We start from the raw sequence: 144,179 nt of genomic DNA on the forward strand, positions 1-144,179 counted from the left end.
AAATAAGTGATTTCTGCAGGTGTATAAGTAATAAATATATAAAAGATGAGTCCAGTTATTTCTTCTTGCCAAAACTCTTTTATATGTGCACTAAAGTAATCTGAATGTTCAGCCAAGATGAAGCAACTCTGACACATGGTCTGTGTAATTCAAGTCAGTAAGTCTTGAAGGTCGGCCTTCAAGGATCGAATCCTTGCGTCGATGATTCGGTAGCGACGTCTACGGACGGGATCTCTCTGCTGTCCTTGGATCTGCTGAATTTTTACTTCAGTAGATGAATGTTCTTTTTGTAACATTCGCACAACCTTAAATACATTCGGGTGTGTCTTCATGGCATACTTGTTGATTTTGTTGTGCCAACCTTCCAAATTATTGTTAGTTCTGTGTCCATCATTTTCAAAATGATTCCAAGTTGGTAATGGTAATCCTTCCACTCGCATAACGTAAAATAACAGTCTGTTTTTGCAACCTTAATTCTCTTGCAAATTGTTAAAAAGACATTCTCTTTAATCAACTTAATTCATTTACTCATGATACGAGCATAGCTGTAGCCACCATAGCCACTTGCAAACCACTAAGCAAACATTCTCTTTCATTAATTAACACCGTCACGGTATGTTGACCACGCGATGTCGACACTCCGGGTTTTTTTTTTCGACGGTTAGGGACATCCTATTTTTCATTTGTCGACAGATCGGGCTGACACCGTTTTATGCTTACACCCTGACTGAAGGTAATTGTGTAATAATGCACTTATTCAGATCCGAACAAATCCTGGTTATATATAGTGGGGCAGGCGATTTACAACTGGTAGGTTTCACGTTTTCTGACTGCTGTAACTGTGACTGAATGTGAACACAGTTTGGTAGAGAGAAGTTCTGTAGACTTCACCTGCAGGGGTGGAGGTAACGTGTAATAACTCTTCGGTATGTGCATATTGTAGCATTTCTCAAATAGTGATCGCGATTGGCCTGTTGAATCGCTATGACGTGTTGAAAACAGAACGATATGATCTCACTCATTTCAGCACAGCTCGTCATAAACTGATCGAGCGTTTGACTTGTGTCCCGGTTCATTTTCTTTCTTCTGAAAAACAAAATAGATCTATTCGTTTTAGTGTTGGTCATATTTTCTATACTAAACAATTTCCCTTTATGCATTGTCACTCAAAACTGTGTTTGAAGTGTACGTACTTACATTTTCAAATGTGGGGGTAGGCCTACGCCATATATATGGCATTATTTCCAAACGAGGCTAGTTTTTGTTTTCATACATAGGGTTAACAAAGAAGAGTAGACCCGTGTAGACTTAAGGTAAGGATATAGGTCCCCAGCAGTCTGTGCCTGTTCAAAGAGGCGACTAAAAGGATCAGGTGCAGGTGACTTGGTAGATTGTGTGTTAGCGTTGCTGAATTAGTGGATAGATTCTCACGAGGTCCACAGATTTGATTATTTTAACAGACCGCTGATATATCGCTGGAATATGGCGGAGTACTTCCTTACACACAAGCGAACAATACTATATGTGACGTATTGTTTAAAAGCTAAAATAAATGTATACTGATACATTTGTATTTCCACCTAAATTTAGAAATATGGTTATATCATCATGAATATTAGAAATAGTTAAATAAGACCTTCGTCATTTTGAGTTTCTCTTTCGTGGTCCTTAAAAAGGTGAGATTATTTAGGCCCCAGTCCTCTGTTCTCTATGAAAGCCTGCTGGGGTGTCAATTGAAAGACCAGTGTCAACCGCTGATCAAAGTACACTTTAATTACAACGTATCACCAACAACTGTAACTGGCTCTAATGGTACGTGAGCTCCCTTCGGTGGGACTATAGTATCGTTATTATTTGTGCAGATGGGAAAATCTTGCTTCGTATTTCACAAAATTACCTGGGGATTCTGTGTAAAGATTACTGCAGTCTATTATGTTTATCTTATGAGCCGGCTAAGTTGGTCGGGTGCACGCGTCATCAGGCTCGTGAGTCGGGGAAAAATGGCGGGTATGTTTGGAAATGGCTACCAATATAATATTTAGCCAGACAGGTGTTATGTCCATCACATGATTCCATGTAAAATGGACATCAGGCTATGTGAGAATCAACGGGACAGTTGTTAATCCGTCCCAAATACTTCAACTCTGGGATAAGGCTTATAGTGACTTGGTTGAGACGCAAAGCGGCCTACCTTGATGTCTGCTTCAGTACCCGGTCGGCCTAAATCCAGACACGCCTATTCACTATACGTAACCAGCTAACGTACAGATCATAATTTATGGCTGGGGGTGGGGGCTGATGATGATTAATATGGAGAAGCATGTACAATGTGAATGACACCATCATCCCTAAAATTAATATACAGAGTAAACCCTCACCCCCACCCCACCCGACCCCCGTTTAAAAAATCATTATGACGCCCCTAGCCATAAATTAAGAACGGTCCCTGAGTGTTAAAAACAACATTCATCCACCCTACCCCATTCTTATTCTCTCGCACTCTCTTTCTCCGCCTTATCCAAGTCGAATTACTCAACCACAAAACACTTGCCTAAGAAAAATCTCGGCAATTATGAATTCCAAATTTATTTTCATCAACAGTAATATTCAAACTGCCATGAAACTCTTCTATGGTCGCAGTTACCGTCAGACGTAACAGTGGTTATTCACTCTGTGTAAATGTCAGCATGGTTTCTCGCAGCCCGGGAGCATACTTTACTCTTTTCATGTCAATGTATTGCTGGTGATTTTAAGCCACGTGTTTCGATACTTGGAACAGATGACTGCCTGGTTGGTTTCTTTGGTGACCTGAAACAGCAGCATGTCGAAATATTTGCAACTAATTTTGTTTTGTTTTGTCAGTAAATAGAACCCATATAAAGAAATTACACAATATATTAGTATAAATTCAAACACACGTCTTGTCCACTCGTACCACGTTACACGACCACTAAAAGGGATTATATAGACTAACATCAAGTCTCGGAAATGAACGTGTTTTACAGCAAAAAAAACAGTTCGAAAATTAAAATCATAAAATATAATAGAAAAGGAATCCAGAGAAAAGGAATCCAGAGATTTTCTTCTTCACGAAACTGTGGTAATTTAGACTTGTCACACATTCTATACTTGCATGGGCCGTATTGGGTATATTTGGTTTAGGGTCTGTATGACAGACTAGGGACTACATGGCGTGAGATCATTTACCTTCTTGCTAACCCCAACGCTTTATTTAACACCTTGATCCGCCGTTGGTTCAGTAATGAAGGTGGAGTCGATTTCTGAAACACAATGTGAGTTACGCTAAACAAGCGACTGCAGGTGACCGCACGTAACCTCGGTACTGGCCCCAAGTTTAGCTCTAAGTCAATGCCTTCACGGCGTGTGGTTATGCTGAGCGAGTAAATGTCAACAATAAACCATATATCACCCTGAATACAGTCTCACCAGTGATATTAATGTTACGCCCGTGACGAAATTGTTCTTTTCTATGAGCTGTAGTATGACAATGGGGACACGATAACTTTGATACCTGTGTGACTTTCATCTTCTTACTGCAAATGACCTCCCGCACCACCTCACCGCCACGCTTACCCACGCTGGGGACATCGCCTGGGTCTGAGCTACATCCGCCGTCACGGTGAGGTCGAGTTCCTGTAGGTTACAAAACAGATAAGTCTGACATTTAATCCCAAAAATAAAGTTATCTTATTTAAAAATGTATATACATGTACCCACAGAAACTAAATGTGATCCAACAGGAGCTCAGAACATGTCTTAATTCCAGCCTCGGGGTGAGGCAATCTAGACTTGCCCTATCACTTTACTCAGGGATAATCTACGTCTTCTATTCTCCCTGCTTTACTGGAGCTCAACTTTCTATACGTGCTGTCTGAGATTAGTTACTTAGAGACATACGATTAGTCTGTCTCACCATCATTGAAATATATTATTTTCACTTCAGCGCACCCTTTTCTGCAACGCTAAAGCCCTTAATGAAGCAAGTTTAAGATTCCCCCAGGTTCAGGTACATATATCTCACTGGGGCACCTGTGCAGTTTAAATGGAATTATTTGTTTCCATCAAAAAACATATATATTCAGAGTCTTAGAGTTGGTCTAACATGCCATTAGATACGTGCGGCTGGCTATCCACGCAGGAGTTGAAATCGACTTAACGCATGCAGTAGACACCAGTCAAGTTTTCCTTTGCTACGGTTCAGCGGTATTTGATCTGATCATGTCAGTACCGAAAATGATATACATAAAACATCTTTAGTGGTTCAGTGTTTTGTGGTGTTTCGGATATATACGAACTGATAAGGGAAATGCGGCGTTAATTGACTGCCACTGAGTATGTAAATACACTAGGTTGTGTGAACCGTTGCCCTGTATTATACGTACGTTTCCTCGAACCGAGAGTGAACCAAGTGAGTGAGTGAGTTGAGTTTTACGCCGCACTCAGCAATATTCCAGCTATATGGCGTCAGTCTGTAAATAATCGAGTCTGGACCAGACAATCTAGTGATCGACAGCATGGGCATCGATCTGCGCAATTGGGAACCGATGACATGTGTCAACCAAGTCAGCGAGCCTGACCACCCGATCCTGTTAGTCGCCTCTTACGACAAGCATTGGTTACTGAATATCAATATTCCAACCCGGACCTTCACGGGTAAGTGAACCAAGTAATACCTGTATCTGGAACTGTGTTGGTGTGACCACGGTGTCTTCTGTCAGCAGGAGACTGCCGTGACGTCGGGGCAGCTTGCTCCTCCCACCACAGCGAGTTGGGGGTGTAGCTCGGCAGGTCGGGCACGGGGCAATAGTCCAGGTAGCCATAGTGGTTAGTGAAGCAGCGCTTGGGGCATGGAGCCAACACACACTGGGGAGCAATGGAGCCCGGGGGGAGCTCGGGACGTAATGGTCGTCCATTTAGTGGAGGAAGACTATTGCTTGACGGTGACGTCCTTGAGAACAGTGGCAACCCTGACTGAAGGGACGGTACCTCCGTGTACGTAGGGAGACTTGTGGGTCGGGAGGGTAGCGTATGAGGGTGTTGTTTGAGGTTGGGTCGGGTCGATAGACCATCCGGGAATGGTTCGAAACTGTACTGGGAAGTTGCCGCTTTCAGGTGCGATGGAAACCGATGGTCGGGAGGCAACATATTTTGTTGAAGAGGGAGCTCGAACCGTGTATAAGGACACTGGGGTGCCCATGGTGAGTTCCACTGAATATGGGAATATTGGGGATGTGGGGGTCTATAAGGTATAACATAGCTTAAGTGAAGGTTGGTTCTTTCATATTGCGATGGAGGGCCTTGGTTGTTAAAACGTATGTTTGAAACAGGTGACATGTCAGAGTTTTCATAAGTCGCGGCGGGTGAAAGATAGCTCGCTGTCAGATCATGCTTAACAGGGGATACAAATGGACAACGTGCTGGTTGAGGTGATGATTCGGGGTAGCTGGACTTTGACAGTGGCGACTGGCTGCTGGAACAGTTGGTCAACGAGTAACTTCCATTATGTCGTGATGGTCTGCAACCGTACATAGAGTATGCCACATGAGGTTCTCCTGGTTGTCCTCTCATTAAAGGGGACTGGTGGCACAATTCAACTGTGTTATTTGGTACAGTTGGGCATTGTTTTACATGACTTGACGTGTACAGTTGAGAGCCACAGCCGAGTTGATTGATGTGTGCATGACCTGGGCTAGGCACTGGGTGTCGCGGATCTGCGACAGGTCCACACCCAAATGTTGCTTCTCTTAGGGGAAACTTGGCAGGTTGATTGCCGTGACATCGTCGAGGCATGGGTTGCTGTGCACGATACCAGTTTGGTTGATGGATAGCGTGTTTTCTACTATCTGGAGATCCTTGGTCGTATCTGCCCCTATCTGAGTGGGATACAGACCCTTGCTTGTATCTGCCCAAATCGGAGTGAGCTGCAGATCCTTGGTTGTATCTGCCCGTAACGGGTTGAGATGCAGATCCTTGGTTGTATCTGTCTGTAACGGGGTCAGATGCAGATCCTTGGTTGTATCTGTGCGTAACGGGGTGAGATGCAGATCCTTGGTTGTGTCTGTCCGTAACGGGGTGAGATGCAGATCCTTGGTTGTATCTGTCCCTATCGGGGTGAGATGCAGATCCTTGGTTGTATCTGTCCGTAATGGGGTGAGATGCAGGTCCTGGGTTGTATTTGCCCGTAACCGGATGAGATGCAGATCCTTGGTTGTATCTGCCCGTATCGGACTGGGATTCAGATCCTTGGTTATACAGGTCCCTAGGAGTTTGGGGTAAATATCCTGGGTGGAACAGGACCCTATCGGGGTAAGATGCAGGTCGTGGATTGTATCGGTCATTATCAATTCGAGGCGCATATCCTGACTGCCGTGGCAAGTCTCTGCACTGGCGCAGCTCAGCTTGTTGGTGGCCAGTGATTTCATTGGACTGAGGAGGTCTGGTGCTCAGAGCTAGAAACGACACAACTGATAAATTAGCATCACAATTAGGCAGTCATCTTGTCATTGATATGAACATATATCTTTCAACGAAAAGCGGTTCATAACTTATCTAAAAAGTATATTAAAGACGAGTGCACAGATTTTCTTCATTCCCTGAAACGGCAGTAATCTAGACATGGAAATATTGCAGACTTGCACAGGCTGTACTATTCAGAATACAAAATATTGAGAAGAGGGACCGAGGTCCATACATCGGACATCTAACTACACCCATTGACGCCTGACGCCAGTAACAAATCTCTCATAATACAGAAATATTGTAAGCGATATGAATTAAACGTTTTCTTGAAGTGGATCTTCTCGGTTCTTTTAGATAATGTGATGGACATTACACGTATAGTACAATTGGTACTTTCCCCTCAGAATTGAAGATAAAACCAAAGTATCGAATCGGTTTACAACTGCAGGCTATGATTATACGTCATACGTACCTGTATGCATTCTTGTAAAACCTTCAACTAAACTGATGCATACTAAGATCCACTGGATGATTACTTTGTAACCATAGACACTACAACGTCATTGTAGTATGACGTCATGGGGCCATTGTGTACAATCGATGTTCTGTGACGTCAAATCTTACGCTCGAGTAACTGCATGTATGTGGCTTTCTCTTTACGTTGTTTGCTTTTCGTGGTTTGGCTGGGCACATTTTGAACTACCTAAACGTGTAGATTTCCACGCTTGTGTCGCAAATCAAAAGTGGAACTAGTCCAGATGTTAGTTCTCTATCAAGTTTTGGTATTTTCGTCCGACATATCAAACAAGGTTATGCAAGTTATTTTCGTTCTTTCCCTGTTACATGAAAGTTTTAGTTGCCCCAAAAGTACCTTTTTCAGTACTATATTTTCCCGCTATACTATAATCGCAGGAATGGTTTCTGTCTTCTAAATTCAAAATCGAATTACTATTTCGTACTTTTGAACTATAAAACGTATGAAATTATTTTTTTAGAAAACAACAAATGTGCTATTTATTGTTTTAAAAACTGAGCAATGAATAAACAATTTAAAAGTTTTAACTATGTGATAATGAAAAAAACAATACCAACATTTTAAAAACAGTACTGGTATAGAAATAATATGTTACGAATGCGTATCATGGTGATCTAAGTACGATGATGATTTGGAGATTTTACGGGCGCTTCTCTGACTTGATGCTTGTGGTCGAAAGAGGGGTGAATATATGTTACAGGGAATGTGTGAAACCAGGGATTTCACGTAATCCCTGAAAGAGTCAGTGATTTCATGAAATCCCTGTGACCCCCAGGGATTTCATGTATTCCCTAAAATTTCCAGGGATTTCATGCAATTACGGAAATATTAGCTCAGGGATGTCATGAAATCCCTGTAAGCCTTTATTGAAAGAGAGAACACCACATTTATAATGCGAGTACAGAGTATATCCTGGTAAAATTCATTTGTTGGGAGAAGATAGACTGTTATAATACAAGCTATTACACTTCAGTATCACTTTAAAACATTTACAACGTATCGATTTACATTGGTTAGGACCACAGTTACATTTCTGGAAACCCTGACCACCACAATTCCACACAGCTGTGAGGAGAAACAGTTCTTTGTCCATTGTCACCTCATTCGTAGAAAGAAGACGCTGAGGACAAACATGAAATATGTGCTTTGAAAAATACCTTTTTCTTCCCAAACCCATATCCCAAAGCGGGATGGTGTATATTCAAAGTTATTTCTATGAATGGCCTAGTCTGTTTAACTTAAACGTCTATATTCAATAAAGAAAACAAACTGTTTGAAAAACCTCGCTAAATGTTTTAATGCTATACCCCAGTAAAATGTTGAGCCATTCCATACGGAATTATGAGAGACACTTGTGCCACAATATACAGAGTATAATATATGAATATTAAAAATGCAATAATAAGGTTACAAGTTACATTAAGAAGATATACAAATTTGCAGTACGCTTTTTCAGAATATTAAGGCAGGTTTTGGCAGATAAAAACGATACACCTGGACGAGCTTGAAAACAACTAACCTTTTCAACATACCCAGATTTTTTTAAAAACCATCTAAAAAGACTTGTACATTTAGATAAATGTTGCAATCGCTCATCAGCATACTAAGGACAATGTAATGAAACATGACACTCATCTTCAATAAAATCTTTACAGTTTCGATTCTAAGCGGCGCTACCACACATCTAAACACAGCTAGTGCTTTTCTCATAGAGCGAGACATTACAATTAACATAAAAATCACTGCCAAAATCCAACTTTAAAGTACAGTACGTGTGTAACTTATCACCTCCCCTACCAGTTAAACAAACTTGTAAAAGGTTCTGTTTCCATTTATAAAGGAAATCGCTAAAAACAACCTCTGTCACTTTTGAAACTACAACAGGAATATTGATACACAACATTGATATCGTTTTATCATCCAAAACTGTGTTCCACAGGAGATATCGCTTGTGTGAGATCAAACAATATCTCCTAGGAGATATCGTTTTGACAGTAGATTTTGTACAATGCCCTGACAATGCTATGACGTCATGTACTTGATGACGTCACAATGCTATGACATCGCTACACTGCAAGTCTAATGGCAGTAAAAAGTTCAGAGATGTACATTTTTCATTGTAAATTAATGAAGAGTGATTTTGGATGATAAATAGAATCTCACCCTCGTGTCTTCTGATATCAAATATATCAACACTCGTTGATAAAGTAAAAATGTCCTCGGCAAGCCTCGGATATTTGTAACTTTATCAACTCGTGATGATATAATTGATATCAGAAGACACTTGGGTGAGATTCTCTATATATCAACACCCAAAGCCAAATTATTAATCATAAGAATAAATAGAGAATCTCACCCGAGTGTCTTTTGATATCAAATATATCACCACGAGTTGAAAAGTAACAAATATCCGAGGCTTGCCGAGGATATTTATACCTTTTATCAACGAGTGTTGATATATTTGATATCAGAAGACACGAGGGTGATATTCTATTTATCATAAAAAATCACTCTTCATTAGTTTTCAATGAAAAATGTACATCTCTGAACACAGTACTGCAATTAGATTTGCAGTGCAGCGATGTCATAACATTGTGACGTCAACAAGTTCATGACGTCATAGCATTGTCAGGCCATTGTACAAAATCTACTGTCAAAACGATATCTCCCAGGAGATATCGTCTGATCTCACACAAGCGATATCTACTGTGGAACACAGTTTTGGATGATAAGATGCACTAGTGTGATGCCGCGATAAGACTTTGGGTCTCTCGGGTTGTCCGCTCCAGACTTAGGGGTAGGGGTAATGATCCCCTGGGCCGAGTTGGAGGGTACATGACCAGTCTCATAACATGTAGAAAACAGTTTATGAAGAGAATCTATACAGATGTCATTTGTTAAAACATCAACTGGAATATTATCGGTGATTTCCCTCTCTTAGCTTGACTTAGTGTCATCAGTAAATAGTCAAAGTGTTTAACTCCTACGACCTAAGGGGTGAAATGAGACCAAACAGTAAAGCCGTAAGAAAATTAACTTGGTACCCCGACTCAAGGAAGTAATTAGCCCAAAGTGTCATCGGTAAATTGTCAAAGTTTTCAACTCCTAAGAACCAAGGGATGAAATGAGACTCAACAGTAAAGTTTTAAGCTACAAACATGAATTTCACACATTCACTGATATCCTAACAGGGAATGTGTGTAATGGAACACCATGAAAATCCCTTGAAATTTTAGGGATCACGTGAAATCCCTGGTTTCACACATTCCCTGTAACATATATAGGTTTGCGTCATTTTTTTTGGATGAAATTGAATTCGGAAATTAGGGACCGTTAATAATTTATGTCTTTTTTTTTTTTTTTGTTGTTGTTTGTTTGGGGTTTTTTGGGGGTTTTTTTTGGGTTTTTTTTGCTATTTTTTTTTGTGTGTGTGTGTGTGTGTGTGTGTGTTTGGTGTGTTGTTTGTTGATGATTCACCCATTTTGTTCTGGGGAGGTAGGGGGTCATCAATTTACATACATAATTATATAAATTTTTTTGGGGGCAGTCACATTGGGGGCTTCTCCATAAAATCATCATCTTCCATAAAAACATCATCACACACACCACACACACACACACACACACACACCAACCCCCTAGCCATACATTATGAACGGTCCCTTAGCAGAGACTTTCTTCATTTTCAGAAACTGTTGCAATCTAGACTTGCCACACATTCTAGACTGCATTGGGTATATTTGTTCCAGGGTCTGTATGGCCGGAGACCATATAATAGGTTATCATATGTTCTCTAGTATGCAGACTAATGCGACCTGGCTTTGAAGGTTTGGCGTTATTAAGTGGGCTTAGGAGTGTTTGACGTGTTGATGATCTAATGCTGGGGATGATGATTTGGAGATTTAACGTGCGCTTTCCGACATAATGAGTATTTAGCACATGATCTAATCGTACTGGGGTACTTTTTGTAAGTAACACCGGATAGGCTGAACCGCCAATCAAATTCATTGTTCGTTTTCCATTGGACTTCCGGCCAATGGCGCCGAGTTCAATCTTGTAAACATGCACGGACACATCTGTCTATTTCAGCACAAGTACACTAGCACATAACTAACAAATGTCTGCATAGTCCATAACTAAATAAAATATACATGTAAGTCTGTTGTCAGTTTGCATGTTAGTAGATAAGATTTTGTCATTCAGAGGATCGTGGTAATAGATTGGTATTGTTTTCAGTCCTGTGTTGACAGTTTAGCTACGACAATCGCATGGCTGCACTCGTATCTGCATGTCACAAATTAGTTTGAAAATAACAATGACATAATTATCTATACTTTCATACACACGGTGTTTAAATTTAAACAGTTACTATATTGGTAGTTGCAGGGGCCTGGTTGTATTTTAGCTTAATTGTCTTTTAATCACCCGTGGACTTGTGTCAGGGCAGGTTCTGACATGCCCGACCAATTGCTGCAGAGCGGCGGTTTTTAGAACTATCAGACAAGATCACGTTGTAAATACTAGGATACTACCATTGACGATACTGGAGAAAGTCGAATGATATGTACATTTAACATGCTGGTATAGCGTATGATATACATGTGAAATTTAAGAGTGGAATATTGTGAAATGTGAAGACTGCTCTATGTTTGGTTGTTGACGAACCCAAGTTACCAGGTATGTGACAGGCGTTCTTTTGGGCCACAACAAGAACATTAATTTTCTGAGTGTGTCTTTATGTTTGTGCCTGCTTGATTTATGTAACGTGATGATTACCATGCTAATGTTGTATGAATTGTATTTAAAGGTTAATGCCATGACTTGTGTTGTGGAAGGTTTCCCATATCACATGACAGCGCAAAACACAGACCTATTTTACAGTATATGTTCGTTTGATTCTGTATAAGTGTCATGTACCCTACTATTACTGGAAGAGTCATCTTGATTGAGTTTTAATATACTAGTATAAAGTATGTTTAGTAAATGCCACAAAACCCTTTCCACATCCATAAGAAATCCATGCTAAAAGCAGCATCGTTTGTACAATTCTGACTATATTATTATCAACGAGTGTTTGTTTGTTTGTATGTTTAAAGGTCACATGCAACGTAAAACACAACTTTGCAGATTCTGATACCTTTCGGTATGGACTTACCGAAACAAAGCGTCAAAAATGCAAATTCAACTTAGAAAGTTGAAAAATAACGCGATGAAAAAAAACACGCGAAATCGGAGTTCAAACGTTTCACTAATTTTCCCCAGACTTTTTCTGGGGAATACAGGTTTCAACAGCTGGGCTGCGCTCAAAGCATGTGCGCAGTGAAATAGGTTCGCGCAACTTGGAAGCGGGCTGTCTGGTGAATACTCGGTGAAGGCTTTGGTGTGAGCTATTTTCCTAATGTTTTGTTGATATCTCACGAAGTAGCGAGCTTTTATATGTTATGACAGTAAATAAACTGTTTATATAATTTCATTTGTCTATTTCACCACACGTTCTTCTTACCGAGTCACTTTCTCAGTTCGATACTTAAAAGCAATGTCATTATTTAGCGTTGACAGAATTTCTAACTGTGATATAGATATGTCGCTGTCACAGACAAAACTCCATGTCTTATTTTATTGACACCTGTGTGTCTGCCTGCCTGTCTGCTAATGACAATATTCAATACACAACTGCGATCACTGACCACATGCAATTTGAACTTAACACCAATCAGGCTATACACCATAAACAAAACGCATTGATTTATGGCCCGAGTTCGGTCTCTGTCACATTATGTAATTTCACAGACAGGCAGGTGTGATACTTGAACACATGACATGTTATGATGTCTGTTGATTGCAAAATGTTATACACAAAAAATGAGCATGTATTTACAAAACCCAACATGAGCCGTGAAAGCGGCATCTGCTAATGAACCAGCCGTTACACTTGAGTGCACACCCACCCGCTCTGACTGCTTCGTTTCGAGGGAGGTAAACCCAAGTACAAAATATTGCACTTTTGATTTGCGATTATACGCTTATAATTTTGTTTATTTGTTTTTTCATAATCAGCAATGCATATTATATGTCATGAAGAAGTGATAATTGTGTTTTAATTATGTTTGATTTTTTGGTTGCATGTGACCTTTAACACCACACTCAGCAATATTACAGCTGTAGACAGTGGTATGTACATAATAAAATCAGGATCAGACAATCCAGTGATTGACATCATGAGATACCATGATAGAGCATATGTTTATGAGTAATTATCATATAGTGTTCATAACACTACCAGGTGTTTGTGAATGGGTGAGTGTTTCCTGTCCCACCAGTAACACCTGTCATAAACAAATGCAAAGGCTAGTCAATTGTTAACTTGAAAAGGTTGGGGACGTGGTACAAGTCAAAATATTGAATTGCATTTGACATGATTTTTGTTGAAGTTATGAAACAAAATGTTTGTTAAATAACTTAGTTTCAGTTATAAAGTTAGAAGCATGACTTGTGTTAATGTGTGTATTTTGGAATTGTGGAATGCATCTTAATTATGGATACGATATTAACATTTCATGTGCGGTAATGACTCTGAAAATATACTGTATAAATAACCATGTGTAAGTGTTACCGGAAGCTACTAAAGTCCAAAGACTGCCACTCTGATCTAATGTGTAGCACACCTGGTCCTGTAATGGCAGGTCTGTGATGACCAACTGCATCATATTAAAGTATACTTGTTGTTACCCTGCCTGTTGTTAATCATCATCACAAGGTTAACACAGGGACTGATTGGGTTATAGTCCTTATACTGTGCTGAATTGGAGTATTCATGTTAAATGGGTTGGCACTAAAAAATTATCATGAGTCCGTCCTACACACGCACATGAATGCACATTATATACAATAGTGAATGTAATGTTACAACCCAATTTTACTCGCTCATGTGTGTTTTGTGTGAAAAAAACATAATTTTGATAAAACTGGTTTCCCGAGAGTCTCTGGGGTCAGTCCTGCCACACAATGAAGCTCCTGTCACATGTGGTATCCCCTCAGGCAAGTGACTGTTGGTGATATGCTTCTGTTCACGAAACGGTGAAATTGGCTACCTCACAGGATGAGATGATATTGTGACTGTTGAGCATGTAGTGCTGCTCTCCTTATATGCTCCCCAGTGAGTTGAGAATGGAAATCAAGTGCACACTGACCCATCGGTCGAAGTATGGGTGACAGCTTTTGAGCGGGCACCATGTTTATTAGTGGTGGTCCGATTAATTGAAATAATCGAAGATTGGTCGCAATGACTAAACGACCAAGCAATCGATCATGTTTTCTCATAATCGAACACAAACAATTCTAGAACACTTGTTTTCATTTTAACAGTATTTTTCACTAGGTTGAATTTGTCTGTTACATTTCATAAGCACTACAAGCTCGTTGAAAGTCATGATTGAATTTATCTTAAAGACTCTATAAGAAATTTACGTTCCTCCATACTAGTCATCCTTTCAAGATGTGAAATTTTGCCAAAAAACCCCCCGAAAGAACTACATGTTTTTTTCCTTATTTTTTGTGTGCATTAACACATTTCATAAAGGATGCTAACCAATTATTTTCGATGATTGATCGGTTGTAATGAACCAGTCATCAGTTATGAGATTTTAACCAATTCCCAACACTAATGTGTATGGAGTCTTGTGCCATATAAGTACATACATTGTTGTTGTCGTTGTCATTGCTGTCATCTCTATTAATGTAGTATTCTTCATTTGGTGTATTTAATATTTTCCATGGAAAAGGACATGGCATCATTTCTGTTTATTGTTTCTGATTGGTGAATGTAGATAGAATCAAAACCTGAGCAACTCTTTACTAATGCTGATAGTTTGTTTTGCATGTATTGTTTATGTTTAAGTATACCTGAGAACTATGATTTGAAGTCCTATTTGAAGCAAGAATCCTTGATTGATATTGTGAATGTTGTGTTTTTCAGGCGTGTCTTGTACCCTGCTCACTGTTGCATGAGTTTCCCATCACTGGGAGTGAGGCGTAGTTTAGTCCTCCCCTTGCACCCTGAGGAAGATGTCAGTTGAAACTGTTGTGTTGTGTCTGGCACTGTGTTGACCACCTGATCTCTGTGTTTCCCTGCACTTGTTGTTGTGAATGATGGCTGGTGGTGGTACCTATTTCTCCAGTGAGAGTGATGAGTATTATCTCCCCTCCAGCAGGCAGAGGCGCCACCCCCATGACATGGGCGACATGGATCCGCGGGTGCAGGAGCTCACTGCCAATCTACAGGTGAGATTGCAATGCAGTGTGGTTGTACCTATTTCCATGGTTAATGTCACAGATGAAATATGAAATAGTGTCCCTTTCTTCAGACCGTAACTTTGATAGGGATTCTGCCAGGATCACATTTTACCATCATTCGTAACTCCTCGTGTCTCGTACCCCTCTCGTGGCCATGTTTACGACTGGGCCCTGTCTAAGCGCGCAAACGGGCATGGAGATGAAAATAGTCTAGTACTATTGCCAAGGAAAGATAACTCTGAATTTCCAAACATGGCTCCTAGAATATCTACGTCCCGTGGGCAAATCAGCAATACAGTCGCTCCCTTTGTAAATATGTTTCAGTGTTTAAAGTTTCTGATCCTTTAGCTCAAAGTTTATGTTTAAATTGTGCTTTGCATAGTTTAGCGAAGTTTCAAACTACAACGGTGCCACCATTTTCATGCTTCGATATGTGTTTTACTACACAAGATTTGATTGGTTTGCCACGACTCTTGGCAATAATGGCGTACGATAGGGGTACGAGTCTTCTTGTAGGTCATGGAAAGAGGCGAGTAGTTACGAATGATTTTACCATATGCTAACTACTTATTCACCAGATAAGGGGGAAGAGGTAGCTAAACATACATAATGTATCCATAAAATGTCATGTGTATAAGCTGACGTTATTGTTATGTTACATTAGGACCAGTGTTTGATTGAGTCTAACTATATTCTGAATTACCAATACTCATTATATAATAGTGACCAAAAAATGAAGGATCAGTCAGTTCCATGGTTCTCATGTTTTTTTTTAGGCATTCATGTGACTGAAATAATAAAATACTTTTTCTTAATCAGTGATGTTTGTCAAAATAGATTTATTGCAAATAAGTGCATGTCTGTGATTACTTTTGAAACATGGAATCTATTGCAATGCCAATGATGCATGTTGTTCAATGTCAGCACATAGAAAGGTGGTCAGATGTCAAGTTATGTTAAGGGAGATAACTCTGTATTTCCTATTTCTATAGTTTACCTATCAGTGCACCAGTTTCATACTGGGTGACAAAGGTGTGACAATGGTGTCCCAAACTAAAGTTGTTCTGGCAAAGCTTCGATCTACATTCATCTAACTGTAATTTGCTTGAAAAGAATGTATCATGTACAGAGAAAACAGGGCATTTTGTACACTACACATAATTGATTTTGTAAGTTACATGGTGTTCACATGTAGTTTTATTCACTGATGAACTGATTTTAAATGAAAGTAAGTTACAATATGCATCCTATTATTATCTAAATAAAACATTTCATTATTGGCATAAAGTTACAGAAAAGGCTATTATTCAGTTTAAACTGATACTGCACTTGAAATAAGGTAAACACGTGATTGTTTCATGTCTTAAATTTATTCATTCGTACTTGAAAAGTGCCAATGACTGCATGTTATATTTTAGCACATTCAACAATGACAAGAACATTTCAGCAAATTATAAAGAAAAAGTTTTTATATCTGTATAACTGTTTTATTTCATCACACATATTACCCATCTATCAGACAAATTTGGATAAAGACACAATAGAGAAATGATTTTAAAGACATAAAATGCCACAATTTCTCAGTATTGATATACTCCTCATTAGGAACTCAAGTGTATCATGTAACCCTTGTTATATTTGGGATTACACTTTCTCAGTAAAGTACAGATTCAAACACACACCGTCAGAGTCAGGCACCTGATCGCCAGCACACAAAGTCAGACGTCTATCCTACTCAGCCACTGCTGTGTCCTCCAAAATGGAAGTCGGACAACTGGTTATGCTCTCAATTAGGTTCTTCATCTGAGGGAGTGGTTTGAAATCCCGGATGGAACTCAACCAGAACTACGTTCTAGAATCTGTACTTTACTGAGAAAGTGTAATCCAAAATATAACATGTGTCACATTTGTAGGGCTGCGCAATATAACCGGTTTACCGGTATTTACCGATTCAGACATGAAAACGATATGTATTGCGATATGCTGATCGAAAACCGGTATTTTGACATGCATTAGGAAAACTTTGTAACTCTCGGAAATCTTCAGATATTTCCGTTTTTCACACTGGTCAAGTGTTTCGCAATGTTTTGGATCTGGGTGTTTTATTTACTCATTAGTGACCAGTGATGAGTGATATGTTGTAACCAGGTCAAGTTGCTGTCTAAAATCTCACAGGCTTTTTTTTTGAGAGTGGAGAAAACTAGTTCAACTAGTAACCACTGTGTTGATATTAAATTGTTCTTTTCCTTGTTTCATTTGTGCCAAATATTATTTACATTTATATTTTGTCATGATTAAAGGTTTTAATTAAAGCTAAATCAGCATGGTGATTTTGTTGTGTTTTGGCTTTATAAAACAAGCGTTAACTCGATTATAAGGAGTTTTTTGGTTAAAAATTTACTTCTTGCAATATATTGCAATACATATCGCAAGATATGCTTTCGCATCGCAATATATCGCAATATGAAAATTCTCTGCAATACCCACCCCCTACACATTTGACCACTTTCTGAATGGCATTGTGTATTCTTTGTGTGTCATATTGCACTTTCTGCAACTGCAGTCACAACTGAAGAGGAAGTCAGAAAATATCGGTACTGAAGATCTGACATTTTATGCTCTTGTATTAATTTGATGATCTTTTCTAGGTGAACTTTGTTGCTCCAGAAATACAACCACTTGTTCTTACATTAACAGATCTCAAGTCCTTTTGAGTTCAGTCTAAGTAAACTTAGGCTCAGTATTATTCGTTACACTGCTATACTGAGTCTAAAGTAACCTTTGAGCGACCTATGACCGTCCAATAAAACGTGTGACGGCCGAACGGATTTAACCAATCAGACAACGGCTACTATTTAGGGTTTGGCGGGACTTACAAAATGGATTTTCTCTTCCCCGGTCGCCAACACTGATCTCATAACAAATGAAACCCGCATAAAACACAGATATATGACCTGCAGAATATACGCTTTTGGGTTTCTGTTGACACGGCTATCATTAGCTAATATTTCCACAAGCTGACATCCTTGAATACTGACAAAACGCTATTCTCAGCGACTGTTTACTCACTCTTGTGGCGTGCTCCATGTGCATCACTCGGAAGCGATCGTACGCAAAATAGCATTCGGCATCGTTCGGGTACAAAACCTTTTCGAGGTAAATGTTCGAAAGGTATGTGCGAATGTCAACTTTCGCGATTTGGTAAGCTGTGTTCTGATTGGTCCACTGAAAAGGTCAGCTGACGCGACCTTCCACAAGGTTTTGTTAGACTCAGTATAGCAGTGTAACGAATAATACTGAGCCTAAGTTTACTTAGACTGTTTTGAGTTCTCCTTGAATAATACTTTACACAGACAGGGATTTAACTGGAGTCCTGTATTTGAGGGTCTGTGGGACTCATACACTTAATTTTCAGGGGTCCTGGATAACAAAATTGGGGTCCCAGACACTTAAATATTATTATTAATACTGTTATTGTATTGTGTATCATGATCATCACATTGTTACAGTAATTAAATTGCAAATGATACCTTAACCCAGCTAGTAGCAAACTCGGTGATAACTTATTGGTACTTGATTGGAATTTTTTACAAAAGTATTTGGACTTTTTCTGCGTCCCTGTGCATGTGCTGATACATTTTGTTGCGTCCATTGTCAAATTTTATGCGTATAGGACGCAGGAATTCACGTCCTGTAAATCCCTGACAGACATTTCTTTAGTGAAGGAAAGCCTGTTTGTCCAAGTTCAGTTCCTTTAAGTACATTTTGACTAAATGTTTTTTTGAAAGTAAAGGACGAAATTAAAAACAAATGTTTGATTTCCATTAATTTGTTTCACTTTTGAGAAAATTTATTTAAAATATATATATAGCTGGGCAATACATGTGACTCTTATATTTTATATAATGACCTCACTTAAATTTCAGTGGGAGGGAATTACTAAAAAACTGAGGTTTGTGTAGTAATTTTAGTATGCAGATTGATGAAATATATAATGTTATGTATTTCATTGCTGATGAATATGACTGCTGAAATGAAAGCTTACTTCTCTGATTGGTTCAGCACACCACATGTGCAATAAATCAGCTGTATATCTCATTGAACAGACTGAATATCTTACAGCATTGACCACCAACTGTGTGCCCTCACTGACTATTGAAGCACTTATGCTGAGATCTATAGCTGTAGAGAATGATCAGTGTACAGGAAGATATAATGTCACATTTATTGTTGTCAGACAAAGGGCGTCACTTGTTGATATAGGACTAGGGTTATCAAATCATAAGACTTGAGAAAGGAATACAGTAGACAGAGCAAGTTTTGTATGGGCACTTCTGGAAGGAGGTTTTAAAACCTTCAAAGGATCATCTTTACAAACACACAGGGTTCAAATTGATATAGCACAGAGACTCCGCTCTCCCTCTTGTTTATGGCATGTGCAGTAATCGTTTTCTTACACTCCCATGATCATAGTGGTGCATTAAGACATTACATAAAAAACTCATGTGTGACAAAACCTGGCTTACTGCTTATTATTCGTACCTAGTGTGAACCTCTACAAAAGTAACGTTTCAGTTATATCTGTGGGTTATCATGGCAATGATTATAATACAAACTAGATAAGGTAAAAAAACATGTATTAAACACTCTAAACAACATTTTCAACACAGACGTATGTAAATTTGATTGAAGCTCAACAATCTCATTAAATTCAGATCTTAGTTCTTGCTATGACTGAACAGAGATGTGAGGACAGCCCATTATGAACCACATCAGAAGGATGAAACCTTGGAAAGGTAACACAAGGTATTCTACATGACAGTAACAGCTGTACGACTGATCCTGTTGAAATCATTGTATACCTCTCGCTTCAATCAGACAAACATTTGAAATGAAAGAGTGTTTCCAAAGCCAATGTTAAGTACTGCCATTACTATATCATCCATGTGTAGGAGGATCAAGGATTTGCTTTTGTTCACTTTTCAAATTTTGAATTGCTTCATCAGAGCAGGATCAGAAGTTTCAGTTGCCAGTTTGTAACTAGTGTCATAAAGCTAAAGAAAGCTACTTTTTGATTGGCTAATGTCACTCCTGTTGTCATGTTATTGTTTGGTCAAAGTTCGCCAAGGTCTTTTTTGACATGACCTGCAGTGGGATGTCCTCAGGACTTTGTTTAACAGTAGCGAGAACCAAGATGTGATTTTAATGAGACTGACTTCTTGATGAATTAAACTCAGGAATGTGGTTCGTCATAATCTAGCCTAAGGTCATCGCCATAGAGTAGCCAATCAAACACCAGGGTGTCTATGTCACACATATATTTAATACCAGTTATCTCAGATGTGTTTCTCACTCATTGATGTATGAGAAAAACCCTGTCATACCGTGTAATGCCCTGTAATGATTTTTTTTGTCTTGTAAGGATAATTTTCTTGAAGGCAGTCCTCTTGGAAAATGAAGCAGCCCAGCTACATTTATGTCCAAGTACTCACCACTGTTAATACTTGAAAGATGCTGAAGCATTGTAACTCAGTGGACTTGGTCTCACAGTAAATGATCCAGTAGCTCCAAACATGTTAAATGTTTGTTCATGTTACTAAATGGTCAGTACTTCTGGTGGACCAATCAAAAATCAAGATTATAAAATGGCGTGGTATTTGAGGTTTTCTTTAAACTCTACAGGCTATGTGTGGTACTTGCTCTTTTCAGAATGTTATACTGATTATTTTGATCTACTCATTGATATTGGGAAAACTTGAGTGTCTTATCTACAGGTAGTAGCCAACATATGGAACAAATAATCTTGTTTGTAGATTTCTTCCCTGCTCAACAATGATGTATTGTTAGAGGATCAATCATACACTTGATATGCAAAGGTTTTAGATTGGGTCTTATCAGTTTCTATGGAGAAAACCGGGTTCAGGGTTGGCCCTTGAAGGAATAACAGAGTGTTGACTTAGTACCCAGGTTTCAATGGGTCATGAATGACTTGTATGTATACTTAGCCATTTCGGAAATATTTCCAGTACTGGAGTCTATTCAACTTGTCAGTGTCAGCAATGCTTGACTAGGTCTTATCTCTCTACCCAGCCAAGTGATAGACATTGCACTGATTTACAGGCTCCCCGACACTGGGTATTCACAGCCATTATTGGGTCGTGTTGATTGCTTTAACTTGGCCATTTCATCATGTTCATGTTTTCTGTAATTATTTGTTATTAAAGGGGAACAACCTTCTCTGACATGTTTATTACATGTGCTATGATTGTGGTGTAAAAGGTGCAGATGGTATTCATGATACTGAGCAATAAATGTGTACAGCTGTTTATGTTGGGCTGCTCCATTCAGTGCACAGTGCTTGTGTAGCTCACCTTACCCTGTGAACTAAATAACCTTGAAGACTTTACATGGTTCCCAGCAATCAGAATATAGACCTCTCTTCTTCTTGTGGCCATGCCAATAATTTGCTCACCTTCTCATGAAATAATATCATGGTCTGAGACTATTCACACGTTCACATGAAATATTGTCATGGTCTGAGACTATTCACCCGTTCACATGAAATAATGTCATGGTCTGAGACCATTCACATGAAATATTGTCATGGTCTGTGATTTCACATGTTCAAATGAAATATTTTCATGGTCTGAGACTATTCACACCTCCACATGAATTAATGTCATGGTCTGAGACTACTCACATGTTCACATAAATTATTGTCATCGTCTGAGACCATTCACATGAAATATTGTCATGGTTTGAGACTATTCACATGTTCACATGAACTAATGTCATGATCTGAGACTATTCACACCTCCAAATGAACTAATGTCATGGTCTGAGACTATTCACACGTTCACATAAAATATTGTCATCGTCTGAGACCATTCACATGAAATATTGTCATCATCTGAGACTATTCACACCTTCACGTGAACTAATGTCATGGTCTGAGACCATTCACATGAAATAATGTCATGGTCTGAGACTATTCACACGTTCACATGAAATATTGTCATGGTCTGAGACTATTCACATGTTCACATGAACTAATGTCATGGTCTGAGACCATTCACATGAAATATTGTCATGGTCTGTGACTTCACATGTTCAAATGAAATATTGTCATGGTCTGAGACTAGTCACCCCTTCACATGAAATATTGTCATGGTCTGAGACTATTCACACCTTCACGTGAACTAATGTCATGGTCTGAGACCATTCACATGAAATATTGTCATGGTCTGTGACTATTCACATGAAATATTTTCATGGTCTGTGACTATTCACATGTTCACATTACCTAATGTCATGGCCTGAGACCGTTCACATGAAATATTGTCATGGTCTGTGACTTCACATGTTCAAATGAAATATTGTCATGGTCTGAGACTAGTCACCCCTTCACATGAAATATTGTCATGGTCTGAGACTATTCACACCTTCACGTGAACTAATGTCATGGTCTGAGACCATTCACATGAAATATTGTCATGGTCTGTGACTATTCACATGAAATATTTTCATGGTCTGTGACTATTCACATGTTCACATTACCTAATGTCATGGCCTGAGACCGTTCACATGAAATATTGTCATGGTCTGTGACCATTCACATGAAATATTGTCATGGTCTGTGACTATTCACATGTTCAAATGAAATATTGTCATGGTCTGAGACCAATCACATGTTCGCATGAAATAATGGCATGGTCTGAGACCATTCATATGAAATATTGTCATGGTCTGTGACTATTCACATGTTTAAATGAAATAATGTCATGGTCTGAGACTATTCACACGTTCACATGAAATATTGTCATGGTCTGAGACTATTCACATGTTCACATGAACTAAGGTCATGGTCTGAGACTATTCACATGAAATATTGTCATGGTCTGAGACTATTCACACGTTCACATGAACTAATGTCATGGTCTGAGACTATTCACATGAAACTTTGTCATGGTTTGAGACTATTCACATGTTCAGATTTACTAATGTCATGGTCTGAGACTATTCACACGTTCACATGAACTATTGTCATGGTCTGAGACTATTCACACCTTCACATGAAATATTGTCATGGTCTGAGACTATTCACATGTTCACATGAACTAATGTCATGGTCTGAGACTATTCACACGTTCACATGAAATATTGTCATGGTCTGAGACTATTCACACGTTCACATGAAATATTGTCATGGTCTGAGACTATTCACATATTCACATGAACTAATGTCATGGTCTGAGACTATTGTCAACGCGTGGTTCACGCGTCGACTGGGGAATTAGCTCATAATTAAGATGAGGTGTGCGTTGTTGAAGACGAAGGCATCGTTGAGTTCAAACGTCTTTAGTTGCATGACAAACAAATACACAAGACATGAGCGAGGTGAGCGGAGTACCTGCTCAACCCCAGGGCGTTTCCTACGAGCGGCATTATCCTGCTCGTAGTTGTCCCAACAGACAGTCAAAATACCGAACTCGTACTCCTTCCCTGTCTAGAAGTGAGCATACTAATAAATGGGCTGACAAGTCAATTTACAATGCGGTAGTGATAAGGATGTACAGTAGTGATTAAAAATACATCTTAGCGTCATATATATATTACAATAAAGTCTCACATGTCTTGAGTACATAGTTTTGGACTTTTTAAATATTTGGACGATGGCTGTCCTGAATTAGTCACTATAACACTATTATGACATAGTCATAACTAGTTGACATATTCATGAAGAATATTTTGCCGTTGCGGTGTATATTGATGACTTTGTCTTCGTGTGATTTTCTTTATGGTTTAAATTAAAATGTACACATACTTTCATTCACAACAAATGTTTTCCTGTGTTATTCAATGACAAAACGGCATGCTGTAACACTATAATTGTATAAAAAGGAAAATAGAATCCAGGACTATGCAACCTAAGTTTGAGATTGCTGTGAACAGAACCATAACATGTATGTATAATGTAGAAAATAGTATGTTATAATGTAGAAAATAGGATTGACATGCACAATTAGTATCACTCCCTGTCAAAAATAATGTTCCCAATATATCGCAATACGTATTGCAATACGGGTACCTGAATCGCACTATATAGCAATACAATTTATTTGCCAATACACAGCCTTTGTACTATACTGTACGTTTTACTCTGGGACCAGTATACAAAGATGTGGTACAAGTGTTGAATGATATTTATTTCATCAGTGTTTTACAACATGAATGTCACCAATGGAAGGGCTATCCCAAATGTTTGTGCTTTCATTTACCCCAGATAATTTGAAAATCTATAATATAAGCTGGTTACATAAGTAGGCATGGAGAGGAATCAGAAATCTTTAAAGCTGGATAATGAACCTCACCAGAAAGTTTAGGGTATCATGATAAAAACCTCTGATCCTATATATTTATGATTAACAGTGTTAGTTAAATACCAGTTATAAAGAGTGTCTGCCTTCAGTAATTTATGGGTTTTTAGGTGAGTGAAAATCGCAATGTATTTTACAAAACAGGGGAGGTAATTCAGTAATGTCAAACACTATCACATTTTTATTGCCCATATAACAATATTGGGGGATGTAGTAATCAGCTTGTCTGTCTGTCCATCCATCAGTCTAAAATGAATAGGAACTCATCCACGAAACTTTGCACATACAGAGGACAGGTTGTCAACTGATGCCTTTTGCTATTCTTGATTTCTAGAATTGTTATTTTTTCCCGTTTCCATGACAAGAAGTTTGACTTTGTTAATAGCAGTGTCCTTGTCCAAACATTCACAAAACTTTGCACACACATTCATCAATGGTACCTTTTGATATTTAGGATTTTTTGGAATGTAATATTTTCCTGTAACCAAGACAACAAGTTTGACTCTGACTCTGGTAATAGTAGTGTCAGGTGATTGACACTGCTGCACAGTTTGTGACAGTAATGACTTCACTCTAATATGGTGTCAACAAATTCAGAAGGATGGTAATCATGACTTGATGGTCGGTCACCCTGCTTCTCCTGTCAACCACAGAAGGCCAGGACATCCAACCAATTCACTCCACCAAAAATGTCCCGAATATCACTTCCATAATTTTTAAATTTCCCTCTACTTTCGTGCCATGGTGAAATACCCAGAACAAAGCACATAATATATGAATCACTGAAATCACTCAGGTTGCAATAAATCAAATGTTTTCCCCATAGACTTATGCACAGTCTGACCTTAAAGTTGCAATAAAAACATAATATGTTTTGTAGTTCAGGAAGCTGAAGCCGCCAGCCACAGGTCTTCATCAAATTTAGAACCTGTAAGCTGTTGACATTATCAACTACAGACTATATATCCAGGTTAGCTGCAGTCAAATGGGACTCTTTTGTCATTATCTGATTTCAGTGAACATGATCAAGCACAAGTTCATGATGATATTTTTTAAGTTAAAGTTTATCTCATGTGTGACTGTGTAAATTGGGCTTGGGACTATAGAGAATATGCAGTGTCATGATGATGATGATTTCACAGGCTAGGTTGTGTCTGGAATCAGTATGTTACTTGCCAAGGCATGATGTCTGAAAGTATTTTGTCTGATAAAGATGTGATACTCAGCCTTGTTCAGTTCTCGATCTTGTTGGTTGAAAGTTGATGACTTCACATGACAGGGACAGAAAAATACTGACATTTGTGAAAGGGGATCCCTCAAACCAGTTGCACATGTGAGAGGGAATTGATGTCAATCTCATCCAAAATTATATCAGCCCACTTTCTTCCCCTGTGTTTTTAGCCCTTTGGGGGGAATATTGTCAATGCCATGTATGTCCGTCCATCTGTATCATATTGTTTCCGGAGCACAACTGAGAAAATGTTCAATTTTTCCACAAAAATTGACAGATATATCATACATATCTTAAAGTGGTGCCCTTGCCTATTTAAGGATTTGGTGCATTTCTTTTTCTTATGTCCATGACAAGTTAGACTCGTCTAAACTACAATTCAACAAATACTTAGGGAATTTCAGAATTTCTGCTTTTTCTTTTTCCATGGCAACAAGTCTGACTTTGAAAGTTCCAAATCCCAATTCCATGGTATTGTTTTGATAGCTCAATAAGTACTATTGTATTTGGACAGAAAGATTTGATCAAGGTGTACTTAAAGTAACAGTCATATCATTTGTTCTGTGCTGGGGGTATTTGTCTGTCATCGCCTGGCAGTAAAACAGCTTGTGTAGATACTCTTGCCATGCACGGCACAGTTGTGCTTTGTTCCCAGTGCTCAATACTGGGAGAGAGGTTGGGGTATTCATGGGTGAATTAGTCACCTGAGGTGCTATACTTGGCTATATAGCGTTGTGTCTCTAGGTACATCAGAAACCTAGCTATGATGATGGGTTTCATGCTCAATTATGTTTCTAGGTCTGTTAGCACCCACCCTAGGTTTGTGGGTTTCACCAAGTGGTGATTGTTTTTGCATCATTGTTACATAAACACTTTTAAGTTGAGTTCATTGACAAATGTCCATATTATAGACATTGTAAATACATCTATATTTTACTGGATTTTTCTGTTATGGGAGAATCCTAAATACAAGGGATACATAACAGGGAATTGGTTGTAATCAATAATACCAGCAGTAATGTCAGAGTGAGTGAGTGAGTTTAGTTTTACGTTGCACTCAGCAATATTCCAGCTATATGGCGGCAATCTGTAAATAATAGAGACTTGACCAGACAATCCAGTGCTCAACAGCATGAGCATCGATCTACGCAATAGGGATACGATGACATGTGTCAACTAAGTCAGTGAGCCTGACCACCTGATCCTGTTAGTCACCTCTTATGACAAGCATGTGTTACTGAAGATCAATCTCAGCACAAATTATGTCACAAGATGTTCCAAAAACTGTGAAAGTCTTGGGACTGGTTTGGCACATTATCACCACTCAGGTTTAACAGATGTCAGACACGTCTTACCTCTGTGTCCTTGGAGAATTTAAAAGACTCACCATGGAATGACATTGAAGGTCCACACTCAGGAATAGGTGTCCAAAAAAGCTTTGTGATGGCTCTGTATCAGGTGAACGTCACCAGCACATTATGACTCATAGATGAAATTCAGGACATTTGGGATTAACTGACAAAAACAAGAACTTTTTTCAGTCTGTTTTGACAGATTCAAAATGACTAACATTCTTGAGTCTTTCCTTTTTATAAAATATCAAGGTTTTGTTATGACATTTAATGAAAAAAATAACTTACCTACTAATAAAATTACTAATTATGTTTGTCCCAATGTTCTTGGATGATTCAGCTACATTGAAGATCAAGGCCACATGTGTCCCCAAAAGCTGTCAAACAGTATTTTGAAGTTATTAAATGGAATTTGTTGTAAGTTAGTAGCATACATGATCCCCAGAGTGGGTTCTTATCTTTTGGAAATATCCATATAACATTCAGTGTAAAGGATGCCAAAAAGCATACTGTCAAAACATGGCAGATTTGTTTTTTCGATTTTGATAATCATGCTGATGTAACACATTACCCAAACTCGGAAGGTTCCAAAGTGTTTCAGTATATTGATGATCACTGAAAAATGTATCAAACACATCAATGTCTTTGCACAAGTTCTAAGCTTATGTACTAGGCACATAAAGAAACTGTGCATACAAAAATTTAATATCTAAATTTATCAAACCTGTGTAGACACATAAGGATTTAAACTCAGAGATCAGTGACATGTATCCAACATGCATGCACGTGCCACGCTCCGTGACGTCAGTGGGTTCGTCCTTGAGACGAGCAATACGTTGTTGCACGTGCATTCCGGGAAAGAGAAACAGAGCAAATGAATGCCACACAATACTGTCACTTTGGAAAGCTCAACCCCTGCCCTTGCGATCGTTCAAAAATTAAACGGCTATTGAAACGCATAGCATGCCAAGGCTCACGTCTTCACAACGTCATGAGGCCATTGGGATGGTCCGTGGGGAATGTCTCAGCGACAAGTGGCTGCACATTTCCACTGCCACCAGAACACCATTTCTGCACTGGTGAGACGCTACCAGAACACAAATGACGTCATCGATCGGCCACGTTCTGGACGTCCACGTGTAACAACGCCAAGACAGGACTTATGGATACGGTTGACCCATCTTCGCCACAGGTTTCAGACTGCAGTGATGACTGCCCGAACCATCCCAGGACTTCGCCGTATCCACCCTAACACAGTTCGACAACTTTTACGTCAACACGGGATCAGACCACGACGTCCCGCCATACGGCCTATCCTGACACAACGTCATCGACAAGCTTGCCAAATGTGGTGCCGAAATCATGTCCGCAGGCCGTTGTTTTGGTGGAGAAATGTTGTTTTTACAGATGAGTCCAGGTTTAACATTTCCCATAGTGATGGACGTCAACGTGCCTATAGACGTGTGGGAGAACGTTATGCACAGGCCTGTGTCTTGGAGTGGAATCGCTTTGGTGGTGGTTCCGTGATGATTTGGGGTGGAATAACAGCACGCCAAAGAACTCCTTTGGTGATTGTTCAGGGCAACTTAACTGATGTGGGCTACAGGGATCAGATTCTTCAACCTGTGGCAGTTCCTTTTCTGCAACGTCATGGCCCTGGGTTAACATTCCAACAGGACAATGCCCGCCCTCATACGGCAAGGGTTGCTATGGATTTCTTGCAACACTACAACGTTGACTTACTGCCTTGGCCTGCAAATTCACCGGATCTCTCCCCGATAGAGCATGTTTGGGACGAGATGGATCTTCCTCATCCGCCACATACATACATGCATGCATGCATGCATACATACATACATACATACATACATACATACATACATACATACATACATACATACATACATACATACATACATACATACATACATACATACATACATACATACATACATACATACATACATACATACATACATACATACAAATACTTCTATAGCGCCAGAATCCGATGTAATCGCCCAAAGGCTGGAGCTAAAGGTAAGCTTTGGTAAAAAGATGAGTCTTTAACTAGCTTTTGAAAGATGCAAGTTCAGTCAGTGATCGAAGTTCTTGTGGTAGATTTTTCCAGAGTTTTGCACCATTTGAAGAGAATGCTTGGTCACCAAAAGACTTTGTTCTTGTACATTGAATTTGCAGAAGAGATTGGTCACTGGAGCGAAGAGATCGGGTTGGCACATAGCGTTTTACAAGTTGTGAAAGATACCCTGGAACCAGTCCATGGATGCATTTAAAAACAAGAAGCAATACTTTGTATTGGATTCTGAATTTGATTGGGAGCCAATGGAGATTTTTCATGACAGGGGTAATGTGGTCAATTTTCTTTGTTCTGCTGATCAATCTTGCGGCTGAATTCTGGACTCTCTGTAGTTTGTGTAGCACATGATTTGGAATACCACTGAGCAACGAGTTGCAGTAATCAATGCTTGATGTTACATACACCTGCACCAGAGCACTTTCGTTGTTTTCGTCAAGGTACCTGCGTATCAGGCCGATATTCGAATATGGAAATAAGAGCTGCGACAAACATTGTTGACATGTGGTTCCATGCAGAGAGATGAGTCAAATACTACACCAAGATTCCGGACTCGAGAACTTCGTTTGATTTCACAGTGCCCAATAGAGAAAGTGGGAAGATCAAGTTTTGCCCGGAGCCGCTGGGGTCTGAAAACGATGAGCTCGGTTTTGTCGTCATTTAATTTCAACCAGTGCATTGACATCCAAATTTTGATACAGTCAACACATTCCTGGACTGTTGTGGATGTGAAAGATGTTGAGGCAGAATCGAGAGGCTTGAAGGACACGTAAACCTGCGTGTCAGCCGCATAAAGATGCATACTGAGGTTAAAGGACCTGACAATATCACCAAGAGGGGTTGTGTAGGCTGTAAAAAGCAAAGGGCCCAGAACTGAGCCTTGTGGTACCCCAAACACTAAGTCACTAGATAGTGACATTTGACCTTGAATAACCACTGATTGTTTCCTGTCTGAGATGTAGGACTTGAACCACTTTAACACGACGCCTTTGACATTGAATCTTCCTTCAAGAGTTGCTAGATGAACACTGTGGTCAATCGTGTCAAAAGCGGCTGAAAGGTCCAACAAGACGAGAATGGAAGCACCGTCCTTGTCAATACCCATGAGTATGTCATTCTGGACTTTGATAAGTGCTGTTTCCGTGCTGTGAAAGCAGCGGTAAGCTGATTGATAGACTTCATGCAACCCATTGCTGTCCATATGATCCTTGAACTGTGTTGCAGATAACGTCCTTGACCTTGCAACAGAACTTGAGAGAATCTGGCGTGACATCCCACAAGCCTTCCTTGCACGTTTGATAGGCTCTATGCGTCGTTGATGCACTGCTGTTCTCAATGCCGATGGTGGACATACCCGTTATTGAGCTTGTGACATGGTCGTTTGACCCCTGTCCCGCTTGTGACGTCATTGTGATTGACTTTTCAATTAAAATTCTCCCGACTTGTTATGGTCTCATGATCCCTCCATTACAGTTTATATGTACCTTTGACATTGTTATCGTACTTATCAACTGGGATAATATTTTGACAATGCACAGTTTCTTTATGTGGCTAGTGTATATGCAGTATGTGAGGAGATGGAAGTATGCACAAAACCACATCATTTCTCTGATGTGGAGTGACAGTTGAATATGCATCTTCTCTCTGTTTGCGTACATTTATAAACACTTAATCTTGCCATGTGTCAAGATAATTAAGACATTGTAAGTATTGTAGAATTCAATAGGTTTTTTAAATCAGTAGTTCTAAATTTCTTCCAACTAGTTACAGTCGCAGTACAATTACCATGAAGTAGCGTATATGTAATGAAATAGGATTGGTGATATCTAAGTCAGAGATATTAATATACAGCTAGCAGCAACAGTGGTTAAGCTTCCAATATAGGTGTTAGCTGGATAACTGGGGTGAAGAAAAGGATCTCCACAGAAGCCCCTGGTCTGTGTGACCCCCTGACTCGAAATGCCTCACAGTACAATACAATATGACAAGGCCGAACACTTCGGTGTACCCCACCCGCCTGCTTTGCCGATCGCTACGATACCATTGCATGCAATCAATTAAAACTTAATGTAAACATAATCATGGATGATTGGCCTATCGATCACCACTCATGACACCTACCAATTCTTTATTGTTATTTCTGCAAGTCGATTGAAACCCGATTTTGACCCTCAACTAAACGATCTTGGCACAAATGGATGACGATATGTCGGACAAAATGGGAAATGGGTGTATGAATTGGAATATCTTAAGAACCCACTAGATTCATTTTTTGATGCTTATTAAGTACCTAGGTTCATACAACTGATAGGTTTAGAAGTCATTGCTGGTGAAAATATTCTTACATTCAAGGTCACAAGGGGACTATACGTTTTAAAGAATGTTAAGATTTGCAAGAATCAGTTCAGACTGGATTTTCTTCATATTTGAAACCAAGCTTTATCTAGGAAGGACAGTTTTGGGCCCAGTCCATTTTGTGACCTTCACATAATTGTCAAGGTCATGGCGACAATTTGAAGATATCAGCATGTAAACCTGCATGTTAAGCTATCTCAAGAACCGTTCACTGGATTTTCTTCATATTTGAAACCAAGCTTTATCTAGGGAAGGCGCAGGGCCCAGTCAATTTTGGTGACCTTCACATAATTGTCAAGGTCATGGCGACACTTTGAAGATTTTAGCATGTAAACCTGCATGTTAAGCTATCTCAAGAACTGTTCACTGGATTTTCGTCATATTTGAAACCAAGCTTAACCTAGGGAAGGCGCAGGGCCCAGTCAGTTTTGGTGACCTTCAGATAATTGTCAAGGTCATGGCGACACTTTGAAGATTTCAGCATGTAAACCTGCATGTTAAGCTATCTCAAGAATTGTTCACTGGATTTTCTTCATATTTGAAACCAATCTTTATATAGTGAAGGTGCAGGGCCCAGTCAATTTTGGTGACCTTCACTTAAGTTTCAAAATCACAGAGACACTGTGAAGAGTTCAGCATATTAACCTGCATGTTATGCTTGTCAGCGAGATATGAGATACCCCAAGAACCATTCACTGGATTGTCTTCATATTTGACACCAAGCTTCATCCAGGGAAGGCGCAGGGACCAGTCGCTTTGGTGACCTTCACTTAATTTCAAGGTCACAGAGACACTTTGAAGATTTCAGCATGTTAAATTGCATGTTAAGATAGTCAGCAAGATATCGCAAAATATATTCACTGGATTTTCTTGATATTTGACACCAAGCTTCATCTAGGGAAGGCCCAGGGCCCAGTCAATTTTGGTGACCTTCACATAATTTTCAGGGTCACGACGACACTTTGAAGATTTCAGCATGTTAACCTGAATTGTCAGCAAGATATTTCAAGAACAGTTCACTGGATTTTCTTCATAGACTTTCAAGACTTCCCTTGAATGTTTTTCAATAAGTGATTTCTTTAGTACTATTTTTGCATATTTCATACACTATGACATTCATGTAAAGGTCAAAGTCAGTCTTGAAAATATGTGCGTGTTTGAACACCTAAAGAGCAAGATATCAAGAGAGGTTGATTGGTCATGTTTTTGTTGACATTTAACTTAAACTTAAACTTTCATTACTTTATAAGTTTGATTTGATAATTTGCGGCGGGGATTATGTCACCTTAGTGACAATGCTTGTGATGTTTACATTAAGTTTTAATCAATTGCATGCGATGGTAGCGTAGCTATCGGCAAAGCAGGCGGGTGGGGTACACTGAAGTGTCCGGCCTTGTCATAATGTATTGTACTGTGAGGCATTTCGAGTCAGGGGGTCATCTCAAATTTTATATATTTTTTCAAAATCTTTAATTCTCACAAAGACACGAGGGCCTGTGGATTCCACTACTTATGTCAGAAAGACATCCAGACAACTAACTGTTGTCAACACACAGTACTAGGAACCCTATCTAAAACAGCCTGATACAATTAAAACATTGTTTAACAATGAATTACCCTGCCATATGACAGCAGGCTGGTCTTGGTGCATTGAGGCAATGGTGGTTGTGTGTCTTCCCAATTTTCATATGAAACATGTTCTCTAAACATGTGTGCCATTGCTCCTGAATGTAGTTGGAAGCACAAGAGCACCAGTTATGTAAGTCTCAGGAATTTGCTCTGCAGGGATCAGTACTTTGATATGCCAGAAAACTATGATGGAATGGTTGAATCCAGGATTTGCCCTGTGTCTGGGCTTGTCAGCACCAAACGATAGTACAGTACATAAGGGCTGCAACAAGTCGCTATGAGGCCATTATAATCCATATGACAAATATTGGGCATTGAATACGAATACTGAGTAATGAAGACAATAACAAGTCAGCAGTAAAACAATTACACAATCCATTCTTTGAAACGTCTGTCACAGTGTTAGTTTATCACAACAATGACCAGTGACCACATTACAGTCAAATAAATATATAAGAATGTTTACTTCAGTCCTGCCTGGTTTGAATATATTCTATTTTGCAGATTTCACTTTGATGAATATCACCCCAAATAAAGTAAAAACAATCCTTTAAAAATATGCATGGATATTTGACTCTAGTGACAATGAATAGTGAACTGAATTCATACTGTTTGATTCAATATGTGAGTGAATCATGGCAGCCGTACAGTGTATATGTGTATATATATGTATGTATGTACTGTACCGTTCAAATATGTGTTCAACCAAACACCATGACTGCAGAATGCATTTGTAGTGTATAATAGAGAGCTGTTGTTCATTGTTATGATGCTCAGGGTATGACCTTGGTTAAGGGTGTTTCTCTACGCAAGATCCGAAAGTTGCTCCAGAGTTGCTACTGTGTAATACAATTATTTGCTTTTTTTGTCAGGACACAACACGTAATCTCCGATCTCTCGACCAGATGCTGGACAATTACAGGAGTGTGGGGAATGAAAGGAGGTCTGCAGTTGACAGGGTAGGTACACACAGCAGACTACAGCATGCAGAACCAACACACACACACACACACACACACCGGGGAAAGCCAGCCCTGGAGTTGCTGAGTACATAGTAAACATGTGTCAAGATGATTCCCATGTTCATGAACTGGTATTTGGATTTACTTCGTGTTGCAGCTAAGAGATGACCTTGACCGAACTCACGAGGATATCCGTCAGGAGAGGTACCGAGAGGCACTCTATGACAGAGAGATTATGGGGTATGGACACAAGCTTTATAGTGTAAGAAGTAATTGTTCAAAATTGCCTCTGTTCACCCAGCAGTGAATGGGTACCTTGTGGGAAGAGATGGTCATATGACTGTTGACCTTGTAGCACCTTACAGGCAGCTTTGGTTCTAGTGTACACTGTTCCACTGACTAGGATAATAATGTTAGCCCCTTGAGCATACACCTTATGTGTGGATGGTAGGGCAATAGTAGTACCATATAAGGTGACCCCCCTTGTACAAATCTTCAAAATTGATGATAATTTATGTACCCCTGATTTTCTCACCATGTCAGCTGGCTGGGCAATCGTAATCAAGGCAAGGCTCAGTTAAACGTTATTTGTAGAATATGTATTGCATGAACATGGGATTCACATACAAGCTTACATACCAAAACAGTTGGAACAGTTATTTAGAATGCAGTGTGAATTTATCTGTCAAACAACATGAGCAGCTATTGGGCACTGGTTGACATCATCAGTCAGGAACAAATGTGAGAGCTTCTACCCCTTGCATAAGGTGACCCCCCTTCAAACCCCTCTAATTCTAGGGACAAACAACCCACCTTATCCGTGGCGATATACATTATTATTGTTATTATTATTTAATGTCATAGTCATACTGCATAAGTCAGAAAATACAATTGTGTGTGTATCATGCATCAGCATTATCAGTGAATGTCTTACTCTTTGTTCTACAGAGTGATAATGATTCTCCTAGTTCCAACACCAAAAGGAAAAGGAAAGCAATGGTGCGATTTGCAGATGATATGAACAAAGAGTTGCATGGGATTCATCAGTCTGTCCGTGACCTGTCCTCAGAGCAGCTGAGGCTGGAGGAAAGTTTTAACAGGGAGATGGAGAGGAGAGACAGGTAGGGGAGCTATTTAGTGAGAGAATGGTGCTAGTTAGTTATTTGCTTTATTTAGCATCGCACTTGCTTTATTTAGCGTCGCACGTACAACTAAGGTATTTCTGTGATGGGGTAGTACACTTATTAAGAAATGAGTAAGTGGTGTTACTACCCAAAAAGACCCAACTTGTAATAACGGAATTTTAGATGGGAGGCCGATTTAGAAAGGTAAAAAATGTGAAATAGGTAAAGAGTAATAGAGATTTGGAATTTAATATAGATATAGTATAATAAATGCTTACAACCAACAAATGTTTTAAACACATATTTATCAAGTGAATCATGATGAACTTATAAAAGGTTTAAAGACAGAATGGTTGAGGAGAGACAGCTAGATAAGTTATTTAGTGAGAGAAGGGATGAGAAGAAATGGTTGAGGAGAGTGAGGATCTATTGAGTGAGAGAAAGGGTTGAGGAGAGACAGGTAGGGGTCTATTGAGTAGAGAAACAGAGTTGAGACAGGTAGGGGGATCTATTTAGTGAGAAAAGGTTGAAGAGACACAGGTGAGGGATCTGCTGGTGAGTAGAGAATGGTTGAGGAGAACCAGCCAAAGGGAAGCTGTTTAGTGAAGAATAGTTGAGGAGGAACAGCGTCGCTATTTAGTGAGAGAAGGGTTGAGGAAGAGAACAGGTGAGGGATCTGTTTAGTGAGATGAAAGGGTTGAGGAGACACAGGTAGGGGATCTATTTAGTAGAAGTTAAGGAAGGGCAGCAAGGGAAGCCACTTAAAGAGAATGGAATAGTAGAGACAAAGGTCGCTATTCAGTGAAGAGAAGGGTTGAAGGAACGGCGTCGCTATTTAAAGTAGATGGTTAGGTTAGAACAGAAGGGAAACTGTTTAGTGAAGATTGAAGACAACAGCGTCATGAGTAGAGAAAGGTTAAAGAGATGTTGGGGAGCTATTTAGTGAAAGGTTGAGGAGAACAGCTAGATAAGTGGAAAGGGTTCAGGTGGGTAGGGATCTAAGTACAGGTTAAAGACACAGGTGAGGATCTATTTGAGTGAAGAATAGTTGGGGAAGGGAACCAGCAAGGCTGATTGGTGAGAATATTGAGGAGAAGTGCTTCGTCGCTATTTAGTGAAAAATTGAAGGAAGACAGATAGGGAAATGAGTGAAAGAGTTGAACAGATCAAGGAAGATGTAAAGTAGAGAATGGTTGAGGAAAAGCTAAGATCGCTATAGTGAGAAAGGGTTGAGGATGTGTTAGGGATCGCTTGAGTAGAATAGTTGAGGAGAACAGCTTCGTCGCTATGTAGTGAAGGTTGAGGAAGATGTGTTGAGGCTGCGGTGAGAACATTACATTTCAGATCCGGTGATGACGACAATCTCTCGATTACCTCAATCCGTTTCACGGCAAATAGGTCCTCCAAGGCCGAACGCGGGCGGCTTTGGTTGTTATTACTCGTGGCAAATCTTTTTTCGCCAGCGATTTTTTCAATTTATTTTCCATGTTTTTAAGGTTTATGTTTGGGTATGGTGGTTTATCCCGTTTACATTTTGTTTGGGTATTATTATATTAAGCTCCCACTCTACCCTGGCATATTGGCCATAGCCAGAAGCCAAGAAATAGCGGGTCTGAAATCATCATCAGGAGGCAGTTGAGTGTTTAAGAAGGTAGGAGAATGGTTTAGGGAGGCGGTTATCGGGGAACTGTTTAGGGAGATGGTAAAGGTAAAGAGGCGGGTATGGGAACTGTTTAGGGGAGGAGAATGGGAAGGGAGACGAATTAGGGGAGCTTTGGGAGAGAATTGCAAGGAGGCGGGTATGGGAAGCTGTTTAGGGGAGAATGGTAAAGGAGGGCGAGGTATGGGGCTGTTTAGCTGTTTAGGAGAGAATGGTAAAGGAGAGACAGATAGAGGGGAACTGTTTAGGGAGAATGGTAAAGACAGAGGCGAGAATTATGGGAACTGTTTAGGGAGAGAATGGTAAAGGAGAGACGGGTATGGGAGCTGTTTAGGGAGAGAATGGTAAAGGAGAGACGGTATGGGAACTGTTTAGGAGAGAATGGGTAAAGGAGGAGGCGGGTATGGGGAACTGTTTAGGAGAGAATGGTAAAGGAGAGACGGGTATGGGAGCTGTTTAGGGAGAGAATGGTAAAGGAGAGACGGGTATGGGAGCTGTTTAGGGAGAGAATGGTAAAGGAGAGACGGGTATGGGAACTGTTTAGGGAGAGAATGGTAAAGGAGAGACAGATAGGGGAACTGTTTAGGGAGAGAATGGTAAAGGAGAGACGGGTATGGGAGCTGTTTAGGGAGAGAATGGTAAAGGAGAGACGGGTATGGGGCTGTATGGGAGCTGTTTAAAGGAGAGAATGGTAAAGGAGAGACGGGTATGGGAACTGTTTAGGAGAGAATGGTAAAGGAGAGGAGACGGGGATAGGGGGAACTGTTTAGGAGAGGAGAGAATGGTAAAGGAGAGACGGGTATGGGAACTGTTTAGGGAGAGAATGGTAAAGGAGAGACAGATAGGGGAACTGTTTAGGGAGAGAATGGTAAAAGGAGAGACGGGTATGGGAGCTGTTTAGGAGAGAATGAGAATGGTAAAGGAGAGACAGGTAGGGGAACTGTTTAGGGAGAGAATGGTAAAGGAGAGACGGGTAGGGGAGCTGTTTAGGGAGAGAATGGTAAAGGAGAGACGGGTATGGGAACTGTTTAGGGAGAGAATGGTAAAGGAGAGACAGATAGGGGAACTGTTTAGGGGAGAGAATGGTAAAGGAGAGACGGGTATGGGAGCTGTTTAGGGAGAGAATGGTAAAGGAGAGACGGGTATGGGAACTGTTTAGGGAGAGAATGGTAAAAGGAGAGACAGATAGGGAACTGTTTAGGGGAGAATGTTTAGAGAGAGAATGGTAAAGGAGAGACGGGTATGGGAACTGTTTAGGGAGAGAATGGTAAAGGAGAGACGGGTATGGGAACTGTTTAGGGAGAGAATGGTAAAGGAGAGACGGGTAGGGGAACTGTTTAGGGAGAGAATGGTAAAGGAGAGACGGGTATGGGAACTGTTTAGGGAGAGGGAAGAGATGGCAGTTTAGGAACTGGGAGAGAATGGTAAGGAAGGAGAGACAGATAGGGAGACTGTTTAGGAGAGAATGGTAAAGGAGAGACGGGTATGGGAACTGTTTAGGGAGAGAATGGTAAAGGAGAGACGGGTAGGGGAGCTGTTTAGGGAGAGAATGGTAAAGGAGAGACGGGTATGGGAACTGTTTAGGGAGAGAATGGTAAAGGAGAGACGGGTATGGGAACTGTTTAGGGATAGAAACCGAGGTTGTTGTGAGCATCTACATGAATGTTGCATTCCTCCGTTTTATTTTGTACAGGTATGATACTGACACGAAACATTCACTACGAGATATAACAGACAGCATGAAGAAGATGACCCCAAGTGATTCAGTGAGTAATATACCTGAACTAAATAGTTGACTGTTTGCTTGTTGTATTGGTACTGCAAAGCTCTTTATCTGCTTGTCACTATATGGCTGAAATATTGCTGAGGTGACGTTAAGTTTTAACTCACTCACTCACTTTATCTGCTCCCTGGATATCTGTTTCATGTCAAAAACATTATCACGCTGTTAACGTAATGTGTTTATTAAGTGAACAGTAAATTGTGTATGTTACATGATTAAGGTGTATTGCATGTGTTGCATGTGTTGGTAGACAAGATCAGTTGATCACCTACCACCGTGGCTGGTACTGTATGATAGTGTGTCATCATTGCTCATGCTATCAACCATTGTTGGATCGTGATGCTGTAAGGGTTTGTCTGTATTTGACCTCTGCTACTCTTCAGTGGTCATTGGATATCTCAGGGGTATGTCAGTTATATATTTTATATAGTCCTTGACATTTGAAATAGTGGCAACGTCAAAGGTCAAGGGTCAGGGTCATCCTCAAGGCTAAAACTTCAGAAAGCATTTATTGTAGATTAATGAACCTCTGCATGATCGTTATTGAACAATATCAGATCTTTGATATACCTGAGGCTCATGTTAAACTGTCTGACCAAATTACCTTGTAGTGACATTGTCAGTCCAAGCAGAAATTGCCCTTTTGTACCCCTACTCCACCCAATCCCACACAAATGCCTGAAACCAAAAAGTCCCAGTCATTTGTAAGGTATGCTTGCTGCTATGAGATTGCTGCTATGAGAGATTGTTTCAGATTGACAACCGAGTGGAGCGCCGTCTGCTGCAGATACAGAATGAGCTGCGCACAGACAGAATGGCTACAGAGAGGCATGACGATTTGGGGACACTCTCGTCAGAGCTGAGAAATGTCAGTTAACATTGTCATGTAAACAATACTTATGTGTAGACTTTAGAAATTGATGAACCAAATTCAGAAACAGTAATTAACCTCTTAGATAACCTGACTAAAACTGAAATGAGCTAATGTCATGGCCCTTTTGTCATTTGCGTATCATGCATTGTGTCTGCATTAAATATCTGCTCTGTATCCACGGGACTTGTAAAGCTGCATCTTGTTCCCCCAATGACGACACTACTTTTTGTTTGAGAGGTTTGACTCTGATTTTGATTGTGGTCATCATGGCAGCAGTATTGAAAAAGATATGAATTAGACACAAGACAAATGTTCTGTTTTTCATGATATGGAAAATATTTATCTGGATTTGACCTAAGTGTTTTGAAACCTTTTGCAGTTTCTTAGCAATTCTTAATGCTTTTCATATGTCTGTGAGGCAAAACCGTGTGAGGCTATGAAGAGATGAGATGTTGATTGTGTTTGGGCAGGCAGTACAACAGCAGCAGCAGCTGCCTATGCTCATCGATGAAAGGATACGGAGCCAGTCCCTCCATGCTGAGACTCAGAAACACAAGGTAATGCTCAGTGATAGTACTTATATCCATTTGGTGTTGTAAGTACCCTTGCTGTTTATTGATTACCCAGTGATAGTACTTATATCCATTTGGTGTTGTAAGTACCCTTGTTGTTTATTGATAACGCAATGATAGTACTTATATCCATTTGGTGTTGTAAGTACCCTTGCTGTTTATTGATTACCCAGTAATAGTACTTATATCCATTTGGTGTTGTAAGTACCCTTGTTGTTTATTGATTACCCAGTGATAGTACTTTTATCCATTTGGTGTTGTAAGTACCCTTGCTGTTTATTGATTACCCAGTGATAATACATATATCCATTTGGTGTTGTAAGTACCCTTGCTGTTTATTGATAACTAAGTGATAGTACATATATCCATTTGGTGTTGTAAGTACCCTTGCTGTTTATTGATTACCCAGTGATAGTACATATATCCATTTGGTGTTGTAAGTACCCTTGCTGTTTATTGATTACCCAGTGATAGTTGTTTATTGATTACCCAGTGATAGTACATATATCCATTTGGTGTTGTAAAGTACCCTTGCTGTTTATTACCCAGTGATAGTACTTACCCAGTGATAGTACTTATATCCATTTGGTGTTACATAAGTACCCTTGCTGTTTATTGATTACCCAGTGATAGTACATATATCCATTTGGTGTTGTAAGTACCCTTGCTGTTTATTGATTACCCAGTGATAGTACTTATATCCATTTGGTGTTGTAAGTACCCTTGCTGTTTATTGATTACTCAGTGATAGTACATACATCCATTTGGTGTTGTAAGTACCCTTGCTGTTTATTGATTACCCAGTGATAATACATATATCCATTTGGTGTTGTAAGTACCCTTGATGTTTATTGATTACCCAGTGATACTATTATCAGTAATATATGAACAGAGTTCACCCAGCTGACTGCTTCTCAATGGGGATGTTTAACTATTTATGTTGGAGAAATGAAACTGTATGCACTGATAATATCAGTCCCAAAGTGTTTCAGAACTGGTGTCTTTAAAATTGCCTACTTTCCAGAGTTAAGGCCTTCATCCTTGCTTTTCAACATAGTGCATAGTGTGTGAAATGAAATTCAATAGATAAAATATAATTTGGAGTTCCCCTCCCTTTCCCAATGCTTTAGTTTTCCACATCCTGTTTCAGTACATGCTTTTTGAAAAGATTTAAGACCATATTTAAGTGGGGTCTTCTCATGTCAACAAGTCTTAGTGAAATGCCTTGCATACTAAATCTAAAGTTATGTCCATCGTCCTTGATACACATAATTTTTTCTTATCCTGACTCATGATCTTTTGCTTATCTCCCTTTTCCTTGCGAATGGTAGTGGAACACTTGAATCCCTTGAAGTTCCCCCGAAGCGGACGTAAAAATAATTCACCCACGAGTTACCTCCCTTCTCCCGCGCAAACAGTCATGTGACCAGCCTTATTTGTCACTTCTCCGTTTTCGCCCGAGTGTATGGTTGGGCGAGCACTGGAGTCCCGTATACGGCATTATATCCTTTATATTTAGGTCCTATTCTTCAAAATTACGCTGTGTATGGATTTGGCTATAACTACTATGTATTATATGTAAAAAAATTGTAAAAATTATTTGTATTTGTGTCATAATTTCATCGTTATTTGACTTTGTTTACATTTCATGAAATCTTGCAGTGTTTGCAGGCACAGGTTATCCGTGGCTGATCCTCACCCCCAATGCCTTTCGTGCATAAAACCATGTTCTTCCAGCTTGCGCTGTACTTATTGTGTTGATTTATCAAATCTACAATTTAGTCTTATATCTATAGACGTGCCATGTCATCTCAAGCCACGGCTGATAAAACAGGAGATCAGCCTTCAAACCGTACGTTGCTTGCTACTGCTGACATTCATAATACTGGTGCTATGTTGAGTACGTTGCAGGGGCAGTCTGCTGGTACGGGGCCAAGAAGAGATCGGCTACAACGCAGTTGTCTCCGACTCAAGCTAAGAAAAAGACGTCATCTTCTTCTACGTCGCAGAAGAAAGCATCTGTTACCAGATTGGAGGGTAAATCTACGCGGCCTAGTAAGTCTACGCATCAGAAATCCTTGAACGAAGAGATATTACCTGAAGCATGAAGTAGACGTTTTTTGATGATCCTCAGTTACTTCTACCCAAAGTACCTACAAGATCGCCGACTCAATCGACTTCCACGACTACTAGATCATCTCCTGCAATGGTCACAGCAGGCCAGTTGTTTGACGAACTACCACCAACTTCTCAACGGAGTGAAGTCGAGGCACACAACTCATCAGCATTCGTGAACGCTTCTTCTACACAGCAGCAGCTTCAATCAATGCAGAACTTGATCCGGTGAAATTATGAGACAATTACCAACCAGATGATGGCCATGATGGAACGTAGGTTCGAGGAAGAAGCGAAGGCTCGGGCGAAGCCTCTCTTCTACTGACATCGTGTGCAAACCTATGGACCTGTGCGAACGTACTCCTCGGAGAACTACGTCTCAAGACTACGTTGGCGAACGTACACCTTTGCGAAGGTCTTCAAAGTCGGACGACTCTGTCATCTTGGAGGAGGATAGAAGACATGAGATGCCTACTCATCATTCTACATCTGCGAACCCTCAACGTTCGAGAACATCGAAGGATCCATCTCCTACACCTAGCCGCTCTAGATCGAGATCTCATATCTCTCACAGAGGTTCGCGAAGTCACTCAATACGAGACAGAGGTTCGCGAAGAGAAGGCTCACGTCACAGACGTTCGCGAAGGGGATACATCTAGCGACAGACGTTCGCGAAGAGAAAGCTCACATCACAGAGGTTCGCGAAGAGATGAATCTACAGATAGAGGTTCGCTAAGAGAGGACTCTCAAGATAGATGTTCGCGAAGGGAGGAATCTTCAGTTCGCGAAAGGATGATGGAGCTTCGAGAAGGGATACAGGTTTGCAGAAGGATGCTTTGCGGAGGCCTAGCTCTACCGATCAGGAGATAACTGATGAATAACCAGACTTCGTCTTCCCGGACTCAGAGGTTATAGATTGGATAGCCAATGGTTTGAACTTGGAGTCTCCTTCTAAGGATATAGATGAAGTCTACACTTATAAGATGCATAATGACGACTTTGACTCGGTGACTATTCCTCCGATTGAACCTATATCCAACATACCTTCTAACCTACGCACAGCTTTGAGAAAGCTACAGACATCTACAAGGTTCAAGAACTCTCAGATCTACAGGCAGATAACAGCAACACAGACATCTACAGGGTTCGCGAACCCTAGGGTTAACAAACCCTTACATCAACAGACAGGATGTTGACGTGGACTCTATTACCATACGGCTGAATAAAACGAAGCGATGATGAAAACGGATGGTTTTGTCAGAGTTTAAAACTCAACTAAAAGATCTTTAACATGTGAGATCTCTACAGTTTACAGCCTGCACAACTCTACAACCTGCACAAACCTTATACCTGTATAAGTTCAGTTTCGGACGACAACCTACTTGATGATAGGAATCACTTCATCTATACGGATGCTGAGGTCTTATACCGGGTAGCAGATGGCCTGCAGATATTGTCGTTCACTCACTCACTCCAACCCAACAGAGACGTACTGCATATACGCTGATGATTTCGACTCCAATATGATATCACCTATGAAGCCGATATCTCAAGTACTGGAGAACCTCAAGGCGACCTTTATTAAGGGCTTAAGGTTAACAACGCCTTCAAGTATCCTTGAACGGACGTACAGATGATATTATTAACACTCGTCACTCAGCGTGGGGATTAGGATTTTATATCCTATCAACTAGATTCAACTTCGGTATTTCTTCAAGATCCATATAGACATACGTCTCGACAGCCTCCTTCGTCATGCTGGCTTATATTATCCACAATGGGAATATGTGATTTATATCACTGAACAAGATTTAACACTTGGAGCAACCCTTATTCAAGAGGTTTATATGAGCAGCGTAGAACTACGCGCGCTTTTACTCAACCAACAAATTGCATCAGATTTTATGGAGGCCAACTTGCTACAACACCGGTGACGTCATACTTGAAGCTGATTGGTCCACGTCAGACAATGCCTCCTACTGACAGAGCAGGCTCCAGCATGTTTTCTGATTTGTAAACAAACCCGTGGTATGGGGAATACCTCATCGGCAGCCTTGGAAACAGTATACAACTATGGCCTGTTATCATCATGGGAATCTAATAGATGTCTAGCCTTGACAGCAGGATAAACAATGTCTATTTTGGGAGTTGTCGCTGATAAAAGTCTGAAGCCAGCCTTGCTATAAATAAGCAACGCTTCGATGTCAACACAGATCGCCTGTGTATATAAGGGGAAGAATGATGTATCATCACTGCAATCAGAGGTTAGCACTTCCAATGGAACGTCCTACCGTTTGGGACCGCCTCCGTGGTGTAGTGGTTAGAGCGTCAGCCTGGAGAGCGGAAGGTCGCGGGTTCGATCCCCGACCGCGTCATACCAAAAGACGTTAAAATATGGTACTTGTTGGTCCCTGCCTGGCGTTCGCCATTAATGGGTACAACAAGGACTGGTCCCCTCAGAGTCAATATAATGTGTCTGAGTGGGGTATTCATGCTTCATTGCGGCATGGTATCTCAGTGGGCTAGCACTATAAAACCAGCTTCAGTCTGGGCTAGTACAAGCAGCCACACATACACATACACACGCATGCACGTCGTCATATGAGCGAAATATTCTCAAGCATGACGTTAAACCCAATTTCCCCTTCCCTCCCTCCTACTGTTTGGAATATCGTCGGCTCTATGATTATTCATACGAATAACCAAGCCTAATGGCACCTATCTGCAGCATCAAGATCTATGCAGTGCCGGTTACCTGGACGACGGCATACAGGTCCTTCAAAGTGCCAATCAACTCAGACAGCAGCTGAACTTCACAATTAAGTTGTTCACGCAACTAGGATGGCTAGTGAACCTGATGAAGCTGGAGTTAGAATCAAACAAGATCTTCAATTGCTTGGAATAAGAATTATCACTACACAGAATTGAATTGTGGTCCCAGAAGATCATTGGATCAAGATACAAGCCATGATTCCACAAGCAGTCATCTCTCCGTTAACACTACGAAAAAGGCAATGTCAACTCAGTCTACTAACCTCGGCGCAGGACTTGACTCGCACAGGAAGATTACATCTAAGGCCGCTGCAACGGTTCCTGACAAAACATCTGGACAGCATCGACCCTATCTTGCTGCCAGACAATCTTAAGAGGTACCTACTTTGGTGGACCCACAGGTCGAACGTCTGCGGAGGGACCTATTTACAAGAGCCGCCTATAACACACATCTCTATGTAGACGCATCGATACAAGGTTGGGGTGCACATCTCAACAATCAAGTTGCATCAAGGAAGTGGTACAAACACAGCAACATTTTCACATCAATCTGCTGAAAATGAAAGCTGTGATCAATGCCTTACAACTATGGTCGAGCTCACTGATCAACAGAATGCTGATGGTCCACACGGACAACTCTACAGTGGCATTCTCCATAAATCGGCAAGGATCTACAAGATCACCAAGCCTACTACAGCTCACATTCCATTTGTTTGACATCATGGAGGAGGCAAACATCTGGATAAAGGTATGTCACATACCCGGAGCCAATTAGAACGTGTTTGCAGACGCTCTCTCCCGACCACTGCACCCGTCACCTACAGAAGGGATACTGCATCCAGAAGCATTATGGCTTATCATAAGGGAAATAGGATCCCCATGCATAGACCTGTTTGCCACGAGGTTCAACAAACAACTACACACATTTGTCTCACCAGTTCCAGATCCTCAAGCCTGGGCAACAGATGCACTGAACATATCATGGGAAGGACTAAACGCTTATGCGTTTCCACCACTGCTATTACTACCAAAAGTACTGTTGAAGATCAAACAGACACAGGCGCTACAACTGACCTTGGTCTCGCCATACTGGCCAGCGAGAGTATGGTTCCTAGACCTAATAGAAAATTTGGAAATCCAACAATCAAGTTACCAGATTGGCCGAACCTACTCATACATCTGCACACCAAGCAAGTCCACAGGAACCCAACACTGTTCCAGCTACACGTGTGGACCGTATCAAAACATGTTTGAAGAAAAGAGGATACTCCGCCAGGGCAGCCAAGGCAGTAACGCTAGCGTTACACAGATCTACTCGTAACATGTATGATGACAAGTGGCTGAAGTTTGAGACTTCATTACGATGAAAGCTACTCATCCTCAAGTGGCGGAATACCTGTGTCATCTTAGACAGACCAGACATCTGAAAGGTTCGACATTATCTACATACCTCGCCGCCATCAGTACAGTGATTACCATGAAAATAGGCATCAAGTTGACAACAGTACCAGAATTACTTGGTCTGCTGAGATCATTTAAACTGGAGGACCAGCAAAAGAAGTTCAGAGCTCCGCCCTGGGATCTGAATGTAATTCTGCGTCATCTTACAAGTGATGCCTACGAACCTCTAGACCAAACTACACTCGAGCTGCTGACACAGAAGACTCTGTTCCTGCTTGCGCTAGCCACGGCAGCTCAAAAAACATGCGCTGGACTTTGGTCGAACCAGATTCGACACAGGGCAACATGCTGCAGTTCATCTAGGACTTAGATGGGACTTAATTGCCAAGAACCAACTACCTGGTCAGCCAGATAGACAGTTCTACGTACCAGCGCTATCTACAATCCTCCGACCAGAGGATATAGAGGACCTATCCTTGTGTCCGGTCAGAGCCCTGAAGATATATCTTCAAAGACTACCAAGGAGACGAAAATTCAAGAGCCTGTTCATCCCATTATCAACAGAGACATCAGCAGAAGTCTCAAGAACGACGATATTGTTCTGGATGAGAGCCGTCATATTGAGAGCCTATATGCAGCAGGACTAGAACCTCCAAGAGCTTCCAACCCACACGAAGTCAGAGCATTGGCGTCAACACTAGCTCTGCATAGAAATTGCTCTATATCAGCAATTATGGAGGGCTGCTTTTAGAAGTCGGACACAGTGTTTGCCAACCACTACCTCCGAGACATAGCCACTGAAGACGTCTCAGGCATTCACCAATTTGGGCCTCTCGTTGTAGCACAGCAACTAACGGTTCCTCAAAGGTGCTGAGTTGGAAAATCTCACCCTTTATCACGCTGACTTGTTGATAACTTTTACTAAGGAAAAGTATTAGTGTGAAAGTCCATGCGCACAGTCTAAGACAGGCTAGCATGAGTGATTAAAGATCCTGTATGGGTAAAGACCTTATCTGTACGTGAAGGGGTCGCAACTCATTTATGATAAAGATCTTATCATAATCTATGGGTTGTTATAAGATATCTAGTAATAGGAGAATACTAAGTTATCTGTAGCCACATGAATCAACATGATTCAACTTGTCTGTGATTGAAGTAAGGCAAGAAGTGGTCCTCCTGAGTTACAACGAAAGTTGGAAGAATAGAACCTCGGAAATGCCGTTTCGCAGTTCCCATGGGGGGGGATACAGGACGTATCTAAGGACAGCTGTTGAATCCAGTGGCTTTACCAACCACCTATCCGTCGGATTCTATAAGCAAAAGATCATGAGTCAGGATAAGGAAAAATATGTAATTTTTAAAGTAAAATTGATATTCTATACTTATCCTGACTCATGACGAAGAAGCCCCCCAGACCTCCCCGTTGAAGACACTTGAGATTTCACAGCAGATCCAAGTGCATGGGGGGAAAATAAGGAGAGAGTGACAAGTATGGGCACGAAACATGATATGGTTTGCGCGGGAAAGGACAAGGGAGGTAACTCGTGGGTGAGTGTATTTATATGTCCGCTTCGGGAACTTCAAGGGATTCAAGTGTTCCACTACCATTCGAAAGGGAAAGGGAGATAAGCAAAAGATCATGAGTCAGGATAAGTATAAAATATCAATTTTACTTGAAAAATTACATTTTTGTTGAAATTTACTCCATTAGTCAGCAAAGTTCGAAGCCAATCCAATGATTGTGCAAAAGATGACAAATTCATATATTCTCCTCTCTCCACCTCACAGCAGTATTCTTCTAATGGGCCCATAGTTCTGTTTGGAAAGAGATGTCGGTGCTTTAAAGAGGCATATCTATTCCTTCTCTGACTTTTGATTTGGAAAAAAGAATAATGGCCCTCGATTATCCCAGACATCAGTAACATGTGTTTTAGTAACTGCTCCCAGTTCATAGGATTATGCAGTGGTAATACTTGTGTCAATGATATGGTGCTATACATATTATAAATGATATTTCCTGTTAACTGTCCAGATTGAGTCTGAACTGGACGGTGTAAAGCGTCGCCTGGATCAGAGTGAAGGAAGCCGGACAGCTCTACAACACCAGGTGAGTAAAAGTCTGCAAAGTGAACTGTCTTGCATAAGCAGTATATCTCTCCATATGAAGTGAGTGAGTGAGTTTAGTTTAGTTTTATGTGGCACTCAGCAATATTCCAACTATATGGAGGTGGTCTGAAAATAATCGAGTAAGGACCAGTCAATCCAGTGATCAACAGCATGAGCATCGATCTAAACCATTGGCATACGATGACATATGTCAACCAAGTCAGTGAGCCTGACCGCCTGATCCCGTTAGTCACCTCTTATGACAAGCATGGGTTGCTGAAGATCAATTCAACCCAGATCTTCACGGGTTTCTCCATATGAAGACTATTGTGAAGTGAGATTTGGTGTCATCCTGTCTGTTTAGGTGGAAGAGCTGAGGTCACAGCTAATGAGGGCTGACCAGGAGCGAACTCACTTCAAGATGAAGATGGAGGAAGCTCGTCTGGAGGATGAAATGAGAGATAAGAGGAAACGGAGAGCTAGTGAGTCAAGTTATCTGTATCTCAATACCTGGGCACTAAACTGTCCAAGTTGTTACATTGGCACTGAAAGGAGATGAAAACCTGATAGAATTAATGTAACATTTCCTTCAACTGTATTTGCACCTGTTGTTTTCAGTGGATGAAGAGGATGGTAGACGAGGTGTGGAAAGAGAGATTCATGAGTTGAGGGGAGAACTTGCCAGGTCAGTTGGAGCCATCACAGAGGTGGATGAACTGAGACGAGCTGTGGAGAAGAGTGAGCGGGCAGAGAGCACAACTGTCCGACCACATTGAAGTAAGCTCTGCTCATCATCTAGGGTTTGGGTTTTCGCAACGTTTGTTATCAGTATTGATGACTAGTTCTACTCGAGTATCTCTGCAAGGGAAGCCAACTAAGAAGTCAGATTATACCTACAAACAAACAAATTATGTGTCATTAAAATCTGATCTTTGTGATTACTACCCATTAGTGATAAAGTCAGAACGACCTTTTCACAAACTTCGATCGACTAGGAAGTTCACATGAGTTGGTACAAAGTCAGAAGCCTGAACTCATAACATTCTCATAGATTTAGTCTCATTGATGGTCAAGATTGCATGACAGTATGACAGTACTTCCTACAGACCATTGAAAGCTCTTCCATTTCAGATGTATATTCTATTGAAGTGAAAGACAGATACTGCCCATTACTGCCTTTTGGAATGCCTGTTTTTTTAGGTTGCATGACTAGAAATGATGTTCTGAGTTTCACTTTTGAATATAAGCAGCACTCTGATTTGTTGGATGAAAGTTCATTCTGGCATGACTAGTAATGGGAGATCCTAATTTGAAGATTTGACTAAACAGGATTTGAAATGTTGTCAAAGTAAAATCCAGCTTGGAGTCAGTTTTGTCATATACCTGATACAATTGCAGACATTGACAAAGGATCTAGAGAACCGGGAAAAGCAGAATGCCAAGCTGATCACTGAGTTAAAGGCAACAGGAGATCGCCTTGATGACACCGAGAGACACCGGCTGCTGATAAATACCCAACTGGAGGATGTTGTGCAGAGACTCCGGGACACCTCACGAGAGCTGGAAAAGACATCAAATGAGCTGAAGAACACTCAACTCTCACTCCATGAAAGTGAGAAGAAGAAGGATGAGTTCAAGACACGGGCCCAGGACACAGTCAGACAGTGAGTATTCACTCAGACAGGCACTGCTAAGGTTTACATGCCCAGGACACAGTCAGACAGTGAGTATTCACTCAGACAGTCACTGCTAAGGTTTACATGCCCAGGAGACAGTCAGACAGTGAGTATTCAATCAGGCAGGCACTGGTAAGGTTTACATGCCCAGGACACAGTCAGACAGTGAGTATTCACTCAGGCAGGCACTGCTAAGGTTTACATGCCCAGGAGACAGTCAGACAGTGAGTATTCACTCAGACAGGCACTGGTAAGGTTTACATGCCCAGGACACAGTCAGACAGTGAGTATTCACTCAGACAGTCACTGCTAAGGTTTACATGCCCAGGACACATTCAGACAGTGAGTATTCACTCAGGCAGGCACAGCTAAGGTTTACATGCCCAGGACACAGTCAGACAGTGAGTATTCACTCAGGCAGGCACTGCTTAGGTTTACATGCCCAGGACACAGTCAGACAGTGAGTATTCACTCAGGCAGGCACTGGTAAGGTTTCCATGCCCAGGACACAGTCAGACAGTGAGTATTTATTTACTCAGGCAGGCACTGCTAAGTTTTACATGCCCAAGACACAGTCAGACAGTGAGTATTCACTCGGCAGGCACTGGTAAGGTTTACATGTCCAGGACACAGTCAGACAGTGAGTGTTAGGTTAGGCCGGCTTTATTGTTTGTTTGAGTGTCATTTTAGAAGTTGGGAAGTACAATATAGAACAAACTTTATGGATAACAAATTCTTTATTTCGTGAATGTAACGTTTCGATACAGATTCTTGTACCGTTGTCAAGAATATGTATCGAAACGTCACACTCATGAAATAAAGAAGTCGTTATCCATAAAGTTTGTTCTATGAGGCACTATACATTGTGTTAATGATGTCCAGGACACAGACAGTGAGTGTTAGGTCTGGCAGGCACTATTGTGTTCATGATGTCTTGGACACAGACAGTGAGTGTTAGGTCTAGCAGGCACTATTGTGTTCATGATGTCCAGGACACAGACAGTGAGTGTTAGGTCTGGCAGGCACTATTGTGTTCATGATGTCCAGGACACAGACAGTGAGTGTTAGGTCTGGCAGGCACTATTGTGTTCATGATGTCCAGGACACAGACAGTGAGTGTTAGGTCTGGCAGGCACTATTGTGTTCATGATGTCCAGGACACAGACAGTGAGTGTTAGGTATGGCAGGCACTCTTGTGTTCATGATGTCCAGGACACAGACAGTGAGTGTTAGGTCTGGCAGGCACTATTGTGTTCGTGATGTCTTGGACACAGACAGTGAGTGTTAGGTCTGGAAGGCACTGTTGTGTTAATGTTGTCCAGCACACAGACAGTGAGTGTTAGGTCTGGCAGGCACTATTGTGTTCATGATGGCCAGGACACAGACAGTGAGTGTTAGGTCTGGCAGGAACTATTGTGTTCATGATGTCCAGGACACAGACAGTGAGTGTTAGGTCTGGCAGGCACTCTTGTGTCCATGATGCCCAGGACACAGACAGTGAGTGTTAGGTCTGGCAGGCACTCTTGTGTCCATGATGCCCAGGACACAGACAGTGAGTGTTAGGTCTGGAAGGCACTGTTGTGTTAATGTTGTCCAGCACACCAGAGTAAGAGGTTATCATGCTGAAGACATGGTGAGTAAAATGCTTTCAAGTCAGCATATCAGCATACAATAGGATAGACACAGACTCCATACAGCGCTAATTGATTGCACTGTATATCAAGCTAGTCTTGCCGAAGAGGTCCTATATCCTTGAACTGTTCCTTAACTGCAGATGGAAGATGAAGGTGAAGCAGCTGGAGCGTGACCTGGACCGACAGAAGCATGCGTGGAAGCAGATGATGCAGCGCAATGAGCAGCTGGTGAAGGACATGGAGGGGAGTAGGCATCAGTCCAGCAACACAGTCATACACTTGGAGAGTCTCAAAAGGGAGCTTGGAGACGCCTTGGTAAGCTTTGAACCTGATCTACCCTACTTCACGAGACCATAAAAGTCACAAGCCCAGTTAAACTACAAGTTTCCATATATAATGCAGAAAGCAAAATGAGGGTTGTGGTGGCCTGTAATGCTGAAAGTATTTTCAGGCTGTGAGGGCAGCACAGGATGAGCAGATTCGTCTCAAGGACATTGAAGTGAACGAGCTGAAGTCTCTACGCATTGATCTTGAGAAGGAGCTACGAGATCTGCGCACAGTTGCCGACAGGGTATGTCCGGTTTTCTCGATGTCTTTCCGTCTTTTTATTTCACAAATCTCTCTGTTACACGAAGCCCTTGTTCTTTACCTTTTTGTCCAAAAATTATATTGCTGAATTTGTTAATAATACTTTTCTTTGTCATATCTTCCAAATGTTGCTGTATCAGTATCAGAAAGGAGTGCTTTTAAATATATATTTCTCTTACACACTGATAAATATATACCACCACTATTTGCCTGTTGTATAGCAGGATTTTATCAAATAGCATGTTATCACAATGTTGTTGTGGTCAGATGGAAAATGAGCTGCATTCCCTGAGGTCAAGGTCAGCAGATGTTTCATCAGACCGGCATCGATTGGAGGATAAATTGTCAGCTGTAGAAGCAGCTCATCTCCTTGCCCAGGATCAGGCCAATCAGCTCCAGGTAGGTTCCAGTTGTGTGTCTATAGACACTCTACACTTGTGAAGATGACGCAGTAGAATCCACTACAGGTACCTTGTAATACCTACCAGTTAGCTTCTTCACTCAACTATCAATATGGGCAGCTTAAATATAGTTCTTCTATACAGCAGATAAGAAATTTCACTGTCAACAGGAAATATTTGAAAAAGTTTGCAGACATTGGTGGCACAAGATTTTTTATTATTTTTCCTTATCCTGACTCATGCTAATTATGCTTGTCTCCTTCCTCTTGCGAATGATAGTGGAACACTTGAAATCCCTTGAAGTTCCCTTCTAAAAAGGCGGACGTAAAATCACTCAACCAGGAGTAGCATCCCTTTCCTCCCTTTGGCACCCAAATGGTCACATGATTGGCCATATTTGTCACTCTCTGAGAGCACCTGGGTCCCTATACGGCACATATCCTTTTATATTTTCGGACCTTACATCAAACTTATTGCTGTATACGTTTTTTAGGATTATATTCTACATTACGGTTGGAAATTTGATTTAAATTTTCCGTTGTTTGACATGTGTTTTCTTCATGTTTACATTTGATGAAAACTTGTATTCGTTGTAGGTACCGAGTGTCTGCGTCTGACCCTCATTTATTATGTCCTAATTGCACTGTTTCATGTTCTTTCAGCTCTCGCTGTAAGTCTTGTGTAAAGTTAACTTTGGTTGAATTTGATTATGAGCTTTCTTCCATCGATAGACATGCTAAGGACTGGGTACGTAGGTATTCACAAGTCATGTCTAAATCGAGTGATTGCGCTGATAACCGTGTGTTAACCACTGCTGCAGATATTCATAATTCCAGTGAATTGCAGAACGTTTCTCGGGAGCAGGTGGATGTACCAGTGGTGAATGCCGGAGGCCATAAGAGATCATTGTCTACTGAGCTGACCTCATCGCAGATGAAGAAGGCTAAATCTTCATCTTCGCAGAAGAAGAAGGCTACTACGATGAAGACTTCAGCGAAGTCTAAGATCAGCTCTACACAGAAGACGAGATCTTTCTCAGCCGAGATTGTTCCTCCGGGAAGAAGCAGATGTTTATGATGATCCACCCATCCTCATACCTGAAGTCCGTAAGAAGACGAAGCCTGCTTCTACAGCTACATTGGCATTGTTATCAGCGCAGACATTGACAGAAGACCTTCTATCAACGCAGACATCGGGTACCAGAGATAGCAGCAGCGTCAACTCTTCACGAGTGCAGCGAGCCTTAGATGACGTCTCTTCAGTATCAGATGCATCATCCCTGCAGCAGTCTCTTCAGACAATGCAGAACTTCAACCCGGGACTGACCATGCAACAGTTTACAGACCAGATGATGTTGATGATGGAACGTCGCTTTCGCTCAGGAGAAGGCTGCTATGAAGACCTCTACAACGACTACTAGCCTGCGTGAAGGCTCTACAGTCTCCCCACCACATCTGGATGAAGAGGGAAGCCTGCGCGAAGGCTCTCGGACACGACGATCTTCCCCATCTGAAGTGAGGAGTCTGGACTCCGCTACCAACGTAGACACTCGAGAGATTGCTGCTAAGAAGTCTCCATGCAGGAAGGAATCGAGACGTTCTCCCGAACCCTACAGACGTCGCAGATATGACGCCCATCGAGAGCCTGCGCGAAGGCACTCCTACAGAGGGGAAGCTACGTCTAGGAACCCCCCTTCGCGTAGGCCTAGAGAATTATCTCAAAACTCCAGGAAGGATTCAAGATCGCATCGGGATCGATCGCCTGCGCGAAGCTCTTCATAGAGATCATCTCATAGAGAGAGGGGAGATTACGTCTATCAGCCTTTGTAAAGGCTTAGAGAGATAGCTCCAGACTCTAGGAGGAATACACGGTCACACCGGGACCGTTCACCTGCACACAGCTCTACATACAGAGACTCGCGTCATTATGGATCTTCAGATAGAGAAATGTCCAACTTCACCGTCTGAAGTTAGAAGTCTGGAGAACTCTACTAATGTCAGCTCAGCATAGCAGACCCCTCCGATGACAGTCGCCCTGCGTGAAGAAATATTAGCTATACAAGCTCTCGGATGAAGGCCTGCACGAACGGTTACGTTCGCGAAGATCTTTACTGTCATCAGTATCAGCAGTTAGAAACCTGGAGGATTCAACGAACGCCAGCTTAGTGTTAGCAGTCCACGATAGAGCCTCCACGCAGTTTCAGCATCTCAGCAGGAAGCATTCTAACACAGAAGTAAATCCAGTCGTTCTCCAGGATTCTACAGACTGCGCGGTTAGAGTGTCCGCCCGTAGAGCGGAAGGTCGCGGGTTCGATCCCCGACCGCGTCATACCAAAAGACGTTAAAATATGGTACTTGTTGGTCCCTGCCTGGCGCTCGCCATTAATGGGTACAACAAGGACTGGTCGGCTCGGAGTCAGTATAATGTGTCTGAGTGGGGTATTCATGCTTCACTGCGGCATGGTATCTCAGTGAGCTAGCACTATAAAACCAGCTTCAGTCTGGGCTAGTACAAGCAGCCACACATACACATACACACGCATGCACGTTGTCATATGAGCGAAATATTCTCAAGCACGACGTTAAACCCAATTTCACCTCACCTCACCTACAGACTGCGCAGATACGATCTTCCAACTTGGACCTTCATCAACCTGCGCGCAAATCCACACGAAAATGTCAAGAGAAGTTTCCGAAGAAATCTGACAAGTTGTGGTCCCCCCAGACTCATCAGAGAGAAGTTGAAAGAATCTTCAACAGTGCCGTCATAAGTTCCCAAGGACGTAACTCTACAACCAGTGAATCCAGAACGTGGCTTGACCCACCACCGTTTCAAACGGATTCTGCAAGCATAATTAGCATGAGTCAGGATAAGGAGAAATATGTAATTTTCTGACTAAAATTGCTATTTTATACTCATCATGACTCATGACGTGAGCCCTCCCAACCTCCCCTCTTATGGCACTCTGGATTTCCCTGTAAATCGGGCTGTCGGGCTTACATACGGAGAGAGTGACAAATATGGCCGATCATGTGACCATTTGGGCGCCTGAGGGAGGAAAGGGACGCTAGTCGTGGGTGAGTGATTTTATGTCCACTTTTTTAGAAGGGAACTTCAAGGAATTTCAAGTGTTCCACTATCATTCGCAAGAGGAAGGAGACAAGCATAATAGCAAATATCAATTTTAGTCAGAAAATTACATTTTTTACACATGTCCCTGGGGAATTCATTTGGCAATTCTTGCAGGTCAAAGGTCATTATCACCAGATGAATGTACATGTTACAGACCTCCTTTGTTTAAGACTCGTGAAGATCCGGGTTAGAATTGGGTCTTCAGCAACCCATGTTCATCATAAGAGGTGACTAATAGGATCGGGTGGTCAGGCTCAATGACTTGGTTGACACATGTCATCGTATCTCATTTGTGTAGATTGATGTTCATACTGTTGATCATTGGATTGTCTGTTCCAGATCGATTATTTTCAGACCGCCACCATATAGCTGGAATATTGCTGAGTGCTGTATAACACAACAAACAAACAAACCTTTCTATTGGGTACTGTTACACAGGGTAGCGTGACTGGTGTTCCTTGTATTGGGTACTGTCACACAGGGTAGCATGACTGGTGTTCCTTGTGTTGGGTACTGTCACACAGGGTAGCGTGACTGGTGTTCCTTGTGTTGGGTACTGTTACACAGGGTAACGTGACTGGTGTTCCTTGTATTGGGTACTGTCACACAGGGTAGCATGACTGGTGTTCCTTGTGTTGGGTACTGTCACACAGGGTAGCATGACTGGTGTTCCTTGTGTTGGGTACTGTCACACAGGGTAGCATGACTGGTGTTCCTTGTGTTGGGTACTGTCACACAGGGTAGGTAGCGTGACTGGTGTCCCTTGTGTTGGGTACTGTTACACAGGGTAGCGTGACTGGTGTTCCTTGTATTGGGTACTGTCACACAGGGTAGCATGACTGGTGTTCCTTGTGTTGGGTACTGTCACACAGGGTAGCATGACTGGTGTTCCTTGTGTTGGGTACTGTCACACAGGGTAGCATGACTGGTGTTCCTTGTGTTAGGTACTGTCACACAGGGTAGCGTGACTGGTGTTCCTTGTGTTGGGTACTGTTACACAGGGTAGCGTGACTGGTGTTCCTTGTATTGGGTACTGTCACAAAGGGTAGCATGACTGGTGTTCCTTGTGTTGGGTACTGTCACACAGGGTAGTGTGACTGGTGTTCCTTGTGTTGGGTACTGTCACACAGGGTAGCGTGACTGGTGTTCCTTGTATTGGGTACTGTCACACAGGGTAGCATGACTGGTGTTCCTTGTGTTGGGTACTGTCACACAGGGTAGCGTGACTGGTGTTCCTTGTATTGAGTACTGCTACTCTAGCCCATGTGACTGGTGTTTCTTGTATTGAGTACTGCTACACTAAGGCATGTGTCTGATATTCTTTCTGTTATATACTGCTACTCTGGGGCATATGACTGACATGTTTGGGTTTTGTTCACCTCTACACTTTGCAGTGTGACTAATATTCTTTGTTGTGGGCACTGGGACAAGGGAGAGGGTGCCTGTCCTTTGTATCAGGTGTTGAAACAGGAGAGAACGTGACAGAGCTTTGTATCAGATACTGACATGAGGTGTGCAACTCAACTCCTTTGTATTGGGTACTGACTAGGGAAGTGTGTGTCTTCCAGATGGAGCTGAAGGAGCTGAGTACTGTGAAGGCTGACCTTGCAGGGCAGAATGCTCAATCTACAGCTAAAGTCCATGTAAGTACACCTGTCTGGGGAACTCCTGGTTTCTAGTTACAGTTGAACTCACATAATCCTGTGCCATCTGGATACAGTTGATGGTTGGGATAAACATGCCATCAGGGGCCCAGATCCTACTTCTTCATTCTAGGCAAGAGGAGTTTGACAATTATATATAGCAGATATCAACACTAGCATAATAATGTTACCCTTACACATATTAAAAGTATTCCTTTACCTGAGGCCGAGCATTTTTTATTTTATAAAGATACCACTATTTGCATCTTTTTAGCTCAACTGAGAAATCAAGTGAGCTTCTGTTGTGTCCTGTTTGTGTATCACAACACATAACCTAGCTATGTAATGTTATTTTGTGTATGTCTAGATAGTAGTGGAGCTCAACACATAGATTCTGGTATTATAATATTGTAACGTTTGACCTTTCTTTGACCTTTACTGTTTGACCATGCTGCTGCTGTCTCTCAAAATTCCTGTCCTCACATAGCAAACACCATCCTCTAACTTACACAGGACAAGACATGTGACATGTATTTTGTAATTGTTTCTGTATATATGGAAGTGTTGTTGTTTACAGGACTTGAAGCAGAAGTTGGTTGAGCTGCAGCACCGAGAGAAGGCTGCCAAGGATGAGGCTGAGCTATACAAAAGGCAGCTCTTTCAGGTAGGACACACTGTCTTGATCTCCCTTCTCACACCCCAGTCCAACCTCCCTCCCAGACCCCTGATGAGCCTCCCTTCTCACACCCCAGTCCAACCTCCCTCCCAGACCCTTGATGAGCTTCCCTTCTCACACCCCAGTCCAACTTCCCTCCCAGACCCCTGATGAGCCTCCCTTCTCACACCCCAGTCCAACCTCTCTCCCAGACCCCTGATGAGCCTCCCTTCTCACACCCCAGTCCAACCTCCCTCCCAGACCCCTGATGAGCCTCCCTTCTCACACCCCAGTCCAACCTCCCTCCCAGACCCCTGATGAGCCTCCCTTCTCACACCCCAGTCCAACCTCCGTCCCAGACACCTGATGAGCCTCCCTTCTCAGAGCCCAGTCCAACCTCCCTCCCAGACCCCTGATGAGCCTCCCTTCTCAGAGCCCAGTCCAACCTCCCTCCCAGACCCCTGATGAGCCTCCCTTCTCAGAGCCTAGTCCAACCTCCCTCCCAGACCCCTGATAAGCCTCCCTTTCGCAGACACCAGTCCAACCTCCCTCCCAGACCCCTGATGAGCCTCCCTTCTCAGATACCAGTCCAACCTCCCTCCCAGACCCCTGATGAGCCTCCCTTCTCACACCCCAGTCCAACCTCCCTCCCAGACCCCTGATGAGCCTCCCTTCTCACACCCCAGTCCAACCTCCCTCCCAGACCCCTGATGAGCCTCCCTTCTCACACCCCAGTCCAACCTCCCTCCCAGACCCCTGATGAGCCTCCCTTCTCAGACACCAGTCCAACCTCCCTCCCAGACCCCTGATGAGCCTCCCTTCTCACACCCCAGTCCAACCTCCCTCCCAGACCCCTGATGAGCCTCCCTTCTCACACCCCAGTCCAACCTCCCTCCCAGACCCTGATGAACCTCCCTTCTCACACCCCAGTCCAACCTCCCTCCCAGACCCCTGATGAGCCTCCCTTCTCACACCCCAGTCCAACCTCCGTCCCAGACACCTGATGAGCCTCCCTTCTCAGAGCCCAGTCCAACCTCCCTCCCAGACCCCTGATGAGCCTCCCTTCTCAGAGCCCAGTCCAACCTCCCTCCCAGACCCCTGATGAGCCTCCCTTCTCAGAGCCCAGTCCAACCTCCCTCCCAGACCCCTGATGAGCCTCCCTTCTCAGAGCCCAGTCCAACCTCCCTCCCAGACCCCTGATAAGCCTCCCTTTCGCAGACACCAGTCCAACCTCCCTCCCAGACCCCTGATGAGCCTCCATTCTCAAAGCCCTGCCCCACCTCCCTTCTCAGACCAAACATCCTATCTTTGATCCCTGTCCAACACTCCATCTGTAAAGTCTGTAACTAGCTACCTAAATGTTCAAAAGTTATTCACTAAGAAACAGTAATATATAACTTTAGTCTTTTGGAAAGGAGAATGCTTTCTATTCACATCACTACTGAAAACCCTTTTTCACCAGACTGTGACTAAATGACTAAGGAGTACACCTTTTGGTTGTAGGAGAGATCAGGCCATCAGCATGGGATGGAGTCCATCAAGATTGAGCTTAATGAAGCCAAGGTAAGCTAATATAAGCACTCACATTGCAGTTTATTTCTTTCTCCAATGATGAATGTTCAGAGTTTAGCCACAGTTTATACGGTGTGAGGTCTGTGTGTGTCTTAATCCTGTGGTTCTCCTGTAGGTGAGAGAAGCACATACTATGCATGAAGTGTCACGGCGGTTCAAGCGGGATCATGTAGAATATGAGGCCACAATTCAAGCACTCAAGGTGAGCAGGGCATGTCAGTCATCCCACTGTAATTGAAGGGATGTGTACATCCATCAGTTGTAAGGAGGCCAATAATGTCAAAACCACTGCACAGGATAACCTTTTATTTTTCCTTATCCTGACTCATGCACTTTTGCTTGTCTTCTTCTTCTTGCGAACATAGTGGAACACTTCTATCTCCTTAATTGAAGCTCCCTTCAATGTAAAATCACTAATTAGTACTCACCAAGAGTTGCCTCCCTTTGCCCCATGCGCGGGAAAGGCTGCGCCACCTTCTGGCCTCATGCTTCACTCTCTCCTTCTTCGCCCAGTGAGCAGGATGTGAGAGCGCCTGTGTCTCCTGACACACTATATCCTTTGGTTATTCTTAGTTAGTTACCTCTTATAGTTTACTATAGAGGTGTAGCTAGTATCCTTCATTAATATGTATTGATAATTTTTCGTATTTCTACTGTTTATTCACGGGATTTCGTGATTGTTCAGCTAGTTTACGTTGATGAAAATCTGTACTATTTGTACATTACGTTTTTCTGCTGCTGACCCGCATTTAATATGCCCTAGCTGTACTACGCCTTGTGCGTTTGCTTCACGTTGCAGTTACTGTATTAATCTATCTAATTCTGCTTTTAATAAATATCATCTTTGCGTCTTGAGACGTCCAGCAGATAGGTCACGCAAACAAGGTTTAGACATGGCCGATACATCGGAACCCCCAGCCAGTCAGCTGCTGTCGGACGACCCCCTCCCGTCTGGTGTTCCGCTAGAGTTTCCCTCGGAGGAGGGGTGTGGGATGCAGTCCGCCGTCTCCAAGAAGCGTCCTGCTTCCCCAGACATCCCGTCATCGCAGCCAAAGTCTAAGAGGGCCTCGACATCTACTCAACGCAGACTCCGTAGCCCCAGGGCAGCGTCTACCTCCAAGGGAAAGTCTACGAAGTCTTCAAGAACCGACTACATCGTCACAGACCGTCCCAGACGACCTGATGCGGCAAATCATGAAGATGATGGAGGACCATTACAGACTGGAGAGACAACCAGCCCAGGACCTGAGCCTTAGCGAAGGCTCCAACGTAGACGACATCCCAGAGGGACCCCCCGTCAACGTAGCGGCCACGACGAAGCCACCTTCGCGAAGGAAGTCACAGACCACCTTGACGAAGGACCCAGATGTACAGCCTGCGCGAAGGCTTTATAGATCATCACCTACCTCGGCTTCATCCTTAGATTCGGACTCGGACCACCAGACTTAACGAAAGCCTTCACGAAGGTCAAGTCGTCGCTCCCCAGGACCGGACGCAGAGGAAGCTTCGCGAAGGTTCGCCGAAGGCACCATTAACAGGCTCTAAATCATCTTCGTCCAGAAGGACATCGAGGGATTCCACAAGAGCTTGAAGCTATCAACATTCACCTCACAGATCTTTGAAGGTCAACCTTTAGGCGCAGCTTCGTCAGGCCGCGTTCACCAAGGCGATCCCTCGCCATCCACCATGCCGATCACCTCGCCGTTCACCTCGCCGATCTCCTCGTAGATCACCACGTCGATCTCCTCGCAGGTCACCACACAAGTCTCCACGGAAGTCCCCAGTCAGGTCTCCTTTAACGTCACCCTGTACAGTGGTAGAAGCACATAGCCCACCATCAGAAGAGCATCAACCTCTCATCAGCGATCCTGGGGTAGAAGATGATGGAGGCATCATTTTCTCAGACGCTGAGATACGTTATTGGATGGTTAACAACCTAGACCTTTCTTCACCTTCCAAGAGTGGTAACTCGGCGCATACCTACCTGATGAAGGAAGACGATGCAGACACCATCACCTTACCTCCGATCGACCCGATTGCTGCGGTGCCACAGAATTTGGACACAGCCTTCCATAAAGCCACGAAAGTTCAAACGCCACACTTACCGCACTTTCACGCTAAGAAGTTTTCAACCCATAATATGGACCCCTTCCTCAAGGCACAAGACATCGATGATAATTACAAAGTGATCAACGATGTCAAGAATAAGAACTATAAGATTGGCGATCGCCAAGCTGGTTCAGATAGAAACCATGACAAGGCGTATGTTCTTTGGCCTTAATAGATCTAGAACGATCAATGAGACTCTTATCACCAGATTTCGTGACACGACTTTTGAAGATGATAGAATGATCTACTCGGCCCTACTTATGCAGAAGAAGGACCAGCAGTTCCTAACGGATCATCTCACATCAGTCTCAGCAGCGCTAACCTTAGCGCGTCGTCAAGGCCTCCTCGCTTCCTGCAGCTGGGGTGAGCAGTTTACAGCTCCACTCTATACAGCCCGTGGTCCTCACCATCCATCTTTGACGGAGGAATAGAGAAAGTCTCCAAAGGAAGTCACTAAGGATTCTAGAGAAGTCCATATGATAAAGTCGATGGACACGCTAGCCAGCGTCATCAGGCAGACTTCACAAAGATATTCAGAGAAATCTAAATTCACTGGATTACAGAGAGCACGGGATAGGAAGATGGCCAGCTTCAGGGGAAAAGATTCTTTTCGTCGCCCATATGGCAACTACAGAGGAGGATCAGGAAGAGGCAGGGCACCCAGAGGTTCCTGCAACTATAAACGATGAAAGACAGGTTCGGAACGACTGGAGTCTTCCACCCCCAGCCGTTCCAGTACAACCGTCACAAGTGGGTGGACGCCTTCAACTGCACTGGGAGAACTGGGGAATGTTACAAGACCCATATGTCTCCAACATTCTTCAACGGATATCGTATCCAACTACAGGCCACGCCTCCGCTGACAGTCAACCCTCACAAGTTCGACTTCCAGGCACAACAACTACCAAAGTTAAGAGAGGCTGTTACTTCTCTCCTAACCAAGCAGGCCATAGAAGTACTAGATCAAGTAAACGTCGAACCAGGCTTCTACTCCCCAGTTTTCCTAGTACCCAAGAAAAACTCCAAGGAGAAATACAGACTCATTTACAACATGAGCACATTCAACAGAGATTATCTACGCAAACCACCAATGTTTCGCATGATACATCTACCTCAATTACGGCAGTTAATTCGTCCCATGGATTACATGGCCAGTATAGATCTGCAAGACGCGTATCTACACATCCCGATACATCCCGATACATCCCGAATCCAGGAAATACCTACGATTTACACTAGACGGGCTGCATTACCAATGGGAAGTACTCCCATTCGGAATATCATTGGCCCCCTGGTTATTCACAAGAGTAACGAAACCTATCGTCACCTACCTACATCGTCTAGGGCTACGCAGTGCGTTTTACCTTGACGACGGGATACAAGTAGATCAAGATCCACAGTGTCTCAAACTACAGTTAAACTACATCATCAAGCTACTAACACAGCTAGGATGGTTAGTAAATTTACTCAAGTCGGACCTAGTACCATCGCAAGATCTGCAATTTCTAGGCATTCGATTTATCACGACTCTCAACCGTATCGTCGTTCCAGAAGACCGATGGCTCAAGATCCAACAGACCATTCCTCTAGCCCTACTCTCTCCGTTACCACTACGACATTGGCAGAGCCTGTTGGGTCTCCTCACGTCAGCCCAAGACATGACAGTCAGAGGCAGACTACAGTTACGTCCGTTACAGGTCTTCATCAATGCACATCTCGACGACCTACAACCATTCAGTCTACCGAAACACCTCAGACCTCATCTACTATGGTGGACCAGGAGGTCGAATGTCTGCTAAGGCATTTGTTTAACAGAGCGAATTCAAAACCCATCTATATGTAGGCAGCGTGCAGGCTCAAGGTTGGGGAGCTCATCTCGCCAACCGGACTGGCTTCAGGGTTATGGAATCAGCGAGAAAGCAAGCTCCATATAAACATGTTAGAGATGAAAGCGGTAATCAGCGCCATACTTCATTGGAGCACCATTCTGCAAAGGCATCTGATGATTCATACCGACAACTTCGACAGTGGCGTTTTATGTGAACAAACAAGGCTCAGCGAGATCACTGAACCTATTGACTTTATGCTTTCAACTGTTCGATCTAATCGGCGATCTCAACTTACATATCAGAGCATGTCACATTCCCGGAGCCAAGAATGTACTAGCAGACGCACACTCTCGGCCACATCTACCGTCACCGACAGAATGGATGCTCCATACAGAAATTTTTGCACAGATTATCAAGCAAATAGGAGCTCAGCTAGTAGATCTATTCGCCACTCGCTTCAACAATCAGCTAACGACATTCGTATCACCAGTCCCGGATCCACGAGCGTGGGCAACAGACGCTCTAAGCATATCCTGGGAAGGCCTCAATGCGTACGCGTTTCCGCCACCAGCGATAATTCCTCAAGTGTTACAGAAAATCAGACAAACACAGAGCCTCCAACTCACTTTGGTCGCGCCCTACTGGCCAGCCAGAACGTGGTTTCCCATTCTAATTCAAGAAATCGGACAACCAATACTAGAGCTACCAAAGCGCTCGAATCTATTAGTACATCCACACACCAAACAGGTGCACGGAAACCCAGAAGTATTCCAACTTCACGTATGGACTGTATTAAAATGTGTTTAAACAAGAGAGGTTATTCAACCAGAGCGGCAAAAGCAGTCACGCTTTGCGGCTATTCTACGCGTAACTAGTACGTCGACAAGTGGCACAGTTTCGAAAATTACGCAGCTAAAAAGGCATTTACAGCGAGAAATGCTACACGTCCACAAGTGGCTGATTATTTGTGTTACCTACGCCAACACAAACATTTAAAAGGCTCGACACTGTCAACATATCTTGCCGCGCTTAGTTCTGTGATAACTATGAGAGCGGGTGTCAAGCTAACCAAGGCGCCAGAGTTACTGGCCTTACTACGTGCTTTCGATTGGAAGATCAGAAGCGGAAGTTCCACGCCCAGCTTGGGATCTTAATATAGTGCTCCAACACCTCACAAGTGAGGCTTATGAACCGTTGGAATCGACAACCTTTGAATTTCTCTCACAGAAAACCTTGTTCCTGTTATCTCTAGCGACGGCAACCAGGATGTCAGAAATTCACGCACTAGATTATGAGAGGATACAGTTTGATGACAATCAAAACACAGTGCACTTGGGACTAAGATGGGATTTCATCGCCAAAATCAATTGCCAGGTCAACCAGACAGATTATTCCATATTCCTGCACTCTCCTCGATTCTCGGATCTCAAGATACACTGGACTTATCTCTATGCCCAGTCAGAGCTCTCAAAATCTATCTCTGACGTTCCAAAACAAGGCGGCGACTTCTCAAAGCGATTATTCATCCCTTTATCGGCAACAACTCAGACAAAAGTCTCTCGTACCACCATATCTATATGGATAAGAACTGTCATACTTCGCGCCTACAAGGCTGCAGGACTCGACCCTCCAAGAGCATCTAATCCCCATGAGATCAGGGCATTGGCTTCCACACTCGCTCTACATGGTAACTGTTCATTAAATACCATCATGGAAGGCTGCTTTTGGAAATCCGACATGGTGTTTGCTAATCACTATCTGAGAGATATCACCACCGAGGACGTCTCAGGTATTCACCATTTCGGTCCCATGGTCCTCGCACAGCAGTTGACAGTCCCTCGTAGACGTTAACACATAGTCTTACGAGATTATTATGTATATTTCATACCAGTATTATCTAGCTTATAACTCTACGGAGTTTTAGGGCTATTTATATGCTTAGCTTAAGTCTACTCAGCCTTAAGCCCAGTACTGATGGTTATGTACAGTTGGGTAGCTTCTCCATGTTGGAGTCGCTTTTTATACCTTTATTGCTATTATCATAGTATATTATTATTGTAATACCCCATCTATGGCAGTGTATAAACTTATGGTTTATAGTAGCAGGAATTATCCTAAGTCAGTGCCATTATAAAGTTCCCGTAAGGGGGTTATTACAGTTATATATATATAAATCACTAATTAATTTTATAAATCCAAAGTATTCTGTTCTTTCCCACCTCCGTTTCTGTAGGATTCTACAAGCAAAAGAGCATGAGTCAGGATAAGGAAAAATATGTAATTTTTAGAGTAAAATTGATATTTTATACTTATCCTGACTCATGAGGTAAGCCCTCCCATCCTCCCCACATAACACTTTGGATTTCCCTGTAAATTCAAGTGTTGGGCTCGCTATATCAGGAGAGAGTGAAGCATGAGGCCAGAAGGTGGCGCCGCCTTTCCTGCGCAGGGGCAAAGGGAGGCAACTCTTGGTGAGTACTAATTAGTGATTTTACATTGAAGGGAGCTTCAATTAAGGAGATACAAGTGTTCCACTATGTTCGCAAGAAGAAGACAAGCAAAAGAGCATGAGTCAGGATAAGTATAAAATATCAATTTTACTCTAAAAATTACATAATTCTTTATAACCAGTCTTGAACATTATAATGTCCATTGTAAACTGAGATAGATATTCCTCTCATGTGTTCTGCCCAGTCAGCATGTCTTATACATGGTGCTGTAGGTTATTAATGGTTTATCAGTTGGAGATATTAAGGATGTTATACATGGTGTTTAATGGGTGTTATACATGGTGTTTAACAGTTGGAGATATTAAAGGTGTTATACATGGTGTTTAATGGGTGTTATACATGGTGTTTAACAGTTGGAGATATTAAGGGTGTTATACATGGTGTTTAATAGTTGGAGATATTAAAGGTGTTATACATGGTGTTTAATGGGTGTTATACATGGTGTTTAACAGTTGGAGATATTAAGGATGTTATACATGGTGTTCAATGGGTGTTATACATGGTGTTTAACAGTTGGAGATATTAAGGGTGTTATACATGGTGTTTAATGGGTGTTATACATGGTGTTTAACAGTTGGAGATATTAAAGGTGTTATACATGGTGTTTAATAGTTGGAGATATTAAAGGTGTTATACATGGTGTTTAATAGTTGGAGATATTGAGGGTGTTGTACATAGTGTTTAACAGTTGGAGATATTGAGGGTGTTGTACATAGTGTTTAACAGTTGGAGATATTGAGGGTGTTTTACATGGTGTTTGACAGTTGGAGATATTGAGGGTGTTATTCATGGTGTTTAATAGATGGAGATATTAAAGGTGTTATACATGGTGTTTAACAGTTGAATATATTAAGGATGTTATACATGGTGTTTAATAGTTGGAGATCTTGAGGGTGTTATGCATGGTGTTTAACAGTTGGAGATATTAAGGATGTTATACATGGTGTTTAATAGTTGGAGATCTTGAGGGTGTTATACATGGTGTTTAATTTGTTATGCATGGTGTTAAACATTTGGAGGTATTAAAGGTGTTATACATGGTGTTTGATAGTTGGAGATGTTAAGGGTGTTATACATGGTGTTAAACATTTGGAGGTATTAAAGGTATTTTCATGGTGTTTGATAGTTGGAGATATTAAAGGTGTTATACATGGTGTTAAACATTTGGAGGTATTAAAGGTGTTATACATGGTGTTTAATGTGTGTTAAACATGGTGTTTAACAGTTGGAGATATTAAGTGTCAGTTGGAGATATTAAAGGTGTTATTCATGGTGTTTAACAGTTGGACTGACTAACTGACTGAGTTTGGTTTTACGCCGCTTTTAGCAATATTCCAGCAATATCACGGCAGGGAACACCAGAAATGGGCTTCACACATTGTACCCATGTGGGGATTCGGACCTGGGTCTTAGGCGTGACAAGCCAACGCTTTAACCACTAGGCTACCCAACCGGCCCGTTTAACAGTTGGAGATATTGAGGGTGTTATACATGGTGTTTAATAGTTGGAGGTATTAAAGGTGTTATACATGGTGTTTAATGGGTGTTATACATGGTGTTTAACAGTTGGAGATATTAAGGATGTTATACATGGTGTTTAATAGTTGGAGATATTGAGGGTGTTATACTTAGTGTTTAACAGTTGGAGATATTGAGGGTGTTATACATGGTGTTAAGGAGCTGGAGATATTGAGGGTGTTATACGTAGTGTTTAACAGTTGGAGATATTGAGGGTTTTATACATGGTGTTTGACAGTTGGAGATATAATGGATGTTATACATGGTGTTTAATAGTTGGAGATATTGAGGGTGTTATACATGGTGTTTGACAGTTGGAGATATTAAGGATGTTATACATGGTGTTTAATAGTTGGAGATATTGAGGGTGTTATGCATGGTGTTTAACATTTGGAGGTATTAAAGGTTTTATACATGGTGTTTAATAGTTGGAGATATTGAGGGTGTTATACATGGTGTTTAATTTGTTATGCATGGTGTTAAACATTTGGAGGTATTAAAGGTGTTATACATGGTGTTTAATAGTTGGAGATATTGAGGGTGTTATACATGGTGTTTAATTTGTTATGCATGGTGTTAAACATTTGGAGGTATTAAAGGTGTTATACATGGTGTTTAACAGGTGTTAAACATGGTGTTTAACAGTTGGAGATATTGAGGGTGTTATACATGGTGTTTAATTTGTTATGCATGGTGTTAAACATTTGGAGGTATTAAAGGTGTTATACATGGTGTTTAATAGTTGGAGATATTGAGGGTGTTATACATGGTGTTTAATTTGTTATGCATGGTGTTAAACATTTGGAGGTATTAAAGGTGTTATACATGGTGTTTAACAGGTGTTAAACATGGTGTTTAACAGTTGGAGATATTAAGGGTGTTATACATGGTGTTTAATGGGTGTTATTCATGGTGTTTGACAGTTGGAAATATTAAAGGTATTATGCATGGTGTTTAACAGTTGGAGATATTAAAGATGTTATACATGGTGTTTAATAGTTGGAGATATTGAGGGTGTTATACATAGTGTTTAACAGTTGGAGATATTGAGGGTGTTATACATGGTGTTTAACAGTTGGAGATATTGAGGCTGTTATACATGGTGTTTGACAGTTGGAGATATTGAGGGTGTCTTACATGGTGTTTAACAGTTGGAGATATTGAGGGTGTTATAAATGGTGTTTAACAGTTGGAGATATCGAGGGGGTCATACATGGTGTTTAACAGTTGGAGATATTGAGGGTGTCATACATGGTTATTTGACAGTTGGAGCTATCAGAGGAGAAGTCTGCCTGTAAGATTGCCAAGCGAAATGAAGACAAATGGAAACAGGAGGTTGACAGACTTGCAGCACAGCTCACAAAGTAAGCTCAAGGTTACTGGTGAACAATAAATCAGAGAATATGTTGCTGTGTTGGCAGACATTACCTAACCATGATCATTTGAAAGTTGGTAAATGTATTCAGCTCTAACATTTATTTGTGACTATTTCAGGAACATTACGTAATAAAATATTAATGATTTCAATATTGCTGAAAGTAATGTGTGAATGTCATATGGCTTATTTTGAATGATAAGTGAAGTAAACTATAATGCACTCATGTGGGAATATTTCAATTTTTCATGTGTGGACAGATATTTTTGTGTTTCACAGAGAAAGAGAATATTATACTGAATGATATAGTGATATCTGATGAATATGCCCAGACCCAAATGTTACAGGTATGAGGAGGATAATGCCAGACTCATTCACAGACTGGACCTTGTAAAACAGGAATTTGAAACTCATGTAAGTTGTTATATTGTAATATGTTTTAGGGAGTGGAAGTATATGCTCTATAACTGGTTCATTAGTTAAACGACAGTTGGGTGATCCACAATTATTTTTTGCTTGCTTTCTGTGTAGAACATGCTTAGCAGTGTATCATGTAGTTTATTGTGTGCTTAAATCTAGAACTCATGTCATACTAGATTGAGTACCTTTCCAGAGTGGCTGATGTTCACTGTATCATGCTCTTAAAAGTACTGCCTCTGAAGTCCTGTTGTAACATGTGAAAGATTGTGCTACCTATATCCACTAACCCTTCACCTTTGATTCCCCTCTTCAAGGCATCCTTTGGATTGGATTCCTTTTCAGTACCATCTCTAACACAAAACTATGTAAATATCTCAGTGTCTGCCTTTAGGACTAGAACTTCACTCACTCAGTACAATGCTATACACCATGTTTCCATGTTTCACCAACTGATCCAGTTTATGCCTGTTTGATTTGTTTGTAATGGTTTCATTCTTACATCTCTGCTGCCCTGACTGGAGACACGGCAATGCCTGATGTGGTGTGTCAGTCAGCCCTACACTTGTCCACACCTCTTGAATATGCACAGGCAAATGCTTTTATCATGGGTCAAGCAGTGTTTCTGTACATAGTGTCATATTCAGAGAGTTGTTACGGATAATAATTGTCATCTTCCCTAGGCAACTATCATCCATCCTATATGAAAGCCTTGTCAGTTCAGGCCTTCTTTTCTTGGCTTGATCTTGGCACCACTCTGCACAGAGTACCAGATGACCAGGACACTCAGATGAAGAACACTGACAAACAAAATAGCAAATTATGGCAGGAAAGATTTACTGCTGCTGCATCTCACTGTTACAATGAGAGAGACATTCAGACTACACAATATCAAGTAACACTGCACAATGGGGACAAGGGAGCACTCTAGATCCGTCACTGTCAGTGTTGTCTCTCTACTTTTATCACTGGTTTTGGACTTCTTAGAGTTGACCTTTTCTTCTCATTTACAACGGTAGAAGTCAGTTGTGATAACTGAGCTTTGAAAACACTCTATGAAGCATTTTACAAAAACAAGCTAGTTCAGAGTATATGCTATCCGTAGCATGGATTGTGTGATGAATCCATGTGATATATGCTGACACAGATGTTGTATGTTTCAGACCCATCTGGCTGAGGATGACGTAAGCAGGTAGGTGTTTTATATGTGGAGACACACATCACCTGCTGGACAGTCAGTTGGTATACACTTTAGAGATGACTAATGGGGAATGGATCACAATGTATGATTTGGCTGATTGTTGGTCCTTTTCTTCATTTATATATATTGTTTCTCATGCTTTCAACCCCTAGTTTGCCAGGCCACTGTGATATAGCTGGGATAAACCCCTAGTTTGCCAGGCCACTGTGATATAGCTGGGATAAACCCCTAGTTTGCCAGGCCACTGTGATATAGCGGGGATAAACCCCATAGTTTGCCAGGCCACTGTGATATAGCGGGGATAAACACTTGTGGCTTAAACAACATTCACTCGCTCACTTTGTATGTTTGTGGAAATGGAGTCCGTGTTTGCTGCAGAGTACGGCGTCTAGATGAGCAGCTGGTGGCAGCACAAGCAGAACTGAAAAGACTGGAGGACCAACAGGCAGTAAGTTATCTTGCTATATATTCCACAGCTATACATACTGATACAACTGGTGCACACTGACTGCATCAAACATGTGGATGCACACAGAACAGGTTGAGGACCCTGGTGCACTGTCCTTTATCTATCTGTCTTCTCAGGAAAGGATTATCAAAAACTGTATGAGGATATCTTGCTCCATAACTGGTATCAGATTTGTTTCAGGCATTAAAATATGTTTTTTATCCTGAGAAAACATTAACATAGTCCTTTTTTCTTTCATCCCATGACATAGAAGCCAAAATGTTATTCTCCACCAGGGGGCATTCTTCAGAAGCTCACTCTCTAGAGTTGCCTTCACTTGAACCTTCAGTTTCCTTCCAATTGAACTTCAACTTACATGTTTGCAAAGCTGAATTTGTTATTGTTCAACCTTGCATTCAAAATTTGTTATTATATAATTTGTATACATTATTTGTGTAATCCTTTCTTGGAAAGTGACTATATACCGTTGTGCCTCTATTTGTTTCGTCATGCCGAAGACCCGGGTTCGAATCCCCACATGGGTACAATGTGTGAAGCCCATTTCTGGTGTTCCCCACCGTGATGTTGCTGGAATATTGCTAAAAGCGGTGTAAAACCAAACTAACTCACTCACTCAGTCTTTATTTGTTTTGCAACAAGGTGGACTTAACTTTCTTTGGGTGCTTCTTGTATCCAGAAGTGAATTCCAAACGCGCTGATTATTTCAGTCAGTCAGTCTATTTGTTTTGCGGGCGGTAAGGTAGCCTAGTGATTAAAGTGTTCGCCGACACGCATGAGGTAGCCTAGTGATTAAAGTGTTCGCTCGATACGCACAAGCCCCGGGTTCGTTTCCCCCACATAGGTACAATGTCTGAAGCCCATTTCTGGTGTCCCTTGCCATGATATTGCTGGAATATTGCTAAAAGCAGTGTAAAACCCAACTCACTCACTCACTCAGTCTTTATTTGTTTTGCAACAAGGTGGACTTAACTTTCTCTGGGTGCTTCTTGTATCCAGCTAAAAAGTGAATTATTTGTTTTGCAACAAGGTGGACTTAACTTTCTCGCTTCTTGCTGATTACGGCGCTGATTATTTCTGGATGAAACTTGCAGGCCATTTTAGTGGTGAACTGGTGCTTTTTGATGATATGAGTTATTGAAAAATTTTGAACAGCATTATTTTTTTCTTCACTGAAGTGACGTTATCCAATCTCTATGAGGTGAGGTGAGGTGAGGTGAGGTGAAATTGGGTTTAACGTCGTGCTTGAGAATATTTCACTCATATGACGACGTGCATCCGTGTGTATGTGTACGTGCGACTGCTTGTACTAGCCCAGACTGAAGCTGGTTTTATAGTGCTAGCCCACTGAGATACCATGCCGCAGTGAAGCATGAATACCCCACTCAGACACAGTATACTAACTCCGAGCAGACCAGTCCATGTTGTACCCATTAATGGCGAAAAACCAGGCAGGGACCAACAAGTACCATATTTTAACGTCTTTTGGTATGACGCGGTCGGGGATCGAACCCGCGACCTTCTGCTCTCCGGGCGGACGCTCTAACCACTACACCACGGAGGCGGTCCTCCAATCTCTATGAGCCCCAAAAGGGGTATAAGTAGCCAAACTCCAGTTTCACCTTGAGGAGAAGAAGTGGTACTCATACTTAAAAGTTACTGAGATCTGTGTGTGGTTTTACAGACATTTAACCACCAAGCCACTAGAGGAAGCTCCCATGCATTTGGCAATGAAAACTGGATATTTATTAACTGACAGCCTTAGTAAAGAGCATGTATTTAACATTTTATGCAGGAGGTTGACAGGATTGTACATGTGGGGGTAATGTGGAACTTTGTTGCTGAGAATCACCAGTTGCATCAAGAGACCACGGTCCATGCCCAGTCTTGGTTTTAAGACCATGAAGTCACAAGGCCAATAGGAAACAATCGGTCTTCCTCTAAGAATACTGTGGTTTTTTAGTTGAGGGCAACCACCTTGTAAGATCCTGCGTCCTCATGTCAGTGAACACACCAGTGTTTTGAAGTAGTGAGGTTATATGTCATACATATATGTTATATGTTGTACATATTTGATATTTTCCTTAAAAGGGTTATGAATTACAATGTATTCTGCTGCTTACAGTTTTAATTCTAATACAAGTTTTGCAAATCTTTTACATGTTTCTTCATGCAATTTCTTTCACCATGGATATATTTTGCATTGGGACTAGACAGGAGACCAGTCTAAATTGGCACTAATTACGTCATAATCTTCAAAGGGTAACTGGCCTGTTTAGCTCAGAAAACAAAGGCCTCATAATAGCACATCAACACTAGTATTGAGCATTCTACTTTCAATGTGAGAAAAATGAGTGTATATTTTCGTATGTTGATGTTAACTAAATCTAAAATATCATTTTGTTTCATATAATATCATTTGAGTATACACTTCCCTGTTAACCTGTCATTCAAATGGTTAGTTGAGTTAGACTGCTTTGATACCTTTCTAGAAGGAGATGTTTTGTCTTCAGCATATCGTCCAGGAGATGGCACTGGAAGTGCAGGCAGTGTTGGAGGCAGGGAAACTGGATGCAGTGTCCAAATACCAGGTGAGTGTCTGGATATGGAGGCAGTGTCCAAATACCAGGTGAATGTCTGGACTAGGAGGCAGTGTCCAAAAAACCAGGTGAGTGTCTGGATATGGAGGCAGTGTCCAAATACCAGGTGAGTCTCTGGATATGGAGACATTGTCCAAATACCAGGTGAGTGTTTGGACTAGGAGGCAGTGTCCAAATACCAGGTGAGTGTCTGGAAATGGAGACAGTGTCCAAATACCAGGTGAGGGTCTGGACATGGAGGCAGTGTCCAAATACCAGGTGAGTGTCTGGACATGGAGTCAGTGTCCAAATACCAGATGAGTGTCTGGACATGGAGACAGTGTCCAAATACCAGGTGAGTGTCTGGACTTGGAGGCAGTGTCCAAATACCAGGTGAGTGTCTGGACATGGAGTCAGTGTCCAAATACCAGGTGAGTGTCTGGAAATGGAGACAGTGTCCAAATACCAGGTGAGGGTCTGGACATGGAGGCAGTGTCCAAATACCAGGTGAGTGTCTGGAAATGGGGACAGTGTCCAAATACCAGGTGAGTGTCTGGACATGGAGACAGTGTCCAAATACCAGGTGAGTGTCTGGACTTGGAGGCAGTGTCCAAATACCAGGTGAGTGTCTGGACATGGAGGCAGTGTCCAAATACCAGGTGAGTGTCTGGACATGGAGACAGTGTCCAAATGCCAGGTGAGTGTCTGGACATGGAGGCAGTGTCCAAATACCAGGTGAGTGTCTGGACATGGAGGCAGTGTCCAAATACCAGGTGAGTGTCTGGATATGAAGTGAGTGTGAGTCACATTGTGTCTTTTTACATTTTTTGAGGAAATAATTTTCACATGAAGTTTTTGTTCTTTCAGCCCATCAATGGTTTGATGAAAGGAGCCAAGACTATCATGTACCTAGTCACAGAGATGAAGGTATGTGAAGACTGCCATGTCAATGCAGTTCTGGTTGTCAAATCAAAAATGTTTGGCTGAACTGATTGAAAGAGAAAGGCTTTGAAATAATGTACAAGCTGGGGGATTTGTCATCTTCTGATGATTTAGTTTTGCTACCCCTCCCTTTTGTCCAAAATTGAGAAAAATAAAATGACCAAAATCGATAAATAACAAAAGGCCTCACTTTAGGTGCTCTTTGATATATCTGCTAAGTATTGAAGAAAGATACTGAACGGCTTTTGAGTTATGCTCCGGAAACAAAATGATTATGGATACAGACGGTCGAGGCGTCGACTATATCCCCCCGCACATGTAAACAATGATGTTCAACTGAATGTAGACAGTGATGTTGGACTGAGTGTAGACAGCGATGTTGGACTGAGAGTGTAGACAGCGATGTTGGACTGAGTATAGACAGTGATGTTGGAATGAGTGTAGACAGTGATGTTGGAATGAGTATAGCCAGTGATGTTGGACTGAGTATAGACAGAGATGTTGGCCTGAGTATAGACAGTGATGTTGAACTGAATGTAGACACTGATATCGGACTGAGTATAAACAGTGATGTTGGACTGAGTGTAGACACTGATGTCAGACTGAGTATAGACAGAGATGTTGGCCTGAGTATAGACAGTGATGTTGAACTGAATGTAGACACTGATATCGGACTGTGTATAGACAGTGATGTCAGACTGAGTATAGACAGTGATGTTGGACTGAGTATAGACAGATATGTTGGACTGAGTATAGACAGTGATGTTGGACTGAGTATAGACAGTGATGTTGGACTGAGTGTAGACAGTGATGTTGGACTGAGTATAGACAGTGATGTTGGACTGAGTATAGACAGTGATGTTGGACTGAGTGTAGACAGTGATGTTGGACTGAGTATAGACAGTGATGTTGGACTGAGAATAGACAGTGATGTTGGCCTGAGTATAGACAGTGATGTTGAACTGAATGTAGACACTGATATCGGACTGAGTATAGACAGTGATGTTGGACTGAGTGTAGACACTGATGTCAGACTGAGTATAGACAGAGATGTTGGCCTGAGTATAGACAGTGATGTTGAACTGAATGTAGACACTGATATCGGACTGTGTATAGACAGTGATGTCAGACTGAGTATAGACAGTGATGTTGGACTGAGTATAGACAGTGATGTTGGACTGAGTGTAGACAGTGATGTTGGACTGAGTATAGACAGTGATGTTGGACTGAGAATAGACAGTGATGTTGGCCTGAGTATAGACAGTGATGTTGAACTGAATGTAGACACTGATATCGGACTGAGTATAGACAGTGATGTTGGACTGAGTATAGACAGTGATGTTGGACTGAGTATAGACAGATATGTTGGACTGAGTATAGACAGTGATGTTGGACTGAGTATAGACAGTGATGTTGGACTGAGTATAGACAGTGATGTTGGACTGAGTATAGACAGTGATGTTGGACTGAGTCAAGACAGTGATGTTGGACTGAATGTAGACAGTGATGTTTGACTGACTCAAGACAGTGATGTTGGACTGAGTGTAGACATCGAGTGTAGAAATAATGGCCGGCCCGGAGGTCCAGCGCCAGTTGTTATTGTATCGGGCCCTTGTGGCCTCTGGTAAATTATCTGTCAGGGTTTCTTTTCAACTGGAATCTTTCCCATATGATTTTCTTTATTAACATTCGGGAATCATCCACGATCCATCATGTTACAATAACTTACAGTTTCATTTCCTGGTATTTCAGCACTTTGCGCATAGGAATGTCAACACCCGTCTTTAACAAATAAAAACGCCATAGGCTTCGCTAATTGATTTTGTAGAAACAGTGTGAAACGGTGTACAGTGTAGTTGATGTTGTTTTTTTTTGTTTGGTTTGACTTTACCAAAATTGGCCGCAGATTTCAATCAGGGCCTGTAGATTTTAAAGCCTGCAGATGGTAGCAGGCCTTGATGGCCAACTGGCAAATTTAAGTATTGCAAACACTGGATGGGACCTGTTACTTTGATATGTCACATTCACTGTTTGGCCAGAATAACAGGAATGATGGATTGTTGTTTCAAAGTGTTGAACCTGACGTGTGTCTGAACATGATGATGTATGACTTACGTGGCCAAGCATGTGATACTTACTGTCACCATGACCAGCACTGTCAGTCAATCACAGGACTACAGTGAATACAGTACAGCTCATCCATCTCCATAAAATAATGCTGAAAATAATAAGATGGGGCAAGAAGTTATAAATACCCTTTTCTGGTCATATTTTGATAAATATATATCATAGGGATGACCATCTTGTGACATTTCATGAGTGTTGCCCTGGTGTAGATTAAAATTTCTCATAAGATGATGTTCTGTTTCAATGAACATTAAATCGTCTGGCAACTTTTTGTTATGAGCCATTCCTGTTAGCATGGTGCAAGCTGTGACATTGTGTTTCATGAACACCTGATAACTAAACATATATTGTCAAGGAGATGGTTTCTTGAATATGAAAGATGCATTGTTTAATTTTGGAATATATGTTCTTTTACTGAATGTTATGTAAGCACAGTTCCTTTTTAACAATAAGTATATATCAACAACGTCATAGGGCAAACTGAAGTTAAATACCTAGTGCAGGTTCTGATTCCTTCTGGTGGGTGTTCTGTGTCATTGGGCAAGCTGAAGTAAAATACCTAGTGCAGGTTCTGATTCCTTCTTGTGGGTGTTCTGTGTTGTAGGGCAAACTGAAGTGAAATACCTAGTCCTTCTGGTGGGTGTTCTGTGTCATAGGGCAAGCTGAAGTGAAATACCTAGTGCAGGTTCTGATTCCTTCTGGTAGGTGTTCTGTGTCATAGGGCAAGCTGAAGTGAAATACCTAGTGCAGGTTCTGATTCCTTCTGGTGGGTGTTCTGTGTCATAGGGCAAGCTGAAGTAAAATACCTAGTGCAGGTTCTGATTCCTTCTGGTGGGTGTTCTGTGTCATAGGGCAAACTGAAGTGAAATACCTAGTGCAGGTTCTGATTCCTTCTTGTGGGTGTTCTGTGTTGTAGGGCAAACTGAAGTAAAATACCTAGTGCAGGTTCTGATTCCTTCTGGTGGGTGTTCTGTGTCATAGGGCAAACTGAAGTGAAATACCTAGTGCAGGTTCTGATTCCTTCTGGTGGGTGTTCTGTGTCATTGGGCAAACTGAAGTAAAATACCTAGTGCAGGTTCTGATTCCTTCTGGTGGGTGTTCTGTGTCATTGGGCAAACTGAAGTAAAATACCTAGTGCAGGTTCTGATTCCTCCTGGTGGGTGTTCTGTGTCATAGGGCAAGCTGAAGTGAAATACATAGTGCAGGTTCTGATTCCTTCTGGTGGGTGTTCTGTGTTGTAGGGCATGCTGAAGTAAAATACATAGTGCAGGTTCTGATTCCTTCTGGTGGGTGTTCTGTGTCATTGGGCAAGCTGAAGTGAAATACCTAGTGCAGGTTCTGATTCCTCCTGGTGGGTGTTCTGTGTTGTAGGGCATGCTGAAGTAAAATACCTAGTGCAGGTTCTGATTCCTTCTGGTGGGTGTTCTGTGTCATAGGGCAAGCTGAAGTGAAATACCTAGTGCAGGTTCTGATTCCTTCTGGTGGGTGTTCTGTGTCATAGGGCAAGCTGAAGTAAAATACCTAGTGCAGGTTCTGATTCCTTCTGGTGGGTGTTCTGTGTTGTAGAGCAAGCTCAAGTGGATGCGTATGGAGCTGCGAGACAGGATCCTGCGAGAGCAGCGGCTTCGGCAAGAGTTCCGACAAGCTCTCACATCCAATGATATGGATCGTAAGTTCCTGTTAGTAGAGCTGGCTAAAAGAGATGAAGAACTGGATGACATAGCAGCTGCCAAACAAGGTACAGCTTACACAGTTAGAATGTCATTAAGCCATTTGTGAAAAAAATTGTATTCTGTGTGAAACCTTCTACTGTTTGAACGGAGTTCACGTATGCTTGTAAAGGCCTTGAATTTACCAGTCTGGTGTTTGAACTTTAATTTCTGTTAGGCTTTGAAAGGACTTAAAATTTGATTGAATGTCTTGAATTTGTCCACTGCCAAAAGTGAGATTTTGTCGTGGTGAACTTGGGAGTTGATGTAATGATAATCAGTCCATGATAAAACTTGGTTGGTGGTCAAAGCATGCCATTACTTGAGGTGTATTAATGGCGTGGGACTCAAATCTAACTCTTATCCATCTTTTGCACACAAACCAAACGGTGTTCACATCAGTGCTAGAGGTTTCACATTAATGTGCATCTCTTGCACCATTTTGTCAGTGGGCATATCCCAGTATAATATACACTTGATTATACATTTGAAGTAAGGGCTTCATTCAAACAGGTAGCTACCTGCTAACTTCCACTAAAAACTCACTCATTTATTCTCATTGTCTTAATTTACTGACCCTGTGTATGTGTTGCAGAGTTAGCCTTCAAAGAAGTTGAAAGCAAGAATACTGTAGATGCTCTGGAGGTGAGTCCTGCTGTCACAGGTAGAGAGTACCACTCCTTCCTTTATGTACTTCATACAAGTAGAGAGTACCACACCTCCCTTTATGTACTTCATACAAGTAGAGTCTACCTTTCCTTCCTTTATGTACTTCATACAAGTAGAGCGTGCCACTCCTTCCTTTATGTACTTCATACAAGTAGAGCGTGCCACACCTTCCTTTATGTACTTCATACAAGTAGAGTCTACCTTTCCTTCCTTTATGTACTTCATACAAGTAGAGCGTGCCTCTCCTTCCTTTATGTACTTCATACAAGTAGAGCGTGCCACACCTTCCTTTATGTACTTCATACAAGTAGAGAGTACCACACCTTCCTTTATGTACTTCATAGAAGTAGAGAGTGCCGCTCCTTCCTTTATGTACTTCATACAAGTAGAGCGTGCCACTCCTTCCTTTATGTACTTCATACAAGTAGAGCGTGCCGCTCCTTCCTTTATGTACTTCATACAAGTAGAGCGTGCCGCTCCTTCCTTTATATACTTCATACAAGTAGAGTGCACCACTCCTTCCTTTATGTACTTCATACAAGTAGAGTGCAACACTCCTTCCTTTATGTACTTCATACAAGTAGAGTGCACCACTCCTTCCTTTATGTACTTCATACAAGTAGAGTGCACCACTCCTTTCTTTATGTACTTCATACAAGTAGAGTGCACCACTCCTTCCTTTATGTACTTCATACAAGTAGAGCGTGCCGCTCCTTTCTTTATGTACTTCATACAAGTAGAGCGTGCCACTCCTTCCTTTATTTACTTCATACAAGTAGAGTCTACCGTGCCTTCTTTTATATACTTCATACAAGTAGAGAGTACCACACCTTCCTTTATGTACTTCATACAAGTAGAGCGTGCCACTCCTTCCTTTATGTACTTCATACAAGTAGAGCGTGCGACTCCTTCCTTTATGTACTTCATACAAGTAGAGTCTACCTTTCCTTCCTTTATGTACTTCATACAAGTAGAGCGTACCACTCCTTCCTTTATGTACTTCATACAAGTAGAGTCTACCTTTCCGTCCTTTATGTACTTCATACAAGTAGAGCTTTCCTTCCTTTATGTACCACTCCTTCCTTTATGTACTTCATACAAGTAGAGAGTACCAGCCAGCACTCCTTCCTTTATGTACTTCATACAAGTAGAGCGTACCAATCCTTCCTTTATGTACTTCATACAAGTAGAGCGTGCCACTTCTTCCTTTTTGTACTTCATACAAGTAGAGCGTGCCACTCCTTCCTTTATGTACTTCATACAAGTAGAGCATGCCACTCCTTCCTTTATGTACTTCATACTAGGCGTGCCACCACAAGTAGAGAGTACCACACCTTCCTTTATGTACTTCATACAATTAGAGCATGCCACTCCTTCCTTTATGTACTTCATACAAGTGTACCACTCCTTCCTTTATATACTTCATACAAGTAGACTGCACCACTCCTTCCTTTATGTACTTCATACAAGTAGAGTGCAACACTCCTTCCTTTATGTACTTCATACAAGTAGAGTGCACCGCTCCTTCCTTTATGTACTTCATACAAGTAGAGTGCACCACTCCTTTCTTTATGTACTTCATACAGGTAGAGTGCACCACTCCTTCCTTTGTGCACTTCATACAAGTAGAGTGTACCTCTCCTTTCTTTATGTACTTCATACAAGTAGAGTCTACCTTTCCTTCCTTTATATACTTCATACAAGTAGAGTTTACCTCTCCTTCCTTTATGTACTTCATACAAGTAGAGCGTGCCAATCCTTCCTTTATGTACTTCATACAAGTAGAGCGTGCCACTCCTTCCTTTATGAAATTCATACAAGTAGAGCGTGCCACTCCTTCCTTAATGTACTTCATACAAGTGTACCACTCCTTCCTTTATATACTTCATACAAGTAGAGTGCACCACTCCTTCCTTTATGTACTTCATACAAGTAGAGTGCACCACTCCTTTCTTAATGTACTTCATACAAGTAGAGTGCACCACTCCTTCCTTTGTGTACTTCATACAAGTAGAGTTTACCTCTCCTTCCGTTATGTACTTCATACAAGTAGAGTGTACCACTCCTTTCTTTATGTACTTCATACAAGTAGAGCATGCCAATCCTTCCTTTATGTACTTCATACAAGTAGTCTACCTTTCCTTCCTTTATGTACTTCATACAAGTAGAGCGTACCACTCCTTCCTTTATGTACTTCATACAAGTAGAGTCTACCTTTCCTTATTTTATGTACTTCATACAAAAAGAGCATCACACTCCTTCCTTTATGTACTTCATACAAGTAGAGCGTGCCGCTCCGTCCTTTATGTACTTCATACAAGTAGAGCGTGCCACTCCTTCCTTTATGTACTTCATACAAGTAGAGCGTGCCAATCCTTCCTTTATGTACTTCATACAAGTAGAGCGTGCCACTTCTTCCTTTTGTACTTCATACAAGTAGAGCGTGCCACTCCTTCCTTTATGTACTTCATACAAGTAGAGCATGCCACTCCTTCTTTTATGTACTTCATACAAGTAGAGAGTACCACACCTTCCTTTATGTACTTCATACAAGTAGAGAGTACCACACCTTCCTTTATGTACTTCATACAATTAGAGCATGCCACTCCTTCCTTTATGTACTTCATACAAGTAGAGCGTGCCACTCCTTCCTTTATGAAATTCATACAAGTAGAGCGTGCCACTCCTTCCTTTATGTACTTCATACAAGTGTACCACTCCTTCCTTTATATACTCCATACAAGTAGAGTGCAGCGCTCCTTCCTTTATGTACTTCATACAAGTAGAGTGCAACACTCCTTCCTTTATGTACTTCATATAAGTAGAGTGCACCGTTCCTTCCTTTATGTACTTCATACAAGTAGAGTGCACCACGCCTTTCTTTATGTACTTCATACAAGTAGAGAGCACCACTCCTTCCTTTGTGTACTTCATACAAGTAGATTGTACCTCTCCTTTCTTTATGTACTTCATACAAGTAGAGTCTACCTTTCCTTCCTTTATGTACTTCATACAAGTAGAGTTTACCTTTCCTTCCTTTATATACTTCATACAAGTAGAGTTTACCTCTCCTTCCGTTATGTACTTCATACAAGTAGAGTGTACCACTCCTTTCTTTATGTACTTCATACAAGTAGAGTGTACCACTCCTTTCTTTATGTACTTCATACAAGTAGAGTTTACCTTTCTTTTCTTTATATACTTCATACAAGTAGAGTGTACCACTCCTTCCTTTAGGCAACCCTTTTTAAATAACTTGGATTACAGATTTTTTTTTTGAACTGAAATGCAGAGTCGGAGGAGGGGGGGAAAAATCACTGCAGTTGTGTGTTTTTTTGGGGTGGGTGGGGGGAAAGGGTGCTTCGACCTGACATATCAAAATATATAGTAGGCAGGGAACACTAATAAGCAAAATGTTTCTGACATATCAGGCCTCAAAATTGTGACTAATGATTCATTTATTTAATCTGTCAATTTTCACAATGACTGAAAACACTTATTACATTTCAGATGACCATATATTATCGACAGAGTTAGAATTAGAAACTATTTTTCGCAATGTTTTTTTTTAATTAAAAAGATTCTCAGACACATCCTTCGGCAACGGGCCCACATCAAAGATGTCAATGAGCAAAGTAGTAAAACGATGTTTCGAGGAAATTGAACAAATTGAATAAACTCATGAATTAAAATCAACAACTGTACTCATAAAAGTTGTCAAAACGTACATTATAAATTACTATTTCCATCTTTTTTTTCTGCGATCATGTTATGTAAGTCAAGTGACATCTCGGCTTTCGGCGCATCAGACTTCATGCTTAATATGTTTAATGCTAAAATATTTGAATAAAGCATTATTATCACAGGTTATAACCTAGCATGATACGTCCTCTAAGTTCCATAATTTACGTATAGGTGGTGATAGTTTGCTTAAAACGTTCAGAATAGCATGATTTTACCCAAAACATTTGTCTAAATCCATTGCTGTAATATGATTGGCTGCCTTAGGTCACATGCATGATTTTGACCAGTAATGATCCTTATAGCAGACTGTGGCAAAAAAGCGTGATTAGAAACCAATATTTATCCAATAAAATAGCTTTTTACAACTGCGAAAATACTCCTGGCAATGTTGCAGTGTATCATTGATGTTCAGAACTTTCGAAAGAATCATACAGTGTTCCCTCCCATGCTCCTTGAAATTCTATTTTGCTCGAAAGAAAAAAAAAGGATAGAATCGTGCATGCATGCATGCCTGCGTGTTGTCAAGGTTAAAGGTGTATCAAGATCAAAATCTGTCAGATTCCCATTGTATTTCGTACCTGCCATTTGCAGACGACGCTTAGAGGGTGCTGTAGTCAGAGGCACGTAACTCTTGTTTGTTTACCACACCAACGAGAACGATCGCAAATGCCATGTCGGTGAATATTTCCTAAACGGGGTAAAAATTGCAAACAAATATCTCGTTGTTTATTCCATTTTTTCTCCCAAGTCATGTTTGCAGAATAATAAGCAAATATTTGTCCAGTTGGTGGGAAACAAATCGGCAATTTCCATTTTGTGTGTGTGTGTGTGTGTGTGTGCAGTTTTCCAAAATTTAGGGTCGCTGGGTCCATATTCCAAGTTAATAAAAAAGGGGGCCTTATGTACTTCATACAAGTAGTGTGCACCACTCCTTCATTTCATACTTCATACAAAGCTCTGCTTGAGGACAGTGTTGTCCATTGTCACATCTGTAAAGGAATTTGTAATTTCCACAAACTATTAAGATAATATAAGGAGAAATCACTGTGTCATGGTAGTGATGAGAGAAATGTTTCTTCTTGTTGTTGACCGCTGATGTAGGTGAGGTCAACTTTCTTGCCCCAGGTGAGCGTCACAGCTGCAATGCAACTGCACAAACACTGTGTGGCTTTTGAGTTTAATGCACACCAATACAATCAGGAATATATATCAGATATGGTACTGCACACCTATAAAATCAGGAATATATATCAGATATGCTACTGCACACCAATACAATAAGAAATATATGTCAGATATGGTACTGCACACCAATACAATCAGGAATATATATCGGATATGGTAATGCACACCAATACAATCAGGAATATATATCAGATATGGTAATGCACACCAATACAATCAGGAATATATATCAGATATGGTACTGCACACCAATACAATCAGGAATATATATCAGATATGGTACTGCACACCAATACAATCAGGAATATACATCAGATATGGTACTGCACACCAATACAATCAGGAATATATATCAGATATGGTACTGCACACCAATACAATCAGGAATATATATCACATATGGTACTGCAGATCAATACAATCAGGAATATATATCAGATATGGTACTGCACACCAATACAATCAGGAATATATATCAGATATGGTACTGCACACCAATACAGTCAGGAATATATATCAGATATGGTACTGCACACCAATACAATCAGGAATATATATCAGATATGGTACTGCACACCAATACAATCAGGAATATATATCAGATATGGTACTGCACACCAATACAATCAGGAATATATATCAGATATGGTACTGCAGATCGATACAATCAGGAATATATATCAGATATGGTACTGCACACCAATACAATCAGGAATATATATCAGATATGGTACTGCACACCAATACAATCAGGAATATATATCAGATATGGTACTGCAGATCGATACAATCAGGAATATATATCACATATGGTACTGCACACCAATACAATCAGGAATATATATCAGATATGGTACTACAGATCGATACAATCAGGAATATATATCAGATATGGTACTGCACACCAATACAATCAGGAATATATATCAGATATGGTACTGCACACCAATACAATCAGGAATATATATCAGATATGGTACTGCACACCAATACAATCAGGAATATATATCAGATATGGTACTGCACACCAATACAATCAGGAATATATATCACATATGGTAATGCACACCAATACAATCAGGAATATATATCACATATGGTACTGCACACCAATACAATCAGGAATATATATCACATATGGTACTGCACACCAATACAATCAGGAATATATATCACATATGGTACTGCAGATCGATACAATCAGGAATATATATCACATATGGTACTGCACACCAATACAATCAGGAATATATATCACATATGGTACTGCACACCAATACAATCAGGAATATATATCAGATATGGTACTGCACACCAATACAATCAGGAATATATATCAGATATGGTACTGCAGATCGATACAATCAGGAATATATATCACATATGGTACTGCACACCAATACAATCAGGAATATATATCAGATATGGTACTGCACACCAATACAATCAGGAATATATATCAGATATGGTACTGCAGATCGATACAATCAGGAATATATATCAGATATGGTACTGCACACCAATACAATCAGGAATATATATCAGATATGGTACTGCACACCAATACAATCAGGAATATTTATCAGATATGGTACTGCACACCAATACAATCAGGAATATATATCAGATGGTGGTACTGCACAGATCAATACAATCAGGAATATATATCAGATATGGTACTGCACACCAATACAATCAGGAATATATATCAGATATGGTACTGCACACCAATACAATCAGGAATATATATCAGATATGGTACTGCACACCAATACAATCAGGAATATATATCAGATATGGTACTGCACACCAATACAATCAGGAATATATATCAGATATGGTACTGCACACCAATACAATCAGGAATATATATCAGATATGGTACTGCACACCAATACAATCAGGAATATATATCAGATATGGTACTGCACACCAATACAATCAGGAATATATATCAGATATGGTACTGCAGATCAATACAATCAGGAATATATATCAGATATGGTACTGCACACCAATACAATCAGGAATATATATCAGATATGGTACTGCACACCAATACAATCAGGAATATATATCAGATATGGTACTGCACACCAATACAATCAGGAATATATATCAGATATGGTACTGCACACCAATACAATCAGGAATATATATCAGATATGGTACTGCACACCAATACAATCAGGAATATATATCAGATATGGTACTGCACACCAATACAATCAGGAATATATATCAGATATGGTATATGGTACTGCACACCAATACAATCAGGAATATATATCAGATATGGTACTGCACACCAATACAATCAGGAATATATATCAGATATGGTACTGCACACCAATACAATCAGGAATATATATCAGATATGGTACTGCACACCAATACAATCAGGAATATATATCACATATGGTACTGCACACCAATACAATCAGGAATATATATCAGATATGGTACTGCACACCAATACAATCAGGAATATATATCAGATATGGTACTGCACACCAATACAATCAGGAATATATATCACATATGGTACTGCACATCGATTACAGGATCAAAACTCAGTTGATAATGACCTGTAATTGTATGTGTATGTTTATTAATGAACATGTCTAAAACTAAATTGTGTATGTATACTTATGGAAAAAGAACTCCTGCAGAATTTTATAAGAATATATATAGTCTGCAATTTCAATTATAGATCTATCAATATGTACTTGTGAAGATATCTCTTTTACTTTAAGGTCATGGTTCACAATTTGCATGGACACACTCACAATTGGGATGTTTGCTAGGAGCATGATACTCATACACATAGTGTTTGTATGTAAACAGCACACAGTGATTGTTTATAACCCTGCCTGCCTATATGCTGAGCTGGCAGGCTCTAGCTTCACACAGGTCACAATGTCGCAGTCATCATCAATATCTTGGCTTTGTTTCAGGAGCACATTCTGGACCTGACGGATGAACTGCATGTACATAAGGTGAAGCAGGTGGAACAAGAACTGACGTTTGAGCGTGAAAAGCTGAACATCATAGAAGATATGGAGAACATCATGGTACCAATTAATGTTTCTAGAAGGAATATCATCAAGGTGCAGCTAGGTGTAGACACCACCCTCCAGTGTACAGGGTGCAGCTAGGTGTAGACACCACTCTCTACTGTATAGGGTGGAGCTAGGTGTAGACACCACTCTCGACTGTACAGGGTGCAGCTAGGTGTAGACACCACTCTACTGTACAGGGTGTATCTAGGTGTAGACACCACTCTCTACTGTACAGGGTGCAGCTAGGTGTAGACACCACTCTCTACTGTATAGGGTGGAGCTAGGTGTAGACACCACTCTCCACTGTACAGGGTGCAGCTAGGTGTAGACACCACTCTACTGTACCGGGTGTATCTAGGTGTAGACACCACTCTCTACTGTACAGGGTACAGCTAGGTGTAAACACCACTCTCCACTGTATAGGGTGTATCTAAGTGTAGACACCACTCTCCACTGTACAGGGTACAGCTAGGTGTAGACACCACTCTCCACTGTACAGGGTGTAGCTAGGTGTAGACACCACTCTCCACTGTACAGGGTGTAGCTAGGTGTAGACACCACTCTCTACTGTACAGGGTGTAGCTAGGTGTAGACACCAGTCTCTACTGTACAGGGTGTAGCTAGGTGTAGACACCACTCTCTACTGTACAGGGTGTAGCTAGGTGTAGACACCACTCTCCACTGTACAGGGTGTAGCTAGGTGTAGACACCACTCTCTACTGTACAGGGTGCAGCTAGGTGTAGACACCACTCTACTCCACTGTACAGGGTGTAGCACTGTACAGGGTGCAGCTAGGTGACACCACTCTCTACTGTACAGGGTGCAGCTAGGAGTAGACACCACTCTCCACTGTACAGGGTGCAGCTAGGTGTAGACACCACTCTCCACTGTACAGGGTGTAGCTAGGTGTAGACACCACTCTACTGTACAGGGTGTATCTAAGTGTAGACACCACTCTCTACTGTACAGGGTGCAGCTAGGAGTAGACACCACTCTCCACTGTACAGGGTGTATCTAGGTGTAGACACCACTCTCTACTGTACAGGGTGTAGCTAGGTGTAGACACCACTCTCTACTGTACAGGGTGTAGCTAGGTGTAGACACCACTCTCTACTGTACAGGGTGCAGCTAGGTGTAGACACCACTCTCTACTGTACATGGTGTATCTAGGTGTAGACACCACTCTCTACTGTACAGGGTGTATCTAGGTGTAGACACCACTCTCTACTGTACAGGGTGCAGCTAGGTGTAGACACCACTCTCCACTGTACAGGGTGCAGCTAGGTGTAGACACCACTCTACTGTACCGGGTGTATCTAGGTGTAGACACCACTCTCTACTGTACAGGGTATAGCTAGGTGTAGACACCACTCTCTACTGTACAGGGTGGAGTTAGGTATAGACACCACTCTCTACTGTACAGGGTATAGCTAGGTGTAGACACCACTCTCTACTGTACAGGGTGGAGTTAGGTGTAGACACCACTCTCGACTGTACAGGGTGGAGTTAGGTGTAGACACCACTCTCTACTGTATAGGGTGCAGCTAGTAGTAGACACCACTCTCTACTGTACAGGGTGCAGCTAGGAGTAGATGCCACTCTCTACTGTACAGGGTGGAGCTAATTTTTATGAATATGTCCATCTAACACTTCATTGTCTTTTTCCGGAAACTTGTTTCTGAATCCACATTTTTACCTTGAAGAGAATGTTTTTTGTGTTTTCAGTTTTCATTTCAGTTGCTATCTGCAGGAGTTATCTCCCGTAACGAAAACATGCAAACCTCATATTTAGTATCAGCACTTCTGTTAGGGAGATAACTCCTGTGGATAGTGCTTGGATGATCCCTCGGAAGAAACACAAAAAACATGGTCTTTAAAGATTTTATTCAAGCTAAACCTGTTGATTCTGAACAAAGTTTCAGCAAAAATCAATGACGTGTAAGAGGTAGTATTATAAGAATTATAATCGTTGTTGTTAATTCTCCAAGTTTCCTTGTGTGTTACCCTGGCAGCTGTGTTCTGTGTGTAAGTGCCAGCAATAGATACTATTTTAGTTGTAGGATCAGATGTTGATCCAACTTGCTTTACACATTCTGTAAGATCACCTGACAAGTGAAAAGGTCAACTTCAGTTCCTCATGGACAGCCAAAATTTAGTTCTGATAAAACGTTAGCAAATATGCTTTGAAAAACTTGCATTGATGTATTGTTTACTTAACATTACATTAATGTGTTGTTCTGATTTCAATCAGACTTGAGGACACACTCTGTGATTGATTGTATAGCCAATTGCACCATACTTTGAAAGAAGTCATGAAATGGTCTTACTAGCTGCTCAAGTTAGTTGTTTACATTTGATTCAGCATACAGATTAATGGTTTTGATTTATATATATTTTTATGCACAAAGTGTATGTGATTGGGGGACAGGTAGTTCTGTCTTTGATTGTCCTATTCCTGGCTAGGGAATGAGTTTATATTTATGGTCAGAAAAGTAATGGACCTATGGAAGTATTGCTACGATATGAACAAGCAGGCCTGGATGCCTCCAGGGTAATGTCAGAGCACTATGTCAACAGGAAGTGAGGTTATGACCTTGATGTGATGTAATGACAACAGAATGGAAGATCACCATCTTTAACAGAAGTGTCCATACAAGTTCAAGTGATATTAAAAACTGGATGTGATGTTATAAAAACCGAATGTAAGCTCACCATCATTAACGGAAATGTCATCATACAATTACAAGTACAAGTGATGTTATGAACTGTCTAAGATTTCAGTACTTTCACATGGACATTTAGATACTCTTTACACATGTTTTGTGTTGTTTTTTCTTAATGTATCTCAGAAACTTGATTTCAACAACAAAATCACAATAACTTTTTCAATGATAATTGCTCTTTAAATACCAATGACCAACGATTAATGGCCAACTAGAGTGTCAGTGTGTTGGAGGTAAGAGGTCAGAGGTCATGTCACATTTCAATTCAAGGTGACTATTTGGAGTGTTCTCCAGCTTGCAGACTTATCACATATCAGTATTTACAGTCACATATCCCATTAATGTTAGCACAAACACGAAAGTTATTTATTTCAATTCTTCTTCTTCTTTTTTTCCCCAAAAAGAGGAAAGAAGTATTCTAGTAGGTTACCATTCCTGAAACTATCCTGTAAGATTCCCCCACTACAAGATGTCAGATCTAAACAAGGGTTAATATACCCAGTTACCAATGTTACCAGTGTAAGTCTCCGGGCCCAACTGCCCCCAGGGACATGAAGGAGAGTAACAGTGATCCTTGGAATGATAGACACTTCATCTCAAGTCATCATCATGAATAATTGATATGAACTGCAATATCTACTATAAATTACACATTCTCTATGATCATTTGGCAGGTTTAGATTTTGAGACCTGTGTCTATCGGTTGATATCAGTGTGTGAGGATGTGTTGTTTATTGAGCTGGTGATTCACAATATGTTTAGAATCAGTCATTCGACAAGCTAGCTCATGCTAGGCTGAACTAAGTGGGGATGAACAGTCCTGCCAATCTTCTCGTCTCTTCCTTTGAGTTCACTGTGAAAGCTAACTTCATAAAGGTATTACATTTGCACACTTCAGACTAAACAGCCTGAGGCATTGAGATGCGTTTGAAGTGTGTATTTGTAACTTCATTTGGAACCTTCAGATTGATTACTGCATCCAACATCTACCCATATATGCTATGAAAGCCTGATTACTGTCCAACGTCTACCCATATATGCTATGAAAGCCTGATTACTGTCCAACAATTACCCATATATGCTATGAAAGCCTGATTACTGTGTCCAACATCTACCCATATATGCTATGAAAGCCTGATTACTGCATCCAACATCTACTCTTATATGCTATGAAAGCCTGATTACTGCATCCAACATCTACTCTTATATGCTATGAAAGCCTGATTACTGTGTCCAACATCTACCCATATATGCTATGAAAGCCTGATTACTGTGTCCAACATCTACCCACATATGCTATGAAAGCCTGATTACTGCATCCAACATCTACTCTTATATGCTATGAAAGCCTGATTACTGCATCCAACATCTACCCATATATGCTATGAAAGCTTGATTACTGCATCCAACATCTACCCATATATGCTATGAAAGCCTGATTACTGCATTCAACATCTACCCATATATGCTATGAAAGCCTGATTACTGTCCAACATCTACCCATATATGCTATGAAAGCCTGATTACTGTCCAACATCTACCCATATATGCTATGAAAGCCTGATTACTGTGTCCAACATCTACTCTTATATGCTATGAAAGCCTGATTACTGTGTCCAACAATTACCCATATATGCCATGAAAGCCTGATTACTGCATCCAACATCTACTCTTATATGCTATGAAAGCCTGATTACTGTCCAACATCTTCTCTTATATGATGAAAGATTGATTACTGTCTCTAGCATATACCTGTGTATATGATGAAAGATCGATTGCTATCTCTAGCATTTACCCGTGTATATGATGAAAGATTGATTACTGTCTCCAGCATATACCCATGTATATGATGAAAGATCGATTACTGTCTCTAACATGTACCTGTGTATATGATGAAAGATCGATTACTGTCTCTAGCATATACCCATGTATATGATGAAAGATTGATTACTGTCTTTAGCATATACCCATGTATATGATGAAAGATCGATTACTGTCTCTAACATATACCTATGTATATGATGAAAGATTGATTGCTATCTGTAGCATATACCCATGTATATGATGAAAGATTGATTACTGTCTCTAACATGTACCTGTGTATATGATGAAAGATCGATTACTGTCTTTAGCATATACCCATGTATATGATGAAAGATTGATTACTGTCTTTAGCATATACCCATGTATATGATGAAAGATTGATTACTGTCTCTAGCATATACCCATGTATATGATGAAAGATTGATTACTGTCTCAGGCATATACCCATGTATATGATGAAAGATTGATTACTGTCTCTAGCATATACCCATGTATATGATGAAAGATTGATTACTGTCTCTAGCATATACCCATGTATATGATGAAAGATTGATTTCTGTCTCTAGCATATACCCATGTATATGATGAAAGATTGATTACTGTCTCTAGCATAGACCCATGTATATGATGAAAGATTGATTACTGTCTCAGGCATATACCCATGTATATGATGAAAGATTGATTACTGTCTCTAACATATACCCATGTATATGATGAAAGATTGATTACTGTCTCTAACATGTACCTGTGTATATGATGAAAGATCGATTACTGTCTCTAGCATATACCCGTATATATGATGAAAGATTGATTACTGTCTCTAGCATATACCCGTGTATATGATGAAAGATTGATTTCTGTCTCTAGCATATACCCATGTATATGATGAAAGGTTGATTACTGTCTCTAGCATATACCCATGTATATGATAAAAGATTGATTACTGTCTCTAGCATATACCCATGTATATGATGAAAGATTGATTACTGCCTCAGGCATATACCCATGTATACAACGAAAGACATAATAGTGTGTACAGATGATCCATGAATCTTGGTGTTTGGTTAGTCTCTGGAATCCTCGCTGCCTCAGTTTTCTCTGTACTTCACTTATTCAGAAGTTAAGTTCTTAACTTTGCTGTTTGTTCCTCATATACAACAGATATTTATGGATGTTTCTCTGTTTCAGGGTGGTCAAGAAGAGCGAGATTTGATAGAAAAACGATATAACAGGTCAGTTGCCCTAGTGTCTACATGTTATTGCTATGTGGAGTGCTTAGACATGTTATTGAGGTGTTGCTGTCAAGGTGTCACTTGGTGGTTGATGTAGAGAGAAGGAAGGGATACTGAACACTGTGGAGGGTGTCTGCTCTCTGGGAGACACTGTGTGAACACTGTGGAGGGTGGCTCTTGATGTGATTGAGAGAAGGAAGGGATACTGAACACTGTGGAGGGTGTCTGCTCTCTGGGAGACACCGTGTGATTGATGTAGAGAAGGAAGGGATACTGAACACTGTGGAGGGTGTCTGCTCTCTGGGAGACACTGTGTGGTTGATGTAGAGAGAAGGAAGGGATACTGAACACTGTGGAGGGTGTCTGCTCTCTGGGAGACACCGTGTGATTGATGTAGAGAGAAGGAAGGGATACTGAACACTGTGGAGGGTGTCTGCTCTCTGGGAGACACTGTGTGATTGATGTAGAGAGAAGGAAGGGATACTGAACACTGTGGAGGGTGTCTGCTCTCTGGGAGACACTGTGTGATTGATGTAGAGAGAAGGAAGGGATACTGAACACTGTGGAGGGTGTCTGCTCTCTGGGAGACACCGTGTGATTGATGTAGAGAGAAGGAAGGGATACTGAACACTGTGGAGGGTGTCTGCTCTCTCTGGGAGACACCGTGTGCTCTTGAGACATGATTGAGAAGGAAGGGATACTGAACACTGTGGAGGGTGTCTGCTCTCTGGGAGACACCGTGTGATTGATGTAGAGAGAAGGAAGGGATACTGAACACTGTGGAGGGTGTCTGCTCTCTGGGAGACACCGTGTGATTGATGTAGAGAGAAGGAAGGGATACTGAACACTGTGGAGGGTGTCTGCTCTCTGGGAGACACCGTGTGATTGATGTAGAGAGAAGGAAGGGATACTGAACACTGTGGAGGGTGTCTGCTCTCTGGGAGACACTGTGTGATTGATGTAGAGAGAAGGAAGGGATACTGAACACTGTGGAGGGTGTCTGCTCTCTGGGAGACACCGTGTGATTGATGTAGAGAGAAGGAAGGGATACTGAACACTGTGGAGGGTGTCTGCTCTCTGGGAGACACTGTGATTGATGTAGAGAGAAGGAAGGGATACTGAACACTGTGGAGGGTGTCTGCTCTCTGGGAGACACTGTGTGATTGATGTAGAGAGAAGGAAGGGATACTGAACACTGTGGAGGGTGTCTGCTCTCTGGGAGACACCGTGTGATTGATGTAGAGAGAAGGAAGGGATACTGAACACTGTGGAGGGTGTCTGCTCTCTGGGAGACACCGTGTGATTGATGTAGAGAGAAGGAAGGGATACTGAACACTGTGGAGGGTGTCTGCTCTCTGGGAGACACTGTGTGATTGATGTAGAGAGAAGGAAGGGATACTGAACACTGTGGAGGGTGTCTGCTCTCTGGGAGACACCGTGTGATTGATGTAGAGAGAAGGAAGGGATACTGAACACTGTGGAGGGTGTCTGCTCTCTGGGAGACACCGTGTGATTGATGTAGAGAGAAGGAAGGGATACTGAACACTGTGGAGGGTGTCTGCTCTCTGGGAGACACTGTGTGATTGATGTAGAGAGAAGGAAGGGATACTGAACACTGTGGAGGGTGTCTGCTCTCTGGGAGACACTGTGTGATTGATGTAGAGAGAAGGAAGGGATACTGAACACTGTGGAGGGTGTCTGCTCTCTGGGAGACACTGTGTGATTGATGTAGAGAGAAGGAAGGGATACTGAACACTGTGGAGGGTGTCTGCTCTCTGGGAGACACTGTGTGATTGATGTAGAGAGAAGGAAGGGATACTGAACACTGTGGAGGGTGTCTGCTCTCTGGGAGACACTGTGTGATTGATGTAGAGAAGGAAGGGATACTGAACACTGTGGAGGGTGTCTGCTCTCTGGGAGACACCGTGTGATTGATGTAGAGAGAAGGAAGGGATACTGAACACTGTGGAGGGTGTCTGCTCTCTGATTGATGTAGAAGGAAGGGGGAGACACTGTGTGATTGATGTGAGAGAGAAGGAAGGGATAATGAACACTGTGGAGGGTGTCTGCTCTCTGGGAGACACCGTGTGATTGATGTAGAGAGAAGGAAGGGATACTGAACACTGTGGAGGGTGTCTGCTCTCTGGGAGACACTGTGTGATTGATGTAGAGAGAAGGAAGGGATACTGAACACTGTGGAGGGTGTCTGCTCTCTGGGAGACACTGTGTGATTGATGTAGAGAGAAGGAAGGGATACTGAACACTGTGGAGGGTGTCTGCTCTCTGGGAGACACTGTGTGATTGATGTAGAGAGAAGGAAGGGATACTGAACACTGTGGAGGGTGTCTGCTCTCTGGGAGACACTGTGTGATTGATGTAGAGAGAAGGAATGAACAGGTGCATGAACTAGGTGCATGCTGCATGGTAACTGAGGGTGTCAGGGTTTTACTTCGACTGTCCCAGGGACCCAATTATTAGTTTTAAGGGTCCTTGCAAGCAATATGGGGGTCCTGTGACGTAACAGTGTAGAGAACTGTACGTTTGGTAATTTCTTTAGAGCCAGGAATGAATCGTTGGTCATGTGGACTGATGAGTGAAATGATAATAGATGCACATAACTGCTCTGAAAGTAACAACCAATTGTTTAGCAAAGTCACTGGTATGTTGTGGGTTCAGTGAATAATGTTTTACGTCGCTCTGTATGCAGTGTATTGTTTTTCTGTGTCCATTCTCTACATTTGGGCATCGCGTAAATGCCTGGGGAATTAAGCGGTGTGTTAGATGATTCCAAGAATGTCTATTGTACAACTAAACACATCTGCATTAGGGAAAGTAATGAATGTGGTTTTAACAAACTTTCTACAAAATCTGTTACTAACACTTTGTTCTTTGTTGTATTGTGTAGACTCCGTGAGACAATGAGGTCCCTCCATGAAGATATCAAGTCCACTGGCTACTCCTCTCACCAGGGGAGCCATACAAATGGCCAGGTAACAGACTTAGCTATGGTTCAGTAGATAGGCCTGAGTCCCTCACACTGGGACATTGTGTCATGTAGCCCCTGCAGGGGAATGGAAATCACTGCCTATGTTAAACAGCCAATGGCCCTTGTTAAATCTTATCCTGATGGTCCAGCTTCCTGTGGAGTCTGACTACTGAACACATCACCCCATTGAGCAGTGCTTTTAGTGCTGATATATGATAAAGTACCTTTATTGTCATTTGTCGTCTTCTTAACACTGCCTCATGTCAACAATCGAAACCTGATGGCTGATAGATTGAGCTTCTGTTATCCTAAGTGCTTGTGAAGTCAAACTACCAGATCTGTCTGGTGTAAGGCACTGCCCTGCCCTCTGTCCATAATACCTTACCTTTCAATGCAGCATTGTTCTGAGTGATTAATGTAGAGGTGTGTCTGGTACCTGCTGATAAAGCTTTATGATGGCCTAATGACCTGAAACCATCCTGGGGGCATGCACTGGTAATGTCCATGAATGAGTGGGTAGATATTACGGGTTGATGTCCATAACCTGTATATGTTATTTCAGTGACAAAAAAAGTGTGGGAAGCTATGCACAGAAGAAAGTTAGAAAGTCATGCAACATTGTGGCTTAACATGATTTTTATTTAGTAATAATGCACAGTGTCTGTGTAATTATGTAATGGTAACTACTTCATTGATTAGCAGGAGCTTCTAAAGTCGCAATCTAACTTGAGATATTTACATTTATGGTAATTTTCACATAATTGTGCAACAGCTTCAGGTGATATGTATTTCTTCTACGGTCAGAGAGGTTATGGCTGTGCTTCCTGTAACATTGTTTTTGGATTAAATTAGCTTGAGTAGGAAAGGTGCATGGATAAAGAGTGCAGATATTTTTCTGATTATACTTAATAAGCCCTTGCTCTAAAAGTAGTTAGATGAGGATAGAGACCTTTTTATCACAAAATGAGGCTTCTTGTGGAGACTTGAATGGCCAATAACAGGATTACTTTGCATCTTTGAGAGAGGAAGCAATGCCTTGGTCACATGTAGGAATGTAAGAGACGTGCCTATTGTCTGTCACAGAGAGAGCAATGCCTTGGTCACATGTAGGAATGTAAGAGGCGTGCCTATTGTCTGTCACAGAGAGAGCAACGCCTTAGTCACATGTAGGAATGTAAGAGGCATGCCTATTGTGTGTCACAGAGAGAGCAACGCCTTAGTCACATGTAGGAATGTAAGAGGCATGCCCATTGTCTGTCACAGAGAGAGCAACGCCTTATTCACATGTAGGAATGTAAGAGATGTGCCTATTGTGTGTCACAGAGGACTGACTGAATGAGTTTGGTTTTACGCCGCTTTTAGCAATATTCCAGCAACATCACGGCGGGGAACACCACAAATGGGCTTCACACATTGTGCCCATCTGTCACAGAGGAAGCAATGCCTCAGTCACATAGGCACCCCATCCTGCTTAGACGACAGCAGCCTCAGGCTCAGTGCCCAGCACAACATGGCAACTAGTGGACATATTGCCCCAGGTGAACAGGGTAGAGGAAAACACTTGGTAGTGTAGACACTTAACTATATCTCCCCAGATAGACACAGCATAGAACTGACCCCATAGCAGAGGATGGGTTGACACTTGTAATGTTTTTATCTCCACTTTTAAATATTCCATCATATTCTACAGTCATGAAATAACATAAAGCCTTCACCAAAGTCACGTTTTCCTTCTTTACAAATTCAATGCAATTTTTATGAAGTATTAAATGGCAATGTAATTAAATAGATAGATGTGGTTTGAAAAGAGATACATTGGAACATCTTAAGAAGAACGGTGACATGAACAGTGGTTTTGTTTAAATAATCACCAAACCTATTTTGCTGATAATTGTAGGCTATTGCTTGTAGATATCAAGTTTTCAATCTGTGTTAGTTGGAATTAAGGCATCTAATTCCTGCAAATATTCCACTGTTATTACATCACTGCCAATAATCCTATATTTGGGCTGAGCATAGAGATTTTTTCTGGGTTACATCTTCTTTTTATTCTCGAGTATAAAAAGAAGATGTAACCCAGAAAAAATCTCTATGTTCATCAAATATCATCTTCTAAAATGCCAATCAAGCATATATTTGGGCTGTCATTGCACAATAAATTTCTTTAAGTTTTCAACAGAAGTCCTCTTCACTGTCAGATTTCTAGAATAAGTTGTGCAGACATAGTGTCCCGCTGACAATGCACTTGTGAAGGAAACATTTCTTCTTTATGTTTTATGTGCCTGTCAACATCTGAAAATTATTTTGTTTAGAACGCTCTGGTAGTTTTTCATTCTGTAGTTATCAAATGGCTTTAGCTTATAGGTATTAAATACTTCGAATGATATTTTCAGCAGATGTTTGTGGGTTTGTTCCTGTAAGTAGGTATAGTGGCATGTAGGACGGGATGTCACCAGCAGCCTGTAGAAAGTGTGGACAGTAGAAGGTAATGGAGATCCACACTCAGCCTGCTGGACGTGCACAGATTCACTCTGTTCCGTCGATGTTAGATACTCTCAGAGCGCCTCCCTCTTCCTAGATATGTTTGTCAAACTGGCTAATGCCTGCTAGAAAGAAAGAAGAAGGCAAAAGACCTGGATGGTTATTCGTCTGTATGTACAGCATCATGGATCCAGTGTCTGGATCCTTGGTGATGTGGAAGAGCTCACATTCATTGACACCATACTGGTACTGCGTGGTCATTGATCCCATGGAAGATGTCACTGACTGATGTCACTAGGTTGGCAGACTGAACAGCTCAGACTTCATGTGTCAACCTGATTAGAAACCTTTGCCATTGACCACTACATCATTACTGTACTGGCTACTGAACAGTTATCACCATATTTTAGCAGTATTTACAAAATTACTCCGCTCGTTCGTTAAATTAATGAAACAGAATTAATTATGATTCTTAATTAGTTATTCACCGATGTGTCCAGCCCGCTTTTGTGTTTTCTCACAACAAACTGTAACAGTTATCGCCATTCAGAATTTCTCATGCCATTCTTGAAATAATATATATTTATATCATAAAGTAACCCTGAATAATTGATTGTGTGACTATTTGAGTGTTTCTTCTACAGTAGACGGATAAGGAATGAAACAATTAATGACTTGTGAACTTGAACTTGCTATTATATAGGTCATGGGACATACTCCCGACTAAGTTAAACAAATTTATAGGATTCATAACTTTATCTTTAATTTTTCTCTTATGTTACTTACCATGAAGAATTTTCTTTTGCTGTCCTTGCTGTTGGTGTCAAATACCGTGGGGAAAAATACCGGAATTGTAATTGACCGGAACTGCGCACATGTGATACTGATGTATTGGTGATAACTGTTACGCAGCTATAACTGTTTGCTAGCCAGTAGGGAAGCCATATATAAGGAGAGGCATGTTAAAACCACTTTTACCAGAGAGGCCAGGGGCGTATCTGAGCCAGTTATGTGTACTCAAAAAGTTTAGAATGCAATTATTATACATACATATCCATGCTTTCAGCATGTTGAAATAAATTCACCTGTAACATTTTTCTTTCAAATTTATCATTTCCTTTATTTAATTTTTTGTTTTTACAAAATGATGTGTAGGCAATTGCCTTTTTTGCCTATATGGCAGCTACGCCCCTGGTGGCCACTGTTTGTCCAAACCTTTACTTTCTTAAAGGTCACATGCAACGTAAAACACAACTTTGCAGATTCTGATACCTTTCGGTATGGACTTACCGAAACAAATCATCAAAAATGCAAATTCAACTTATAAAGTTGAAAAATAACGCGATGAAAAAAAACGCGCGAAATCGGAGTTCAAACGTTTCGGGGGAAAACTGGTTTCAACAGCTGGGCTGCGCTCATAGCACGTGCGCAGTGAAATAGGTTTGTGCAACTTGGAAGCGGGCTGTCCGGTGAATACTCGGTGAAGGCTTTGGTGTGAGCTATTTTCCTAATGTTTTGTTGATATCTCACAGGCGCAAGCTTTTTATATGTTATGACAGTAAATTAACTGTTTATATAATTTCATTTGTCTATTTCACCGCACGTTCTTCTTACCGAGTCACTTTCTCAGTTCGATACTTAAAAGCAATGTCATTATTTAGCGTTGACAGAATTTCTAACTGTGATATAGATATGTTGTTGTCACAGACAAAACTCAATGTCTTGTTTTATTGACACCTGTGTGTCTGCTTGCCTGTCTGCTAATGACAATATGCAATACACAACTGCGATTACTGACTACATGCAATTTGAACTTAACACCAATCAGGTTATACACCATAAACAAAACGCATTGATTTATGGCCCGAGTTCGTTCTCTGTCACATTATGTAATTACACAGACAGGCAGGTGTGATACTTGAACACATGACATGTTATGATGTCTGTTGATTGCAAAATGTTATACACAAAAAAATGAGCATGTATTTACAAAACCCAACATCTCTGGATATACACACACAATGAGCCGTGAGTGCATCTGCAAATGAACCAGCGGTTACACTTGAGTGCACACCCACCCGCTATGACTGGGTGCGGTATCCCGGCTGCTTCGTTTCTTGGGAACTAAACGCAAGTACACAATATTGCACTTTTGATTTGCGATTGTACGCTTATAATTTTGTTTATATGTTTTTTCATAACCAGCAATGTATATTATATGTTATGAATAAGTGATAATTGTGTTTTAATTATGTTTGATTTTTTGGTTGCATGTGACCTTTAAGTAAGTCAAGAAATTCTTATGGACAGGACAGGAAAATATATACTGTTGACTTGTGGATTGTGCAAGTGAGGTGGGTAACCACTGGACTTCTTTGGACCATAGACTGCATGGCAGACACCTGTTTATAGGTCTAAAAGTTCTCAACAAGGCTGGGAAATAAGAATTATGAACAGTGAAAAGTATGCTTATGTCATCAGTTGTGTATTACAGTAAACAGCATGTATTCTCTTCTCCAGTGTGGTAATCTCAGGCCTACATCCATCTTGAGGTCTTCCACACCCAGTGGGTCACCCAAGAAAAAGAATCATGTCCGCATTCTTGACAGTCCTCCTACATTAGATCGTCCTTCAAGATCTAGATCACCCTCAAGGACACGTTCAAGATCATCATCCAGGTCACCACGAAGGTCAACTTCACGCTCACCTCACAGGTCTTCATCTCGTTCCCCAATACCTACAATGGCTGGCCAAGTTGGTAAGACTCCCCCACCATTGTCTATGTCTGATGAAGAATTCCGGAAACGCTTTCTCCCACAGACCCCTAAGACTAGTGGTGATGATTTGATGACATAACAAGTTCTGGTAGTCATCAAATGTAAATCTCCTAGTTTCCAGCATTATGTACAGAAACTGCCATGTGTGTTTCATAAGACACTGGCAGACACACCAGTCATACTAACGAGTGTATGTTTCTACCAGCATATTTACAGCTGAGAATGAAGGTCTTTTTCTGGTCAGTACTGTATTTGTTGTCTATAAAGTTTCATCAAGTTTTGTTCTGGATCTTTTAGCTTTTTATCAAATGCCATGAAATTTAAGATTATTATGAAGATATACATATGGAATATTATGTTCTTTTATTATTGGAAGTCCTCCTAAAGTCAAATGGTTTTTCTTTTACTGAAGGCAGATTTTATAAGTTTGAAAACACTGAATCATATAGGTTTTGACATATTTCTTATTCCAAGAAATGTGATTTTTAAAGTGTATTTCTATCATTGTTTTAGTCTCTGTTTCAGTGCATAAAAGGAAGTGACAGGGACAGGTGTTTGTAAACTGTAACAATACTAGACACTAGTGATGTGCAGGTGCCCTGCATCCTGGTCCAGCTGCCTCAACAGGCACGCCGCCATAGTCTGTGATGTGCTGTACTTTTAGCAGTATTATTTTATTATTTATTATGTATATATACATCTAGAACAGTCCATTTAGAAGAACCTATTTACACACCTATTTATTGTATATACACAGTGTTATGTGATTTTTATATACTAAGTAATATTGCTGATAAAATGTGAACAGTTAACTGCCTGGTGGCCATTCAGGTTGATAGTTATTGATGCTAGCGGCAGTACAGTTCCATGTTATATATTGACTCTAAGCATCTTGTTCATTCTGTTTATGTCTTTACCCTCTATGCTTCATTCCTGGGATATGTTTGGGTCAGGTGCTTGCATTGCTTGCTGGTGTTACCACCCACCATGTGCTTACATAAGTCACTATTTACTATATCTTGCCTCACAAGATATTATGCATTGTGGAGAGTGGTGATCTGTCACACTGTGCTCCCACTGCTCCCACTGAAGGCCTTCGAGAGAAACTGTCACTACTATCAGTTTCCACCCAGGTTACATGACCAGCCAGTGGTTACAACCTGTGAACCATGCTTCAGAAGGCAGGTCCAGTTTCTTGAAGCAGTGAAGAGAGGCACTTAGTGTGAAACAAGTATTAGCCTTCACAAACCTACTATGATACCTCTTAATGAAATGTGTAGTGGAAAGTTAAATTGTAAAGTGATGTTTCTTTGGCATTCAATGAAACTTAATTTCTCCAACTTTGCCCTAAATTGGCTTTTGACTCTGAAGGACACATATGACAATTTTGACAAACCCTTGATGTTCGATGGACTGCCTTCTTTCTAAGATGTGAGAATAACTTTGTGTGTATCAATTGCTGATAAAATAGTGTTTGTAACTAGACAAGTATATGGTAATGTATTGCTCAGATGTTAAGGTGGGTTCATTAAAATGAGAGCTGTGCAAGTATGATGTCAATGATATTTAAGTGGTATAATCCATTGATGATATGAGATACCACAGTAATATGTTCCAACGATGTCATAAGATACCACAGTAATATGTGTTTACGATGTCATAAGATACAACAGTAATATGTTTCAATGATTTCATAAGATACTGCAGTACTATGTTTAAACAATGTCATGAGATACTACAGTTTCAGTCATGTCATGAGATTCTATGGGACTGTTTCGATGATGTCATATGAGGTAATACAAAGATCTGTTTTAATGATGCGATGTAAGGTTTTACTGTAGTGCTTCAGTGGTGGCATGACATATAGCAGTCATGATGTCATGGGATACTGCAGAAATATATGACTGATGTCATGTAGGTTAACATTATTCCCCGGTTTCGAATCCCCACATGGGTACAATGTGTGAAGCCCATTTCTGGTGTCCCCTGCTGTGATGTTGCTGGAATATTGCTAAAAGCGGCGTAAAACCAAACTCAGTCAGTAACATTATTCCAGTGATGACGTGATGTTTTAAGGAAACATTGGTTTAACTACTGTACTGTCAGCCACCTTCAGGTAGATCTTATATAGAAGCCTGCGGTGGCCAGGGGAAGTTGTGTTCTCAAACACAGGATACTTTTGCAACAGTCCAAGTGCCTCACATGTTGGTCTTTGTATAAATATAAAATAAAATATATCTTTTGTATTATTCTTGACTGTTGCTTCTAATAGATTTCAGTGTGTCATCATTTTTGTCTCTAGATTTTGCACAAACAACAAAGGTGTCGTTGCAAACCAATGTAATGCACAGTCACAAGGTGTCATGTACTGACATATGTTCAGAAACAGGTGTCATGTACAGATATACTAACAAATACATGGATGTGCTTGGAATCAGGTGTCATGTAAAGTGAAATGCTTACACAGGTGTCATGTACAGTGAAATGCTTACACAGGTTTCATGTACAATGACATGCTTACACAGGTGTCATGATACTGGGACATGCTTACACAGGTGTCATGTACAGTGAAATGCTTACACAGGTTTCATGTACAATGACATGCTTACACAGGTGTCATGATACTGGGACATGCTAACACAGGTGTCATGTACAGTGAAATGCTAACACTGAACACAGGTGTCATGTACTGGGACATGCTAACACATGTGTCATGTACTGGGACATGCTTACACAGGTGTCATGTACTGGGACATGCTAACACAGTTGTCATATACTGGGACATGCTTACACAGGTGTCATGTTCTGGGACATGCTTACACATGTGTCATGTTCTGGGACGTGCTTACACAGGTGTTATGTACTGGGACATGCTTACACATATGTGCCATGTAATGAGACACAGGTGTCTTGTACAGAGATTTGTTGACACCTTGGTGTAACTTACAGTGTTGTCTTACCTGTGTCATGAACAGAGATATGTGTTCACGCAGGTGTTGTGTGCAGTGATGTGTACACGCAGGTGTCATGTTCAGACACATTTTTACACATAAGTGCCTTGTACAGAGACATACTTACACAAAGGTGTTATTCACTTAATTGTCAAGATGTACAATGTTGAGAAATGTGCTTGTTAATAGACGCCCATATGTGATACAAATGACTATGAAAAAGAAAAGACAAAACATAGTACTGTTTTCCTTTGAAGGATTTTGGCTTCAACTGGGCGTTCTACTTTTACTTGTTTATGTTTCATGTTAGAATTAGTTTCCATGGGGGCTGACGGACATTAAATGACAGGCAATTCATCAGCTTGGATGCAAATAGAGTGTACGTACCAGAAATAAGTCACGGTTGAGATACATAAGTAGATGACTCAGAGAGTACTATAGACAAACATTGCTTAAATGTGCTGAATTATGAATAACTTGATATATACCTTGAGGTAAATGAATATCAATTAAATGGTCAAAATATGGTAGACGATTTATGAAGACTAACAGGAAACAAAGCTTGAACTGACAATGGGCTTTAAAATGCAATGTGACTGTCTTTGCATGTCCCACACGGATACTGGTTGATGTTGTTCAACTGCAAAAGGGATTCTGGTGAAGGTGAAGGTTGTGATATGACAGCAGGGATTGTGGTGTTGGTGGAGGTTGTGATATGACAGCAGGGATTGTGGTGTTGGTGGAGGTTGTGATATGACAGCAGGGATTGTGGTGTTGGTGGAGGTTGTGATATGACAGCAGGGATTGTGGTGTTGGTGGAGGTTGTGATATGACAGCAGGGATTGTGGTGTTGGTGGAGGTTGTGATATGACAGCAGGGATTGTGGTGTAGGTGGAGGTTGTGATATGACAGCAGGGATTGTGGTGTTGGTGGAGGTTGTGATATGACAGCAGGGATTGTGGTGTAGGTGGAGGTTGTGATATGACAGCAGGGATTGTGGTGTTGGTGGAGGTTGTGATATGACAGCAGGGATTGTGGTGTTGGTGGAGGTTGTGATATGACAGCAGGGATTGTGGTGTTGGTGGAGGTTGTGATATGACAGCAGGGATTGTGGTGTTGGTGGAGGTTGTGATATGACAGCAGGGATTGTGGTGTTGGTGGAGGTTGTGATATGACAGCAGGGATTGTGGTGTTGGTGGAGGTTGTGATATGACAGCAGGGATTGTGGTGTTGGTGGAGGTTGTGATATGACAGCAGGGATTGTGGTGTTGGTGGAGGTTGTGACATGACAGCAGGGATTGTGGTGTTGGTGGAGGTTGTGATATGACAGCAGGGATTGTGGTGTTGGTGGAGGTTGTGATATGACAGCAGGGATTGTGGTGTTGGTGGAGGTTGTGATATGACAGCAGGGATTGTGGTGTTGGTGGAGGTTGTGATATGACAGCAGGGATTGTGGTGTTGGTGGAGGTTGTGACATGACAGCAGGGATTGTGGTGTTGGTGGAGGTTGTGATATGACAGCAGGGATTGTGGTGTAGGTGGAGGTTGTGATATGACAGCAGGGATTGTGGTGTTGGTGGAGGTTGTGATATGACAGCAGGGATTGTGGTGTGTTGGTGGAGGTTGTGACATGACAGCAGGGATTGTGGTGTTGGTGGAGGTTGTGATATGACAGCAGGGATTGTGGTGTTGGTGGAGGTTGTGATATGACAGCAGGGATTGTGGTGTTGGTGGAGGTTGTGATATGACAGCAGGGATTGTGGTGTTGGTGGAGGTTGTGATATGACAGCAGGGATTGTGGTGTTGGTGGAGGTTGTGATATGACAGCAGGGATTGTGGTGTTGGTGGAGGTTGTGATATGACAGCAGGGATTGTGGTGTTGGTGGAGGTTGTGATATGACAGCAGGGATTGTGGTGTTGGTGGAGGTTGTGATATGACAGCAGGGATTGTGGTGTTGGTGGAGGTTGTGATATGACAGCAGGGATTGTGGTGTTGGTGGAGGTTGTGATATGACAGCAGGGATTGTGGTGTTGGTGGAGGTTGTGATATGACAGCAGGGATTGTGGTGTTGGTGGAGGTTGTGATATGACAGCAGGGATTGTGGTGTTGGTGGAGGTTGTGATATGACAGCAGGGATTGTGGTGTTGGTGGAGGTTGTGATATGACAGCAGGGATTGTGGTGTTGGTGGAGGTTGTGATATGACAGCAGGGATTGTGGTGTTGGTGGAGGTTGTGATATGACAGCAGGGATTGTGGTGTTGGTGGAGGTTGTGATATGACAGCAGGGATTGTGGTGTTGGTGGAGGTTGTGATATGACAGCAGGGATTGTGGTGTTGGTGGAGGTTGTGATATGACAGCAGGGATTGTGGTGTTGGTGGATTTATTCTTATCTTGCATTAATGTCTAGTTACAGGTTACTGTTCTTGTATATGTGTGTAATTATGATGTTCAAAGAAAGGTGTAGAAATACTCGGCATTAAAGCTCAGGAGGGAGGCCTCAGTATCCATCACTGGTATTCTAGCATGAGAAAATACCAAGTTCGTATTTGAAAAGTGAATATCATAAAAATACATCCAGTTTTGTCCCTGATAACAGTTAACAATACATCAGTATCTTGTGTTCGTGTATTCCTTGGTGTGGCCCAACCAATATCACAGTGGCAACTCAGAAAGTGAAAAGTGAAAACTTTATTCATAAATATTTTTACATTCAGTACTGGCTTTGGTTATTTTAGACATGTTATATGTACAGACGTTAGTATAAAATACATTGTTTAATATCGGTACACACACAAACAGGTAGGACATATATTTTACAAAGAGCACTTGGTTCATAAATAATTGCACTTCCACAAGACTTCATCCAGCTAAAACTAACCTATATCAAAGGATAAACGGTCGCAGAGATTGTTTCCCTTTGACTGTGGAGACTGGGAGGGACCATAAGTGAAACATCCCACATTATAATAATCTAGACTTTGGCAGGCGAAGCATGCTGCAAGGTGTATACTGTCGTCCCTGTCAGTACCTTTTCAAGGGGATGAAAGGATATTGTTGAGGTAATTGATGTTTCACCACTACTTCTCTTGACACATATCTGGAAGTGCTAGAGACTGTCATGAACCTACGTGGCAGGGGTGTGTTCACGTGTTGATGAGTGGACTGGCCGAGATGTAAGTAATAGGGAGTAGTCAGCTCAACTCCGAGCGGAAGGGTCATTAAGACTATGGTAGTTAATCTGATGCCATAGTATATGCACACACCTGTGATCCAGCAGAACATGGAACTCAACACACACACTCACCAAGTACTCAAGTACTAACCAGGAGTATACCTGTCTTCTTTTGTATTCTTGTAATGGCGTATTTTAAGCATTAAAACAGTGGTACGGACAAGGACTCGCGTACAATGATTGTTGATAAGGACCTTCAAAACTTGAAATGAAATGTTGATTTTAAACGGGATGTTAACTTTGTTACTTCTCTGTCACTTGGGGGGTGGGGTGTGGAAAACGTTCACCAAAGAGAGTCATAGAATCCTTAACAGAACACATCTGATAACACACAGAGAAGACTTCCTACAGACACACGTAGAAGTCACACTGTAACTAAAAATGTTATGGAACAGAAACAAAGCCTGCAAATAGCGTGTAACACTTGAATATGTGGGGATGTTATCATATACCATATAAAAAAGTTTAATCTTGTCTAGGTGTGCTTTTCTTGTAAAACAATAAGGATACGGTGTTACAGTGACGGACGCACTACAGCTATGGTACATGAAGTAACGCGCACTGAGCTACACAGTTAGGTCACAGGTCTCTGCGCTGTTTACATGCGATATTGCTTTAGGTCCAGGTGTTACATTTGTTAGAGAGTACTGGTCAGTAGTTGGTTAGGACAACACGATCTTCATGTGGTGCGGCGGCGATGGCGGCGGCTACATCTCCGGAATGGTGGACACCGATCGGGGGCAGGGCGACACGTCATTTTGACGCTTGACACAATGTCATAACTGTAGCGTCACGTGATGACCACGATACGATCCACATTTCACGACAGACAATGGTAACGTTAGGTTGACTGCGGCCGATGTGTTCACCTACGCAGGGCATTTGTAAGTAGGGCAGTTCTGTGAACCATACCGACACGATTTGACCTCATCCACTTTCAAAGTCTTCAATGCGCCCGAGCTGCAGTCCCGAATACACGTTGCATACTTGTAGGCCATATATCGGTCGTGGACCTCCATCATTATGTCAGCCATTTTTTCCAGTTCAGGTTCCTTTACTTCGTATGATTTGTAAGGGATACCGGTACCATTAAGACCGTACCCCAAACAGCACAGGAACATGACGTTGGCTTGGTCCACTACTGTTCCCTTGTCATAATGTCTCAATAAACCTTCACAGTGGTCGATGACCTTCTGTCCCTGGCACAGCTGTGTGCATGTCCCAAACACATCATCAGTGGGGGATGTTAGAGAAAACGCTTCCAGGTACAACAGCAAGGGGCAGATCTGCAATTGGATACATCAAGAGTTACAACAATGGCAACAGCCATACAACAATTACACATATATAGCCTAGACAAAGACTTGTGGAATATGGTTCCCCCCTAATGCTGAGATATGCTTTGTTTGTTGATTCACGCCGCACTCAGAAATATTCCAGCTAGATATGGCGACGGTCTGTAAATAGTTGAGTCAAGGCAATCCAGCGATCAACAGCATGAACATCTACGCAGTTGGGATGACACATGAATCAGGTCAGCAAGACTTGACTATCCGAACCCTTTAAGTCGCCTCTTATGACAAGCATGGGCTGCTGGGCACAACTTGTAACCCGGGTCTTTGAGGGGTACGACAAGCATGGGCTGCTGGGCACAACTTGTAACCCGGGTCTTTGAGGGGTAGGCCTACGACAAGCAAGGGCTGCTGGGCACAACTTGTAACCCGGGTCTTTGAGGGGTAGGCCTACGACAAGCAAGGGCTGCTGGGCACCAATTCTAACCCGGACCTTCAGCAGTGGTGACACATGTACTTCCACTGGTGCTATCTACACAAACATACCAACATACAGGAGGATAGATGTGAACCACGTGAACTGTGACAAACATCTTCAGTAACGAACCACGTGAAGTTACTTGGTTGAACTGTAAACAAACAATATTTAAACACTTCCTGTTTTGCTTTCCCACAGAGGTGCAACAACCATGTTGCAAAAGTCACAAGTGCCTATAGAGATGTTTTCAACTTTTGTAGGGATCGTCTTTTGCAGTAATCCATCTACATCGATATTTGGTATCCGAGATTAGTGCTTTTGATACCTAGTCTCAATTATGTGTCCCCCCATGGACAATTCTTCCATGGTCGCATATAGACATCAGCTGGTAAACACTGACAGTAGGCCTGAAAATATCCCAACGGATACCAGTAGCATCCTTTGGCTTTATCCTGTTTTGAACTATGCCCATTTTATTATATATATACTACAAACAAAAAGTATGAGAACACCCTAACATTTGATGGTCAGATATAAACTTCAACGTGGTGAGGTCATTTATACTCAAAGGTAAATGCAACTTTTTATGTGCTTAAAGGGCACTTTAAACGACATGTTGGAACATGCAGTGAATCAACTGATTCAATATTCGTTGAGTTTGAGTGAAATCAAACATTGTCAAAAACGGCGAAAAACAAGGGTGCTGAAACACACCAACACCATGTTTGATTCAAACGCCCAAACACAACAGCCTAGTGCACGTGGAGGACAGCGAGGGATATACCGATATTTAGGCACGAGTGTCGTAAACATAGAATGATATGGGGACGAATATAATATTCTGTTTATTACCGAAGTCAAATTGAGGAAAATAAACCCAAACCTACTTTCAAACATAGGCTGGCTACCCGCCGTCGCCGCATGTAGAACGCAAAGTCACAGAAGTAACGTGACGTCATAGCCTTGTTCATGACGTCACGTCACCATGACAAAGTGATATTTTGCCCTAGGGCATCGTATGAAAAATATGAACCCCGATATGTTCGCCCTCGTAGGTAATAAAACAACTAACTGACGCCTGAAAACATGTTCCTACATTCGATTGTCCTTGGTCGATTTGGTTTCCATGGAGCGAGGTGCTATAAGTCATAGTCAAGCTATGATGTATAGGACGGGCTTCAAGGCGCAATAACACATTGCCTAAGGCCAAACGGTTTCTGTTGATACATCTGTTGCATAATGTATACGTTGGCCAGTCCTATGTACACAAGTCAGAATAACGGAATATTGTTTAAGCAAATATATGTACGCCAACTTCCGACTGTGGGCCTCAAGGATCCCAGTATTATCTGTGTGCAAGGCAACCTGCACGTCCACACACGCGCTTCACTTCTTAGGATTTAATCCATCACCACTTGCTGTCAAGAATACAAGGTGTTGTCATCGCAACACGGGCCATCACGTGTCAGCCCTTGTAGGCACGGAACCCGTTTTGCCTGGGCAACCGTTTGAAAATTGATATTATTTGAAATAGCGTTTACAGTGTCCCGTGTTCACGTGCAGCCGCAATCACAGAAAGACAATCTATTTACTGTACTGGAAAGTCCATATGCCAATACTTATCTAGGCTGTGTAACAGGTCCATGTACATTCCTGGATACGTGCCCAGCTGAATTACTTATAATTAATTTACAATCACACTGCTATCACTTGATGTAAACACATATATGAAACATATTATTATCAAACACGACATACCTCGACAGTAAATGTAGATATATGATACTATAATAGAATTAGCTTGTCCGGAAGTGGACAGGGTGTGATATTTTCTAATCTGTCTGTGTACAGGGGGTATAAAACAACCAGGTCTGTCTCTGTACAGGGGGTATAAAACGACCAGGTGTGTCTGTGTACAAGGTGTATAAAAAAAAAGGTGTGTCTGTGTACAAGGTGTATAAAACAACCTGGTCTGTCTGTGTACAGGGGGTATAAAACAACCAAGACCGTCTCTGTACAAAGAGTATAAAACAACCAGGTGTGTCTATGTACAAGGGGTATAAAAGAACCGGATGTGTCTGTGTACAAGGGGTATAAAACAACTAGGTCTGTCTGTGTACAAGGGGTATAAAACAACCAGGTGTGTCTGTGTACAAGGGATATAAAACAACCAGATGTGTCTGTGTACAAGGGGTATAAAACAACCAGGTGTGTCTGTGTTCAAGGGGTATAAAACAACCAGGTGTGTCTGTGTACAAGGGTTTTAAAACAACCAGGTCTGTCTGTGTACAAGGGGTATAAAACAACCAGGTGTGTCTGTGTTCAAGGGGTATAAAACAACCAGGTGTGTCTGTGTACAAGGGGTATAAAACAACCAGGTGTGTCTGTGTTCAAGGGGTATAAAACAACCAGGTGTGTCTGTGTACAGTGGGTATAACACAACCAGGTCTGTCTGTGTACAAGGGTTTTAAAACAACCATGTGTGTCTGTGTACAAGGGGTATAACACAACCAGGTGTGTCTGTGTACAAGGGGTATAACACAACCAGGTGTGTCTGTGTACAAGGGGTATAACACAACCAGGTCTGTCTGTGTACAAGGGATATAAAACAACCAGGTGTGTCTGTGTGCTAGGGGTATAAAACAACCAGATGTGTCTGTGTACAAGGGGTATAACACAACCAGATGTGTCTGTGTGCTAGGGGTATAAAACAACCAGATGTGTCTGTGTACAAGGGATATAAAACAACCAGATGTGTCTGTGTACAAGGGGTATAAAACAACCAGATGTGTCTGTGTACAGTGGGTATAAAACGACCAGGTCTGTCTGTGTACAAGGGTTTTAAAACAACCATGTGTGTCTGTGTACAAGGGGTATAACACAACCAGGTCTGTCTGTGTACAAGGGGTATAAAACAACCAGGTGTGTCTGTGTGCTAGGGGTATAAAACAACCAGGTGTGTCTGTGTACAGTGGGTATAAAACGACCAGGTGTGTCTGTGTACAAGGGTTTTAAAACAACCAGGTGTGTCTGTGTGCTAGGGGTATAAAACAACCAGGTGTGTCTGTGTACAGTGGGTATAAAACAACCAGGTCTGTCTGTGTACAAGGGGTATAACACAATATGTGGGTCAGGGGGTAGAAAACGACCAGCCAAATTTACAGTTTTATAAAGCAATGCCCATAGTAAAAGAAGCAAAGTTCCGGCAAAATGGAAATAGCGTTCTGAATAGATCATACATTTCCAAGATTATGTGATGTTTACGAAAGGCTAATTCTGATTGTACATGAGTGGTACACGGTGTACCAATCCCACTTTTCTTGATGAGAATCCCAGTTTCTATCTGACATGAGCCAGTTTCACTTGGACACACGTCTGAATACTGCATATAGTAAAGTTTATATTTACTGTGGAAGCCCTCTAAACCGGCATTCGTTGATCCCTCGTATAAACACACATAAACTACCATTAAAACAAGTCAACGTCTATGTTATGAATATATCAATAAATGCGTGTGCCAGGTGACACTATATCTGTTTATAGATACATCATATTGCCTTAACACTACATGGCCAGGAACCAGAAGAATAGGCCGAATTGCCTGTGGCCTGATTCATGGCTGCATATCCAATGGTTTAAAATCCAAATAGTTTGTTATCTTTCCTGACGTGAGAGTTAGCGTAATGGATGACCGTTACTTCAAGGAAACAGGTATCAACAATGATGTTGGCTAAGGTTGAAGTGGCCGCGTCATGGAGTACTGTCACGAGATATAGATCATGGCGGAAGTATCTCTGGTAGTGCGGCTTGACCCACTTTTCTCTCAGGCTGAGGGCCGTGCGTTGATCACACTGACAACTGACGATATGTTTCTTCAAGTCTAATCAAGTATTACCATGGGCAGTGGACAGTCAATGTGAAAGGCCTTGCACGAAAATGTTCCATATTTTCGAATCTACCTAATGGCCTTATGTCTGGATGCTTTGCCCATCTTAATCTATTGAGAGACCATCTGATCTTGTACAGTATTTCAAATGTGGACTATCACTCCCATGCATGGCTAACTTGGTCTTCGGAATAGAAACCTGTTTTCTTTATGACTGGTTACAGCATGCATCTGAACACACCATCAGTATCTCAGTAGCCTGTCGCCATTAATCATTGCAGAATCCCATGCACCACACGACGGAATCCCGCAATCCTTCCGACATTATATGACCGAGGTTGTAAATGTCCCATTAATGTACATTGTTAGGTGGTATTAAATAGACATCTTTGCCCCATGTGATGTAATCCCGCGGACAGTTTGGACATAGAACGTAGCCCCTCAATGTCCAGCCAACTTCTACCCCCACACCTACGTCCGACTGTAGCCCCAACCCACTAGACGGGCGCAGCGGGAGTTAGTGTCATGTGGACTGAAATCAGTTATATGTTGGAAGTTGATGCCTGAAATCTATGTAATGTTGAGAATGTGGTGTAACAGGTGTTCCCTTGGCGTTACGCATTACTTACCTTGGTAAAATGCCTCATCTCAGTAATGACATTGTGAAACTAGTTGTACCATTTGTGTGTCTCTCCTTGGATATTTACGCGGTAAAGATAGTCATCATACCAAAGAAAACTTTGTATTGGCCCTGTGGTGTCACTCACCTATGTATTGGCCCTGTGGTGTCACTAACCTATGTATTGGCCCTGTGGTGTCACTCACCTATGTATTGGCCCTGTGGTGTCACTAACCTATGTATTGGCCCAGTGGTGTCACTAACCTATGTATTGGCCCAGTGGTGTCACTAACCTTTGTATTGGCCCTGTGGTGTCACTCACCTATGTATTGGCCCTGTGGTGTCACTCACCTATGTATTGGCCCTGTGGTGTCACTAACCTATGTATTGGCCCAGTGGTGTCACTAACCTATGTATTGGCCCAGTGGTGTCACTAACCTTTGTATTGGCCCAGTGGTGTCACTAACCTATGTCCACTATTATTTTCCCCAGGAAGTTGAGCGTGATTAAACCCCTGATGAACAGAGTATGGATTCAGAGACTTACGCGAAAATGAGAAGGTGTTCCAGCAGTTGATTGGATTAGGGTTTCAATAGAATGGGGAAGCCGCTTAACTACACAATGGGTAATGTCAGAGGTAAAACGGTAACAGGTGGGGCCTGTACTATAAGCAAAAGGATCATCAATTGCTTGATAAAACCTATAGCCAAACGTCGCTTCTATTGTAATAAAGAAGTTGTTCATCTATACATCTTATCCTTCCTTAGCACTCCAACTTCTAGGTGCTCTCAAAGACATATTATGTTCCTTATTTCATTAGACAGTTTCCTGGTTAGGATATATGTTGGTGTTGGAGGGACGGGACACCCCTCGTACATCGATATGTTGTTCACACAACATACAATGAGTTCAGGCCAGAGTCGTGTAATAGCACACCGAAACGCACATACATACACACATGTGCACGTGAACGGATTCACACGCACTTGCACGCGCACACACATACACATACATAACCCACAAACGCACGCATACAACACACACAAACGCACATATACACACATCAAACGCGCGCACACCACCGCACATATCTAAACAACTCCCCACATTAGTTGATCAGTTTGTGCACCATCATTTCCACAACCAAAATATACCCTCATTCAAAGTGGCTGGTTGCATGGAGGTGACAAATGTGTCAGTAATTACTTGATTCTTTTCTGAATATGCCTCAGATTTAGACTCACGCTCACAGGTAGTCCAAGAATCTCTCATGTCCTTACCACAGAGACATGTAGGGGAACCACCATAGGCTTGACGCCACGACACTATGCCAACATGATAACAAAATGTTAAACATTTGGAGTATGTCCTATATTGTCAGAAAGTAAGGTTTTCGTGTAAGAGTCCGAATCATAACGCCACAGGGAGTGGCGGAGGTGGAAATAACGGCCACTGCTTCTAATGTTTTGTGGGGCGGTGGGGTAGCCGTTCGCACAGGGGAATTCAGTATGATGATTTATGTCTCTCCAAGAGCCCTATGGATGGGTATATTATCAAAGAATGATTTGCCTAAGTTTAACAGCTCGACTGTTGATGTAAACGTCTGTTTACTATCGATATTGAACTCTGTATTTACTATTGTTGTGAAGCTCCGCGTTGACTGTTGATATAAGCCTGTGTGTTCGAGACTGTATGCTAGTTAATGAAGATTACGTCTCGTGTTGCACTCCTCCAGGGCTTACGCCTTTAGCATACTTTACTCACTAACCGATATCATAAACACATTAGAATTATGTTCACTCAATGTTATATCAATTATGCAGTGTATGTTCCATATACACGTGACACCGCCACACAAACACGCGCTCGACACACACTGGTAACAGTTGCTGCGTTTTATAATTTCCACATTCATCCTGCACAGTCATCAATACGTCGCTCAACTCACTACTGCAGGTAACATACAACGCCAACATCTCTCACTGTCCTCAAGCCTAGGTAGTCAGCATTTTCGATGGTAACTAATAAGGTAGCATATCTCTACGTGTGGACCTGGCGTAACTAATAAGGTAGCATATCTCTACGTATGGACCTGGCGTAACTAATAAGGTAGCATATCTCTACGTATGGACCTGGCGTAACTAATAAGGTAGCATATCTCTACGTATGGACCTGGCGTAACTAATAAGATAGCATATCTCGAGGTAAGTACTTGGTGTAACTAATAAGGTAGCATATCTCTACGTATGGACCTGGCGTAACTAATAAGGTAGCATATCTCTACGTGTGGACCTGGCGTAACTAATAAGATAGCATATCTCTAGGTTTGGACCTGGCGTAACTAATAAGGTAGCATATCTCTACGTATGGACCTGTCGTAACTAATAAGGTAGCATATCTCGAGGTATGGACCTGGCGTAACTAATAAGGTAGCATATCTCTACGTATGGACCTGGCGTAACTAATAAGGTAGCATATATCGAGGTAAGTACTTGGTTTAACTAATAAGATAGCATATCTCTAGGTATGGACCTGGTGTAACTAATAAGGTAGCATATCTCTAGGTATGTACCCGGTGTAACTAATACGGTAGCATATCTCTAGGTAAGTACTTGGTGTAACTAATAAGATAGCATATCTCGAGGTAAGTACTTGGTGTAACTAATAAGGTAGCATATATCTAGGTATGTACCTGGTGTAACTAATACGGTGGCATATCTCTAGGTATGGACCTGGCGTAACTAATAAGGTAGCATATCTCGAGGTAAGTACTTGGTGTAACTAATAAGGTAGCATATCTCTAGGTAAGTACTTGGTGTAACTAATAAGATAGCATATCTCGAGGTAAGTACTTGGTGTAACTAATAAGGTAGCATATCTCTAGGTATGTACCTGGTGTAACTAATACGGTGGCATATCTCTAGGTATGGACCTGGCGTAACTAATAAGGTAGCATATCTCGAGGTAAGTACTTGGTGTAACTAATAAGGTAGCATATCTCTAGGTAAGTACTTGGTGTAACTAATAAGGTAGCATATCTCTAGGTAAGTACTTGATGTAACTAATAAGGTAGCATATCTCTAGGTAAGTACTTGGTGTAACTAATAAGGTAGCATATCCCGAGGTAAGTACTTGGTGTAACTAATCAGGTAGCATATCTCTACGTATGGACATGTCGTAACTAATAAGGTAGCATATCCTTAGGTATGGACCTGGCGTAACTAATAGGTACCATATTCCTTGGAGTCGAAAACACACGCAAAGCTTTAAAATGAGCATATGTATATATAATATCGTATATTTAGCGTGTCTGTGTGTGTTTTATGACTTTACTAATTTAGAAAGTTTTCAGTGTGTAAATAAAGGCGAATCTGCTAAATGAGAGCAATGCGTATAACTGGATTTGGAAAGTGAACCTGGTATAACTTGTACTACAGAATATTTCTGGATAGTTCCGTCAGACATACGTACGTCAACGACATGTAATATGGTACATTGTGAAGAAATACGTAATCATGCTCACCAGAATCAGTTTGGGTATTTCCATAGTCACAGCGAAACACACTAGTGAAATGTAGGCAGCTTGGTAGTCCTCAGATGATGAGCACGCTGATTACTCCAGTTGAATGAGTTTTAGTTCGCGCCTGGCGACTTTCGCTTTTTATATGGCTTACCTGCCTGAGGCGCGGTGTCTGTGGCGGGGCGAGGGGCGGGGCCTCGGAATGATGTACGAGCTTCCATCCTCACAAGAACGGTTTCATTCGTCACTTGCCTGTTGGCTGTTTCCCAATCAAACACACATATCGAGACACACACGCGTATAGCCCTGGAGTACAGTGACTTGTGGTACTTGTACAGGTTACACAGTATGTCTAGCAGGTGTTTACATGAACAAAGGTACATGCCTCCCCAATCTTCCCCTCAACCATTACACAGAAGACGTTAAATAACAACGGAGAAACAATTTGTAAAGAATGTTTAGTGAGCTAATGTAGCAATTGTATGGAGGAGTGTCATTTATACCACACGTCGATGTGCGCGAGCCATGACACACAGTGAGAGCATTGTGCATGATTAATAGTTTGATATCGTAGGACGACTGGAGTCATACACTGCCGACAAGCACAAAACAAAAGAACAACTTGGATTCATACAAGCTGTACCTACACGTCTATCAGTTAACATCAAACACGAGGGTATAATGGTATACATGACGACGATGGTATACTTTGTGCCCGTGTCACTAGTTTTCTATTACAGCTATCTGGATCATTTCCTAAGTTATCATATTATCTGTCCTTGACATCAAGTTGATAAAGTTTGGTTGAAAAGGTGAAGGCATGGTGTATGCTCAAAAGATGAAATTGTGTACAATAGTCTCAACATGAACGATGCAGTGTTTCTAGCTGTGTACAGTGGTCTCAACATGAACGATGCAGTGTCTTGCGTCTGACATAATCTTGTTGAACTACTGTCCGTACTGTATTTGATATGATAAGTGTCTGTACTGCCTCCGATATCAGTTTGTTGAACAGGTGTCTGTGCTGGGTCTGATATAAGTTTGTTGAACAAGTGTCTGTGCTGGGTCTGATATAGGTTTGTGGAACAATTGTCTGTGCTGGCTCTGATATAATCTTGTTGAACCGGTGTCTGTACTGCCTCCGATATAAGTTTGTTGAATAATTGTCTGTGCTTGCTCTGATATAATCTTGTTGAACAATTGTCTGTGCTGGCTCTGATATCAGGTTGTTGAACAATTGTCTGTGCTGGGTCTGATATAAGTTTGTTGAACAATTGTCTGTGCTGGCTCTGATATCAGGTTGTTGAACAATTGTCTGTGCTGGCTCTGATATAATATTGTTGAACAAGTGTCTGTGCTGGCTCTGATATCAGGTTGTTGAACAATTGTCTGTGCTGGGTCTGATATAAGTTTGTTGAACAATTGTCTGTGCTGGGTCTGATATAAGTTTATTGAACAATTGCAAGTGTCTGTGCTGGCTCTGATATCAGGTTGTTGAACAATTGTCTGTGCTGGGTCTGATATAAGTTTGTTGAACAATTGTCTGTGCTGGGTCTGATATAAGTTTGTTGAACAATTGTCTGTGCTGGCTCTGATATCAGGTTGTTGAACAATTGTCTGTGCTTGGTCTGATATAAGTTTGTTGAACAATTGTCTGTGCTGGCTCTGATATCAGGTTGTTGAACAATTGTCTGTGCTGGCTCTGATATAATCTTGTTGAACAATTGTCTGTGTTGGCTCTGATATCAGGTTGTTGAACAATTGTCTGTGCTGGCTCTGATATAATCTTGTTGCAATTTCTAGGCCTCCCGGTAGAACGTGTCATGATGGAAAAGACTTTCTTACTGAGTTTGCCTGTTTTCTGAAATTCCTTAACAGTGTCCCTGGTAAACTTCTGATATTAGGTGACTTCAACATACATGTTGATAATGTTCATCTCTCAGATACAGAACAGTTTTTGTGTATTCTTTCCTCACATGGACTCGTTCAGCATGTCTCTGTTCCGACACATGTTCGAGGACATACTCATCATCACTAGAGATGAAGAACTCAACTTAAAGATCACTGGCGTTGATCAGTCAGTTCAATCTGATCAATTTGCTATCCTCGCTAGAGCAAGCTTTTCAATACCCAGAAGACCAAGACAGGAACTATCATTCCGGAAATGGGATTGTATCAGTCTTCCTGTTTTGAAGTCAGCTCTTTCCACAGCACTTGAAGGTAATTCTGAGCTTAGTGTTGAAGCATGTGCCTGTCGTTATGATAGTGAAGTCCGTAAAGTCATTAATGACCTTGCTCCGATATCCAAACGTATTGTAACAGTACACTCAAAAGAACCTTGGTACAATGACAAAATCCGGGCAGCAAAACAGTATCGACGACAGTTGGAGAGGCGGATGAGAGCGTCTGATCTGGTAGTCTTCAAAGAGATGCATTCTGCCCAGCGCAACGCTGTCAATGCCCTTATACAAGGAAAAGAAAACCTTTTACAATGATGCAATTGAAAAGTCTAATGGCCAAAAGGATCTTTATCGACTGTGTGGCAGACTTTTGTTCAAGAAGCATTCAAAGCCTCTGCCAAACTATGACTCTAAACTCGAAATGGTGAATATTTTCTCCAAGTATTTCACGGAAAAGATTGAAATTCTTCGTTCTAGTCTGGAAAGTATAACTGTGCGACCTGTTACCACCATCCCCACCAGTGGCGTTCCTGATAATCATCACTCACAATCCTCATTTCCCATATTTATGAGAACGAAACCAGGAACTTATCTCTCTATGTCCAAACAAATCTTGCTCCCTGGACCCGTTACCGACATGACTCCCCAAGGACTGTTTGGATGAGGTTGTTCCTGTGATGACTCACATTGTAAATCAATCCTTTCTCGAATCTTCTGTTCCTGCAGATTTTAAGAAAGCTTTTGTGTCACCCTTGTTGAAAAAAACACAACTGGATGCAGAGGTTTTAAAAGCTATAGACCTGTATCCAATCTGTCGTTTGCATCCAAGTTACTCGAACGAGTTGCTGTTTCACAATTAAACCAGCATCTGAAGAGTACCGGTCAACTGGAAGTGCTACAGTCTGCTTACAGAAAAGGGCATAGCACTGAGACTGCTCTTGTTCGTGTTCAGAACGATCTTCTCCAGGCTGTTGACAAAGATGGTGCAGCAGTACTCATACTCCTTGATCTTTCCTCTGCCTTTGATACTATCGATCAGGGAATACTACTTCGTACTCTAAATGATAGATTTGGAGTTACTGGAGAAGCGCTACTCTGGCTAAATTCGTATCTGTCAAACCGATACCAGGCTGTGTATGTGGATGGATATAGCTCTGACATGACAGAGCTCAAGTATGGTGTTCCGCAAGGTTCGGTACTGGGACCTATACTTTTCACGATGTACACTTCTCCACTTGGAGATATTGCCAGAGCACACAATTTTTGCTTTCATCTATATGCAGATGATACACAGCTGTATCTATCATTCAAGCCAAAGGATAAAACCTCAATCAATACTGCTTTCTCCAGAATTGCGGAGTGCACAGAAGACATCAAGACTTGGATGACCATGAATTTCTTAAAGCTGAATGAGGAAAAGACTGAGATGCTTGTGATTACATCAAAAGCCATGAGAACAAAGTTAACACTTCCCATTCTTAAGTTGTCATCTTGTGTCATCGAACCTAGCCAGGAGGCTGGAAATCTTGGTGTCATGTTTGACTCCACACTCAGTGCTGAATGCCATGTAAGCCGGGTCTGCAAAAAAGCTTACATGAATATCCGAAACATCAGTTAGATACGACAGTTTATCAACAACAAAACAACAACTTTGCTCGTTCAAGCCTGTGTAATCTCCCATCTGGATTATTGCAACTCCCTTCTTCTCGGGCTGCCAAAACGTCTTGTCTTTAAACTTCAGAAAGTCCAGAATTCTGCCGCAAGACTGATCAAGAGAACCAGAAGATCAGTACATATCACCCCAATCCTGAAAGATCTCCACTTGCTCAAAGTTGAGGACAGAATCAAGTTTAAAGTGCTGACTCTGACATTCCGTGCTATCCACCGCGATGCTCCTCCGTACATTTCTGAACTCATCCAAGAATATAAACCTGGGAGAACTCTACGTTCTTGTAACCAGTGTCTCTTGAAGCTTCCGTCAGCTCGTACATCACTTGGCGAGAGAAGTTTCGAAATCTCAGCCCCCCAGTTATGGAACTCCCTCCCACTTGAAATAAGAAGTGCCCCTGAGTTTGAATCATTCAAATCACTACTGAAAACACATTTGTTTAAAGTCTGCTACTGTTAGACTGTGTATTCCCAGGACAGTTCATTGCTCACAAGCGCTTTTGAGCAGTTGATTATACTGGAAACAAGCGCAATACAAGTGTATATTTATTATCATTATTATTATCATTAATTGTCTGTGCTGGCTCTGATATCAGGTTGTTGAACAACTGTCTGTGCTGGGTCTGATATAAGTTTGTTGAACAATTGTCTGTGCTGGCTCTGATAAAAGTTTCTTGCACAAGTGTATGTGCTGGGTCTGATATATGTTTGCTGAACAAGTGTCTGTGCTGGGTCTGATATATGTTTGCTGAACAAGTGTCTGCGCTGGGTCTGATATAAGTTTGTTTATCTGGTGTGGATATGATGGATATGGTTTGGCTGAAATAGTGTCTGCACTGCAATGGAAATAATCTTTTTGAACTAGTTGAGTTTTTAAAGCATCATGTCTCATCGATCTATACAACTGAAAGTCGGTCTCAATTTAACCTGATGTGATTGAACGAATGTTTGCACTGCATCTGATATAATCCTATTGATCAAGTATGTATACATCCTATTTAACCTCGCCGAACAAATGTTGTGGTGCAGTCGCTAATCATTCTGTTAAATCCGTGAAGTGCTTATACTTAACCGGATATACTCCAATACCATCTTTGAACAAGTGTGGCTGTTCTGCATCTGAATTGCTGTATTTGTTGCCTGGTATATAGTCATGATTTAGACTAGTACTTAACCAGAGACATGTATGGACTTGTGATCACTATGTTTTGAGAACTGGGATGCATTCCACACAAGTGAACATTCTACTGTGTAACTGGCGCTACAGACTGCAAACACATCAACACCGGGAGAGTTCTATCGACATACAACTTCGTTATTATAATACTTAATAACGGTGTTAGCAGCTACACCGAAACGTCGTTTACATTATATTAAAGAAGTTGTATATCCAATAAAACTCTCTCGCTTTTAAGGTTGTCAGTCCAGATTTGAAGAGGTCATCATACGACGATGTCGTATTGGCCACAAAAGATATACACATGAACATTTGCTTAAAGGTGAAGATCCTCCGTTTTTCATCCCTTGTGATGAAGGAATCACGGTCAAGCATGTTCTACTTGACTGTATTGATTTTTCTATCACAAGGGATAAATATTTCAAATATTTCATTGAATTTTTCAAAGAAATAGAATTGCTAGATATTTTTTTTAAAAACGGTTTGTGAATAGATAAGTATTTTATTATTGGTAGCTTGGATTAGTAACTGGGATTGTTAGTGGATGTACCCTCAAAGGGGGTTGAAGTATTGTAAAATTATTGTCGTCCTGTAAGTCTCAAAACTTTCAAAGTCAATTTAAACAGGATTTTTAAACGTAGCGTTCTTGTTATTTTAATTTTGGCTAACATTTCTTGCTAAGTATGAAACTTGGTCCACACTGTTTGACAAGGCCATTTGTCACAGTCCTAACTGAAGCCTTGTACGATGACAGACGGAGGTCCAGGCAATACATCGTGCTGGATTTATTACGGAGGATAGGGCGATCTTGTTATGTCATGAACAGCCCCAACAGCGTGTACATCATCACGCCCATTTCTACGCACGCTCGACTGTCGTGACGTGGCTCATCAAGTGGCAGGAGTTCTGCAACACATCATCAGCAAACAAACAGTTGATGCAATGTATGTGAGTGACAGGTGTACTGGCATGATATATCTATGTACACGCACGTACAGCAGGCTCTGACACAGACACGGGTATGTATATACAGGAATATATATATAAAGGAGTGAATTAGAATAGCACCCACTTACAAATTAGTTGGGGATACTAAGAAAGAGTACGAGAAACCAAAGTGAGAGAACATTTAGGATCTGAAGTTGGAAAATACTTTGGCGACGTTTCCTTGACGATTGCTTTATGCTGTGGCAGTTTGAAGACAACAAATGAACTATATTTCATAACATTCTAAACAATTTGAACAAACATCTGGATTTTACCACGGACTCTAGTCATTCTGACATTCTATTGTTGGACACTATGATAAAGATATGTGGACGTAATCTAGAAACAGATATATACTATAATCTACAGTTACTAAGCAATATCTACATGTTTCATCCTGTCACTCGCGTCATACAAAAAGAAGCATTCCATATAATTTTGCAAGGCGTATCTGCATGATCGTGTGAAATATGTCTACAAGGAACATGCGACTCTCGGAATTAAAATATCATCTACAATCCCGCGGATACCCGACTCCACTTGTAGAAGGTGGAGTAAATAAAGCCACAACCACAGAAAGACACGGCGGGTGAAAGTACGTGATAAGCAAAACACTAACACTATCAATCAGTGTATCTTCGTATAACCCCAAGAATCCGGAACTTTTCCATAACATTTGACAAACTGTTCCAATTGTAAATGCTGATATTAAAATGAATCGAATTATAGCCAAGGTAGCAATGATAAAAAGTAAACGACCGACTCTTAACTTACAACAGACTTTAACACGTGCTGAATTCGACTCACGTAACATATCTACAGAATTCAGGCTATCAAAATATAACAGGGCAAATTGTGGAACTTGCAAATATATAGATGAAATTATTTGTATAAAATTCAAAAACATGAAAGAGGTATTCCATGTACACTTTAACCTGGACTGCTCCGACAAAACTACTATTTACGTTATAACATGTTACTATGTGTATCCATAAACAACAAATAAAGGGCCCAAAAACACCCAACAGGAATGGAAATAAAATTCAAGATATTTATTTCTTCAAAATGAATACAGCTGATACTATACAGCCTAAAGCTAAAGATAACTTAAAGGTTGTGGCCATCCTTGAATAGGTAAACATGTAGTGTCATATTGTATTTACCATTGTTATTTTAAGCGGCTCATATATATATACATATATGTGTGTGTGTGTGTGCGCGCGCGCGCGCGTGAGAGAGAGAGAGAGAGAGAGAGAGAGAGAGAGAGAGAGAGAGTGTGTGTGTGTGTGTGTGTGTGTGTGCGAGCGTGCGTGCGTGTGTCTGTGCGTGTCCAAATATCATCTGAAAAATGCTTGCATTTTATATGTCCAGATACGATTTTATTTACCAAGTAGAACGAAATTTAGTCATCATTTTCAGCCTACGACTTTCTATTGCTGTATGCTCTACTTGGAATCTACATATCTGTCATTAGCACACGACAGTGTGTCTATAACTGCGCAGTCATGTCTTGGGGTCAGGTTGTGTGACGTCATCATCAAGTCACGGTAACAGGCCAGGAGGATGCCATTAAACTGGGATGTCCACGTGAGACAGCAACTTTTCAGTCCGGACCATAATATTTATGAAATAAACACTGTTTCCGTCATTCACCAAGTAATGCGAATCAAAGCGATAATAGCGTGCCTTGGGACATGACTTGGCTATTTAATAATCCAAAATCGTATCCTGTTTGTTTTATTAATTCATGTGTCTGTAGCTCACCCTACCGCCGTGAATCTTTTTTTAAACCTAAACGAAAATCTGTATCCGTGTTTGACGGTGGCTAAAATTAAGCAAACAAGCCATGGTTATTAAAGTGATATATATTTGACACCGGTAGCATTGTCTTGATTTGAATCTTTGTTGTGGCGACCGTTTTCAGAATTGTAACGTTTTGCTAAATTTTGTTATGTTTTCGTCAAGTGCAAACCCGGTAGCGTATTTTCATGGTCGGCCTTCTGTTCATGCCGGCCTTACCTTCATATTTGGATACTGAACACTAATAAACACTACGTGCAGTCAGTGATGATATGTATGAAACTAGTGAGAACTGTATACACTATCTATTGACTGCAAAAACACACTGGCGTCTTGAACCTATTGTTACTGACAACTTATGACCTATCGAAGCTAATTCGAAAAGTACTTCATAGCAGGATAAGGTACTGTCGGCGTCTTTTATCTTTCAGCAGAGTATGTTAGTATTATTTATTGACTGATTAGGCCAGATCAATTTTATTTCTTGCTTTACGGATCCGCCTGTCATATTTTTTCAAGGATAAGAAAAAAAATGTCCCCGCTCAAAAAATAGAATCCTAATATTTTTATTGGCCCAATACAGTTAGCCTCATATACACTTTATAAATTGCCCGAAATAAAATACTTTTAGTATTTAAAAGGAATATTACTTTGCCTGGTGATTATTTTTAAAAAATCCCTCCCGCCTCTAGGTTTTCTGAGGACAAAAATCCGTAAAACAAGAAATAAAATTGGTCTAGCCTTATCGGAATACACAGGCATCAACACCTTTAGTTCCTGTTTCGTCATGAACTAAATACAACTAAGCCTGGGTTTCACATTGAAATTTTTGTCACTTACTTTGTAAGAAGCATTATCTGTGAACATGTATTTCTAAAAAAAAGCAAGTTGATATACTGCTCAAAGTAAGTTAAATAAAATTTCTTTCATATGGCTGCATTATACTGTGACGACAGAAACTGTAGTCATATGAAAAGGTTTGGTTCTTGAGAATCATCTTTAGAGCAGTTATACATTATCGTGAGATGGAATCGATCAGTGTGTGGGGAGGGGCCAGGGTGTATGGAGGTATGAACAAGGACAGTACTTGCGACAGATATATAGTCTGTGGAAATACCACACGCTCCATCACACAGCACTTAATATTCTCCTTTATAATAGGTAACTTATCTCACAATTATGGCAACGCTATATATCCGTGTAGAATATAATGAAATCGTGATATCAATCTGGTATGTAACGATAGTCACACATGATCGGGCCCAGGCACTCCCATACCCGTCTACATAGACTGACAGCGTTATCCGTCCAGCCATTTGGTCATCTCACATAGCCTATACACACCCTACCTACACGGACAACTACACCGTGGTCCTTTGTTAACTGGGGCAGAGAAAGCAACAAATCCCTTTCCTGGATTGTACCCGGAATCACTGTTTAGGTAGTTTGCGTTCAGCAAATAGCGGAGTTTCTTGACAGGCAACACGGGCATTCGCAAACACACGCCGAAGACCAAGTGAAAATGTTGCATATCCTAATACATAAAACTAGAGATTCTGCGTACAATACAAGCGTCGGTTTGATTATATCAATACATAATACTAATCTCTTGAGTGCACCGACAGGAAACGAGAGGAATCCCTCGTGAGATGTGAGTATCGCACCCAGAAAGGGAAAGAAACTAATTCGCCTTGCAGCAACAGTAGCGTCATACCACTCCAGCATACAGCAACAGAAACATGATACCACTCCAGCATGCAGGAACAGTAACATCATACCACTCCAGCATACAGCAACAGTAGCGTCATACCACTCCAGCATACAGCAACAGTAGCGTCATACCACTCCAGCATACAGGAACAGTAGCGTCACACCGCTCCAGCATACAGCAACAGTAGCGTCACACCGCTCAAGCATACAGCAACAGTAACATGATACCACTCCAGCATACAGCAACAGTAGCGTCATACCACTCCAGCATACAGCAACATCATACCACTCCAGCATACAGCGACAGTAACATCATACCACACCAGCATACAGCAACAGTAGCCTAATACCACTCTAGCATACAGGAACATTATCATCATACCACTTCTGCATACAGCAACATCATACCACACCAGCATACAGCAACACTAACATCATACCACACCAGCATACAGCAACAGTAACATCATACCACACCAGCATACAGCAACAGTAGCCTAATACCACTCTAGCATACAGGAACTCTCAGCATACAGGAACATTATCATCATACCACTTCTGCATACAGCAACATCATACCACACCAGCATACAGCAAGCAGCAACTAACATCATACCACACCAGCATACAGCAACAGTAACATCATATCACTCCAGCATACAGGAACAGTAACATCATACCACTCCAGCATACAACAACAGTAGCATCATACCACTCCAGCATACAGCAACAGTAGCGTCATACCACTCCAGCATACAGCAACAGTAGCGTCATACCACTCAAGCATACAGCAACAGTAACATCATACCACTCCAGCATACAGTAACATCATACCACTCCAGCATACAGCAACAGTAACATCATACCACATCAGCATACAGCAACAGTAACATCATACCACTCCAGCATACAGGAACAGTAACATCATACCACTCCAGCATCAAAAACAGTAGCGTCATATAACTCCAGCATACAGCAACAGTAGCCTCATATCACTCTAGCATACAGGAACAGTAGCATCATACCATTCCTGCATGCAGCAACAGTAATATCATTCCACTCCAGCATACAGGAACAGTAACATCATACCATTCCTGCATGCAGCAACAGTAACATCATACCACTCCAGCATACAGCAACAGTAACATCATACCACTCCAGCATACAGCAACAGTAGCATCATACCACTCCAGCATACAGAAACAGTAGCGTCATACCACTCCAGCATACAGCAACAGTAGCGTCATACCACTCCAGCATACAGCAACAGTAGCGTCATACATCATACCATTCCTGCATGCAGCAACAGTAACATCATACCACTCCAGCATACAGCAATAACATCAACGGTAGCATACAGGAACAGTAACATCATACCACTCCAGCATACAGTAGCGTAGCATACAGCAACAGTAGCCCTCATTCACTCCAGCAGTACAGGAACAGTAGCAACATACCATTCCAGCATGCAGCAACAGTAACATCATACCACTCCAGCATACAGCAACAGTAACATCATACCACTCCAGCATACAGCAACAGTAACATCATACCACTCCAGCATACAGCAACAGTAGCGTCATACCACTCCAGCATACAGCAACAGTGGCATCATACCACTCCAGCATACAGCACAGCAGCGTCATACCACTCCAGCGCAGCAACAGTGGCGTCATACCACTCCAGCATACAGCAACATCAAACCACTCAAGCATACAGCAACAGTAGCGTCATACCACTCTAGCATACAGCAACAGTAACATCACATCACTTCAGCATACAGCAACAGCAACATTACACCACATCAGCTTACAGCAACAGTAGCGTCATACCACTCCAGCATACAGGAACAGTAACGTCATACCATTCCTGCATGCAGCAACAGTAACATCATACCACTCCAGCATACAGCAACAGTAACATCATATCACTCCAGCATACAGCAACAGTAGCGTCATACCACTCAAGCATACAGCAACAGTAACATCATATCACTCCAGCATACAGCAGCAGCAACATCATACCACACCAGCATACAGCAACAGTAGCGTCATACCACTCAAGCATACAGCAAGCATCACTCCAGCATACAGCAGCAGCAACAGTAACACCAGCATACAGCCACTCAAGCCAGCAACAGTAACATGATACCACTCCAGCATACAGCAACAGTAGCGTCATACCACTCCAGCATACAGCAACATCATACCACTCCAGCATACAGCAACAGTAACATAATATCACTCCAGCATACAGCGACAGTAACATCATACCACACCAGCATACAGCAACAGTAGCCTAATACCACTCTAGCATACAGGAACATTATCATCATACCACTTCTGCATACAGCAACATCATAACACACCAGCATACAGCAACAGTAACATCATACCACACCAGCATACAGCAACAGTAACATCATATCACTCCAGCATACAGAAACAGTAACATCATACCACTCCATCATACAACAACAGTAGCATCATACCACTCCAGCATACAGCAACAGTAGCGTCATACCACTCCAGCATACAGCAACAGTAGCGTCATACCACTCCAGCATACAGCAACAGTAGCGTCATACCACTCCAGCATACAGCAACAGTAACATCATACCACTCCAGCATACAGCAACATCATACCACATCAGCATACAGCAACAGTAACATCATACCACATCAGCATACAGGAACAGTAACATCATACCACTCCAGCATACAGCAACAGTAGCCTCATATCACTCCAGCATACAGGAACAGTAACATCATACCACTCCAGCATACAGCAACAGTAACATCATACCACTCCAGCATCAAAACAGTAGCGTCATACCACTCCAGCATACAGAAACAGTAGCGTCATACCACTCCAGCATACAGCAACAGTAGCGTCATACCACTCCAGCATACAGCAACAGTAGCGTCACACCGCTCAAGCATACAGCAACAGTAACATGATACCACTCCAGCATACAGCAACAGTAGCGTCATACCACTCCAGCATACAGCAACATCATACCACTCCAACATACAGCAACAGTAACATAATATCACTCCAGCATACAGCGACAGTAACATCATACCACACCAGCATACAGCAACAGTAGCCTAATACCACTCTAGCATACAGGAACATTATCATCATACCACTTCTATGCATACAGCAACATCATACCACACCAGCATACAGCAACACTAACATCATACCACACCAGCATACAGCAACAGTAACATGATATCACTCAAGCATACAGGAACAGTAACATCATACCACTCCAGCATACAACAACAGTAGCATCATACCACTCCAGCATACAGCAACAGTAGCGTCATACCACTCCAGCATACAGCAACAGCAGCGTCATACCACTCCAGCATACAGCAACAGTAACATCATACCACTGCAGCATACAGCAACATCATACCACTCCAGCATACAGCAACAGTAACATCATACCACATCAGCATCAAAAACAGTAGCGTCATACAACTCCAGCATACAGCAACAGTAGCCTCATATCACTCCAGCATACAGGAACAGTAGCATCATACCATTCCTGCATGCAGCAACAGTAACATCATTCCACTCCAGCATACAGGAACAGTAACATCATACCATTCCTGCATGCAGCAACAGTAACATCATACCACTCCAGCATACAGCAACAGTAACATCATACCACTCCAGCATACAGGAACAGTAACATCATACCACTCCAGCATCAAAAACAGTAGCGTCATACAACTCCAGCATACAGCAACAGTAGCCTCATATCACTCCAGCATACAGCAACAGTAGCATCATACCATTCCTGCATGCAGCAACAGTAACATCATTCCACTCCAGCATACAGGAACAGTAACATCATACCATTCCTGCATGCAGCAACAGTAACATCATACCACTCAAGCATACAGCAACAGCAACATCATACCACACCAGCATACAGCACGGTAGCGTCATACCACTCCAGCATACAGCGACAGTGGCGTCATACAACTCCAGCATACAGCAACATCATACCACTCAAGCATACAGCAACAGTAGCGTCATACCACTCTAGCATACAGCAACAGTAACATCACATCACTTCAGCATACAGCAACAGCAACATTACACCACACCAGCTTACAGCAACAGTAGCGTCATACCATTCAAGCATACAGCAACAGTAGCGTCATACCACTCTAGCATACAGCAACAGTAACATCACATCACTTCAGCATACAGCAACAGCAACATTACACCACACCAGCTTACAGCAACAGTAGCGTCATACCACTCAAGCATACAGCAACAGTAGCGTCATACCACTCAAGCATACAGCAACAGTAACATCATATCACTCCAGCATACAGCAGCAGCAACATCATACCACACCAGCAAACAGCAACAGTAGCGTCATACCACACCAGCATACAGCAACAGTAGCGTCATACCACTCCAGCATACAGCAACAGTAGCGTCATACCACTCCAGCATGCAGCAACAGTAGCGTCATACCACTCCAGCATACAGAAACAGTAGCGGCATACCACTCCAGCATACAGCAACAGTAGCGTCATACCACTCCAGCATACACAAACAATAGCATCATTAGCTACCAATCAAACATACAGCAACAGTAACATCATGAATTTGTGTCTCCATTATTTTGTGAAATTCTTTCTACATTCTATACTTCACATTAGTGAATTTCAACTCTTTATCGAAATATATCTGCTAATATTTGGACATTTATCTTTTGTTTTGTTTTTGGGAAAGGTGTGATACCTTTCACACAATACTGAAGAAGAACAACCAAACGGAAGTGCCTAAATATTCTCGGAACGCACGTCCACGCACGATTGTCTGCCTCGTATATAGCCAGGAACGCTAATGGCGGGTTGTTGAGCTGTCTTTACGTCGTTTAAAAAGCCTGAATGCCGTTCATGTAATTGCTTCATTGGGGTGGGCCTTTTTATGCCTGACACACTTGCTGAGTAAAAGGGAACCTGCTGCGTAGTTGCTCGCCAACATCATGCCAACCCAACAAGCAGGGATACGACTTGGATTGACTTCTCAAACTGACAGTTTGTCACGCTGTACTTCAAAAGACGCAGGATTTACCCCTGCACAATGTTGTAGAAATAAAATATACATCCTTTTCCGGAAGGCTCCTTTATAATATTTAAAATGCGCTATAACATGGGAACATTCTTTTACATAGTTTTTGTTTGTGTGAGTTTCTATTTTAGCGACGGTTACATGAGTTAATTCTTACATCCCTGGAGCTCAAACATAAGTACGTGTATTCCGGAGAGCATACTGTACATCAGTGATTGAACTATTGCCCACCCAGCAGAGGGTATAATGAGGTGTGCACTGTACAACGAGACGATCACGTTTTATAACATCATAAAGCATGAAAGTCTTAGTCCTAGTAAAGAAACGTTATTAATTAAAGCTTATTTAGATTCTCGGAAATGTGCGTTTGGTCAGAGTTCCGTGTTTGATGAATGTGAGCGTGACATCCGTGTCGTGCTGACGTAACTGCTTCACAGCAGGGCACATGCAATGGTTTATGCATTAGAGGTGTGTGTATGGGCAACATCTGATGTGAATGGGTCCCGAAGAGAACGCAGTGGTGTGTGTGTGTGTGTGTGTGTGTGTGTGTGTGTGTGTGTGTGTGTGTGTGTGTGTGTGTGTGTGTGTGTGTGTGTGTGTGTGTGTGTGTGTGTGTGTGTGTGTGTGTGTGTGTGTGTGTGTGTGTGTGTGTGTGTGTGTGTGTGTTGCAGGGTGCGGGGTGGGAGGTGTGGGTCCTCCATCTATAAGTCTCTAGCCTCGATCTACTCCATCAGTCGATCTACTAGTTATAGTGCTGTTTGACTAGGCGAGGACCTGTGTCTACTGCCGACATATACTTTTCACTTAAAATTATCACTAATGTATATCTTTTAGCAAATAGATAAGGTATTGTGTTTTACAGATTCGGGGATTGCTAAATTGGCCCTTTTGAACTGCATTCAGGAGCCTGACAAAACACTAATGAAAATCGAATCGAAACGTATTTCCAGTTGGGCTACTGTACCTACATTAAATATCTCCTCTTTTCACATCTACGTACTATCAGATATCGTGTTTCTTCAGATCTACGTACTATCAGATATCGTGTTTCTTCAGATCTACGTACTATCAGATATCGTGTTTCTACAGATCTACGTACTATCAGATATCGTGTTTCTACAGATCCACGTACTATCAGATATCGTGTTTCTACAGATCTACGTTCTATCAGATATCGTGTTTCTACAGATCTACGTACTATCAGATATCGTGTTTCTACAGATCTACGTACTATCAGATATCGTGTTTCTACAGATCTACGTACTATCAGATATCGTGTTTCTACAGATCTACGTACTATCAGATATCGTGTTTCTACAGATCTACATACTATCAGATATCGTGTTTCTTCAGATCTACGTACTATCAGATATCGTGTTTCTACAGATCTACGTACTATCAGATATCGTGTTTCTACAGATTTACGTACTATCAGATATCGTGTTTCTACAGATCTACGTACTACCCTATATCGTGTTTCTACAGATCTACATACTATCAGATATCGTGTTTCTTCAGATCTACGTACTATCAGATATTGTGTTTCTACAGATCTACATACTATCAGATATCGTGTTTCTTCAGATCTACGTACTATCAGACATCGTGTTTCTACAGATCTACGTACTATCAGATATTGTGTTTCTACAAATCTACGTACTATCAGATATCGTGTTTCTACAGATCTACGTACTATCAGATATCGTGTTTCTTCAGATCTACGTACTATCAGATATCGTGTTTCTACAGATCTACATACTATCAGATATCGTGTTTCTACAGATCTACGTACTATCAGATATCGTGTTTCTACAGATCTATGTACTATCAGATATTGTGTTTCTTCAAATCTACATACTATCAGATATCGTGTTTCTACAGATCTACGTACTATCAGATATCGTGTTTCTACAGATCTATTTACTATCAGATATTGTGTTTCTACAGATCTACGTACTATCAGATATCGTGTTTCTACAGATCTACGTACTATCAGATATCGTGTTTCTACAGATCTACGTACTATCAGATATCGTGTTTCTACAGATCTACGTTCTATCAGATATCGTGTTTCTACAGATCTACATACTATCAGATATCGTGTTTCTACAGATCTACGTACTATCAGATATCGTGTTTCTACAGATCTACGTACTATCAGATATCGTGTTTCTACAGATCTACGTACTATCAGATATCGTGTTTCTACAGATCTACATACTATCAGATATCGTGTTTCTACAGATCTACGTACTATCAGGTATCGTGTTTCTTTGGATGTAATAAAACGACAGTTGGTCAGTCTTTCACCTGTGGGTTACGACTGTGGAAGACGCAGGTATTTGGGGGTTTATGTGAAAGGGGAAGTGAAAATACAGCGTTAAGGAATTGAACGTTCAAGGTTTGCCCTCAGATGGACCTAGGGAGTATTTTAGGAAGATGTCGGGGAAAGTTCAAATGAAGATTGATGATGAGACGGAAGGTTTATTGAGTCAGGCCAACAGTGGTAGTGAAGGACGGGTGACAACCCTTGGCAGTGGGGTCACACGTGACGGGGTGACATCCTCACTGATAGACGTTTGTCTAATCCTGATAGATGGGCTTTCATGTATATTGGTGTCTTCACCGTGATATATGCTGCGCCTCACCGGTGTCACAATTAACTAAGTTCACCTCTCTTCACTTTACATAATAAATACACGTTTGAGTTGATCCCTCTTCACTTAACAGAATAAATACACGTCTGAGTTGATTCCTCTTCACTATTCGTAATACAATACACGTATATGGTTGATACCTCTTCCACGTAATACAATACACGTCTGGGTTGATTCCTCTACACTTTACGTAATACAATACACGTCTGGGTTGATTCCTCTTCACTTTATGTAATACAATACACATCTGAGTTGATTCCTCTACACTTTACGTAATACAATACACGTCTGAGTTGATTCCTCTACACTTTACGTAATACAATACACATCTGAGTTGATTCCTCTTCACTTTATGTAATACAATACACGTCTGAGTTGATTCCTCTACACTTTACGTAATACAATACACATCTGAGTTGATTCCTCTACACTTTACGTAATACAATACACGTCTGAGTTGATTCCTCTTCACTTTACGTAATGCAATACACGTCTGGGTTGATTCCTCTACACTTTACGTAATACAATACACGTCTGAGTTGATTCCTCTTCACTTTATGTAATACAATACATATCTGGGTTGATTCCTCTACACTTTACGTAATACAATACACGTCTGGGTTGATTCCTCTACACTTTACGTAATACAATACACGTCTGGGTTGATTCCTCTTCACTTTATGTAATACAATACACGTCTGGGTTGATTCCTCTCTACACTTTATGTAATACAATACACGTCTGGGTTGATTCCTCTACACTTTACGTAATACAATACACGTCTGGGTTGATTCCTCTACACTTTACGTAATACAATACACGTCTGGGTTGATTCCTCTACACTTTACGTAATACAATACATATCTGGGTTGATTCCTCTTCACTTTATGTAATACAATACACGTCTGGGTTGATTACTCTACGCTTTACGTAATACAATACACGTCTGGGTTGATTCCTCTTCACTTTATGTAATACAATACACGTCTGAGTTGATTCCTCTACACTTTACGTAATACAATACACGTCTGAGTTGATTCCTCTACACTTTACGTAATACAATACACGTCTGAGTTGATTCCTCTACACTTTACGTAATACAATACACATCTGAGTTGATTCCTCTTCACTTTATGTAATACAATACACGTCTGAGTTGATTCCTCTACACTTTACGTAATACAATACACATCTGAGTTGATTCCTCTACACTTTACGTAATACAATACACGTCTGAGTTGATTCCTCTTCACTTTACGTAATGCAATACACGTCTGGGTTGATTCCTCTACACTTTACGTAATACAATACACGTCTGAGTTGATTCCTCTTCACTTTATGTAATACAATACACGTCTGGGTTGATTCCTCTACACTTTACGTAATACAATACACGTCTGGGTTGATTCCTCTACACTTTACGTAATACAATACACGTCTGGGTTGATTCCTCTTCACTTTATGTAATACAATACACGTCTGGGTTGATTCCTCTACACTTTATGTAATACAATACACGTCTGGGTTGATTCCTCTACACTTTACGTAATACAATAGACGTCTGGGTTGATTCCTCTACACTTTACGTAATACAATACACGTCTGGGTTGATTCCTCTACACTTTACGTAATACAATACATATATGGGTTGATTCCTCTTCACTTTATGTAATACAATACACGTCTGGGTTGATTACTCTACGCTTTACGTAATACAATACACGTCTGGGTTGATTCCTCTACACTTTACGTAATACAATACATATCTGGGTTGATTCTCTCTTCACGTCTGCTGATTCCCTCTACACTTTATGTAATACAATTTGTGATTCCTCTACAATACATATCTGCACTTTATGTAATACAATACACGTCTGGGTTGATTCCTCTACACTTTACGTAATACAATACACGTCTGGGTTGATTCCTCTACACTTTACGTAATACAATACATATCTGGGTTGATTCCTCTTCACTTTATGTAATACAATACACGTCTGGGTTGATTCCTCTACACTTTACGTAATACAATACATGTCTGGGTTGATTCCTCTACACTTTACGTAATACAATACATATCTGGGTTGATTCCTCTTCACTTTTTGTAATACAATACACGTCTGAGTAGATTCCTCTACACTTTACGTAATACAATACACGTCTGAGTTGATTCCTCTTCACTTTTTGTAATACAATATACGTCTGAGTTGATTCCTCTACACTTTACGTAATACAATACACGTCTGAGTTGATTCCTCTTCACTTTACGTAATACAATACACGTCTGAGTTGATTCCTCTACACTTTACGTAATACAATACATATCTGGGTTGATTCCTCTTCACTTTACGTAATACAATACACGTCTGAGTTGATACCTCTACACTTTATGTAATACAATACACGTCTGAGTTGATACCTCTACACTTTATGTAATACAATACACGTCTGGGTTGATTCCTCTTCACTTTATGTAATACAATACACGTCTGGGTTGATTCCTCTACACTTTATGTAATACAATACACGTCTGGGTTGATTCCTCTACACTTTACGTAATACAATAGACGTCTGGGTTGATTCCTCTACACTTTACGTAATACAATACACGTCTGGGTTGATTCCTCTACACTTTACGTAATACAATACATATCTGGGTTGATTCCTCTTCACTTTATGTAATACAATACACGTCTGGGTTGATTACTCTACGCTTTACGTAATACAATACACGTCTGGGTTGATTCCTCTACACTTTACGTAATACAATACATATCTGGGTTGATTCCTCTTCACTTTATGTAATACAATACACGTCTGGGTTGATTCCTCTACACTTTACGTAATACAATACACGTCTGGGTTGATTCCTCTACACTTTACGTAATACAATACACGTCTGGGTTGATTCCTCTTCACTTTACGTAATACAATACACGTCTGGGTTGATTCCTCTACACTTTACGTAATACAATACACGTCTGGGTTGATTCCTCTACACTTTACGTAATACAATACATATCTGGGTTGATTCCTCTACACTTTACGTAATACAATACACGTCTGAGTTGATTCCTCTACACTTTACGTAATACAATACACGTCTGAGTTGATTCCTCTCTCACTACACTTTACGTAATACAATACACGTCTGAGTTGATTCCTCTTCACTTTATGTAATACAATACACGTCTGAGTTGATTCCTCTACACTTTACGTAATACAATACACGTCTGAGTTGATTCCTCTTCACTTTACGTAATACAATACACGTCTGAGTTGATTCCTCTACACTTTACGTAATACAATACATATCTGGGTTGATTCCTCTTCACTTTACGTAATACAATACACGTCTGAGTTGATTCCTCTACACTTTATGTAATACAATACACGTCTGAGTTGATTCCTCTACACTTTATGTAATACAATACACGTCTGAGTTGATTCCTCTTCACTTTATGTAATACAATACACGTCTGAGTTGATTCCTCTACACTTTACGCAATACAATACACGTCTGAGTTGATTCCTCTTCACTTTATGTAATACAATACACGTCTGAGTTGATTCCTCTACACTTTACGCAATACAATACACGTCTGAGTTGATTCCTCTACACTTTACGCAATACAATACACGTCTGAGTTGATACCTCTACACTTTATGTAATACAATACACGTCTGAGTTGATTCCTCTACACTTTACGCAATACAATACACGTCTGAGTTGATTCCTCTACACTTTACGCAATACAATACACGTCTGAGTTGATACCTCTACACTTTATGTAATACAATACACGTCTGAGTTGATTCCTCTACACTTTACGTAATACAATACACGTCTGAGTTGATTCCTCTACACTTTACGTAATACAATACATATCTGGGTTGATTCCTCTTCACTTTACGTAATACAATACACGTCTGAGTTGATACCTCTACACTTTACGTAATACAATACACGTCTGAGTTGATTCCTCTACACTTTACGTAATACAATACACGTCTGAGTTGATACCTCTTCCACGTAATACAATACACGTCTGAGTTGATTCCTCTTCACTTTACGTAATACAATACACGTCTGGGTTGATTCCTCTACACTTTACGTAATACAATACACGTCTGAGTTGATTCCTCTTCACTTTATGTAGTACAATACACGTCTGGGTTGATTCCTCTCCACTTTACGTAATACAATACATATCTGGGTTGATTCCTCTTCACTTTATGTAATACAATACACGTCTGGGTTGATTCCTCTACACTTTACGTAATACAATACACGTCTGGGTTGATTCCTCTACACTTTACGTAATACAATACATATCTGGGTTGATTCCTCTTCACTTTACGTAATACAATACACGTCTGAGTTGATACCTCTACACTTTATGTAATACAATACACGTCTGGGTTGATTCCTCTACACTTTACGTAATACAATACACGTCTGGGTTGATTCCTCTACACTTTACGTAATACAATACATATCTGGGTTGATTCCTGTTCACTTTACGTAATACAATACATATCTGGGTTGATTCCTCTTCACTTTATGTAATACAATACACGTCTGGGTTGATTCCTCTACACTTTATGTAATACAATACACGTCTGGGTTGATTCCTCTCCACTTTACGTAATACAATACATATCTGGGTTGATTCCTCTTCACTTTATGTAATACAATACACGTCTGGGTTGATTCCTCTACACTTTACGTAATACAATACACGTCTGGGTTGATTCCTCTACACTTTACGTAATACAATACATATCTGGGTTGATTCCTCTTCACTTTACGTAATACAATACACGTCTGAGTTGATACCTCTACACTTTATGTAATACAATACACGTCTGGGTTGATTCCTCTACACTTTACGTAATACAATACACGTCTGGGTTGATTCCTCTACACTTTACGTAATACAATACATATCTGGGTTGATTCCTGTTCACTTTACGTAATACAATACATATCTGGGTTGATTCCTCTTCACTTTATGTAATACAATACACGTCTGGGTTGATTCCTCTACACTTTATGTAATACAATACACGTCTGGGTTGATTCCTCTACACTTTACGTAATACAATACATATCTGGGTTGATTCCTCTTTACTTTATGTAATAGAATACACGTCTGGGTTGATTCCTCTACACTTTACGTAATACAATACACGTCTGGGTTGATTCCTCTACACTTTATGTAATACAATATATATCTGGGTTGATTCCTCTTCACTTTATGTAATACAATACACGTCTGAGTTGATTGTTCTACACTTTACGTAATACAATACACGTCTGGGTTGATTCCTCTACACTTTATGTAATACAATACACGTCTAGGTTGATTCCTCTACACTTTACGTAATACAATACACGTCTGGGTTGATTCCTCTTCACTTTATGTAATACAGTACACGTCTGAGTTGATTCCGCTACACTTTATGTAATACAATACACGTCTGAGTTGATTCCTCTTCACTTTATGTAATACAATACACGTCTGGGTTGATTCCTCTACACTTTACGTAATACAATACATATCTGGATTGATTCCTCTTCACTTTATGTAATACAATACACGTCTGAGTTGATTCCTCTACACTTTACGTAATACAATACACGTCTGGGTTGATTCCTCTACACTTTATGTAATACAATACACGTCTAGGTTGATTCCTCTACACTTTACGTAATACAATACACGTCTTGGTTGATTCCTCTTCACTTTATGTAATACAGTACACGTCTGAGTTGATTCCTCTTCACTTTATGTAATACAATACACGTCTGGGTTGATTCCTCTACACTTTACGTAATACAATACACGTCTGAGTTGATTCCTCTTCACTTTACGTAATACAATACACGTCTGGGTTGATTCCTCTTCACTTTATGTAGGGACGGTGGGGTAGCCTAGTGGTTAAAGCGTTGGCTCGTCACGCCGAAGACCCGGGTTCGATTCCCTACATGGGCACAATGTGTTAAGCCCATTTGTGGTGTCCCCCGCCGTGATATTGCTGGAATATTGCTAAAAGCGGCGTAAAACCAAACTCAGTCAGTCAGTCACTTTATGTAATACAATACACGTCTGAGTTGATTCCTCTACACTTTACGTAATACAATACACGTCTGAGTTGATTCCTCTACACTTTATGTAATACAATACACGTCTGAGTTGATTCCTCTTCACTTTATGTAATACAATACACGTCTGAGTTGATTCCTCTTCTCTTTACGTAATACAATACACGTCTGAGTTGATACCTCTTCCACATAATACAATACGCGTCCATACCATGTATGGTATATTCATGTATTGATGGTATATACATGTATTGATGGTATATAGATTTATCGATTGTATATACATGTATTGACGGAATATAAATGTATTGACGGAATATACAAGTATTGATGGTATATACATGTATTGACGGTATATACATTTATCGATCGTATATACATGTATTGACGGTATATACATGTACTGACGGTATATACATGTATTGACGGAATATACATGTATTGACGGTATATAGATGTATTGACGGTATATACATTTATCGATTGTATATACATGTATTGACGGTATATACATGTACTGACGGTATATACATGTATTGACGGAATATAGATGTATTGACGGTATATAGATGTATTGACGGTATATAGATGTATTGACGGAATAGACATGTATTGACGGTATATACATGCATGTATTGACGGTATATACATGTATTGACGGAATATACATGTATTGATGGTATATACATTTATTGACGGTCTCTACATTTATCGATTGTATATACATGTATTGACGGTATATACATGTATTGACGGAATAGACATGTATTGACGGAATATACATGTATTGACGGTATATACATGTATTAACGATATATACATGTATTGACAGAATATACATGTATTGACGGTCTCTACATTTGTCGATTGTATATACATGTATTGACGGAATATACATGTATTGATGGTCTCTACATTTATCGATTGTATATACATGTATTGACGGAATATACATGTATTGATAGTATATAGATGTATTGATGGTATATACATGTATTGACGGAATATACATGTATTGACGGTATATACATGTATTGACGGAATATACATGTATTGACGGTCTCTACATTTATCAATTGTATATACATGTATTGATGGAATATACACGTATCGACGGTGTATACATGTATTGACGGTCTCTACATTTATCGATTGTATATACATGTATTGACGGAATATACATGTATTGATGGTATATACATGTATTGACGGTCTCTACATTTGTCGATTGTATATACATGTATTGACGGTATATACATGTATTGACGGAATATACATGTATTGATGGTCTCTACATTTATCGATTGTATACATACATGTATTGATTGTATATACATGTATTGACGGTATATACATGTATTGACGGTATATACATGTATTCGATTGTATACACATGTATTCGACGGTATATACATGTATTGACGGTATATACATATATTGATGGTATATACATGTATTGACGGTATATACATGTATTGACGGTATATACATTTATTGATGGTATATACATGTATTGACGGAATATACATGTATTGACGGTCTCTACATTTATCGATTGTATATACATGTATTGACGGAATATACATGTATTGATAGTATATACATGTATTGACGGAATATACATGTATTGACGGTATATACATTTATCGATTGTATATACATGTATTGACGGAATATACATGTATTGACGGTATATACATGTATTGACGGTATATACATGTATTGACGGTATGCATCACGATATACATGTATTGATTGTATATACATGTATTGACGGTATATACATGTATTGACGGTATATACATCTACATTTATCGATTGTATATACATGTATTGACGGTATATACATGTATTGACGGTATATACATGTATTGACGGTATATACATGTATTGATTGACGGTATATACATGTATTGACGGTCTCTACATTTATCGATTGTATATACATGTATTGACGGAATATACATGTATTGATATGTATATACATGTATTGACGGTATATACATGTATTGACGGTATATAGATGTATTGATTGACGGTATATACATGTATTGACGGAATATACATGTATTGATTGATATATACATATTATGACGGTATATAGATGTATTGACGGAATATACATGTATTGACGGTATATACATTGATGATGGAATATACATTTATCGATTGTATATACATGTATTGACGGATATACATGCGTGTATTGATGGTATATAGACATGTATTGATGGACGGAATATACATGTATTGACGGTATATACATTTATCGATGGTATATACATGTATTGACGATATATATATGTATTGACGAATTGATATGACATCTTACATTGATTGTATGCATGTATTGACGGATATGCGTGATCTATTGACATGTATTGATCGGATATTATATATGTATTGACGGTGATATACATGTATTGACGGTGTATATATACATGTATTGACGGTATATGATCGACCGGTATATAGCATGTATTGATGGTATATACATGTATTGACGGTATATACATGTATTGACGGTCTATACATTTATCGATTGTATATACATGTATTGACGAACATACATGTATGACGGTGATGGTGTATACATGTATTGATGGGATATAATACGATGTACGGTATATACACATACGTATCGATTGACGGTATATACACTGATTTATTGATGGAATATGCATATATTGATGGTATACATGTATTGACGGAATGATTGATACATGTATTGACGGTATATACATGTATTGATCGGATATACGTATTATACGTGTATTGACGGTATATACATATATTGATATATACATGTATTGATGGGTATATACATGTATTGACGGTATATACATGTATTGACGGTATAATGACGGAATATATTGATTGACTGTATATACATGTATTGACGGATATATACATGTATTGACGGAATATACATAATTGATCGATTGTATATACATGTATTGACGGAATATACATGTATTGACGGTATATACATGTATTGATCGGTATATACATGTATTGACGGAATATACATGTATTGACGGAATATACATGTATTGATTGTATATGTACATGTATTGACATTTATCGATATATATTTATATTGACGGTATATACATGTATTGATGGTATATACATGTATTGACGGAATACGGTGATGTATATGATGATGTATGTATACGTATTATTGATTGATATACATTGTATTGACGGTATATGCATGTGATTGATCTATACATACATGTATTGACGGTATATACATATATTGACGGTATATATACATGAATATACGTATATACATCATATTGACGGTATATACATGTA

General features: G+C 41.0%; 3 protein-coding genes and 1 long non-coding RNA gene across 5 annotated transcripts; 1 reads left to right on the forward strand and 3 right to left on the reverse strand.

The window, feature by feature from the left end:
* Positions 1-2,555: 2,555 nt before the first annotated feature.
* LOC124256031 lies at positions 2,556-7,033 on the reverse strand. Of its 2 annotated transcripts, none has more exons than XM_046689961.1 (5): positions 6,953-7,033; positions 4,695-6,470; positions 3,533-3,654; positions 3,208-3,281; positions 2,556-2,808 (listed from the first exon to the last, which is right to left on the reverse strand). In XM_046689961.1, exons 1-5 carry the CDS (start codon positions 6,960-6,962, stop codon positions 2,730-2,732), a joined length of 2,061 nt encoding a protein of 686 aa, XP_046545917.1. In that variant the 5' UTR covers positions 6,963-7,033; the 3' UTR covers positions 2,556-2,729. The 2 variants fall into 2 exon arrangements, with proteins under 2 accessions (XP_046545917.1, XP_046545908.1); XM_046689952.1 differs by having other exon boundaries at positions 2,556-2,814.
* Positions 7,034-11,219: 4,186 nt separating this feature from the next.
* Positions 11,220-103,731, forward strand: LOC124255986 (centrosomal protein of 128 kDa-like). The gene is given in 33 exon segments (XM_046689930.1): positions 11,220-11,692; positions 14,991-15,295; positions 34,219-34,305; positions 34,466-34,531; positions 34,534-34,548; positions 35,257-35,429; positions 38,786-38,858; positions 39,630-39,743; positions 40,220-40,306; positions 48,642-48,716; positions 49,080-49,197; positions 49,334-49,461; positions 49,463-49,492; positions 50,114-50,379; positions 52,166-52,340; positions 52,477-52,596; positions 52,881-53,012; positions 57,715-57,789; positions 58,367-58,453; positions 59,948-60,007; positions 60,132-60,218; positions 69,249-69,346; positions 69,705-69,771; positions 70,938-70,966; positions 71,354-71,423; positions 73,955-74,032; positions 74,888-74,947; positions 78,656-78,827; positions 79,394-79,443; positions 87,354-87,470; positions 93,195-93,238; positions 96,144-96,228; positions 101,226-103,731. Coding segments are annotated over 32 exon segments (3,309 nt in total). The 5' UTR covers positions 11,220-11,692; positions 14,991-15,160; the 3' UTR covers positions 101,562-103,731.
* Positions 103,732-107,107: 3,376 nt separating this feature from the next.
* Positions 107,108-117,605, reverse strand: LOC124256041. Its single transcript, XM_046689971.1, has 2 exons — positions 117,465-117,605; positions 107,108-108,952 (listed from the first exon to the last, which is right to left on the reverse strand). The coding sequence occupies exons 1-2, from the start codon at positions 117,486-117,488 to the stop codon at positions 108,536-108,538; spliced, it is 441 nt and encodes a 146-aa protein (XP_046545927.1). The 5' UTR covers positions 117,489-117,605; the 3' UTR covers positions 107,108-108,535.
* Positions 117,606-120,827: 3,222 nt separating this feature from the next.
* LOC124256300 lies at positions 120,828-121,580 on the reverse strand. The gene is made up of 2 exons (XR_006892870.1): positions 121,464-121,580; positions 120,828-121,315 (listed from the first exon to the last, which is right to left on the reverse strand). It is a non-coding gene; the product is annotated as an uncharacterized LOC124256300 (long non-coding RNA).
* Between the last annotated feature and the right edge of the window lie 22,599 nt (positions 121,581-144,179).

This window comes from Haliotis rubra, unplaced genomic scaffold, assembly GCF_003918875.1.
Source record: "Haliotis rubra isolate DU_JTF1 unplaced genomic scaffold, ASM391887v1 Scf116, whole genome shotgun sequence".
Classification (NCBI taxonomy): Eukaryota; Metazoa; Mollusca; class Gastropoda; order Lepetellida; family Haliotidae; genus Haliotis; species Haliotis rubra.

Bases quoted from the DNA above. Each gene is read 5' to 3' on its own strand.
- LOC124256031 (XM_046689952.1), bottom strand. The intron at 3,282-3,532 runs GTATCAAAGTTA...ATTGTGTTTCAG, and splicing joins AGAAGATGAAAGTCACACAG to AAATCGACTCCACCTTCATT. The intron at 2,815-3,207 runs GTAAATGATCTC...GACATGCTGCTG, and splicing joins GCGTTGGGGTTAGCAAGAAG to TTTCAGGTCACCAAAGAAAC.
- LOC124256041 (XM_046689971.1), bottom strand. From the start codon at position 117,488: ATGGAAATACCCAAACTGATTCTG. The intron at 108,953-117,464 runs GTGAGCATGATT...ATCCAATTGCAG, and splicing joins AAATACCCAAACTGATTCTG to ATCTGCCCCTTGCTGTTGTA.